Source organism: Oryx dammah, unplaced genomic scaffold (assembly GCF_014754425.2).
Source record: "Oryx dammah isolate SB20612 unplaced genomic scaffold, SCBI_Odam_1.1 HiC_scaffold_8, whole genome shotgun sequence".
Classification (NCBI taxonomy): domain Eukaryota; kingdom Metazoa; phylum Chordata; class Mammalia; order Artiodactyla; family Bovidae; genus Oryx; species Oryx dammah.
Window position 1 is genome coordinate 42,192,938 of NW_024070192.1, and position 121,896 is coordinate 42,314,833.

Genomic DNA, 121,896 nt, shown 5'->3' on the forward strand with positions numbered 1-121,896 from the left:
GGTGATTAGAGAAGGAGAGTATGTTTTCATTTGGGGGTCAAGGTCCAGTAGCTGTACCGCCAGCAGGGTCCATGTCCAACAGTGTTCTGGTCACAGTGGCGACAAGCTGTGTCCTGACAAGACAGTTTCTTGGGCAAGACTTGGCTGTGGTTCCTGATTATTTTCCAAGCCTGGTTTTTCAGTCTTCAATTCAGTGTATTCCTTGATGACCTTTTATTTATTATTATCTTTTAAGATTTTTTTTTCCGGTGGTCCATTTTTAAAGTCTTTATTGATCTTGGTACAATATTTTTTCTGTTTTCTGTTTTGTTTTTTTTTTTAGCCATAAACCATATGGGATCTTAGCTCCCCGACCAGGGATCAAACCTGCACCCGCTGTGTTAGAAGGTGAAGTCTTAACCACAGGACTACCAGGGAAGTCCCTTGACGACATTTAGAGAATCTCTATTTAGGTTAGCTAACGTCAGTGTCTACTGTTGCCAACAGAACTCTGACTCACACCCACCTCAATCTTGCTTTTTATTCAATCACTTAATCTAAACTACTGTAAATAATCTATAAAGTAAGATATTAATAATGTGTAATAAAAATATTATGTAATAAATGTAAAGAAAGATAAAATTCAAAGAGAGACTGGGAGTATTGGGCAATTATATTTTTGCCTGCGAGGCTTCCACTCCTCTCCTTTTGACTTCTGAGGAGCCTCTCTTCCTGAAATCAGTCTATGCAGTGGGGGTGGAATAAGCCAATGACACAGCCCTGGCCAATCACAGCATTCACATACCAGCCAAGTGATTTGTTCACAGCCTAGGACTCAAGCCAGGCTAATGAGACTTAATTCTAGTACAATCAAATTCTTCTTTTTACAGTCGTAATATTCTGTAAACTTGCCAGGAATGCTGAATTAGCCAATAGTGAATATTGTAGGGGTGATAAAAGATTAGGTTCCTGTAAGCCGTTGGCCACATTTTCATCAACCAATCAATACATAACCTTGTTCATATGTATTTCTGTTTACATACCTTATTTAATATATTATTGACTCATGGAAATTGAACTCATAGCCCACAGCACTATCACTCATGCCTGAGAAGGCTTATCTAACATATTTATTTTCTCCTTAAGGCACGTCAGCAGCCTGCTTGCAGTTAGGAACACTAGACAGCACTCCAGTATTACACTTGGGGGCCATTTAAAACAGTGAAGTCAGCAAGAAAAAAGCACAAAAATGCCCCAAACGTAGCACTAACTAGATTGTAAAAGGGACGCTTGTTTACTGTATGAGCTGAAACAAGAAAACAAGCATCATGTTGTTTGATCTGGCTGGGAACAAACCAGGCGACTCAAAGTTTTCACCACTCCACACTTGTCCACAAACGACCCTGAAAACATGGTGAAAGTGCCCGGTATTGATTTCGGGGTTACACATAAATTTTAGCAGCTAGGTGAATTCGCGAGTCTATGATTCACTCTCTTGCTGCTTACACGGCTCACTGGACCCAGGGTAGGTAAGGCGCGACCAGGAAAGCTGGAAGAAGACTCGAGGAGCTGTGGGGACTGCAGACAGAGACGTTTATTCTCTCCAGGCAGCAGCACAGGGAGCCTTCAAAAACTACTAATATATTAAGACAGACAAACGTGGCTCATGGCCAAGTGGGCATGCAGGCCCAGTGCTCCCAAGGTCGGCAATACTGTTGTTTACAGCACATAAGGCATGAGGCCATGAGAGAGTGGGGCGGGAGAGCCTGACTGACGCCGTGTTGTCAGTTAATTGCCCCACATTCATCAGTAATGAGGACTGACTGTACTTTTGTTGGAACCGTAGGAATGAGGAGCTCTATTTCTGCAGAGGGTGGGGCTGGGAGGGCAAGCTCTAAGCTGGGGGCTGCTTCTACTAGGGATGAAAAGCCTGAGTGAAGGAGACCAGTACAGAGGTTAGCAGAGCTGAGGTGGCAGATACTCAGCCCCAAGATGTTTGCTGAGCCGCTGGATCAAGTCATGCCTGAAGCAGACTTCCCCTAAATTTTTATGTGCAGTAAGCCAGTAACTTCTTTTGCTTGAAAGAAAATGAAATGAAAGGCATGGGTAGCAAGGTCTTTTTATTTATTTATTTAGATTTTTTTTCCCCTGGGATAAAATATCCATACGGAAAAGAGCATAAGTCGTAGTGTACAGTGCAGTGAATTTCCATGAAACAAACATACATGTGTAACCAGAACTCCTAACAGTTCCTTTGAAGCTCCTCCATCCATCACCCCACCCAGCGTAACAACTGCCCATTAATGGCAGACTTCAGCAGTATTTCTGGTTTGGTTTCAGACCACTGCAATAAAGTGAATATCTCAATAAGTCAATTCACACGAGTTTTTTTGTTTGTTTATTTCCCAGTGCATATAAAGGTTATATTTACACTATATTGTTAGTCTATTAAATGTGCAACAGCATCACATCTTTAACAATGTACATACTTTAATTAAACAACACTTTATTGCTAAAAAATGCTAATCATCAGCTGCGCCTAGTGGTAACATCAAAGAACAATGAATACAGAGCACCATAATTAATATAATAATAATAAAGTTTGAAACACTGCAAGAACTACCAAAATGCAACACAAAAACATGAAGTGAGCAAATGATGTTGAAAAAATGATGCCAATAGATTTCCTCCATGCAGGGCTGCCACAAATCTTTGATTTGTAAAAAACACAATAACTGGAGAAATTTTCACATATTGAGGTATGGGAAGGTCATCCTGGCTTATACTTAACTTAAACCCTATGCTAACTAAGACAGCCGATCTTGTGGCCTATTACACATACATGGTATAGCCAGTATTTTATAACAACTATAAATGGGAAAGTACCTTTAAAAATTGTGAATCACTATGTTGTACACCTGAAACTTATATGATATACATCAACTACACCTCAATAATAATAATAAAATTCATCGTACACCTGCTTTAATCATTAAAGAAAAGGGTCCAGAAGAATGCCCTGAAAATAGAGATAAATGCCTTCCTTTGCGGAAAGCCAATGCAGGTATCCCTTCTTTTCTTTAGAGATATAATTGAATTAATTAATCAGTTTTATTTTTGTGCTGGCTTTGTTGCTGTATTGGCCTTTCTTTAGTTGCAGAGAGTGGAGGCTATTCTCTAGTCGAAGTGCCTGGGGGTATTCTCATTGTGGTGGCTTATCTCGCTGCAGAGCACAGGCTCAGTAGTTGTGGTGCAGGGACTTAGTTGCTCCACGGCATGTGGGATGGCCCTGAACCGGGGACTGAACCTGTGTCTCCTGCATTGGCATTGGAGAAGGAGATGGTAACCCACTCCAGTGTTCTTGCCTGGAGAATCCCAGGGACAGCGGAGCCTGGTGGGCTGCCGTCTATGGGGTCGCGCATAGTCGGACATGACTGAAGCAGCTTAGCAGCAGCAGCAGCAGCTCCTGCATTGGCAGGCAGAGTCTTTACCACTGAGGCACCAGGAAGCCCTGGTGTTGCTTTGATGTCGCTCTTCCCAGATACCAAGGTCATACTGACTCACTGTGTACATGCTAATTTTTTTTTACACCTTGAAGATATATACCCCTGTCCTGTTTGATGTTCTTTGTTCTGACAAGATTTAAAACTATGCTTACTTCCTTGGTGGGTATTCACAGAAGCGTATATTAAACAGCAAGAATGAATGAACTGCAACTCCGGGCAACAATATCTTCCCTGGTGGCTCAGAGGTTAACGCGTCTGCCTCCAATGCGGGAGACGCAGTTTCGATCCCTGGGTCGGGAAGATCCCCTGGAGAAGGAAATGGTAACCCACTGCAGTATTCTTGCCTGGAGAATCCCATGGACAGAGAAGCCTGCTGGGCTGCAGTCCATGGGATCGCAAAGAGTCGGACACAACTGAGCAACTTCACTTACTTACTTACTTAGAGTAATCTAAGAGACTGTCTTCCAGGTTAAAGTCCTCAGTTTGGCTCAAATAAAACTTTTCTCTGTTCCTGCTATATGCTGTTCATTGATATTTCTGTCAATAACAATACCTGCCTATAGTCAACTTTAGATTTGTTTTGACAGTTCTTCGTAGGTTACGGAAGTGGATTCATGCAGTAGGTTTGTCTCTGATTTCTTTCCCTTTAAGTTATGTTGGTGAGATTCACGCATATTGTTGCCTGGAGTTGTACTTCACTCGTTCTTGCTGTTTAATATACGCCTCTGTGAATACCCACAATTTCTCTGTTTTGCTCCTGACAGACATTTGAGTTGTTTTCAGATATTCGGCTGTGTTGTCAAGACTTGATATTTCCTTTTAACTATTCACTATGTAGTAACATTGTATTGTGGCTTCATTTTGCACTTCCTGGTGACAAATGAAGTCGTGTGATTGCTCATATGTTTATCAGTCCATCTGAATATTTTCCTCTGTGGAATGTCTGTACAAGTCTTTTGCCCATTTCAAAAAAAAAGGGCTTAAGACTTCCCTGGTGGTCTAGTGGTTGAGAGTCCACCTGCCTATGCAGGGGACACATGTTTGATCCCTGGTCTGGGAAGATTCCACACACTGGGGAGCAGCCTGCACCACAACTACTGAAGCCTGCACCGTCTAGAGATCCTGCTCTGCAAGAAAAGTCACCGCAGCGAGAAGCCCACACACCGCAGCCAAGAGTAGATCCCACTCGCCACAAGTAGAGAAAGCCCGAGCAACGCAATGAAGACCCAGAGCAGCCAAAACTAAATTTAAAAATTTTAAATGAGCTTCATGTTTTCTTATTGTTCTTAGGAGTTCTTTCTATATCCTAGATGGAAGTGCTATCTTCTATTCTATGGCTTGCATTTTCACTCTTTTAAGGGTGTCTTTTGGCACCACCGTGCCTGGTGGTACAGAGGTTAAAGCGTCTGCCTGCAATGTGGGAGACCTGGGTTCGATCCCTGGGTCAGGAAGATCCCCTGGAGAAGGAAATAGCAACCCACTCCAGTATTCTTGCCTGGAGAATCCCATGGACGGAGGAGCTTGGTGGGCTACTGTCAATGGGTCACAAAGAGTTGGACACAACTGAGTGACTTCACTTCACTCACTTCACTTTGATAAACAGACATTTTAATTTTTAATATAGTTTAATATCTGTATTTTTTTCCCCATATAGTTTGTGCTCTTTGTGTCCCATTGAAAAAACAAAAACGAAACTCTTTGCCTATTCTGAGGCTACTAAGTATTCTCCTATGTTTTCTTCTAAAAATAGGTCATCTAGAATTGATTTCTGTGTAAGGTGTAATGTAGGGGACAATATTTTTTTTTCTGTGTGGTTTTCCAATTGATCCAGGACCATTTATTAAAAAGAGTATCCTGGGAATGGAAATTTCAAGAGACATTACTGTACTAATAGCTTATGAAGGGGATCTTTGGAAAATGTGAGTAAATGTTAGAATTACTTTTAACACTTTCTGTTGCTAAACTTTTGTTTCTCTGCAACAGAGCCCCAAGAGATGAGACAGAGCCAGTGCTGAAGCATATTTTGTTACATTCTTTATTTCTAGGTGGACTATTGAATATACATATTTTAAAATTTTGACCTATTTTTCACTGATAGAGTTATGGTTAAAACAATTGAGCCTCAGAAATTGAGAATGCATTCAGTGACCATTCCTTGAGTCCCAGGCCCTTTTATTGTTGGCAGACAGAAGGATCTAAGGAGCTCAGGGTGGGAGATAGGGAGACATCTGGAAGGAAAGGTCTGAGCTTGGGTAAGGTGAACCTTGGGATTAAAACCATCGCTAAGTTGTGTCTGACTCTTTTGCAATCTGCCAGGCTCCTCTGTCCATGGGATTTTGCAGGCCAGAATACGGGAGTGGGTTGCCATTTCCTTTTCCAGGGGATATTCCTGACCCAGGGATCAAATCTGTATCTCCTGTCTCACAGGCAGATTCTTTACCCCCGAGCCATGAGGGAAGCCCCTTCACTGCCTTGCCGGGCTTCAGTCTCTGACTGGGGAACTAAGATCCCACAAAGCCACCTGGTGCAGCCGAAAAAGAAGCCCTGATACCCTCTCAATTCCCTGTCTTCTTTGGAATGTTGATTCCTTAGCTGTTTGGATAGAAACAGGATTTGGTCAGTTTAACTCTATTGATTAAGATCTTGCTACCCGAATTCACTGCCAGGCACTTGCTGGACACTTTATTTCATTACTTAAATCCTCTGAATAATCCTAAGAGTTTTGTAATTTTGTCACCATTTTGAGGATCAGAAAGTAGACTCCAAGAGCTTATTTAGCTTGCCCAAAGTCACAAAGTTAGCAGATGTCTTAAAATTATATCATTTTCCCCTCTCCCACCTCTCTCTCTCAGCAATCAATATAACAATTAGACCAAAAATCAGTATATATGGAAGAACTAAAAAAAGCCATAACTAATAGTATCTAATTGACATTTACAGAATAAGCAAAAATCGGGTGGCACTACTGTTAAAGAACCTGCCTGCCAGTGCAGGAGGCAGAGATGATGATTTGGTCCCTGGGTCGGGAAGGTCCCCTGGAGGAAGGCATGGCAACCCACTCCGGTATTCTTGCCTGGGAAATCCCATGGACAGAGGAGCCTGGCAGGCTACAGTCCATGGGGTCACAGAGTTGGACAAGACTCAAATCCCTTAGCACACATGCACGCATGCAATGTGTATACGTTAGTGCCAACTTCCTGACTTATCCCATCAATTTGTTTTCTGGGTCTCTGACTATATTTCTGTTTTGTAAATAAGTTCTTCTGTCTCTTAAGGAAAATTCCATTTATAAATGATATCATGTTATGTTTGCCTTTGTCTGGCTCACTTCACTATGAAGCTCGCTGCTGCTGCTGCTAAGTCGCTCCAGTCGTGTCCGACTCCTAGCGACCCCGTGGACTGCAGCCCACCAGGCTCCTCCGTCCATGGGATTTGCCAGGCAAGCGTACTGGAGTGGGTTGTCATTGCCTTCTCCGATGAAGCTCTCTAGGTGTATCCACTTTGCTGCAAATAGAAAACAGAGAATTTAAAAATAGAGAAGGTCAAATGGGAGGAAGAAAAGCTGGTTCTTTGAAAAGACCGATAAAATTGACAAACCTCTAGCAAAACTAACAAAGGAAAAAGAGAGATCAGCTCTTTGCCTATCCAGAATAAAACAGGGATAATCACTGCAGGCCCTGCAGACATCAAAAGGATAAGTGAATGCTATGAACAACTCTGTGGGCTTTCTCAGTGGTAAAGAATTCACCTTCAATGCAGGAGATGTGGGTTTGATCCCTGGGTTGGGAAGATCTCCTGGAAAAATGGCAACCCATTCCAATATTCTTGTCTGGCAAATTTCATGAACAGAGGAGCCCGGCCAGCTATAATCCATGGAGTTGCAAAAGAGTTGGACACGTCTTAGCGACGAAATGACAATAATGAACAACTCTACACACAGAAATTTGACTAACTTAGATGAGATGAAACAATTTTGCAAAAAGCGCTAACTACTATAACTCACCCAGTGTGAAACAGAAAATGTTCATAGTCCCATGACTATTCAGGAAATTGATTTTGCAACTTAAAAATTCCCCCAAGAGGAATCTACAGACCCAGATGGTTTCACTGGGCCAAATATGGGTATACCCTGATTACTGAAAGTTTACTATATACCATTTTCTTTTTTTTACTTTATTTTACTTTACAATACTGTATTGGTTTTGCCATACATCAACATGAATCCACCACGGGTGGATTCCACGTTGTACATGTATGGGTGTGTATGAGTTCCCAATCCTGAACTCACCTCCCACTTCCCTCCCCATACCATCTCTCTGGGTCATCCCAGTGCACCAGCCCCAAGCATCCTGTATCCTGCATCGAACCTAGACTGCCGATTCGTTTCTTACATGATATTATACATGTTTCAATGTCATTCTCCCAAATCATCCCACCCTCTCCCTCTCCCGCAGAGTCCAAAAGTCTGTTCTATACATCTGTGTCTCTTTTGCTGTCTCACATACAGGGTTATCGTTACCATCTTTCTAAATTCCATATGTATGTGTTAGTATACTGTATTGGTGGTTTTTTTTTTTTCTGGCTTACTTCACTCTGTATAATAGGGTCCAGTTTCATCCACCTCATTAGAACTGATGCAAATGTATTCTTTTTAATGGCTGAGTAATACTCCATTGTGTATATGTACCACAGCTTTCTTATCCATTCGTCTGCTGATGGACATCTAGGTTGCTTCCATGTCCTGGCTATTATAAACAGTGCTGCGATGAACATTGGGCTACACGTGTCTCAAAATACTTATTATTTGGCTGCACAGGGTCTCAGTTGTGTCACGCAGGATCTTTTGTTGTAGTGTGTGGACTTTGGTTGTGGTGTGCGGGCTCAGTTGCTCTGAGGCATGTAGAATCTTAGTTCCCTGACCAGAGGTCGAACCCTTACCCCTGCATTGGAAGGTAACCACTGGACCACTAGAGAAGTCCCTAAAGTTTTTGTTTGTTTGTTTGTTTTTTTGATGTGGACCTCTTTTAATGTCTTTATTGCATTTGTTACAATGTTGCTTTTGTTTTATGTTTTGGTTTCTGGGGCCCGAGGCACGTGGGATATTAACTCCCTGACCAGCGATCGAATTCGTGTCTGCTGCATTGGCAATTGGATTCTTTTCTGGGGTGGGAGAGGGGGCAGGTGGATTCTTAACCACTGGACCACCAGGGAAGTTCGCCATTTCCTTTTATGAAAGACCTATGTTAATACTTGTTTTCAATAAGCAAAAGAAATCTGAAGACAATTTTCACTTTTACAAAAAGACGCTAAAAATGAAAATAGTGTCCAGCATTTGTCTTGCAGCAAGGGTTACAGAGGCAGCACATGCCCCTGGACAGCAGCAGTAGCACCCAAGCTTCTTCCCTGGGAGCCACGCTCAGCACCTCAGCATTTCAGCCGCTACAGCTTGGACCTGTGCCTGTGAGCATCTGTGCTTTATCTCAGCTTTTTGTGCATCTGTTAGCACAGGTGTCCTGAAGAAGCAAGACATGTGCTACTTTGCTTTACCCTATTTCAGCGTAGGAAAGTTTTCATAGGAGCACTCTGCTTCCAGATAGCAGGGGAAACCTACATATAAAGAAGCAGTAACACAATCCTACAATCGCTTCCAGAAAATAAAAGAGGAGGGAACACTTCTCAATTCATTTTATGAAGCTAATATTACTCTCATACCAAAACCAGACAAAGACAGGACCAAAAAAGTAAGCTACAGACCAATAGGCCACATGAATATGAAAAAAGATGCAAATAAAATTCAGCAACATATAAAAAGAAAGAATTACACACCATGTCCAAGAGGAGTTTATTTTAGTCATGCAAGACTGTTTCGACACTTGAAAACTAAACAATGTAATCCATCATGTTAACAAGTGAAAGAAGAAAAATCACATGATTGTATCAATCAATGCAGAAAAAGCATTTGAGAAAATTTAATCTTTTTCATGATTAAAAACTCTCAGAAAAATAGGAATAGAGAGGCACTTCCTCATCTTGATAAAGAACACCTACAAAAACCCTACAGCTAACATGCTTGGTGGTGAAAGATTGAATGTTTTCCCCCTAAGTTTGGGCACAAGACAAAGACTGTCTATCTACTCTCACCACTTTCTTCAACAAAATACTGGAAGTTCTAGTCAGACCAGTAAGACAAGACAAGGAGATTGGAAGGCATGCAGATCAGCAAGGAAGATAAAACCATACCTATTTGCAGATAACATGATTGCCTATATAGAAAGAAATTCCAAAGAGATTCACAAAAAGAAAGAAAGAAGAAAGGAAAGAAAGAGGAAACCTATAGAACTAGAGAATATGCATTCATTAATACATCAGTACCCTGAAATTTAAAATATAATACTGTTTATAAGCACTCAAATAAAAAAATACTTAAGTACAAACCTAACAAAGTACATACATCACTTGTATGTTGGAAACTAAAAAATGCTGAAGAAAGAAATCAGAGAAGATCTAAATAAATGGAGAGGCACGGGGTGTTTATATATTGGAAGGCTCAACATCACAACGATATTGATTCTCCCCAAATTAACATACAGATGTAATACAACCCCTATCAAAATCATAGCAGGAGTTTTTGTAGATATATACAGGGTTATTCTGAGATTTGCGTGTAAAGGCAAAGGAGTAAGAATACCTAAAAACAATTTTGAAAAGAATACTACAGTGGCAGGTACAAGTCTACCCATTTTCAAGAATTTTCAGTTCATTTCAGTTGCTCAGTTGTGTCTGACTCTTTCCGACCTCATGGACTGCAGCACACCAAGATTCCCTGTCCATCACCAACTCCTGGAGCTTGCTCAAACTCTTGTCCATTGAATCAGTGATGCCATCCAACAATCTCATCCTCTTGCCTTCAATCTTTCCCAGCATCAGGGTCTTTTCAATGAGTCAGTCAGTTCTTTGCATCAGGTGGCCAAAGTGTTGGAGCTTCAGCTTCAACATCAGTCCTTCCAATGAATATTCAGGACTGATTTCCTTTAGGATGGACTGGTTGGATCTCCTTGCAGTCCAAGGGACTCATAAGAGTCTTCTCCAACACCACAGCTCAAAAGCATCAATTCTTCGACACTCAGCTTTCTTTATGGTCCAACTCTCACACCCATATGTGACTACTGTAAAAACCATAGCTTTGACTAGATGGACCTTTGTTGGTAAAATAGTGTCTCTACTTTTTAATATGCTGTCTAGGTTGGACATAGTTTTTCTTCCAAGGAACAAGTGTCTTAATTTCAAGGCTGCAGTCACCATCTGCAGTGATTTTGGAGCCCAAGAAAATAAAGTCTGTCACTGTTTCCATAGTTTCCCCATCTATTTGCCATGAAGTGATGGGACTGGATGCCATGATCTTAGCTTTTTGAATGTTGAGTTTTAAGCCAGCTTTTTCACTCTCCTCTTTTACTTTAATTAAGAGGCTCTTTAATTCCTCCTCACTTTCTGCCGTAAGGGTGGTGTCATCTGCATATCTGAGGTTATTGATATTTCTCCTGACAATCTTGATTCAGCTTGTGTTTCATCCAGCCCTGGTTCATTCCAGAAAAACATCTACTTCTGCTTTGTTGAATATCCCAAAGACTTTGACTGTGTGGATCACAATAAACTGTGGAAAATTCTTCAAGAGATGGGCATACCAGACCACCTAACCTGCCTCCTGAGAAATCTGTATGCAGATCAAGAACTGTACATGGAACAACGGACTGGTTCCAAATTGGGAAAGGAGTATGTCAAGACTATATATTGTCACCTTGCTTATTTAACTTATACGCAGAGTACATCATGCGAAATGCCAGGCTGGATGAAGCACAAGCTGGAATCAAGATTGCAGGGAGAAATATCAACAACCTCAAGGGTTATAGTTAGATTAATCAAGACTACAATTGGTGGGGGATTCTCTGGCAGTCCATTGGTTCAGATGCTGTGCTTTTACACCTGGCTTCAATCCTTGGTCAGGAAACTAAGGCTCCAAAAGCAACATGATGTAGCCAAAACAAAAACTAGAATTGGTGGAGGAATAAACCTGTAGATCAATGGAACAGAATAGAGAATCCAGAGGTAGATCCACACAAATATGCCCAAATGATCCTTTTTTTTTTTTTTTGGCCTTACTAGATAGCTTGTTGGACCTTCATTTCTCAACCAAGTACTGGACCTGGGCCCTCAGTGAAAGCATAGCGTCCTAACCACTTGACTGCCAGAGGATTTCTCCAGCTGATTTTTTTAAAAGGAGCAAAAGTAATTCAGTGGAGAAGGACAAGTTTTCAGCAAATGATCCTGGAGCAATTGGATATCCAAAAGCAAAACAACAACAACAACAAAAAAAAACCCTCAACCTAAACCTCACATCTCAAACAAAAATTAACTCAAAATAGATACTGGACTAAAATAGAAATGAAAACTGGGCAACTCTTAGGGGAAAAGTGGGACAAAAACTTCAAGAGTTGGCCTAGGCAGAGTTCTTTGATCTGATACCAAAAACACCATCCATGAAAGCAAAAATTGCTAAGTCAGACTTCGTCAAAATGAAAACTTTTGTTCTGAAAGACCCTGTTAAGAGGATGAAGGATAAGTGACAGACCGAGAAAAAAAAAATCTCTTGCAAACCACCTATCCAGCAAAGGACTAATATCTAAAATATAAAAGAACAGTCAAAACTACATTTAAAACATCTAATTAGAAAGTTAGCAAAAGATATGAAAAGAATACACAGATAGTACATTTCTCACAACTGCATGTGAATCTACAATGATCTTAAATGAAAAAGGTTAATGAAAAAATTAAATCCTTATGGGGTGAGAGGTGGGAGGGAGGTTCAAGAGGGAGGAGACATATGTACACCTATGGCTGATTTGAGCTGATGTATGACAGAAACCTTTGTAAAGCAAATATCCTTTAGTTAAAAATAAATACATTAAAAAATTAAATCCTTCCTGACAGATTGCAAGTGTTTGCATGACAGAAGGAAGTAAAAATCCTTTATTTAAAGACTTTGTTGTTAATATTCTTCTACACACACACACACACACACACACACACACACAGAGGACTCAGTTGATAAAACATTCTGGTCAATGAATCCTTAATTAATGACCATTTGCAGTGAGAATTCTCAGCCCCAAAGCTTTAAAGTTTCAGAGGAATGACTTTTCCAGAGAAGGATTTCTGGCCCAAGACTGGTTCAGTGGGTTTGGTCATTTTTTCAGGATCTTCCCATAGCCCCTAATCCCCACTTGTTAATATCCCCTGCCTCTTTTTTTTTTTTTTAAATTTCCCCTGCCTCTTGATGGCTCTGGAGCTCCTGCGCCTGCTCCATTTGTAAAATGGGAATATTTAGAGGTCTCAATGAGATAATATTGGGGTTTTTTGTCTTTCTTTTAGTTGGAATATAATTGCTCTATAATATTATGTTGGTTTCTGCTGTACAACAAAGTGAATGAGCTATATGTATACATATATCCCCTGCCTCTTGAGCCTCCCTTCCACCTAACCCCCATCCCACCCATCTAGGTCATCACAGAGCCCCCTGTGCTATACAACAGCTTCCTACTAGCTAGCTATTTTGCACATGGTAGTGTGATAATATTGTTAAGTGTTTAATACAGTGACTGATCCCACTGTTGGTTTGCAAACTGACCCCTGTACATGCAGGGCAAGGAAAGACCAAATAAAAGAAGCAGCCACTCCAGATGGCTCGGTGACAAGTTTAAAATCACCAGAACTTACGTACCAGGCTTGTTTTGGGTGACTGCAAGAGGAGTAGATCTCCACACCCAACAGCCAGCATCTTTAAAATTTATGTAGAGGCCTTATCTGGGCTCAGTCATATATACTAACCAAATGGTCTCAAAACATCTATCTTAAGGCTGTGTCCTTGGGGCACCTTCTAGAAGGGGGAGAGGGAAGCTTCTAGAAAGGCCAGTTGGATGCATATTCCAGGCACAGGGGAGAGTGTGAGGAGCTTCCGATTGTCCTGGTCTAGCTTGAAGGTCACCTGGAGGTACTGTCCTCTCAATAATCCCCTCCTCCTCTCTCACTTCTTTTTCCTCCTCTTTGAGAATAGGAACACTAATTACACAGAGGTTGAAAATAGCAGGTAATGAATTGAAGGCTGATGGGATCTGGAGAAGAAATGCTGGCACTCAAGCCTGGAGGGGATAAGAGGTCTTGTGATCAAGGAGGCCTGGGGAAATGAAGTCTGTGTGTTGAGAAGGAAGTTCCTGGTAAAAGAGGATGTGAAGTGTTGACAGGCTAATGCTTCAGACTGTGCACTTTTCTCCTCGGTGGAAAGAATCACAGAACCAAGAGGGCTGGTCTCTGGGAGGTTTGCTGAGGCTGTGGTCTCACACTTATTTGCAAGATTCTAGGAGAGTCCTGGGGTCATGACTTAGAATTGGCTTGCTAGAGGTAATTGTTCTTGTGCATACCTTTATAAAGCCTGTCATCACATAAATTCACCCACTGAAAAGAACGTTTTCTCTTGACAATTCTTTGTTTGAAAAATATGCTTGGGTTCATTTTCAAGATGTTGGGTGAGGTTTCTATCCGCAGGTTGGGGACTTTGTCAGAGACTGGCAGGTACAGTCATACTAGGACATGGCCACCAGGAAGCAAGTGAGAGAGCTTGGGACAGGTCTAGAGAGAAAGTTCGCTAGGAGCAGGATGCAAGGAGCAAAGGAAGACGCGGGCAACTAAGGCTCCCAGCGGCCAGGAAGCCGAGAATTTCCCAGGCCACAGAAATTGAAATTAGTCTTGCTGCTGGAGCCTGGTCCCTGGTGTTACCCTCAGGGTGGTGGTCACTGAGCCTGTGCACACTCTTTAAATCCTATCCTGTCCCTCAGTGGGGTCTGCTCTGAACAGACTAGAGCCCTACAGCACACTGGCTGTCTGGCTGCTCTCAGTAACACCCACTCCAGTGCTATGCCATTCAAAAGAAAGCCTTGGGGAGACCCTGCTGGAACTGGACCGAAGATAACCCTTTGCAAACCACACTGAATCTTCTCCATCCAGCTTCCTGTATCTCCAGAATCTATCCAGGTTGTAGCTGGATTGAGGTCAATGTCTTCTTCCAACTGGCCATCAACTCACCTTCTGGTAAGAGCATATTTCTCTGCATGCCCCACTGCACGCAGCCTTGGGAGAAACAAGATTCCTCTCCCAGATCGAAAGGTGCACGCGTGACCCGGCAGCCCAGCCAACCTCTCCATTTCTTGGGGACCAGAATCTTGAGAGTGATGGAACAGGATTACAGCTGCTTTCTCCTGGTAGCAATGTCCAGTAAAGTGTGTCTGATGGTTCCTACTGCCTGGATTCCCAGAATGGTCCCATTTCCTGTCCTAATTGTGACCTGTTGTTCAGCACTGTTTGTCTCCTGAGAGTTACCCTTCCAAGATCTTTAAACAAATCCTTAAAAAAAGATAATTTATTTATTTGGCTGTGTCGCTCTCAGCGGCAGCATGCAGCGTCTTTGTTTCATCGTGCAGGATCTTTTGTTGAGGTGCACGGGCTCTCTAGTTGTGGTTCACAGGCTCAGTTGCCCCATGGCACGTGGGATCTTAATTCCCTGACCGAGGATCAAACCGACGTTCCCTGCATTGCAAGGCGGATTCTTAGCCACTGGACCACCAGAGAAATCCTAAACGAATCCTTTTTAAAAAGCCAGAATTTGTTTCTTTTCCTTGCAACTAGAGAGTGTTAAGTGACACAAATGGGCTGAATCTCACAAGATGACCTCACATGTCAGGGCTACTTGTATGGGCCTGACCAGGGGTCCCAAACCACCTGCACATGGGCCAGATGGTGGACCCAGGAGCAGAGTTTGAGGTGGAAACTTGGGGATTCCCGGAACAATACAGTAGGAGCCAGCAAGGCAGTGAGAGTGCCCTTCCCACGTGCGTGTGTCTGTGTACGCTAAGCTGCTTCAGTCGTGTCTGACTCTGTGCGACACTATGGACCGTAGCTGCTAGGCTCCTCTGTCCATGGGATTCTCCAGGCAAGAATACTGGAGTGGATTGCCATGACCTCCTCCAGGGGACCTTCCCGACCCAGGGATGGAACCTGCATCTCTTATGTCTCCTGCATTGGCGGGCAGGTTCTTTACCACTCCCACCCCACCCGCAATTATGGTTTAATTAAGGGGACCAGGGATGCTCCTGCACCATCCTGCAAAGTAATCTGTTCCTGCAAGACAGGTCACTATGGGGAGGAATGTGGAAATGCCACTAAAGGAGGAGTTATTGAAGGAACAGAGGTGTTCAGCCTGAAGCCGAAAAGGCATGCTATCTTAAAACATCACTTAATCAACCATCTGAGATTTATTCCTGGCATGTCAGACACTGCTAGATAAGGAAAGACGCTAGTACTCTTTCGAGGGGAGCACAGTTCTGTGGCCCATCTGCTCCAGATGGGAAGTGGGCTTCTTGGAGGACGGAGTATCTAAGGTGATTCTAGAAGAATGTGCCAGTTCAGTTCTGTTCAGTCGCTCAGTCGTGTCCTACTCTTTGTGACCCCATGCAGCATGCCAGGCTTGCCGTCCTTCACTGCAAGGAGTATTCTTGCAGAAGTAAACTCCACTTCCTGGAGTTTAATCAAACTCATGTCCATTGAGTCAGTGATGCCACGCAACCATCTCATCCTCTGTCACCCCCTTCTCCTCCTGCCTTCAGTCTGGCCTAGCATCAGAGTCTTTTTCAATGTGAAGGATGTGTAAGAAATTATTCCAGGAAATAAGCAGGGAGGGAGTGGTGGGCATGGGAGAGAGACTTTCTAGCCGAGGGCAGTAGCAGGTGCCAGGGTACTATGGGAAGTGGGCAGAGAGTCTTATGTGGAGTAGGGGCTGAGTGTGAAGGAGCTGGCACCAGATCAGAAAGAGCCTCTGATGTCAGGCCAAGGGAACTCTTGAAGGTTTTTAAGTAGGGAAGTGACCCAGTAAGATTTTTCAAAGGTTGCTGTGGAAAAAGGTTTGGAAGCAGATGAAGACAAAAGAGAATAAAAGACATATTAGGAGTTAGCTGGAATAGTCGGAGGAGAGACGGGGCCTGGGCTCGTGGAGTGGCAGTGGGTTCAGGAAAGAAATCGCTGGGGTGGCTCATTGGGGCTGAAGAGTAAGGGAGAGGAGAGGAAAAGAAGAGGTCCTGGGAGGCCTTGTTCGCCAGGCAAGATGTTTAGTGGTGAGGGTGGCAGCCAGTCTGAGAGCCGTCCAGGCCCAGAGGCAAAATCTTGGGCAGCCAAATGCCACCTTGTCAGGATGGCCGGATGGTGTCTGGTTTTCAGAGGCTGACACTCAGTAACCGAGACCATACAGGACTGCCTCATGGTTCCAAATAGCTACATGTTACCTCCTCGTAGGGAATCGACTTCAGAAAATCTAAAGAAATCCTTAGAGAGGGACCAGAGTAATTGTACCTGTCAACAGACGCTTCCACCCCATTCATCAAGGGCTCTGGAGGTGGAAGGGTCATCAGGGGTCACCAAGGGAGATGGAGGCTGAAGGCTTGTGTATGTGTAGACTGTAAGGTTATTTATGAAGACTCTGAGCAATTTGCTGACAAGGACTCTTGTCCAATGAGGTCTCCACGTTGCCTGTGAAGTGAAGGCTTATGGCTACCCAGTTCAATGCCTCTCACCCGAGAGTGGATGAATTACCAGATTTCAATAAGAACCTACAATATAGCACAAGGAATTATAGTCAATACTCTGTAATGACCTATATGGGAAAAGAATCTAAAAGAGTAGATTCTTTTTAAGATTTTTTAAGATTGGAACCAATCTTTAAAAAGAGTAAATATATGTATATGTATAACTGATTCAGTTTGCTGTACACCTGAAATTAACCCAACATTGTAAAGCAACTATATTCCAATAGAAATTAATTTTTAAAACATTTATCAAATTTCATCTTTCCCTTTGGTCTCCATTTCCTGGATGCCTCCCTCATCCTATCTTGGTCCATTCTTTTTTTTGGGGGGGGGATGTTTTTTATTTATTTTTTTGTTTGTTTTTAATCTTTTGGCCACACTGCACAGCACATGGGACCTTAGTTCCCCGACCAATGATTGAACCCATGGCCCCTGTATTGGCAGTGCAGAGATTTAACCACTGTACCACCAGGCAAGTCCCTGGACCACTCTTCATATGACACATTTTTCCACTTCAAGAAGTGCCTTATTTCTTACATACTGCAGAAGTTAAAGATACAAAAGTACATAAATAGATTTACATGTGATATGGTAGAGTCAATTCGCAGAACTCATGAATGCTATAAAATTCCTATTTATTATATAAACATGTATGAGTTTTTTTAAAACTAAGTATTATTCCAATAATACATGATTTTTTTTTGAGAAACATTAAACATTGTTTTTTCAACAAGTCAATGACATGAAGGGAGAAGGCAATGGCACCCACTCCAGTACCCCTGCCTGGAGAATCCCATGGACAGAGGAGCCTGGTGGGCTGCAGTCCAAGGGGTCGCGAAGAGTCCGACACAATTGCGCGATTTCACTTTCACATTTCACTTTCTTTCATTGGAGAAGGCAATGGCACCCCACTCCAGTACTCTTGCCTGGAAGATCCCATGGACAGAGGAGCCTGGTAGGCTACAGTCCATGGGGTTGTGAAGAGTCCGACACGATTGAGCGATTTCACTTTCACGTTTCACTTTCATGCACTGGAGAAGGAAATGGCAACCCACTCCAGTGTTCTTGCCTGGAGAATCCCAGGGACGGGGGAGCCTGGTGGGCTGCCATCTATGGGGTCGCACAGAGTCAGACACGACTGAAGTGACTTAGCAGCAGTAGCAAGGACATGAAGAGGAGGGAAAAACAGATGAGGGGGAAGATAGGGAACAGAGAGACTGTTCCAAACAAGAGATTGAAGAGCTGTGACGTGCCCTTAAAATGCACTGTGTGGTCTTGTTTGCAGTTTGACTCAAGCACATCAATAATAAAAAGACATCTTTTGGAAGCAGCTATTGAATACCCAGTATTGGACCATATCAAAGAATTGTTCTATTTTACAGTATGAAATGACATGGGACTTATGTGAGAAAATGTCTATATATTTTAGAAGTGTAAAATAGGGGGTGAAAGGCCAGAACAGCATAATGTCTGGAATTTGTTTTTTAAATACTTCAGCCAAGGAAAAAAAGTGGTTGAATCCGTGGCAGGAATTTGATAATTGTTGAATCTAAGCAATGAGTCCATGGGGGGCGGGCGCGGTTCATTGTGCTCTTCTATTTTGTGTGATTTGAACAAGTTCATAATCATAAAAAAGTTAAGATGGATTAAACCATATCAGCAATGAAAATTAAGTTCCTAGGCTAATTTCTTATCACCCCATTTTCATTTTCTCATCCTACTGAGGAGACAGGGGAAATTCATTTACGCTTGGGAGTGAGGGCTTGCTGAGGCTGATTTCTCAACAGGGACTTTATAGAAGATTGAGTAGAAGATTGTGATGTGAATGGGTTTTAGTGAACTTCCTTGAAAATTTTCAAGAGGAAATTGAATAGTCACTCCTTTGTTTGAGAAAGGACTCTAATGAGCTGGCTGTCCGCAAACAGATCTATAGACCCAGGAGGCAGCAGAGGGCAGGAATGAGCAGTCTAGCCCTGGATGCAGGCAAATAGAGTTCCAGTGATGCCTTTGACTCAGTTACGCAAGACTTCTGATAAGTTACTCAATCCTTAAATGCCTCAGTCTTCCCCTTTATGTGTGCTCAGTCATGTCTGACTCTTTGCAACCCCATGGACTCTAGCCCACGAGGCCTCTCTGTTCGTGGAATTTTCCAGGCAAGAATGCTGGGGTGTATCTCCTCTGGGGGATCTTCCCAATCGGGATTGAACCCAAATCTCTTGAATCTCCTGCACTGGCAGGCAGATTCTTTACCTCTGTGCCACCTGGGAAGCACTCAGTCCTCCCCTCTGTAAAGGAGAACAGTAATAACCACCTTGTAAGGTTTTATAAGGATTAGTTGAGATATGCTGTGCTTGTCACATGGTGAATAGTCATTAACCATTAACTACTAATATTTCTTGCATTTGGGTCACTGTAATATGGGTCACTTTTGCACTTTCCTAAAAAAAAAAAAAAATTGCAAATCAGAAAGACTGGGGGATATCCCACTATCCAGAAGCTGGCTGACTGCTTTTTTACAGGTTCTCTATTATTCATGGGGAACACCCAGGAGCTCTCTGATTCAGGTCTACACTTTGAAAACAGAGGAAATAGAGATAAAGAAAAGAAAATATGTATTTAAAAAAAGATTCAAATGTACATTTTCAAAACAAGAGGAATTGTAGTGCACAGGCAAAGTTTTTATCTGAAAGGAGATTCAGATATATATATATCAAAAAGAAAGGATGGTGTCATGGTGTTGGCCTGAGGAATTAGAATTCCTGCAAGAATCCTATGCTGGTATTCATCATCTGCACTCCAGTTCATACCAGTGATCCTAAGGTGATTTATACTGTGCTCTGGGTAGATGTTTTGATTCTAATCCATCCTTTTAAAGGCATTCTATTTCTTCATGGTCTTCCCAGGCAGTGCTAGTGGTAAAGAACCCGCCTGCCAATGCAGGAGACATAGGTTGGATCCCTGGGTTGGGAAGAGTCCTTGGAGAAGGGAGTGGCAACTCCAGTAGTCTTGCCTGGAAAATCCCATGGACAGAGGAACCTGGCAGGCTACGGTCTATGGGGTTGCATAGAGTTGGACACAGCTAAGTAACTAACACTAACTATTTCTTCATGTTTTATTTTATTTTCATTTCTCCATGCTTTAGACACACCCCTGGATATATAGTCTCATCAATCCACAAGGGTTCTTTTTTTTTCTTCTTCCAGTTTTATCAAGATATAATTGCCATCATGTCTCAGAAGGTGAGGTAGTTGGATGGCATCACTGACTCAATGGACGTGAGTCTGAGCAAGCTCCGGGGGTTGGTGATGGACAGGGAAGCCTGCAGTCCATGGCATTACAAAGAGTTGGACATGACTGAGCAACTGAACTGAACTGAACTGCCATATGGCACTGTATAACCCTAAGGTGCCCAGCATAGTGATTTGACTTACATACATCATGAAATGTTTACCTCAATAAGTTTAGTGAACATCTGTCATATAGAGACAAAATTTAAAAAATAGAAAAAAAATTTTCCTTGTGATGAGAACTCTTTGATTTACTCTTTTAACAGCTTTCATATATAACATACAGCGTTCATTATATTGATCATGTTGTACATTACATCACTGGCACTTGCTGCTGCTGCTGCTGCTAAGTCGCTTCAGTCGTGTCCGACTCTGTGCGACCCCATAGACAGCAGCCCACCAGGCTCCCCCGTCCCTGGGATTCTCCAGGCAAGAACACTGGAGCGGGTTACCATTTCCTTCTCCAATGCATGAAAGTGAAAAGTGAAAGTGACGTTGCTCAGTCACGTCCGACTCTTAGCAACCCTACGGCCCGCAGCCTACCAGGCTCCTCCATCCACGGGATTTTCCAGGCAAGAGTACTGGAGTGGGGTGCCATTGCCTTCTCCGGATGAGCTTCTCTAGTCCCTGGAATTTTGCCTCAGGTGGTTTCTTGGCTGCTCCTCTCCTGATTAGCTACTTTGGAACTCAGGGAAGGTCAGGAAAGCTGGAGTCAGGACTTAATGAAGCTCAGGTTCTTGATGTCTCATCACAGAGAGAACTTAGTGAGAAACAAAGTGATAGGTAAGAAGTGGACTTATTTAGAGAGAAACACTCCACAGGCAGAATGTGGGCCATCTCAGAAGGCAAGAGTGGCCGCATTTCTAATTAGTGTTTTTGCTCTTTGGATAAATACTCAGGAGTGGAATGGCTGGATTGTATGGTAGTTCTATTTTTAATTTAATGAGGAACCTCTATACTGTTTTCCATAGTGGCTGTACCAGTTAACGTGCCCATCAATGGTATACGAGCGTTCCCTTTTTTCCATGCCCTCACCACACTTTCTATCTGTTGTCTTCTTGTGATAGTTATCCTGACAGGTGTGAGGTGATAGCTCACTGTGGTTCTGACTTGAATTTCCCTGGTGATTAGTGATGCTGAGCATCTTTTCATGTGCCTGCTGGCCATCTATATGTCTACATTGGGAAAATGGCTTTTCAGAGATTCTGCCCATTTTTCAATTGGATTGTTTGTTTTTTTGATGTTGAGTTGTATGAGCCACAAGCCTTCTTTAAATTTGCCCCTTTCCTTCACTGCTGAACACCTGTCACTCACTCTCAGGGCAACGAGTACTTGCCTGTGGCCCAAACCCATTGCTTTCAGGGGCCTGGTGACATTCTGTCTTTTATCTGACCACCACAATGGGGTCAGCTCAGTGTTTTCCCTTTTCCCACTCAGTCTTAGGAGATTAGGGTACCAGTGAGGGCCCAGGGTACAGTGGCTACAAACAGCAGCCTCCTTGATAGTGTATGCAGCCTGTTGCTATACAGGTTGCCCTAAGGGACCTTGGCGACAGACCTTTCCAGGGGACATTTACTACTGGCATGCTGTCCTCAGTCCCAGGCCCCAGACGTGTCCACGGCACCTTTTCAAAGCCCCAGGGCACAGCAGCCAGGGTCCACGTTGGCCAATCATAATGTCCATCCGCACCAAGGTGCAGAACAAGGAGCATGTGACTGAGGCCCTCTGCAGGGCCAAGTTCAAGTTCCCTGGCCACCAGAAGAGCCACATCTCCAAGAAGTGGGGATGTATTAAGTTTAATGTGGATGAATTTGAAAACATGTAGGCAGAAAAGTGGCTCATCCGGGATGGCTGTGGGGTCAGATACATCCCGAATCATGGGATAAATAGAAGGCCCTGTACTCATGAGAGCCTTGATGCTGTCCCCTCCTTACACATACCCACCAATAAATCCTACTTTCCTGTCCAAAAAAAGGCAGTGGGGGCGGGAAGGGGCAAATAGCAATTAAATGACAAAAATAATTGCATAGAGGACTTCCCTGGTGGTCCAGTCATTAAGAATCTGCCTGCCGGTGCAGGGGACATGGGTTCAGTCCCTGGTCCGGGAAGATTTCACATGCTGCAGAGCAACTAAAGCCTGTGCGCCACAGCTACTGAAACCTGTGCTCTAGCGCCCATGTTCTGCAACAAGAGAAGCCACCACAATGAAACCTGAGCACAGCAACTGCAGAGTAGGCTCTGCTCGCCACAGCCAGAGAAAGTCCACGCGCAGCAACAAAGACTCAGCACATCCAAAAAAGTAATAAATAAATAAATAAATAAAATTTAAAAATGGAGAAGGCTAGTGAGACAGCCTGAAGTGTGGGTTTGGCAGGGCTGAAAAGTGCCCCAGCCTAGCCTCTGACAGTCGACCTAGGAGCCCTGGAGTGTAAGTATGAGAGCGTCAGCGCTCGGACCTTGGAGGGCACTGGCTGCCACGACAGGTTACGCTGTGGGGGGTGGGAGAGCGCGTCTGCTGCTGTCAACACTGAGCCTGGCCAGGGTTAGCTGGGGTTGCAGCTTTTGCTTTCTTTCTCCCCTTGACTGGGTTTCAGCCTCAGATATGCTTCCCTGAGATTACACTGGTCTCTGATATCAGCCCTGATCATCCCTGAACTTCAGTCCCACCTCTGAAAGAGGAGCCAGTCTCACCCGAGATGTGTTGCATCTTGCTTGCTACATTCTCTAGGGGTGAGTTTATCAAGGGCCACCTTTGCCTCATTTCCTGGTATTAAATATCTCAACAATCCATCCTTAACCCATTGTGATTTGATTTCTAGACTTCCCTGGCCTTGTCTCACTGGCTGAAACTTCTGGGGTGCCCAGTGCCGACCCCCAATTGCCTTGATTTTTCTTTAATATCCCACGTGTCACCAATGTTACCTGCAAATTCTTCTCTCTTGGCTTTCTCAGCACTCATCTTCTCCTCTTTCTCCCTCTCTGTCCACTCCTTCTTCCTCTGTCCATCTGAACTGGTTGTGCTCCTCACAGCCTCATGCCCAGGCTCCTTGTCACTTGTCTTCTCAGGAGGGTCTGTACCCCACCCCCGACTCTATCGGGGGATGATGACTCCAGCCCCTCTGTTCCTCACGAGCTCTGTGGGCAGCTGCCCATCGGAGCCCCCCTCCACTGGGATGTCACACAGATACCTCGAACCCAGTAAGATCAAAACTCCTCAGGGGCATCATCTGGCCCCTACCGACCTCTCTGGCCTCACACTCTCTCCCCATTGCTGTAAGGTGTGGCAATACTGGATTATGGTAGCCTTGCGTGCATACATAAAGTCGCTTCTCTATCGTGTCTGACTCTTTGGGAACCTGTGGACTGAAACCCACCAGGCTTCCCTGTCCATGGGATTCTCCAGGCAAGAATACTGGAGTGGGTTGCCATGCCCTCCTCCAGGGGATCTTTCCGACCCAGGGATAGAACCTGTATCTCTATCTACCTGATTGGTAGGCAAGTTCTTTACCACTAGCGCCACCTGGGAAGCCCAGTGGGCTTACAGCTAATGAACCTATTTCCAGGGCAGGAATTGAGATACAGACATGTGGACCCAGGGCAGGTGGGGGGAGGGGAGAGGGGACAAGCTGGGAGATTAGGATTTACATAGATACATTGTTATTGTGCAACTGCTAAATCATGTCCAACTCTTTTAGGACCCCATGGACTGTAGCCTGCCAGGTTCCTCTGTCCATGGGATTTCCAGGCAAGATATACTAGAGCGGGTTGCCATTTCCTTCTCCAGGGGATATTCCCAACCCAGGGATCGAAACTGCGTCTCCTGCAGTGGAGGCTAATCCTTCACCTCTGAGTCACCAGGGGAGTCCATATATACACTACCGTGTATAAAATAGATAGCTAGTGAGAACCCGCTGCACAGCACAGGGAGCCCAGCTCTGTATTCGGTGATGACCTAGAGAGGTGGAGTAGGAGGGAGGTCCAAGAGGAAGGGCATATATGTATACACAGGCCTGAAACCTGTTGTTTCAGAACATGAGAACATGATTCAGAACAGAAACTAATACAACGTTGAAAAGCAACTATGGAGTATTTCTTTAAAAATGTATAGGAGGAAACAATGCTTTTCAGACCCTTGTTACAGCTGCATGGCATAGTATCACAGTGATTCCACCTGCTTTATGTTCAGAAAGCATCAGTACGAGCTCTGTAGAAACCCTGGGATACTTTGGAATCCTGTTTCCACACAATGGCAGAGCCCAGTAAAAGGGCTGCAAGCTTGCGGGCCTACAAGGCCAGGTGTTTTTTATGTGAGTGAAAGTGATGGTGGGGGAGTGGTGAACTGGAGAACACATGCCCTGCCTCAAAACAGAGGACCAGTCCCATTCTAGCTTCAACCAGGTAATAGGCTTAGATAAATGTTGTCACAATTTTGAGTTTTCTTTCTTTTTTTAAATCTTGTGTTGTTTTTTATTTTTATATTTAATTTAAAATTAAAAAATTTTTTTTGGCTGTGCTGGGTCTTCATTGCTACATGTGGGCAACTAGTTGCAGCGAGCTAGTTGCGGTACATGGGCTTCTCACTGCGGTAGCTCCTCTTGTTGCGGAGCACAGGCTCTAGAGCGCCTGGGTCCAGTAATTGAGGCTTGCAGGCTTCACTAGTTGTGGCACATGGGCTTTGTTGCCCTGTGACATGTGGAATCTTCCTGGACCAGGGTTAGGACCCGTGTCCCCTACGTTGGCAGGCAGATTCTTAACCACTGGACCGCCAGGGAAGTCCCTGAGTTTTTGAGAAAATCTAGAAATCTGGATTTTCATGTGAAAGTTAGTTGGAAACTAATTCAAAATTTACAAGATACTATGTGAGCCAACTAGTTTTTTAAAAACATTGTGCCACTCAAACAGAACACACATGTGGGCCATATATCCAGCCCACAGGCTATATGTCCATGAACTTCCCTTGTAGCTCAGTCGGTAAAGGATCTGCCTGCAATGCAGGAGACCCAGGTTCGTTTCCTGGGTTGGGAAGATGCCAGGAGGAAGAAATGGCAACCCACTCCAGTATTCTTGCCTGGAGAATCCCATGGACAGAGGAGCCTGGCAGGCTACGGTCCATGGGGTCGTAAGAGTCGGATACAACTTAGCGACTAAACGACCACCAACCCACCACAGAGACAGTGGAAACTGGATCCTCTGGAGTCAAATCGAAGCCAACTCAAACACTGACTCTGCTACTCTGAGTGTCTCTGGGCAAATCATATAACCTTTCCAATGTCCTCATCTGTAGAATAAGGATAACAGTAGTTCTCTCACAGAGTTGTCATGAGGATAAGAGAAGATATTTTGTTTTCTTTTGTTTTCATGGCAGTGTCTTGCAGCCTGTGGGATCTTAGTTCCCCAGTCAGGGATCAAACTCACACCATGGCAGTGAAACCATGGAGTCCTGACCACTGGACCACCAGGGAATTCCCAAGACAGGTTTTCAAATTTTATTTTTTCTCTTTATTTTTTACAATTAATTTTTATTGGAGTATAGTGGCTTTACCATGTTGTTAGTTTCTACTGTGCAATAAAGTGAGTCCGTTTTACATATACATGTGAGCGTGTGTGGTGGCTCAGTTGTGTCCTGCAGCCCGCCAGGCTCCCCTGTCCATGGGATTCTCCAGGCAAGAATACTGGAGTGGGTTGCCAGGCCCTCCTCCAGGGCGTCTTCCCAACCCAGGGATGGAACCCGAGTCTCCTATGTCTCCTGCAATGCAGGTGGATTCTTTACCTGCTGAGCCACTGGGGAGGCCCTCACATATACATATATCCCCCTCTTTGGATTTCTTTCCCATTTAGATCATCACAGAGCACTGAGTAGGGTTCCCTGAACTATACCATAGGTTCTGAATAGTCAACTATTCTATGCATAGTATCAATACTGTGTATATGTCATTCCCAACCTCCCAGTTTACCCCAGCCTCCCTCTTTCCCCACCTTAGTATCCATGTTTGTTCTCTAAATCTGTGTCTATTTCTGTTTTGCAAATAAGATCATCTATACCACCTTTTTAGATTCCACATATATGCATTAATATACGATGTTTGTTCTTATCTTTCTGACTTCCTTCACTCTGAATGACAGTGTCTAGGTCCATCCACATCTCTACAAACAATACAGATTTTTATAGCATACTTTAAACATTTACATTGAAAGACTGAAAACATTTTAAGACACACAACATGATGCTATTTAACTGTGCTATCCACGGACCTGCCTTACCCAGGGCACAGAAAACCCTTCTCTATTTCTTCTCTCTATTTGCCTGATGACGTCGTTTCACCATCTCATGCTTCAAAATTCAGCTCCTCTGCTGTGAATCCTTTGACCTCCTCGTGAAGACACTTTGAACTGATTTCTGTAGCTGCATACTTCTATTATTGTGATTTGGAATTGGTGGTGCTGTTTGAGGGAATGCCCTGAGGAAGAGGATTGTGTAAACACTTGTCTGTCACCCCAGCATCTGGCAGTGAGCCTGTCAAGCAGTAAGATGCTAAGTGAATGGATGGAGGGATGGAAGGATGAGAAGTGTTCTGTCAAGGACAAAGTGTTTAAAACGAGACCAACCCAGGGCGAGGGCTCCCTGGTGGCCTAGTGGTTAGGATTCTGGGCTTTCACTGCCATGGTCTGGGTTCAGTCCTTGTTTGGGGAACTGGGATCCTGCGAGCTTCAAGTTGTAAGGAACCTCCCTTGTAGGGTAGGTGATTAGGGAGCTATGTCTGCAGCTTTGCACTTCCCTGGATCCTGGCCAGCGTTCTGCTCTAAGGCTCAGCTGGTGCTTTCAGATGGGACAGCCTCACTTCTTTTTGGTAAAATTCCTCCCCGTCTTCAAGCTCGGTTTAAGAGCAACCACCATCCGTGGCATCTGGACACAGTCATACAAAGCTCAGAGTTGGCATAGGAGAAGCAACAACCGGAAACAGGAAACGTCTTTACCCTCATGCTCTCTTCTCCCTCCCTTGTAATCTCTAAAAACAAGAACAGCTCTCCTGAAGCTGTGGTTGGCCAGCCGTGAAAAGCAAGCACAGGCTTTGAGTGGAAGTCATGACAAGACTGCTGTCTGGAAGAGGAACTCTTGTTGGCAATTGTCTCTCTCATAGTGGTTGGTTGTGAGACAAGGTTCTTTGACTGGGAGTGAAGGAACCACTGTAGCTTCCCTGGGCTTTTCCAAAGCTTCCCCACAAAAGTTACAGAGCACCCAGGCCAGGTCTAGACAACCCTGTCATTAGAGATGTTTATTCCTGAGGCCAGGGCAGACAGAATTAATGGGTCACATGACTCCTTGCCACAAGCCAGAGAAATGGTTCATCTCGATGCAGCAATCCAGGCAGCTGGAATCAATTGTCTGGCGTTGGGGCATGCCATCAAACCTATTTACCATTTCATCTTTTAAAAATGTTTTCTAACTTAATTTTATATTGGAGTATAGTTGATTCACAATATTGTGTTAGTTTCAGGTGTACAGTAAAGTGATTTAATGATAGATATATACAGATCCCTTCTTTTTCAGATTCTTTTCCCACATAGGTTATTACAGAAGGTTGAGTAGAGTTTCCTGTACTGCATAGTTGATTGTTGATTATCTATTTTGTATGTGGTAGTGTGTGTATGGCTTTTCATCTTATTGCATGCCAGGCCCATTGCTAGGAGATACAGAGATGAGTAAATAATAGCCCTGCCCATAAGATGTGGGTAGAGTTTGGGAGGAGACAAACCCATGAACACATATTTATAACTAGGTGAAGTCTAAAACAGGGTTAGATGCATGAAAACAGTCTTGTGGAAGCATCTACTGGGCAATTACTAATTCTGCCTAGAAGTGTGGTGCAGAGGTGGGTCTTGAAGGATGAACAGGACTTTACTAAGGCTAAGCAAGGTGGGAAGGGTAGTCCTGGTATAAGGACTAACATTTACCAAGGCTTGGGATCCAGCAGACACTGGAATGGATGTAAGCTATCCCCAGAGTAGGAAGGATTTTTCCTGTATCTCTCTAAGCCATAGATAATGTCATCTGTGGAAATAACAGTGCCTACTTCATAAGGTTGTGGTGAGGATTGACTAAGATAGTACATAATGCTTTCACACAGTGCCTGGTTCAAGGAAAGTCAGGTCCTGTTGATGTCTCCAGAATTCCAAGGGGAGGAATTCCCTGGCCGTCCAGTAGTTAGGACTCCATGCTTTCACTGCAGAGGGCCCAGGTTCAATCCCTGGTCAGGGAACTAAAATTCCACAAGCTTACATCTTTAAAAGTCTACTACTTAAAAAAATTTAAAAAAAAATAAAGTAGAAGAACATCATCAGATTAAAAAAATTTTTATTTTCCATGGCTAAAAAGCATGTTTATATTAAAAGAATTAAAAATATAAAAGAGAAAGAAGAAAAGAAAACCAATCTGAGGAGTATAACCTGGGAGATGATCTTTCAGAAAGCTCTGAAGATTGTCCTACCTTTATATAAATTTTTGAGACCAAAGGTTATACATCAAAGTAACATACTGACAGTTTATATAGTCCAGGAGGGCTAGTCGTCGGTTAGTGTGACCCGTTTACAGGACTGAGAAAGAAAGGTCTCCTAAGGAGTTACCTTGCTGGTGTCAGGAGAAAAATGCTTTTTTTTCTGGGGAGGGGTAGGGGTTGAACAGGCATTGCTGGGTCTTCTAAGGGGATCTAGTTAACGTCTTACACAGCTTCCTCATGCACAGTAAAGGGCAAGGGGTAGTGGCTCAAATGGGCAGAGAGAGAATTTTATGTTTAAAAATGCTCTTGTCCTGACTTAAAAATAATCTTATTTCATCAGAAAAGGGGCCTCTCGCCCGAGACTGAGGGCTCCAGCTCCGGGAAAAGCCACACCCTGTCCCATTTCCAGAGATGGACCTTGGCCCTCCGCCTTTCAGTCTTAGTTCTTTATCTGGAAACGATTCTAAGATTTCAGCTGACGACTTCCCTGGTGTTCCAGTGCTTAAGACTCCCCGCTCCCAACGCAGGAGGCACGAGTTCCATCCCTGGTCAGAGAGCTAAGATCCCCCTTGGTGCAGGGAACAACCTTTTTAAAAAAAAAAAAAAAAAGTAGTGTGGACTTCTCTGATGGCTCAGTAGTGAAGAATCTGCCTGCTAATGTGGAGGACAGCGGTTCGATCCCTAGTCCAGGAAGATTCCACCTACCTTGGGGCAACTAAGCCTGTGTACCACAAATGCTGATTCTGAGCTCTGGAGCCCTCGCGCCACAGCTGCTGAAGCCCATGTCCCCTACAGCCTGTGCTCAACAGGAGAAGCCACTGCAATGAGAAACTCTTGAACCATGACAAAGAGTAGCCCCTGCTCTCCACAACTAGAGAAAGCCTGTGCAGTGCAACAAAGACCCAGCACAGCCAAAATAAAATTTTTAAAAAATTAATTTAATTTTAAAAAAGAGAGATTTCAGCTGGACACCACCCTTTCCTCACTACAGCTTATCTAACTGGGCCAAATTTTCGTGCAGGCAGGAGATAGATGGGCCCCTGGGCTGGACAGCTGGTGTTTGTCAAGTGGAGTAAAATAGAAGTTTTGTTCTCACCCAGACACTCCCAAGGACAAAGCAGGTGGCAAAAGCTGAGCTCTGCTAAAGTTAGGAGATAAGGTACCCACTTCTCAGGCCAAGGAAGACGTTCCTGTCTGCACATGTGCAGGAAGGCTTCTTGGGGGTCCAAAAGAAAGGAAGCCTCAGCCCATAGTAAGTGTGGAAATGTATCCACAGGCTTCTGTGGTGGGATCCATCCTAGCAAAAAGTTGTGCGTGCATCTTGAGGAGAGTCCAAGGACCAGTCAGGTGTGAAAAAAGAAATAAGACATTCGACTAAAAGTGAACAAAGACCTGGCTTCCCAGGTGGTGCTTGTGCTAAAGAATCTGCCAGCTAATGCAGGAGACAGGGGCTTGGGTTTGATCCCTGTGTTGGGAAGATGCCCTGGATAGCAAATGGCTGCCCACTCCGGTGTTCTTGCCTGGAAAATTCCATGGTCAGAGGAGCCTGGTAGGCTACAGTCCACAGGGTCACAAAGAGTCAGAAATGACTGAACACACACACACACACACACACACACACACACACACACACACCTGGAAGGACTGTCCGATATAAGGAGCTTAAACTCCTCTTATTGCGCGCCTTATTCCGGACATCTGTATTCCTGCCCTGCTTCTGACATAAATAAGCTGTTTCTTTGTGTGCCCTCCCATACTTTGTGCTGTGTCTCTAATAATACACTTTGTATGTATTTTGCAGCATTTGCCTCCTTGAAACATTTTTGCTTCCAACTGGGGTAAGAATCACAGAACTTTGCTTCTAGTCTCTACCTCTGGTGGACTGGCTGTCCCTGGACAGGAAAACAAAATCTTGCTTCAAGACTACGGTCCCTCTGAAAGCAGTGGAAAGGGGAGGGAACCAACCCAGGGGCTTGTAAGTTTCACGTACTATTTCCTATCTCTAGGAAGGCCTGGGTTGGGAAGATTTGCTGGAGAAGGGATAGGCTACCCACACCAGTATTCTTGGGCTTCTCTTGTGGCTCAGCTGGTAAAGAATCTGCCTGCAATGTGGGAGAGCTGGGTTCGATCCCTGGGTCGGGAAGATCCCCTGGAGAAGGAAACAGCTACCCACCCCAGTATTCTGGCTGGAGAATTCCATGGACTGTATAGTCCATGGGGTCACAAAGAGTCAGACACAACTGAGTGACTTTCATTTCACTTCAGGAAGAGCTGAGGATGGTGATGGCTGTTGAGGGTGCAGGCATCCTTCAGTCTACCATATCTAGCTAGCATCTACCTTGTCTCAGCCTGGGGCTCCTTTTGGCTCAGGGGAGGTAAGCAATAATTAATAAGCCAGCAACGAGCTCACACATAGCCATGATGGCCAGAAATGGAGCCCCCACCACCCCAAGAATTAGGCTTATGGGTCATGGCACAAGGCTTGCCTCTAGAAATCCAGTCAGCTGCCCTGTTGTCAGGGAAGGTAGCCTTTCCTGGTTTAGCTCCTTCCAGACCTGGCCAGGCTCCTGAATTTGTGCCCTTAGAGCTCCACAGCTTGTCTCCTCTAAAGCACTTTCTGCAGTTGAAATCTTACATGGATTAGTAGGACTGTTTGATGTCTCTCCCCCACCATTCTACAAACTACAGTCCACACCACTCCTCTCCCCGGGAAGGGCTTTGTTTCCTCATTGCTGTCAACTTGAAAAAAACGCACAACATTAGAACTGTGAGTTGGGTTTATTCAGTTTCTTACTGAGCTCTAAGAAACTGTCCTGAAGAGGCAACAGAGAAACCAGGATGTATGTGAGTTTTTCTGTATGTCCAGGGCTATACTGCGGGATTGGGTGAGGTGGGGAGGGAGGAGTTCTGAAAACACAATCAGTTCAGTTCAGTCACTCAGTTGCATTCCGACTCTCAGTGACCCCATGAATCACAGCAGGCCAGGCCTCCCTGTCCATCACCAACTCCCGGAGTTCACTCAAACTCACATCCATCGAGTCAGTGATGCCATCCAGCCATCTCATCCTCTGTCGTCCCCTTCTCCTCCTGCCCCCAATCCCTCCCAGCTTCAGTATCCTATCACAATAGTGTTAAAAAATATATATATATATATATATTGCCTGCCATTCCAGTTCTATAAGCCCACTAGCCACTAATCAGTCACCCAATGGAAAGAAAAACATCTAGTTGAGGGACTTCCCTGGTGATTCAGTGGTTAAGACTCCTGGTTTCCACTGCAGAGGATGCAGGGAAGTTCCACATCCTTCAAGGTGTAGCCAAAAAAAAAAAAAAAAAAAAACAAGTAAAGAAACAAACAGTCAAACATAAGAAAATTAACAGCAAACCACAAAGAGCAGGGTGATTTTGAGTACTCGCAGAGTCAGACATGACTTACTGACAACAACAACTCTTCAGTGTATGGGAAGACACAAGAATCTGGGGTCACTGAGATTTTTCCCTAAATGATCTCAACTATCTGGGGGTGAGGTTCAAAGTACAGAAGGCCCTTCAGTATACTGCCCTAGGGTGGATGGTGAGTGACTGTAGCTGCTAATGACTTGATCCCTACAGAACTGGAATGGCAGGCAACGTTTTTTTTTTTCTCCTTATATTGCAGTGTTTCCAGGACCTCTCCTGTCCATGGTCCCCGACATACAAGGGGCATTCAACAAATGCACTGATAAGGAAGAAAGTCAAGTAGTACTATTCTCTTTTACAGTCAATAAAACAGGGCCAGATAGGGATCCAACAGCCTTCTGCCCCTATTTCTCTAGTAGGAGCACTAAAGAACACAGGGCCACACTTAAGGGCCTCCCAAGCCCTCCACCATCTCCTCCTCCTCTGCTCCTCCAAGGGCACTGCAGAGCCATGACCCAGCCCCAGAAACAGATTAGCCTCCCAGGAAAAAGATTCTGTGGGCAGAAGGGGAACAAGTGACAGTCTATTGATTACAATAATAGAAATTACAATATATCAGACATTGTGCTTCCCGAGCAACTCTTTGAGTCACATTCTATTAGCACCATCCTTTTTTAAAGATGACGAAACGGAGGCACCAAGGGCCAAGTGGCATGCCCAGAACCTAGGTGATGGAATTAAGCCAGGAGAACTGGAGGCTGCACTTTTATCCACCAAGTCGCTCTGTCGCAGGGCAGAACATCAGCACAGACATCAGAAGTCGTGTTTTTTTCCAGCTCGGCTTTGAATGCCCGATTGTTCTTGTCTCTTTATGGGTAAATTGGGATCCTTAACAATAACTAGCTTATAAAGTTGGGAGATTAACCCACGTGGAGTTTAGTACAGCGCCCAGCACATAAGTGATCAATGAATGTTAATTATTGATATTCTCCTACTGTTATGGGGTTTTCGGGGCCTGGGAAGGAGTGCCAGGCGATATCTCGGCAGTTTTTAGGCGAGGTCACTCTGTAAGTCAGGGGCTTCGAGGAGGGGAGGCCCCGCCTGCCCTTCCTAACCCAGAGAGGGAGGGGCTGAGAGGAAGGAGGGGCTCACCAGTCCTGGCTCCGTCCCGCCCACTTAAAAAAAAAAAAAAGACGCTGAGCGCAGGCGCAGAAAGATGAACCTTCTGCCTTGCGCGAACTCTGCAAGAAACCCGCAAGCATGGAGGGGCGCGCGAACTCCCCGGCCGAGCCCCGCGCCTGGCCCACCCGGTCCGTGCTGTGCCGCGGCTGCGTGGAGCCACTCGTCTTCCTCGCCAACTTCGCCTTGGTCCTGCAGGGTCCGGTCACCACGCAGTACCTGTGGCACCGTTTCAGTGCAGACCTTGGCTATAATGGCACCCGTCACAGGGGCAGCTGCAGCAACCACAGCGTGAACCCCATCGCGCAGGTAGGGGCCGCGCGCGTGGATGTATTGGGGGGGGGTTGCGGAGAAGCGAGGAGCGTGGCAGGGGCGGGGCCTGGGTAAAGACTGGGGACGGCCGCAGGAGTTAGGATCTTGGGTGATGGGCGGGGCGGGAGCAAAAGTTGGAGCCTGAGAACTGCGGTGTAGAGATGCTTAAAGCTGATGCAGATAAAGCGAGCTTTGAGGGTTAACAAGGGGGTATTTTCTGAAAAAACAAAATGCACAACTTAAAAAGATGAGAGTTTTTTTCAGTTTTATTTTTGGCTATGCTGGGTCTTCATGGTTGCCCCCACTTTTCTCCAGTTGTGTCAAGCGGGGGCTACTCTCTAGTTGCAGAGTGCTGGGCCTTCTCACTGAGGCGGCTTCCCTTGTTTGGGGACAGGGGCTCTAGAGCACAGCTCAGTAGTTGTGGCACACAGGCTTGGTTAGCCTGCAGCAGGTGGAATCTTCCCCGACCAGGAACCGAACCTGTGTCTCCTGCACTGGCAGGTGGATTTTTTACTACTGAGCCACCAGGGAAGCCCTGAAAATTGTCTTATTTAGCTAACTTTCAGAGGACTCAAGCCCTGGGGGCAGTCTCTCAGACAGCTCTGAAGGACTGCTCCTGAGAGATAAGGGAGGAGCCAGGATATATAGGAGTTTTGTGCTAAAAACCAGGTTGGAGGAACATCAAAAGATTACAAATGATAAGTGTTAGTCACTCAGTTGTGTCTGACTCTTTGCAACCCCATGGACTGTAGCCCACCAGGCTCCTCCATCCATGGGATTTCCCAGGCAAGAATACTGGAGTGGGTTGCCATTTCCTTCTCTAGGGGATCTTTCCAACTCAGGGATTGAACCCTGATATAGCAGCAGCATTTTTCATTCACAGTGGTAAAAGTAAGGAATGGATCTTACAAATTTGCCATATCCTCTCCAGCATCCATACTAAAATTCTCCTGAGGTTTAGGGCTTCAGAGAAAGTCCAGATCCCTGTATCTCCCAGGTTGGTGACAGTGTGGGGGGTGGGCAGCCCAGCGTGAGGGATAGCTCTCCCCGTCCCCATAATACAACTCTTGCCCCCACAGGAAGTGGAGACACTTACCTCCCACTGGACCCTCTACATGAACGTGGGCGGCTTCCTGGTGGGACTCTTCTCATCCACCCTGCTGGGCGCCTGGAGTGACTGTGTGGGCCGCCGCCCACTGCTGGTGCTGGCCTCCCTCGGCCTGCTGCTGCAGACTGTGCTGTCCATCCTTGTGGTCCAGCTGCATCTCCACATCAGCTACTTGGTCCTGGGCCGCATCCTTTGTGCCCTCCTCGGCGATTTCAGTGGGCTCCTGGCCGCTGGCTTTGCCTCCGTGGCTGACGTCAGCTCCAGCCGCACCCGTACTATCCGAATGGCCCTGTTGGAAGCATGCATTGGGGTGGCGGGAATGCTGGCGAGCTTCACTGGTGGCTCCTTGCTCCGGGAGCAGGTTTATGTCAACCCCTTCTGGCTCGCCTTGGCCTTGCTGACCGTCATGACCCTCTATGCAGCATTCTGCTTTGGTGAGACAGTGAAGGAGCGGACACCTACCCGTCTCTTCACACTCCGTCACCACCGATCCATCATCCAGCTCTATGTGACCCAGGCCCTGGAGAAGTCCAGGAAGCACTTAGCCCTGTACTCACTGGCCATCTTCGTGATGATCACAGTGCACCTTGGGGCCCAGGACATCCTCACCCTCTATGAGCTGAGTGCACCCCTCTGCTGGGACTCTCGGCTGATCAGCTACGGTTCTGCAGCTCAGCAGCTCCCATACCTCACCAGTCTGCTGGGTCTTCGGCTTCTGCAGTACTGCCTGGCCGACACCTGGGTGGCTGAGATTGGCCTAGTCTTCAATATCCTGGGGATGATGGTCTTCGCATTTGCTACCATCACACCTCTCATGTTCACAGGTAAAGTGTATGGGTTCAGCAACAGTGTGTTTCAGAATTACTGGGTGGCCACCTGCTGTCCCCAAATGCAGTTCATGCCCATGTCTTTGGAAACATCACTGTGGCCCTAGCCTGCACTGGAGGACAAATGACTAAGAAATCTCATTAAAAAAAAAAAACAAAACCCACCTGTTATACAGAAAAGATAGACCTTCAGTAGCCAAAGTAATTAATTCACATTACCAACCATAAATATTGTAAGATAGAGCCAAAGACAATAGTATTGCTTGTACGCTAATTGCTTCACTCCTACCTCCTCTGGTGCTTTTAAGCAAAGTCCATGCTGTTAATGCCTTAATGCTCACTTCTCTGATAAGGATCACAGGACCTTGGGTTTTTTAAAAAAGCCAGCCTTCTCAGACCACAGCTATCAGATTCCTGCTTGTGTTAGTTCTTCTTTTCATTTTTCTTGGTTGGAGGGGACAGCTGAAAATGAGGAAGTTCACTTTCCTGAATGAACAGATTTAAGAGAGCCTGAAAATGTGTACAGTCAGCCACTTAGTAATCACAGATTAAAGCACAGATTTTTTTTAATGTTTGGCATGGAGGCACACGGGCTTTCTCTTGTCGCTGCACATGGACTCTAGAGTTCGAGGCCTCGTTGCTGCAGCACTTGGCCCTCTCTAGTTGCAGCACGCAGGCTTAGTTGCCCCGAGCCACGTGGCATCTTAGTTCCCCAACCAGGGATCAAACCTTCGTCCCCTGCATTGGAAGGTGGCTTCTCAACCACTGGGCCACGAGGGAAGTCCCAGTAATCACAGACTTAATGTGGCTGCTCCTCTGGACAGTGCAGCTGATGAGGGCCAGGCACCTTCTACACACAGCATCCTCCAGGCACGTCTTCCGTGTGCTGGGCTCAATGCCTTCAGGGCTGCAGAGGTGATGAAGGCACTGTCATTGCTCAGGGATTTGGGGGTGCCTGTCCTCTTCAGGGGCTCTGGGGGCGGGGCCTCATCGTGTAGCCACTTTGGAGGCTCCACTGTCCTTTAACAGTTTGCAGTTTTGCTGAGGAGGTAACAGTTAGTTGCACAAGGAAGAGAAACATTTCCTAAGAAAACAGTATAAGCCTGTGAGTCACTAAATGTCCATTGAAAAGGAACTCGCATTTCCTGTGTGCTTACTGTGCGCCCTCATGGTCTCCTTCCTCATCAGGGAAGTTCTTCCAGTGTCTAATCTGCGTCCCTCATGGGGGGGACACAAGAGCTCTGCTACATCTCACTGGGGCACCCCCTCCCCAGCCCATTCTCTCCATCTTTCCTTCTTTCTCCCCAGGGTACGGGCTCCTTTTCCTGTCATTGGTCGTCACCCCTATCATCCGGGCCAAGCTATCTAGACTGGTGAGGCAATCGGAGCAGGGTGAGTATCAGGGTCAGCCTGCGTCTGGTTCCTCAGGCCAGCGTTGCCTAAACTGGGCCGAGGGCAGCCATGGGCTGGGAGGAGCTTACCTTCCTTCCTCCCACCCTGGAAAAGTAGCTAAGACAACTGCATTGCTGTCCAAGCGCCCAGGGCTGCCAGAGGACCACAGGGATTTGCATTTCCCGACCAAATCAGAGTCGGAATTTGCAGTCAGCTGCATGTGATTATGTTCTTTTGCTGGGCTTATGTTTTTAAGCCCAGCAGAAGATTTACCCTTTCCAGAATTCAGCTTTTCCATCTGCAAAATGGACGTGACCATGCCCAGGCCCCTGCTTCCCTGGGGTCACAGTGTCCAAGCTCGAAGGAGACAAAACAACTTGGTGACTTAGGTTTCATTGTTTCCGCATGGCAGATGAAACAAAGGCCCAGAGTGTTCAGCTGATTCACCTAAGATCACTCAGTAAGTGGTGGACCTAGGTTGCACACCCGGGTGTGTTTTTAAGAGCACCAGGGCGTAGGATCTGTGTTTTTAGTCCTGGTTCTGTCACACCAGCTGTGTGATCTTGGTTAGGTCCCTTTCCCTCTCTGGGCCTGTTTCCTCATCTGTAACACACGTGAATTGCTCTTGGTGACATCTGCAGGCCCTTCGAGCTCTGACAGTCTGACAGTTTAATCTCAACTTCTGTTAGGTTGAGCTTCAAAGCAAAAGTGAAATGAAAGTGTTAATCACTCAGTTGTATCTGACTCAGTTGTGTGCGACTCCCTGGACTGTAGCCCACCAGGCTCCTTTGCCCTTGAAGCTCTCCAGGCAATAGTACTGGAGTGGGTTGCCATTCCCTTCTCCCAGGGAATCTTCCTGACCCAGGAATCGAACCCGAGTCTCCCACACTGCAGGGAGATTCTTTACCATCCGAGTCACCAGGGAAGCCCAGGGTTGAGCTTACTTTGCAATTTGTGTTCTGTTGGCATATCTATAAAGAGTAGTTTCTCAGGTCACTGGGTCTTTAGATCACAGTCAGAAAACATCTGGCTTATCCTCCTTTTCCCTTCTACCCGGGAAAGAGGTTCTGGTGATGGCAGAGATTTTCATGTCATATATCCCACCGTGGGTTCTGTTGTCTCCAGAACCATTCATTCACAACCATTCTGTTGTTTCCATTCATTCACTCAATAAGCCTTTTTCTAGCTCCTTCACTGTGCCCAGAGATGCCAAGAGGAACAGGAGAAAAGAACAGCCTTTGCTAACTGACTGCCTCTAGGAGGGCAGGCCCCGGCATAGCTGCTTTACCTGTGTATATAATGTTACCAGCATTCCTAACAATCTGTGAAAGGTAATGTCCTTGTTTAACAGAAGGGGGACAGAAACCCAGAAAGATAAATGACTTATTCAGTGATCACACAGCTAATAAGTGTTGAAACTGAGAATTAACCCAGAAATTTATCCTGAACAAGAGATGATCCCAAAGGGGATAAACCCCACATGATTTTATCAGACTTTATCAAACTTCTTCGAGAAGACATCACATGTCCTTGTAATAGATTTAACAACAGCCGTTTATTTTATAGCACAGGTGCTCTCCACGTATGACCTCACTGAAGCCTTATCACACACAACACATGATGTAGGGTTTATAGGTGAGAAAGGTCAGACTCAGGTGAAGTGGCTTGCCCCCGATCACACAGCTGTTGGGTAGTAGTGCCAGAATTTGCATTTAGGTCTTTCAAATTTCTGTGTGGTATTTATTTCTTCACAGGCGCTCTCTTTTCTGCTCTGGCCTGTGTGAATGGCTTGGCCATGCTGATGGCCTCCGGCATCTTCAACTCGCTCTACCCAGCCACCCTGAACTTCATGAAGGGCTTCCCCTTCCTCCTGGGAGCTGGACTGCTCTTCATCCCGGCCATCCTGATGGGGTAATACAGGGCTGTGACTCACGGTCAGAATGGAGCCGATTACCTAAAGGGCTCCTCTTCCTCCTCCTCCCAACCTCCTCGTTTCTGGAGCTCTTCCCCTGTGGGTGTCTCTCTCCCCTTGCAGATGGTTGCCTGATTCTCTGGGAGCGGTTCTCCAGGGGCAAGGCAGAGGCCAGCAGGGGAAGGGACACGCTCACAGTGCTGCTTGGCAAGGCTGTGTTCTCGCACTCAGATCCCCTCGCCACTCTCCATTCCCATTTTACAGTTGCAACAACTGTGGCAGAAATGTGCTAGAGGGAAGCCTGGAGAGCTTCCTGGGATAGCTGTGGCTGGGCCCCATGCTCACCTGACCCACTTGCTTCTCTTTCCCCGAGCCCTCTGTTTTGTCTTCCACCTCTTAGCTTGGGGAGGGAGGGTTACCTGGACTAGCCCACCCAATAAAGCCCATGTCACTCCTCCAGGAGGTGAGAGTGCCCCCCATGTTAAGTCTGAACCCTCTCTCTGGTCTCTCGCAGGATACTGGAAAGGGATAATCATTGCCCTGAATTCCAGGAGTTTCCCCAGAGCCCCTGATCTGCCTGGACCCAAGGACAGAGGGCGAGAGGAGCAACGTGAGTGCTGACCAACTGGAAGGAGACGCATCTGGATCCCAGCCCTTAGCATAGTGGCAAACCCCCGCAAAGGGCCGTGTTCACCTTGGACAGGATGGTCAGCCTGGACCAAGGCCCCTGCCCCATCCACAGCCGTGCCAGCCTATGACTCCCAGATCTCGAATTGTCATCCACTCAGGGCAGGTGGCGGGGGAGCCCCTATTTGGAACAGGGATCTGTTTACTCTTTAGGCCAGGAATCACACAGAACCCTCCAGGGGAGGGGAGAGGTCCTGACGGAGGGACCAGCTGAAGCCTGAGGGCTGGCACCTCTGCTTCCAACCCAAACTGGGCAGCTCAGAGTGTTCAATTCATCACTCCTTAGTGATGAATATGGTACCTTTGGGGGAGGGACTTGGTGTCCCCCGGAGGGAGAATGCTGCTGTCTCTGGGTGGGAATTAATCTGCTGGGCTTAGCAGTGCCAATCAGCATCAGTTCAGCTCAGTTCAGTCGCTCAGTCGTGTCTGACTCTGTGACCCCATGAATCGCAGCACGCCAGGCCTCCCTGTCCATCACCAACTCCCGGAGTTCACTCAGACTCACGTCCATCGAGTCCGTGATGCCATCCAGCCATCTCATCCAGTCGTCCCCTCCTCCTCCTGCCCCCAATCCCTCCCAGCATCAGAGTCTTTTCCAATGAGTCAACTCTTCTCATGAGGTGGCCAAAGTACTGGAATTTCAGCTTCAGCATCATTCCTTCCAAAGAAATCCCAGGACTGATCTCCTTTAGAATGGACTGGTTGGATCTCCTTGCAGTCCAAGGGACTCTCAAGAGTCTTCTCCAACACCATAGTTCAAAAGCATCAATTCTTCAGCGCTCAGCTTTCTTCATAAGTCAGTATAATCACTCTGAAATGGACTTCCTGGCTTCCCCATGGCATTAGGCTATGGGGCCTTGTTTTCCCAGTTTGCCCGCCATAGACCAAGCAGCAGCAGCTTCTGGAAAGGACAGGAGCCCCCAGAGTTGCCATGAGATTGGTACCGGGCACAGCTGGCTCAGTCCTCATCTGACTGCCCATTGTCTTCTGAGCTTCTGGGAGGCAAAGTGCTGGCATGCTTGCATTAGGCCAGTGGAGAAGCTCTGGGCAGAGCCCTGGCTGCTCATTCCTCAGGGTCAGAGATCCACTCCCTGAAGGCACCCGTCCCAATCTTCCTGGCTACACCAGCCCAAGCAGAATCAATTTTTGCTACCACTCAGCTCTCTAACACCCCCCATCTCTAGGCATTTCAGCAGGGCCATGTGCCAACACCCTCCCTTGGGTACCTATAGGTCATCAGGAACCTGGAGATGGGCCCAGCCTCCCCATATGGTACAGGAGGCCCAAGTCCCAGAGAATGCGAGGCCCATTTCTAGGGTGTTGGGGAAGCCTGAAATTGAAAGGCAGAATCAGATTGGGTCTTAAGGCACTGGCTTTGATGAGGACCATAAGCCCCCAAGCAAATCAGATTAACACCTGACTCTTCAAAACAGAATTGGCCACAGGGCATAGTCCCCTGCTGGTATTTCCACCCTCATTCTCTCTCATGTGCCCTGCCAGCCAGTTTCCTGGTCAGAAATCATGCAGGTAAAATGGGGGTGGCCCAAGGCAAACCAAGGTCAGTCGTGGCCTGTTACCAGATTCCCATGTCACTGTCCCTTGTCGTGAGATCAAGTGAGGAGAGGCCCCTCTCCTGGCCCAGCGGTGTGAATGTGGGCAAAAAGGCTCTGGGTTGACCTCAGGCCTGGGATCTACTCCAGGTACCGCCTCTGACTCGTATGTGGCCTTCTGTGAAGGGCTAGCTCAGCGACACCCCCCAATTGTCTGGTCATGGTTCGACAAGTTAGGAAATACTAGATTAAATATTGTTCTTAGATCCTTCCTACCTCATACATTCTAAAATGGAATGCCTCTATTTGTGGGGCCCCAGGAAGGCTAAATGAGTTGGAGCTGGACTTTTGACTTTTGAGTATTTCTTGGTCATGAGCAAGGTCTTGGTCTCGGAGAGGGGTGGGATGGGGTGAGGCTGACTCAGCCCCATAGTGGGGGCAGCAGTTACAGCCCATCCAAGCAGAAAACTCTGACCCTTCAAAGCAATGTCAGAGCAGGCTGGGGGTGGGGGAAGGCTGTTTCTCAGCCCTCTGTCTCAGGAGAGGCTCTGTGAGGCCAGGCCTAGGTGGATGGTGAGGGCCAAGGTGCCCGCCCTGGCTGCGATCGGGGCAGTGGTTGGTTATGGCGAGGGAGGCAGGCCCCTGAATGCACTGGCCTGGCAGAGTGAGGGTTTTTATTTCAGCTGCTCCAGCAGGGTCTGGAGGCTGGGCTCTGATTCCCCAGAGAAAGGAGGCAGGCAGTGGAGGGTGTGCTGGGCAACCTCTCAGAGTACTGCTGGTGAGGGGTCTCCCGAGAGAGTGGGACTGACGGGGAACAGGAAGACAAGGACTTCTCTGGAGGAGACTCATCACATTATATTGTTACAGCCTCTGCTCTTGGGGGCAACATCCGGTCTGCCTCGGTACCATCCTGTCCAGGACCTAACACTGGTGGGCGTTCATGAAGCATGAAGGAGAAAGGGTGAAGGGCACTCAGAGGTCTGGCAGGGAGGGGAGTGGAAGGAAGGAGTTCCAAGCCTGGAGCGAGACCTTTGACTTCGTATAGATGTGGCTGAGGAGCTCCGAGGGGCCTAGCTTGCTTCTGTGGGAGGCAGCTCTGGGACCTGAGCCAGTTGTGAACCCACTGCCCTTGGGAGGGGAGGGGCTGGGCCGGTGCCCGCCGAGCCCATTAGCTGGAGCCTGCATTTATTGGCAGGAGATGCTCTCTACCCCTGGTGGAGAAAGGGGCCGAGGGACACTTCTGCTCGGTTATTTCTTTACAGCCTCTGGGTCGGGCATCTGTTGTGAAAGCCTGTCCCCCATGGCTAGAGTCCTGGGGGCAAGAGGGAAGCCGGCCGTTCTGTAGAGCAACAGCCCTGCCCGGGATGCAGCCTCCTGGATAATTCTCAAGAGAGCAGTGCCCCTGGCCATGGACGGGGTGCCAGGAGGCCTGGTCTGCGTCTCTGGTGACTTGGGACACTGGCCACATCATTCAGGTCGTCCTCTGTCAGAGATGATACCAGGTAAGGTTGCTCTGGTGATTAGAGGCCAGGGGGTGAAGTGTCAGGGAAATGACCGACATCTGTGAGGCCTTAGAGCCTGACTGCCTAAGGTACTGAGTGTCATTCCTTGGTCACCAGCTTTAGCCTACCGGGGAGTTCATGAGGAATGCAGGAACTCGGGCCCCACCCCAGGTGTCCTGAAGGGAATTTTAACAAAATCCCCCCTTTTTCAGGATCTTGCCTCTCCTCACCAGCCCTGCCTCTCCCCTCCTGGGGGGCAGTGGGTTCACACCGGGGAGCTACAGGTTCTGCCCAGGCTACTGCTGCTGCCCCACGGAGCTGCCTCGCTCCACCTCCCTGAGTCAGTGGGTGGTGAGCAGCCTTTGGTGGGTGGATGAGGGGCTGAGCCAGGCTGGGCAGAGGCCTGGCACACAGCACCAAGGCATAATAGGTTGGCTAGCTGCACTCTGAGATGCAGCCTCCCCTGCTCAGGCCCAAGCAGGAGCTCCCATTGCACCCATGAGCACAGGCCACAGCTGCTGACCAGCCTGAGTGAGGGCCAGCTCGCTGTCACCCTGACCCCAGGTGTGGCAAAGGAGGCTGCACATCAGGAAGGCTGGGAGGGGACCTGGGGTCAGGTCAGGCTAGCTATGGGCACTAAGTGGTTATGAGGCAAGGCCACAGGTGGTAGGAAGTGGTGAGCGCAGGGGCCAGGCACACTCTCAGTGGAGACCATGGCTGGCCTCTCATCCCTGGCTGGCTCCCGGGCCCAAGCCCTTGCTTGGTGGAGAGGGGTGGCCAAGGCACCAACCCCTGCTGGAGTTTGCCTGCCTTCACTCTACTCAAGCCGGCTGTTGGCAGGGCAGGAACGGTTAACACACAGCAAACCCTCCTCCTCCAGAACCTCCTCAGAGCTGAGCAGTGACCCTTCCACACTCAAGACAGGAACTGAGGGCAAGGGCCTGGGGGAGGTCTTAGCACCCCCAATGCCTGGCTTCCCTTCTCTTTGCAGATACTGAGGACGTTGGGTTTGAGGTGGACCATGAGGGCAGGGGAGTTAGAGAGCCATTTCCTGAGAAGAGCCCAGGCTGCGTCAGCCCAGGGAGGCCAGTTTGAGGGGCTGTTCCACTGGGGTGGGGAGGATGATGGAAATGGGGGGCATGACGGAAGTGGGAGCTAGGGGCTGGTTAGATGGGGCCCAGGGGGTGCAGTGCCCTCCAAACTGGTGTCGGAGCCAGCAGACGAGTCCCGGGAGGAGCGGCCCTGCAGGAAGCGGATGATCTTCTCGATGGTGGCCTCCTGGTACTCGTGGGACCACCTGTGGGTACACAGGCAGCTAGGTCAGAGGGCTGGGCAGAGGGTGCTGCGGGCCGGGGGCCTGTGTAACCCGCCCCGCCCCCTCCTCACTTGATGGCATTGAAGTTGAGCACAGCCTGCATGTCCTCCGGCAGGGCCTGGGGCTCTGGCCACTCGAAGCTGTCAATGACAGGCACGATGTTCTTGCGGTAGCTCAAGGCAGTCACGATCTCCTAGAGAAAGAAGAGAAGAGGACGGCACTGGGGACCCATCTGGGGGTCCTGAGACCAGGCAGGCACTGGGAGGGCCAGTAGCCCAAGGCTGAGCCCAGGGTTGGATTCTGGCCCTGAAGTCCACCTTGACTATAATAAATAAACACACACATATATCTATATATCTATATATGTGTGTGTGTGTGTGTGTGTAAATACATATTAGTAGATGCTTCCTAGATGGCTCAGTGGTAAAGAATCTCCCTGCCAATGCAGGAGACACGGGCTCGATCCCCAGGTTGGGAAGATCCTGTTGAGAAGGATATGGCAATCCACTCCAATATTCTTACTTGGGAAATCCTATGGACACAGGAGCCTGGTGGGCCACAGTCCATGGGGTTGCAGAAGAGTTTAATGACTAAACAACACCATATATATATATTCTTGGCGCAGAGCTCCTAAAGCCCTCTCAGATGACCTGGGGATGGGGATCTGTGCCTAGATAGCTTCAGGATGGGGGCTCGTGGCCAGGAAGAGGAAGCTGTGATTAGAAGGTTGGAACTTTCAGTCTCAGTTCCTCTGCCCCCAGCAGCTCCAGGATGAGGGAAGAGGGGCTGGATTGAGACGTCACTAGTGACTCAATCGTGCCTACATAATGAAACCTCCATAAAACCCTTAAGGACTGACCAGGTAGGTTGGTGAACACATCTAGGTGCAGAGAGGGTGGCCCAGAGAGGGCATGGAAGGGCATGGAAGCTCCATGCTTCCCCTGCCCACGCTCCCAACTCCCCCACCCCCTGCTTACCTTGCCCTGTGCATCTCTTGCATTTAAATGTTCTTGAATTGTATCTTTTATGTTAATAACAAACCAGTAATCGTTCTCTCCTGAATTCTGCACATCATCCCAGGTCACACTAGAGGTAGAGAACCCGCCTGCTAATGCAGGAGACATAAGAGACGAGGGTCCGATCCCTGGGTCTGAAAGATCCCCTGGAGGAGGGCATGGCAACCCACTCCAGTATTCTTGCCTGGAGAATCCCACGGACAGAGAAGCCTGGCAAGCTACGGTCCATGGGGTCGCAAAGAATCGGACACCACCGAAGCGACTTAGTGTGCATGCACGCACATCATTCTAGCAAATTATTGAACCTGAGAGGGGTAGTCATGGGAACCCCTGAATTTGTAGCCAAGACGGACAAGCAGTGCAGGTGGCCTGGGACTCGGGACTGGATCTGAAGTGAGGGCAGACTTGTGAGGCTGATCCCTTAAACTAGAGGTCTGTAACCTCCGGGATCTAATGCCTGATGATCTGAGGTGGAGCTGATGCAACAATTAACTGCACACCCCCCTCCCTGGCCTGTGGAAAAATTGTCTTTCACGAAACCGATCTCTGGTGCCAGCATGTTCAGGAGCTGCCGCTAAACCATGGCATCTGATGCTCATTCTAGGTGGGTCGTGAGTGTCGGAACTGAACTGAACTGTGGGACAGCCAGCTGTGTGGCGGGGTGGAGAACTAGTTGTTGGTATGGGAAAAAAATCCCGAACAAATTTTGGTATCAAGAAGCACATCCCATCCCCTGTATCCAAACTAATCCATCCTGAGCCCTGCCAATTGTAGTCCTTACTTATTTCTCAAATCCCTTCATTTTTCTCCACCTCCACCCCCACCACTGCCCTGCTCCAACCCCGTATTAGCATTAAGCCCCTCCAGGTCTCTTCTCATCCATTCTAGCCTCCTCTCATTCATCCTCCAGGTTGCCCCTTCACCTGGCAGCTCTTTGCAAAATGCAAATCTTATCATGTCACCCCCTACTTCGAATTCATGGCTTCACATGGCTCTTGGAATAGGGTTCAAGGCTCTGTGTGGTTGTCTGCAACTTACTCCTCAAACTCCACTCTGCACTGTCTCCTCAGCCACACAGACCTCGCAGCCTCTTAGATTTTCCATCTTCCCTCCCTGCACAGGGCCTTTTCGTACATGCTTCTTCCTCTGTCTAGAACATTCTTCCCTGCCCTCTCACCTAGCTAATACCAACTCATGTTTCTGATCTGAGCTCGATCAGGTTTCTTAGAGAGGTCTTCCCTCACTTTCCCTGACCAGATCAGATGCTCCTCTTACAGGCTTTCATAGGCTCTGTAGAACTTGCTACTGTTGGAAATTTAAATTCACAAGTGAGAAATGTACTTATCTGTCTTCTCCACCAGACATAAAGGCGGGGACAATGTCCAGGTTTCACTCCCCTTGTATCTCCCGATCTTTCACAAAGCCCTGCCCACAGCCTGCCTTTGCTAAATATTTCACAGCTGAGGGGCTGTATGAATGAATAAAATAGTACCGCATTTGGGGGTTGCACTTTTGAATCATCAGATCTGTGTTCACACCTAGGTTCTCTGACACAGGCTCTGTTATGTGAGGCAAAAACAACAGGCTCTCAAAGCCTGTTTTCTAATTTCTAAAATAGGGGTGATGATAGTTCCTATCTTGTAGGGTTGTTGGGAGGAATAACTGCTATCCCACGGCAAGTGTTAGACTAGCAATTAGCATGCAGTGTGTGCTTAATAAATAACAAGTGTTATCATTTCCTCCTGTGTAAGTGGGGATAATAAAACTTACCTCACCAGGTTATTCTGAGGATGTTGCTATTAATGGGTGCTGGGGTAAGTGCTTATTGAGTGTTTTTTCCTTTCAAGGGGAAACCCCAGAGATTGGACTTTTTGAGTGCAGTTCACTTGTGGTTTTCCATATTGATTACCCACTATAAGTGTGGCTTCGGGGAAAGTAGTTTCAAAACCAGAAGCAATTAAGCACTAAAACCAACCAAGGAGGGATGATGGAGCCTTTGGGACTGGTCCAAGGCGAAGGCTCCCACCACCTGCCTGCTCCCCACTCCTTGCAGTCAGCTGGAACAGTGAGGGATATCAAACATGCTTGTGGAACAGAGCCTTCCTGGGGAAGGAATCTCTAACTTCAACCCCGATTGGCTTCTGGGGAACCTCTCCATATTACAACTGAGAAGAAGGAAGCCCAGCAAAGGGATTTGCGCCCAAGTCATACACATGTGAGCCCAGACTCAAGCATTCTGATTCCAAGTCCAAGGCTATTTCAGCCAAGCTGTCTGCCTCTCTGCTGATCACCTGGGTGAATTCTGGCCCTGCAGCAATTTATTGGGGAACCTTCAGACGTTTGTTTCATCTGTTAAACAGAAGCAAAGACAGGGATCTGTGCTCACTGCACAGATTCAGAGGCTGGCCAAGAAATGACTTGCTCAAGATCAAACAGCCAGGTAAGAATGAAAACTGAGTTGAGTCTTCGGACCTAATAAACCTAGTAGATATGGATAGAGGTCTTTTCCTAAAGCAGCCAAGGAGACAAGAATATGCCCAGAATGACTAGATCATATATAAATTGGTGTCAGTGTAAAGTCAGGTGGGTAAAATTCTTACTTGCTATAAGAACACGGAGAACAGAAAAAGCGTCAAGGGAGACTTCATGTAGGACATCCATTCTCCCGCTCATCTCAGCTTCATCAGAATTATCTGTTTGATCGTTGACTCAATTATTCTATAAAGTCTGCCAGAGCCTACTTTGTCCCATGCATGGTTTTAGGCATCAGGCATCATGAACAAGGCAAGGTTTGTGCTGTCATGGAGCTCACAGTGCTCCTCTTTTTCTCTCAGAAGGCTGCCTGCCACCTACGCTAAGCTGTGATTCTCCAGGGTGTCTCTCTGACCCAGAATCCCTTCCCCAAACCAAACCCAGTGTTCAGCCCCTCCTACACCCTGGAGTTGGGGAGAGATGCAGACAGTCACTCTGGTGTCAGCTGAATCCACCCCTCAGATCTGAGTCATAGGACAAAGCTACATCCGAAGAAAGGGCATGGGCTTTGGAGTCAGAGAGACAAGAGTTCAAAGCCCAATTCTGATTTCTGCCCCAGCAGTGTGGCCATTAGAAAAATTATTCTACTTCTCTGAGCCTCAGTTTCTTCGTCCGTAAAATGAGAAGGCAATACCAGTAGTAATGTCGGTTTTCGGCACTTTTATCATCCCTGCCTTTGTTCTTTGCTCATGCTGTTTCCCTGCCTCTGATGCCTTCTCTTCCACTGACATAAATTCTTTAGACTCCTCAAGTTCTGCTTCTTCCATGAAGTCTCCTCTGATTTTTCCAGCCCTTGATGCTTTTCCTGTTCTTCATGTTCTTATAGCAAGTAAGAATTTCACCTACCTGACTTTACAATGACACCAATTTATATATGATCTAGTCATTCTGGGCATATTCTTGTCTCCTTCACTACTTTAGGACAAGGCCTCTATCCATATGACTGCTGCTTCCCTTAGCCCTGGTCCCAGTTTCTGCTGACTAATGAGTAATGATTAATAATCTACAGATGTGATACCCATCCATCCATCATCCATCCATTCTATAAGTACTCAATAAGTTTTACTATGTGTTACGCACTCAGGATACAATGGGGAAATTACACAGTAGTAGTACTTACAATAATTATATTAACAATAATAATTGCTGCCATTATACAGCAATTATGTGCCAGGCATTCTGCTAGGCACTTCACAAATTTTAGCTCTTTTAATCCTTATAACACTACCCTAGGGAGGTAGGTACTATAATTATCCCACTTTCCAGTAATAAACATGAAACTCAGGAATTAAGTAACTTGCTCAAAGCCAGACCCAGGATTTAAACTCACAGCTTTGCATTCTTAACTTTTCCACTGTGCCTATCACTATGCTTTCCAGCCTCCCTTCCCTCACAGAGGTTATTTTTCAAAGCATGTTGATCCCTCTCTGACCCTCACAACAGTTCTATGAGGTGAACAGGACAGGTAAGTTATCCTCATTTTGTAGATGAGAAAACTGGGGCTCAGAGAGCTAAGTAAGTTGCTACAGTCCTAGTACAGTCACAGTGCTGGCTCCTGACTTCCAGCTGGGCCATGGAAGTTGCTGGCATATGCAGACAAGAAAGAGAATAGATCGCTAGTGGGAAGCTGCTATGTAACACAGAGAGCCCAGCCTGGCACTCTGTGATGACCTAGGAGGGTGGGATGGGTGGGAAACTCAAGAGGGAGGTGACATATATATATAACTAAGACCGATTCATGTTGTACAGCAGAAACCAACACAATATTGTAAAGCAATTATCCTCCAATTAAAAAAATACACCGAAGATAGCAGAAACATATAAAAATAAAATAAAACATAAACTAAAAGACTGAAAGGGGAGGCTGAGCCCTGGGCCACAGGCCAGCTCTGGGCCACCGAGGCCGGCACTTACCCTGTGCACCCAGTCCTTGCCGTCGTGGTCTTGCATGCACCTGTCCAGAGCCCCAGCCGACAGAACCAGCACAAAGTTGCGGGCATTCATGATACTCTGGATGAGCTTGTCCTTGAACTTGCCGGCTTCTAGCTTCTCCACGTCGATGAAGACACTGAAGCCGTGCAGCTGCAGGTGCACCTTCAGGAGGCTGCCAGGAGGTCCAGGGTCACTGCCGGGACCGCACCCCGAGGCCCCAGGCTGCCTGCCGGCCCGCCCCCCTCACCTGGCCAGCTGGGAGCCCGTGTTCCGCCGGTAGCTGATGAAGACGTCTGGAGCGTCCCCGCCGGGCTTGCCACCGCTGCAGGGCAGCGGGGAATGTAGCATTTCTGAAGCAGACAAGAGACGGCTTGGTGACGGTGGGCCTTCCCCATCATTCACCACGAGGTACATCAGCCCCTGCACACCCAGCCCTCTCGGCCCATCCCAGGCAGAGTGGCTTGCTCCCAAAATAGAGAGGGCTTCCCTGGTGGTCCAATGGTTAAGAAGCTGTTGGCCGATGTAGGGGACACAGGTTCAATCCCTGGTCTGGGAAGATCCCAGATGCTGCAGGGCAACTGAGCCTTGAGAGCCACAACTACTGAGCCTGTGCTCTGCAACAAAGAATAGCCCCACTCACCGCAACTAGAGAAAGCCCATGCAGCAGTGAAGACCCAGTCCAGTCAAAAATGAATAAGTAAATAAATAATCCAATTTCTAGTGTGTCACTGCCCCCACTTAAAAACTGTGCACGAGTTCCTACTCCCTACCGAAGGTGTAGGTAAGCTATTTTTGCTGAAGCACCCTCTTGTTTTTAAAAAATTAAATCTCAGGGATGTATTGGGAGCTGCAGTGTAAAAATGATAGAAATTAATCTGCTTTGGTTCAAGCAAAAGAATGGAGCCAAAGCCCAGTCCCTGTTCCCTGTGCGAGCTTAGTGCATACTTAGTGAGTGAATGGATGAAGGAAAATAATCCATCTTCTTATACTAGTCAGACAACACTCACAATGTTGTCTGTTTATGAGGTAGCAAGGCAGAGACTGAAACCCCGGTTGTCATTTAATGACTCTAATAACCTTAGAAAATGTATTTAAATCTTAGTTTCATCATCTGTAAAATTAACACCTATGATGGAAATGTTCTTTATCTTTAATTCAGATAGTGGTTACACAGGGGTAGGCATTCGAAACTGTTCAAACTGGACACTTTTAAAGTATACCTCTTTTATTCTTTAAAAGCTGACTTAAAAAATTAACACCATGGCACAAAATGGATGTAGAGATGGAATAATATCTATTTAACACTAATTCAAGGGCTTCCTTGGTGGCGCAGTGAAGAAGAATTTGCCTGCCAATGCAGGGAACACGGATTCAATCCCTGTGCTGGGAAGATTCCCCATGCCTCGGAGTAACTAAGCCCTGCCACCTTGAGACTCAACTGCCAAGCCTGTGTGCCGCAACTACTGCAGCCTGCACACACGAGGGCCTGTGCTTGGCAACAAGAGAAGTCACCATGATGAGAAACCTGAGCGCCGCAATGAAGACTAGCCAGCTCACCGCAACTAAACTAGAGAAAATCCACGGGCAGCAGGGAAGACCCAGCACAGCCAAAAATAAAATTTTAAAAACTTCATCAGGACCTGGTCTATAGCAATTGATGATAAACATTAGCTATATAGTAAATTAGTAAATTAAATTAATAAATCAACAGGGCTGCTAGAACCCTAGAATTCACCCTGACTTCCCTAAAGCACCCACACTTTGTAAGCTGTCGGGTAATAGGATAAGCCCCTTGTCTTCCCACCCACATCCCTTGTATGCAGCCCCCAGGCGGTCTTACCTCCACACTTGCTCACGCTGCTCCCTCCACCTGGACTGCTCTTCCTGCTACCATCATCCCCTCACCCACCCCCAATACAGCCTGCAAGACCTGGGCAGCCCACCCCCCCTCTCCACAGCCCAGGCCTGGGTGCACAGGATAGCTGGTGCTTCCTCTAGGCTCCCCACTGGAGTCCTGGGCCCTCATGTGCTTGTTTATAGATCTGCCTTCCTCCCACCCTCCTACCCACCTCGGACTGGGAACTTTTTTTTTTTTTTTCACAGTAATCACTCATTTGCATTTAAAAAATTGTATCACCCAATCAGTCAGCTATTAATACTATAGATTTTAGAGTAGAAAAGTCATACTGTATACTCTGTGTCAAGCTTGCATTGATTATGTTTATGAGATTTGTACACACTGTGGGTGGAGTTCATTCGTTTCCATTGCTGTCTCAATTTCCTTCCTATGCGAATGCCACCAGTGATGGTCATTCAGCTTGTTTCTAGTCTGGGGCTATGAGAAACACAACTGCTTAGACAGGGAACTTCTTGAGGGCAAAGTGCATGTTAGTCACTCAGCTGAGTCCATTTTTTGCGACCCCGTGGACTGTAGCCCACCAGGCTCCTCTGTCCATGGAATTCTCCAGGTAAGAATACTGGAGTGGGTAGCAGGCATATTCTTTACCCCGTGAACCACCAGGGAAGCCAAAGGGCAACATACTCATCTTTGCATCCTCAGAGCCCGCGTGGCACAGCCTACATGCTCAATCAATCAATCAATCAAGCCGCAGTGAGGCTCCAAGTCCCCGCGGTGCGGTGCGTCTCCCCTCATCCCTCCAGGGCTGACGCTGGGGCCGAAGCTGGAGCAGGGGTGGGGGCCCAGGTGGGCAGGCTCACCTCTGGCGGCTGTGAGGATGCGGGCGCGGTGCACGCCCAGGCGGATGCCACAGTCCTCCAGGAGCTGCTGCTCGGACACGCGGTGCAGCAGCGAGCGGTCCAGGCCGCAGCTGACCAGGCCGTAGGTGTACTGGCGGAAGCGCGGGTCCAGGCTGCCCAGCCAGTCAGCCAAGTTGCTGCGGTCGCACGTTGCATAGTTGGCGAAGCTCTTGAGCTCCGTGAGCTCCCGGAGGAACCTGCACCCAGGGGAGGAGAGGATGCTGAGGTCTTGACCGGGGAGCGAAGGGGGTGTAAAAACAAGCGGGCTGGAGGCTCTGTACCTCTTGCGGGTGATGCCTGACTTCATGCCCAGGTCGGTCTGGAGTTCCTCGTCGGTGAGCCGCAGAAGCAGGTCTCCATCTACTTGCTGCTCCTGGAGGAGGGGTCAGATGTGAGGAGAGGCCTCCCTCCTCAGCCTGTGGACCCCACCCAGCACAAGATCATGGGGAGGGAGCTGGAGATGGCCCTGAGGGAGGTGGATGGGACCCAGATGAGAACCGTCAAGACTCAGGAAATGGCTGAGTACGGGCTCCCCACCCCTAGAAGGCCACCCCGGGTGCCTCAGGCGAGCGGTGCCGGGATGGGGCGCTGTCGCCTGTGTGCAGGGCGCCCCTAGCGGCCACGCGGCCCTCGGGGATGCGCTTGCTCCGACTGCCAGCCGGCCACCCCGTGCAGCTCTACCCGGAAATTCTCGCAGTACTGGGAGAAGCCGATCTGCTGCAGCCACGTCTGGACCTCGGCTTCCTTCCAGCTGGGCACGCTGGGGAGGATGGGCCGCGGCACCTCCTCGCCCAGCAGGCGCAGCGCGCGCTTGGCCAGCGCCGACGTGGTGCCGTTGGTGGAGTAGGAGACGAGGCGTTTCAGGCTCTGGATGGCACCTATGTCGCTGAATACCTGGGGAGAGGTGTGGGGAGAGGAGGCCTTGGATGCACCAAATCACCAGCCTCCCGAAACAGGCCTGGTCCCTCCCCTCCCCTCTTCTCCCCGCTGTAACCACACTGTCTCCCCTTGCCTTGCCTTCATCCAATAAATCACTGAGTACTGTGAATCTCCCCCTCTTGAATCTCCCTCAGCTATTCACCAGGTCCCTCTCATGTCTCCCATCTACAACTGCTGCTGCCCTGGGATAAAGCCTAGATCTCAATATGGCTGCCAGCTTGGGCACCAGGCAGCCTGCGCCCACCAATCCCTCCTCCTCCCATCCTCTTTCACCAAACCACCCACCCATGGAGGCTCTCCCTCCTCTGGGCCTCAGCTGTGCTATTTCCAGACCCTTAGATTTTCCAGCCTGCTTGTGGGAATCCTACTGATTTATTGGATCCAAATTGATTGGCACCTCCACCATGCAGCCTGTTTTGATTCCCTCACAGCTGGGCCCATACCTCCAATTAGACCTTGTGCCACACTCTGGATGCCATTGTTGTTAACCGATAGTGCAACTTCCACTGGGCTGGAAGCTGAGGTCATGTCTTAATCATCCCTGGGGTCCCATAATTGGCACACTGCAGGGCACTCACTGTGTCTTTATTAGATAGTTCTCACTTGGCCTTCCTGGGAAAGAGGTGCCAGAGTTGGTGGTCGTGGCTTTTGCCCAAACCCCCTCCTTGGGGTCCTCACTCTGTGCTTCCCTTTAAATCTCTCCTCCCAAAGCAGAATGGCTGCTTTGTAACACCAGTCCTCCCATGGCCCCACACTGGGGTGCAGAGAGGAGAATCAGAAGCTCCTAGAACACCAGACCTTGGTAGAGGCCTCAGAGACCCCTAACACAATGGTCTCTTCTGGATCTATGGGAACACACACAATGGGTGACAATCACCTGTGAGACACATTCCTCTGATGTCACCTGATCAGCCCCAGATGACCACTGTCATACAGATAGAGTCTGTCCATGCAATGTGCACCATTCTCTGTGCACCAGGGGTCACTAACCCCCCCAAACCTCCAGAGGAATACAAAGGAAGGAGAGTGACATTATGTGAAAGTAAAAGTCGCTCAGTTGTGTCCAACTCTTTTCGACCCAATGGACTGTACCCTGCCAGGCTCCTCCATTCATGGGATTTTCCAGGCAAGAATACTGGAGTGGGTTGCCATTTCCTTCTCCAGGGGATCTTCCTGACCCAGGGATCAAACCTGGGTCTCCTGCATTGCAGGCAGACTCTTTATCTTCTGTAATATTTAAAAAACAAATCCTAAAAACTTTTGATAATTTAACTATTAGTAGTCTCACATCCAGGGTAAAAACAGCTGCTGTAGTCTACTCCTTCAATTTTCCAGAGGACAAAAATGAGACAAATAAAGGCCCAAGACTTCCCTGCAGTCAAGTGGTTAAGACTTCAGGCTTCCACTGCAGGGATGTAGGTTCAATCCCTGGTCAGGGAAGTGCTGCTTGCCATGAGTTTTAGCCAAAACTTTAAAAAGGCCCAGCGAGGGGAAGCCAGGTACCCAAGGTCACACAGCAAGTTAAAGTAGAGGGCAAAGGCTGTGGATCAGGCCCTGAGACTGGGAACCCCTTGGGACTCAGGTGGAGTTATCTGGCTGACACAGAGATGTCCTGCCCCAAAACTGTCTCTATACTTCATCTCCTTCCTAAACTCCAGAGCCAAATGACAAAATGGCCCACTGGAGTGCCCCAGCTGGTCATTTCTGAGACACTTCAAACTCCAGGTGTCCCAATGAATTCACTTCCTGCCTACTCCCAACCTGTCTCACTGAGTTCACCTTATTTCAGTACCGGCTGCCATCACCCACTGGGTAGGCTGTGTCCAAAGCCAGGAGCCAACCTCAGATCCTTTCTCTTCTTCACCCAGCCACCCAGCAAGTCTTAATTCTATCTCTTCAGTACCTCTGGACGGAGAAGGCAATGGCAACCCACTCCAGTACTCTTGCCTGGAAAATCCCATGGGCAGAGGAGCCTGGTAGGCTACAGTCCGTGGGGTCGCCGAGTGTTGGACACGACTGAGCGACTTCACTTTCACTTTCATGCATTGGAGAAGGAAATGGCAACCCACTCCAGTGTTCTTGCCTGGAGAATCCCAGGGACAGGGGAGCCTGGTGGGCTGCCGTCTATGGGGTCACACAGTCGGACACGACTGAAGCAACTTAGCAGCAGCAGCAGCACCTCTGAAATCTGTCTGCTCTCTCTGCCTCTGCTATCATGCCCCAGACCTGCACCATCCCAAGTGCCTCCTGCATGGCCTCCTATCTGACCCCCTGGCCTCCAGCCTCACCCTTGGCAACACCAACTCTTTGCAGCTGTCAGGAAGATCTTTGTCAAATGCTGGTGTCCTCTGTGTAAAACCTTGGTCTTGCCTTCAAGGCCACAATGCCTAGTCTCTAATCTTTCTCCTTATTTCACCTAACCCTTATTTATACTTCAAGTCCCAGTTTAATGCCATTTCTTCCAGGAAGCCTTCCCAGATTCTGTCTAATCCCCTATTCCCACTCCATCCTCCACCTGCACCCACCTTGGTCTTGCCCTGCAGACTCTTGATGGCTGCCTCCGCACAGAGATAGAAAGCCCCGATGCACTGCGCCTCCAAGCGCGAAGAGTCGAGCAGCGGCACAAGACGCTGCAGGTCGTCAGGGGCGCGGCCCTGGCTGGTGTCACTGGCGTCCACCATGCAGCGGGCGAAGCGCCCGGGATCCAGCGAGGCCACGAGGGGCTCCACGAGGTCCAGCGTGCCAGAGTGCTCCACCTCGCGCTCCACCTCCTTGTTGGTGGCCAGCACGGCCACGGCCAGGCAGGCGTGCAGGCGCAGCAGCTCGTCCTCCTTGGAGAAGGCTAGCGGGAAGAGCCACTCGGCGGCACGCTTCTCCACCATGCGCCGCTGCACCGCCTGGCCCCCGTGCAGCGCGCAGTTGGCTAGCGCCATAGCGCAGTGGCGGAGCAGCGCCTGGTCCGTGCGGCGGCACCAATACAGCACCGCGTCCAGGCCGCCGGCTATCACCAGCTTGTGGCACGTCTCCTCCGAGTGCTTGAACATGTGCTCCAAGATGCCAGCCATACTGCGCTCCAGCTCCACCGGCTCACGCTCCTTGGCCAGGTTCAGGATCACGCCCAGCCCAATGCGCGCCACGCGGTCCCTGCCGAGAGAAAACATGAGGCAGAAGTGGAGTTGCCGAGGCCTGGGGTTCTTGTCTTAACCTCACAGGGGTCACGGCCTCATCAGTTATCCCCTCTGGGCCTCATTATAATGTCAAATAGGACGTGAGTCTGGGCCTCCCTGTCTCCCTCACCTCCCTCACTTCCTGCTCTGGTGCTGTGTGCTTAGTCTCTCGGTCATGTCCGACTCTGCGACCCCATGGACTCCAGCCCACCGGGCTCCTTTGTCCATTCCATGGGGATTCTCCAGGCAAGGATACTGGAGTGGCTTGCCATGCCCTCCTCCAGAGGATCGTCCCAACCTAGGTCTCCGGCATTGCAGGCGCATTCTTTACCTACTGAGCCACTATGGAGAACCAGACTTCTCTGATTGTAAGGATACTCCATCCTGGCCACCGGCTTTCCAGGTGGCGCTAGTGGTAAAGAACCTGCCTGCCAATGCAGGAGACGAAAAAGACTCAGGTTCAACCCCTGGGTTGGTTTGATCCCCTAGAGGAGGACATGGTAACGCACTCCAGTATTCTTGTCTAGAGAAAGCCATGGATAGAGGCGCCTGGCCAGCTACAGTCCATAGGGTCACAAAGAGTCGGACATGACTGAATGCTTACCTGCATCAGTAAGCATTGCATGCTTGCATGCATCCCGGTCGCATCCATTGCCTCCAGGACACGTTTTCCTGGAGTAGCAGTATGTGGGGTGGTTTAAGAATTCTAGCTCTAGGGACTTATGTGGTGGTCCAGTGGCTAAGACTCCACACTCCCAATGCAGGGGGCTGGGGTTCGATCCCCGGTCAGGGAACTGGATCCCACTTGCTGCAACTGAGTTAACATGCCAAGACTAAAGATTCCACATGCTGCAAAGAAGACTGAAGATCCTGCATGCTGCAACTGAGACCCAGCTGAGCCAAAAAACTAAATAAAATAGTTTAGAAAATTCTAGCTCTAGAGCAGATCCCCGGGGTCCTGGTAACTTCTCTATCATATACTAGTTGTGGGATCTTGTGTGCCTTCCTTTATTCTTTTCCTCATCTCATAAACAAGATAGAAACAGTTCCTACCCCTAGGATTATTATGAGAACCAATGTAATAATCCATGTAAAGTGCTTAGCCAGTACCTGACTCATGGAAAAGACTCCATAAATGTTAACTCTTTATCATTTGAAGTGTCACTTGAAGGACCCTATTCTTGGACTTGCCTTTCAATTTCTCTTCACTCTGTGCTCTGTGACTGGAGTGTATTTATTTATTCATTTAACAGATCATTTATTGAGGACTTATGTGTGCCAGGCACTGCACTAGGGGGTGAAGTTAAACAGTGACAAAGAGAGACTGGAGTTTATACACAGCTAATATGGAGACAAATGGTAAAGTAAACAATCAAAATGATAGCAAAACCAGGTGACATAATGGAGAGTGCCTGGGCAGAGGGATATGTCTAGGGAGGTGATATCTGAGAGTTAAATGTCCAGAGACCCCTGCTTGCAAGTATCTGGAAGATAAATATAAAAAGCAGAGAGAACAGCGAGAACAAAAGCCCCAAAGCCGGATGAGCATGGCATATTCCAGGAAGAGAAAGAAGATCAGAGATATTTGCAGTGTCTAAAACCAACAAGGAAAGATATAAAATCAATAAAGGATTCATATGTAGAAAGGATATATAAATAAATATTCAAATCAACATACAAAAGGCAGTAAATCCACCAGAAAAGGGGTGAAATATACAATTGGGGAATTACAAAAGGAAATTCAGAACATTAACAAGCAACTAAAGAGATGCTCTAATTCACTAGTAATCAGAGAAATAAACATTAAAACAGCTGTTACTTTACACCCATGAAAAGGGCAAAAAGCAGAAGTTACTTCAAGCGGTTGAGTTGGAAGTTTGAAGGGAAGAGTGAGGAAAGAGTTCTGGGAGTCTTTTGAGCCAGCTCAAAACATTTGGACTTCATTTTTCTAAAAAAATTTTTGTTCATGTATTTATTTATTTGTATTTTAGATTGTGTTGGGTCTTTTCTTGCTGCACACAGGCTTTTTCTCGAGTGTGACAAGTGGGATCTACTTTCTAGTTGTGGTGTATGGACTTCTTGCTGTGGTGGCTTCTCTTGTGGAGCTCCAGGCGCACATGCTTCAGAAGTTGTGGTACTGGGACTTAGTTGAACACGAGGCATATGGAATGTTCCCAGACTAGGGATCGAACCAGTATCCCCTGCATTGCAAGGCAGATTCTTAACCACCAGGGAAGCCCCTGAACTTCATTTTGACAGCAAATGGGGAGCCACTGAAAGGTTTTCAGGAAGGGGAATGACCTGGTAACTCATGGATTTTAGGAAACTCATTCTGGCTGTTATGGGAAGACAGTCAATGGGAGAGAGCTTGGAGGCCAGGAGAGCAGGCAGGAGAGTTGCCACACTCCAGCAGAGATGAAAGTGTCCTGTCTTCCTGACTTCCACCAGTGATGCCCCTCAAAGACTTACAGGCCCAGCCAGCCATCAGTTCCTTGCCCAGGGAGCACCACAGTGGCCACAGTGCTTGTGACTCTGAGTCCACTGCAGGACCCAGCTGAGCCCAGAACACGGCCTGAGGCCAGAACAGCTTTGCTGATCTGATCTGATCACTGAGCTTCTCTGCAGCCCAAAGGAACAGATGGGTTCCAATCATCCACTTGGGCAGTCAGCACTATAGTTGTTCCTTTAACCAATGAGAAAGCCAAAGCTCAGAGAGGTAACATGGCATGCCCAGGGTTACACAGCTGGTGGGAGGCACAGCTGGGATTTAAATTCACATCTGTTTGTCTTCAGGCCTCAAGATCCTTCATCTGCACTTTGTGCTTCCAGAACAATCTGACTATATACACTCCAAGTTTATCAGAGCCAGGAATTGCTTCAGTTCAGTTCAGTTTAGTCACTCAGTCATGTCCGACTCTTTGCGACCCCACCAATCGCAGCACACCAGGCCTCCCTGTCCATCACCAACTCCCGGAGTTCACTCAGACTCACATCAATTGAGTCAGTGATGCCATCCAGCCATCTCATCCTCTGTCGTCCCCTTCTCCTCCTGCCCCCAATCCCTCCCAGCATCAGAGTCTTTTCCAATGAGTCAACTCTTCACATGAGGTGGCCAAAGTACTGGAGTTTCAGCTTTAGCATCATTCCTTCCAAAGAAATCCCAGGGCTAATCTCCTTCAGAATGGACTGGTTGGATCTCCTTGCAGTCCAAGGGACTCTCAAGAGTCTTCTCCAACACCACAGTTCAGAAGCATCAATTCTTCGGGGCTCAGCCTTCTTCACAGTCCAACTCTCACATCCATACATGACCACAGGAAAAACCATAGCCTTGACTAGATGGACGTTAGTTGGCAAAGTAATGTCTCTGCTTTTGAATATGCTATCTAGGTTGGTCATAATTTTTCTTCCAAGGAGTAAGGGTCTTTTAATTTCATGGCTCCAATCACCATCTGCAGTGATTTTGTACCCCCAAAAAATAAAGTCTGACACTGTTTCCACTATTTCCCCATTTATTTCTCATCAAGTGATGGGACCAGATGCCATGATCTTCGTTTTCTGAATGTTGAGCTTTAAGCCAACTTTTTCGCTCTCCCCTTTCACTTTCATCAAGAGGCTTTTTAGTTCCTCTTCACTTTCTGCCATAAGGGTGGTGTCATCTGCATATCTGAGGTTATTGATATTTCTCCCGGCAATCTTGATTCCAGCTTGTGTTTCTTCCAGTCCAGCGTTTCTCATGATGTACTCTGCATATAAGTTAAATAAGCAGGGTAACAATATACAGCCTTGACGTACTCCTTTTCCTATTTGGAATGAGTCTGTTGTTCCATGTCCAGTTCTAACTGTTGCTTCCTGACCTGCATATAGATTTCTCAAGAGGCAGGTCAGATGGTCTGTTATTCCCATCTCTTTCAGAATTTTCCACAGTTTCTTGTGATCCACACAGTCAAAGGCTTTGGCATAGTCAATAAAGCAGAAATAGATGTTTTTCTGGAACTCTCTTGCTTTTTTCCATGATCCAGTGGATGTTGGCAATTTGATCTCTGGTTCCTCTGCCTTTTCTAAATCCACCTTGAACATCTGGAAGTTCACTGTTCACGTATTCTGAAGCCTGGCTTGGAGAATTTTGAGCATTACTTTACTAGCATGTGAGATGAGTGCAATTGTGTGGTAGTTTGAGCATTCTTTGGCATTTCCCTTCTTTGGGATTGGAATGAAAACTGACCTTTTCCAGTCCTGTGGCCACTGCTGAGTTTTCCAAATTGCTGGCATATTGAGTGCAGCACTTTCACAGCATCATCTTTCAGGATTTGAAATAGCTCAACTGGAATGCCATCACCTCCACTAGCTTTGTTCATAGTGATGCTTTCTAAGGCCCACGTGACTTCACATTCCAGGATGTCTGGCTCTAGATGAGTGATCACACCATCGTGATTATCTGGGTCATGAAGATCTTTTTTGTACAGTTCTCCTGTGTATTCTTGCCCCCTCTTCTTAATATCTTCTGCTTCTGTTAGGTCCATACCATTTCTGTCCTTTATTGAGCCCATCTTTGCATGAAATGTTCCCTTGGTATCTCTAATTTTCTTGAAGAGATCTCTAGTCTTTCCCATTCTGTTCTTTTCCTCCATTTCTTTGCATTGATCGCTGAAGAAGGCTTTCTTATCTCTCCTTGCTATTCGTTGGAACTCTGCATTCAGATGCTTATATCTTTCCTTTTCTCCTTTGCTTTTCACCTCTCTTCTTTTCACAGCTATTTGTAAGGCCTCCCCAGACAGCCATTTTGCTTTTTTGCATTTCTTTTCCATGGGGATGGTCTTGATCCCTGTCTCCTGTACAATGTCATGAACCTCATTCCATAGTTCATCAGGCACTCTATCTATCAGATCTAGGCCCTTAAATCTATTTCTCACTTCCACTGTATAATCATAAGGGATTTGATTTAGGTCATACCTGAATGGTCTAGCGGTTTTCCCTACTTTCTTCAATTTCAGTCTGAATTTGGTAATAAGGAGTTCATGATCTGAGCCACAGTCAGCTCCTGGTCTTGTTTTTGTTGACTGTATAGAGCTTCTCCATCTCTGGCTGCAAAGAATATAATCAATCTGATTTTGGTGTTGACCATCTGGTGATGTCCATGTGTAGAGTCTTCTCTTGTGTTGTTGGAAGAGGGTGTTTGCTATGACCAGTGCATTTTCTTGGCAAAACTCTATTAGTCTTTGCCCTGCTTCATTCTGCATTCCAAGGCCAAATTTGCCTGTTACTCCGGGTGTTTCTTGACTTCCTACTTTTGCATTCCAGTCCCCTATAATGAAAAGGACATCTTTTTGGGGTGTTAGTTCTAAAAGGTCTTGTAGGTCTTCATAGAACTCTTCAGTTTCTTCAGCATTACTGGTTGGGGCATAGATTTGAATTACCGTGATATTGAATGGTTTGCTTTGGAAACGAACAGAGATCATTCTGTCGTTTTTGAGATTGCATCCAAGTACTGCATTTCAGACTCTTTTGTTGACCATGATGGCTACTCCACTTCTTCTGAGGGATTCCGGCCCGCAGTAGTAGATATAATGGTCATCTGAGTTAAATTCACCCATTCCAGTCCATTTTAGTTCGCTGATTCCTAGAATGTCAACGTTTACTCTTGCCATCTCTTGTTTGACCACTTCCAGTTTGCCTTGATTCATGGACCTGACATTCCAGGTTCCTATGCAATATTGCTCTTTACAGCATCGGACCTTGCTTCTATCACCAGTCACATCCACAGCTGGGTATTGTTTTTGCTTTGGCTCCATCCGTTCATTCTTTCTGGAGTTATTTCTCTACTGATCTCCAGTAGTGTGTTGGGCACCTACTGACCTGGGGAGTTCCTCTTTCAGTATCCTATCATTTTGCCTTTTCATACTGTTCATGGGGTTCTCAAGGCAAGGAATTGCTTAAGAAATCTCTAATCCAACAACACTCTCATTCCTGAGGCCCAGTGAAGGGAAGGGCATGTTAAAAAGCAGCAATTCAGAGAGAGAATTTTATTCTTTTTTTTTTTTTAGGAATTCTATAAGGGCTTTATTTTACTTTTTGATAAGGATCATATTTAAAGTCTTTATTGAATTTGTGAGAATGCTGTTTTCTTTCTTCTTGCCATGCAGCTTGCAAGCTCTCAGCTCCTCAACCAGGGACTGCACTCAGGTCATGGCAATGAAAGCCCGGGATCCTAACCACTAGGCCGCTAGAGAAGTCCTAAGTTTTCATTTCTTGAACCTCAGCCCTCATCTTTCTCTATGCACTTGGCATCTTTATAGAGTTGAACTCTGCACTTATTGTGAGAATTAGTCACTCAATTCCCAATTCTTCTGTAGCCTTAGAAGTCTGGGTTCAAATCACAACTCGAAAGGAAGGGTAAACTACACACATATACACATAGACAAGCCTGTATGTATACTGATAATATACACATATATGCAAGTGCTTATATATGTACAGACTCTCTCAGGAAAGACACACAAGAAACTCATTTCTCCAATTTGCCTCCAGGGAAGGGGCCTGGATAGACAGAACTTTTAAGTGTATACCTTTTTTGTACTTTGCATCCGAATTTAAGGGCAATAATTTTTCCCCCCTTTCTTTCTTTTTAAAAACACATCCCCTCCCCTGTGTATTCTTGGAAAAGTCATTTGCCCCATATGGTCTTCTGAAGGGGGCAGGCTGTGATTTTATTTATTTATTTGGCTGTGTCAGGTCTTAGTTGCAGCATGCGGGACAGGGGATCCAGGAGCTCTGAGGCATGTGAGATCTTAGTTCTCAGACCAGGGATCAAACCTGCATGCCCTGAATTGCCAGGTGGATTTTTAACCGCTGGACCCCTGGGGAAGTCCCCAGGTTGTGACTTTAGAGGACTAGCAGTGAGAGTGTGGGGGGACCAGGCTCAGAAGCCCTTACCCTGTAGGGCTTCTCCTGGTATTTCAGGGTCAATGAACCTGTGACCTAAGCCCCCAGGCAGTAAGTGTGGCAGCACCCCGGGGAAAAGAGAGCTGCAGGAAAGAGAATGGCAAAAGGAGTGGATACACTGATGGAAGAACCTCCTTTAAGAGGAAGCTGGTTGGTGGAGGAAGGAAAAGATTTCATAAACACAGATTCTCAGTTTGTCACCACACTCTTTCCCGTCCTGCCCTTTCAGCCTCCTCTCCAAGTAGGAGAGGGGGAAATTCTGCCTTTCTCTGTGACGATTTTGATCGTTTGATCAGAACCTGGCTCACTGGGTTCTGTCCTTGGTCCTGAAGTGATGCCAACCAGCGTGTTATTTCTTGGAACCAGAGACATGGTTAGTGTGACTCCTCTTTCAGTAATTCTGAACCAGGTGAGGATTGCTTTCAACTTTGAAAAATAGTGCTGTTTGTATCTTAAGCCTTCCTTTTCTTAGGGGGTTGGGTGTTGCACCCTTTCTCTAAGAGTTCAGGTTAGAGCTGCCCCATCCCACATACAGGACACACCCTTGGGCCCTGGCCCATCACATCCAATGAGAGCCTGCTCCATCTGCTAGCCCTTCATGTTCACAGCCCATCTCCATCAGGAAGATTAATGACTTACTGAACAACCCTAACTTGGTCTTCCAACTTAAACTGCTTTATTCATGCATTTTTGACAGTTGTATCATTTCCACCAACCACAAGGCTATCTTTACTTTTTGAAAATGCCCGTTATCCATGTCCATCACACTTGTGAGAGCTTCATAAATGGACAGCGACCCTTCCAAAACCCTTCTAAACCTGAGGGGTCTGAGAATTCAATGTGAGACTGGAGTGTGAAAGTCTAGTCTGCTCCAGCATGAGAGGGGAGAGAAAGTGGGTTGGGATCCTCATATTCTGGGAGAGATTCTGAAAGACTGGAAAGAGGGGCCACCAGGCTTCAGTTGGACCCTGCCTGCTATATCTTGGTTCGTGTGGGGAAGATGCAGCTGCCTAGCTCCACACTTCAGCCCCACCTTCCCCTACCCATCCTCCCAACTGAAAACCTCCTGTTCCCCATTAGCAGGCAGAGCATGAGATTATGTCTGCCCCTGTGACATGAAGCAAAATGAAAGAGAAAGCAGGAAGTGGGTTAGGGGTGACATGAAGGCAGCAAGTAACCTTAGCTGCTGCTAAGTTGCTTCAGTCATATCTGACTCTGTGTGACCCCATAGACGGCAGCCCACCAGGCTCCGCCATCCCTGGGAATCTCCAGGCAAGAACACTGGAGTGGGTTGCCATTTCCTTCTCCTTAGGTTAGTGCTCATTTCAGCCTGGGAAGAGAGGAAAGGTATTCCCCCCATCCTGTTTTCTGAGCAATGTGTCCTCCTCTCTTAGTGGGAGGGAGATGGTATGGCAGAGTGAAGGTAACACAAAAGGATATCCAGTCCAAGGGGAGAAGGACTGTGGGTTCAGAGGATCCCACCTCCATCCTCAGAACCAGGGACAGATTCACAACCTACTACTCCATTCCTCCCCTCCCTGTCTCATTCCTCACCCCACCAGCTCTGGGAGTGAATGCTGACTGCACCATTAGTTCACTCTGTGACTGTTGTACAAGTCATTAAACTCTTCCAAGGCTCAGTTTCCTCATCTGTAAAATGGACACGCTGGTTCTCAACAGGGATATAATGCAAGGATTTGTGAGGTGAGGCAGGAAAAGTACAGTGTGAAGCACTGGAGACCCAGGAGACCCCACATCCCGAGGCGCCCTCCGCCCCAGCCCGGCCCCCTCACCGGTTCTCGGCCACCAGGATCTGCTCCAACAGGCGGGCAGCCTGCACGCGCGTCTCCAGCTCCGGCGCCTGGAGCAGGCGTAGCAGCAGGTCCAGACCACCGTCCAGGCGGATAGCGTCGCACAGGCCTTGGGCTACCTCGCGGCCCATACCCGGTAACAGCCAGGCCTCCTCGACAAGCTGGAAAATTTCAGTTAGGCTGGCTCCCAAGGCCCGCACGCTGCCTGCCTGCTTCAGCGCCGACAGCGCCTGCTGCAGCTCGGGCAGTGCGCGCTCCAGGGCGCCCTGCGCCTCGGTGCTTCTCCCCGGCGATACCTCGCGGGGCCTGCGGGTACCCGCCACCCACCGTTGGCTCGCGCCGGCACCCCACTCCGGCCCCGGCACCGCTAGCCGCTCGGCGTCCGGCCGTGGGCCCGACATGGCGAAGAAACGGCAGAGCTTGTAGGCGGAGAGCAGCAGCGTCAGGACCATGGGCGCGGGGCTGCGGGGGACATCCCCTGTCTGGAGGGGCGGGGCCGGGCGGGGCGACCGAGATGCAGGAGGGAGGGTGGAGAGAAGGGGACCAGGCAAGGGCACCGAACAGAAGTTTGGGGAAAGGGTGAGCGCAGGATCTGGGACGAAGAGGTTGTGGTGGGGGACGCAGGGCCCAGCTGTCTGGGAGGAGAGAGCGGGAAACGCTAGGAAATTGGACCCAGGCGCGGGAGGGTTTAGGAAGCAGCAACTAGAACAAAGAGTGGCTCCAGTTCCTGTTAGGTTCGCTGAGATGCTTTGCAGCAGCCCCACCCCTGAGAAGCGGCAGACCGCGAGCCGACACCCCTCCTCTGAGTCTTCCGGGGCTCCTCCCCTGCCGCCTGCGTAGCCCCACCCGCAAGTCTTCCCCAGTCACTCCCACACCCTGGCCAAGCCTCGCCGTCGTGTTCTCTACCCCCTCTACCGGGTTCAGAGGTGGAGGGGCGGAGTAGACTCAAGTTTATGTCCACTCAGTCGGTGATGCTATCTACCCATCTCATCCTCTGTCGCCCGTTTTACGCTGGAATGACACTAGACTGTGAGGGGAACAAGGCTAAGTGTGCCCTTGCCCTACTAACGGCTAATGCAATCGTAATAACATTTCTTGAGATACCTTACGCTTGTTTCTCAGTTAAGTCTTCATCACGCCTACGAGGTAGGAGTTAGTGCTCCCATTTAACAGCCAAACAGACTGAGGTCCATAGAGAAGATTGCCCAAAGGCATACTCCCTTCTGATTTGTTGTTCAATTGCTCAGTGTGAGGATCTTTGCAACCCCATGGACTGCAGCATGCCAGATGCCTCTGTCCCCCGCCATCTCCCAGAGTATGCACAAGTTTCCGTCCACTGAGTTGGTGATGCTATCTAATCATCTCATCCTCTGTCACCCTTTCTCCTTCTGCTTTCCCAGATCCTGCGCTCAGCCTTTCCCCAAACTTCTGTTCGGTGCCCTTGCCTGGTCCCCTTCTCTCCACCCCCCCTCCTGACCAACAGTTCAGTTCAGTTGCTCAGTCGTGTCCGACTCTTTGTGACCCCATGAACCACAGCACGCCAAGCCTCCTTGTCCATCACCAACTCCCAGAGTCCACCCAAATCCATGTCCATTGAGTCGGTGATGCCATCCAACTATCTCATCCTCTGTCATCCCCTTCACCTTCTGCCCTCAATCTTTCCCAGCATCAGGGTCTTTTCCAATGAGTCAGCTCTTCATACTGGAGTTTCAGCTTCAACATCAGTCCTTCTAATGAACACCCAGGACTGATCTCCTTCAGGATGGATTGGTTGGATCTCCTTGCAGTCCAAGGGACTCTCAAGAGTCTTCTCCAACACCACAGTTCAAAAGCATCAATTCTTCGGCACTCAGCTTTCTTCACAGTCCAACTCTCACATCCATACATGACCAATGGAAAAACCATAGCCTTGACTAGATGGATCTTTGTTGGCAAAGTAATGTCTCTGCTTTTTAATATGTTATCTAGATTGGTCATAACTTTCCTTCCAAGGAGTAAGTGTCTTTTCATTTCATGGCTGCAATCACCATCTACAGTGATTTTGGAGCCCAGAAAAATAAAGTCAGCCACTGTTTCCACTGTTTTCCCATCTATTACAGAACAGAAAAAAATCAGTGAAATCTCTGAGAACAACTTCCTCCAGGTGGTGGGAGAACTCGAGGGGGCCCACAGACCCCTCAAAGTGGGCACGAAGTCAGGCATGCTGTGCCAAGTGAACATTTTCTGGGTAGAGGGGTCTTATTTCTCACTAGAGCCAAAAAATGTGGGGAACAGGACCAAAACTGTTACCTATGGGAAAGGATGAGGCTGGAGAATGGGAATTCACTGCTGAGAAGCAGTAAGTTAGTAAAGGACTCAGGCGATGGCACCCCACTCCAGTCCTCTTGTCTAGAAAATCCCATGGACGGAGGAGCCTGGTGGGCTGCAGTCCTTGGGGTCGCGAAGAGTCAGACACGACTGAGCGACTTCACTTTCACTTTTCACTTTCATGCATTGGAGAAGGAAATGGCAACCCACTCCACTGTCCTTGCCTGGAGAATCCCGGGGACAGCGGAACCTGGTGGGCTGCCATCTATGGGGTCACACAGAGTCGGACACAAATGAAGTGATCTAGCAGCAGCAACAGGAATCTTATCCACTCCAAAGGGTTAATATTCACCCAACGGACTGTGCTGAGAAGACCGGCCTGGAGAAATCAATGTACCCTAGAGATGAACCCAGAAATGAAAACTTTGTTCTTTTATGATTAAAAAAAAAAATTCCCCAGCTCCTACCCCCTCTTCCACTGCCTTAAATACACATGGGGTGAGTGAACTACCCAGCCAGGGATGTGCCTCATCAAACAGATCACAGATCAATAACCACTGCAGTAGAATGAAGTTGGAGCTGCTCCAGGAGTTGGACTTCTTGTCGGCTTTAGCTCCCAACACCCTATGAGGAAAATATGATTAGTCTCATTTGCCTAAAAAGAGAACTAAGGCGGGTAAAGCAGTTTGCCCAAGGTCACACGGCCAGTGGATCAGCAGAGTGGAACTTCTTTCTGCGCTCCAGGCTCACTGCGCTAGTCCTCTTCAGAGAGGTCCCTGAACTTGGCAAGATCCTGTTCGTAGCTGTCCCAGACCCACAGTTCTAGGAACATGACCCTTTGCTGCAATAGCCTCTGGGGTCGGGGCGCTGGGGGCTGGGCTGGAGGTGGAGCAAACAGAGCAGTAGAAAAGGCAGCTCCTCTTCTCTGGTTCCCCCACCTCCACTCCTTCTCTCCGCTTCCTCCTTTTCTCAGGCATCAAAGCAGAGACCACGGGAACCTAGTGCACCAGGCTCGAGGCCGGAGGCCCCGCCATGACATCCCTAAGGCCCCTTCTGATGCTGGCCCTGCTGGCGTGGGTTGTTGTGGCTGACCAAGGTGCGGGAGGGTGTTGTTGGCCATTGGGGTCAAGGTAGGGTGGGAAAGGGTAGCCTGGGCTTGGCCGGCTGACACTGGCTCCTCACAGAGTCCTGCAAGGGCCGCTGCACCGAGGGCTTCAACGCCACCAGGAAGTGTCAGTGTGACGAGCTCTGTTCTTACTACCAGAGCTGCTGTGCTGACTTCATGGCCGAGTGCAAGCCCCAAGGTGCGTGCAGAGCGGCTGGGTGGGCCTGGGGTCCCTGGTGCAGCTGGAGACTCACCGCCACGCTCTCTGCCCGCAGTGACTCGTGGGGATGTGTTCCATCTGCCAGAAGATGAGTACACGTTCTATGACTACAGAGAGGTGCAGACAGTCAACCGCAGCGTGGAAGCACAGCCCGAGAGCCCCAACCTGGACCCTGTTCTGCAGGCCCAGATGCCACAGACTCCTGTCCAGGAACCGGTTCTCAACCCTGAGAAAGAGGCCCCACCACCTGGGCGGGGAGACTCAGACCCTGAGCTGGGGACCAGTGACCTAGGGACCTCTGAGTCCCCAGCAGAGGAGGAAACGTGCAGTGGGAAACCCTTTGATGCCTTCACTGACCTCAAGAATGGTTCCCTCTTTGCCTTCCGAGGTGACTCAAGGTGGGCAGGACTTGGGGGAAGGGGTCTGTCCCAGAGGCATCCCCCCTCACACAATATCCCTCCCTCCAGGGCTGTACTGCTATGAGCTGGATGAAAAGGCAGTGAGGCCTGGATACCCCAAACTCATCCGAGATGTCTGGGGCATTGAGGGGCCCATTGATGCTGCCTTCACCCGTGTCAACTGTCAGGGAAAGACGTACCTCTTCAAGGTGCCAGGCCCAGGGGACTGTGGGTCAGGGTTGAGAGTATCTGGGTAGAGGTTGAGAGCAGCTGTGCCCAGGACCAGCGTGGGCAAGAAGGCTGGATTTGGGTCTGTGGTCCCTGGCTGGGGCTCTGTGAGCACACAAAAGCCCAAGGCTTCAGCTTCTGAGCAACAAGCCTGGAACTAGAGCTGCCCGCCTTGAGTGGGGGATTCTGCACCTCTGTGCACAGCCAACTGCCTGCCTACCCTCTTCTCCTCCCCAACCCCTTAGGGTAGTCAGTACTGGCGCTTTGAGGATGGTGTCCTGGAACCTGACTTCCCCCGAAGCATCTCCGACGGCTTCAGGGGTATTCCGGATGACGTGGACGCAGCCTTGGCCCTCCCCGCTCACAGCTACAACGGCAGGGAGCGGGTCTACTTCTTCAAGGGTACTCAGGGGTCGGCGGGAGGGTGTGCAGACAGTGGAGCAGTCTTGGGTTTCTTCCACACTTCACTGGGGATGGGCCTGTGTTTATCCCCCACCTCCCCTCCACACCCCACCTCCCCTACTCCCCACCCCCACCGGAGCTCCCAACTTCCACAGCCTCGGGGCTTTCCAGTCTTGCTCATGGCCACCCCTCCCCAGGCAACCACTACTGGGAATATGTGTTCCAGCAGCAGCCCAGTCAAGAGGAGTGTGAAGGCAGTTCCCAGCCGGCCGCGTTTAAACACTTTGCCCTGATGCAGCGGGACAGCTGGGAGGACTTCTTCCGATTTCTCTTCTGGGGCGGTTCCTTTGGTACGGAGGGAGGGCAGGAGCGCGAGTCTTGCTTCCTGGTCCAGGGGGCTGGGAGCCCCCAGATAGAGGGAGGGCTGGGCCAGCCTGAGAGGCTGCAGTTGTGCAGCAATCGATCAAAAGCTGTTTGCTCAGGTTGCTCGGGCCAGATTTTGCTTCTGTTGACGTTGGTGGGGGGAGGCTTGCCTCCACCCGGACCCCACACTTTGGACTTTGCCTAGCACAGCCAGCAGAAGGAGGGGCTGTGACTGGGGCAACCGGGGAGGGCTATGGTGGAGGGAAGCCAGGGGAAAGGCCAGGATGGGGGGCTCTGCCACTAGCCTGATGGCTGTTCTTGGACAAGGCAGACAGCCCATCCTTGGCCACTGAGGCTCTGCATTCACCTCTTCCTCACCGCAGGTGGTGCTGGACAGCCCCAGCTCATCAGCCATGACTGGTTTGGTTTGCCAGGACGACTGGATGCGGCCATGGCCGGCCACATCTACGTCTCAGGCTTAGCTCCCAGCTCCCCCCGGGCCAAGATGACTAAGTCTGCGCGCCGCCATCGCAAACGCTACCGCTCGCTCCGAAGCCGTGGCCGAGGCCGCGGCCGCGGCCGCAGCCAGAACCCCTACCAGCGATCTCGGTCCACCTGGCTGTCCTGGATCTCCAGTGAGGAGCTGGGCCTGGGAGCCAACAACTATGATAACTATGAGATGGACTGGCTTGTGCCTGCCACCTGTGAGCCCATCCAGAGTGTCTACTTCTTCTCAGAAGGTGGGAGCCCCTGCCCGCCCTGTAGCTGGTCTGGCTGGGTCATTCCTGCTGTCCCTGGTCCCTGGGGCTGACTACAGCCCTTGAGTGGTGACGAGGCAGGCCGGAGTCCTCGGGTGCCTGGTGGATGTTCACTCACCCTTCCAGGAGACACCCAGGTCTTCTTAGGGCAGGATAGGCAGGCTGTGTCTCACGCCCCTCTCCCAACCTCTCTTGCAGACAAGTACTACCGAGTGAACCTTCGCACGCGGCGGGTGGACTCTGTGATCCCTCCCTACCCACGCTCCATTGCCCAGTACTGGCTGGGCTGCCCAGTCCCTGGCCACGCATAGCAGCCTGAGTCCAGACAGCTGGCCTCTGCTGCTCCCTACTCCAGCATCCTCCTTCCAGCTCAATAAAGATCCCTTGACCCTGAGTTTAAGACTACTGTCCTGAGACTTCCCCGGCAGTCCAGTGGTTAAGAAACTGGGGCACGGGTTCAGTTCCTGATCGAGGATGTAAAATCCCATGTGCCACGCGGTGTGGCCAAAAGAAAAAAAAGGACTCCTGGCCTGACCAAGGTGGAGAGGCAGGAGGCAGGGGTCTGCCTGGGTAAAGGAGGGGAAGTCGGGCAGTCAGGATGGCTTGGAGGAGGGGACAGAGAAGATCCTCATTGTGTCCAGCCTGTGTTGGGCTCAGGCACTCTCAGTGAGCCGGAAAACCTGTTTGGAGAACCTCCTGAGTGCAAGCCTTCCTCCTGCACCAAGCAGTCCCCAACAACTCACCAGCCGCTAAGCAGGGACATGAACCCCTCTTAAGGATGACAGGAGTCACCAAGCCACCCTATCCAGCCTGGGGCTTGTTTTGCCTCTTGTCACTGACCCAGATCTTAGAAGGGGCAGGGGGTCAGGAGGTAGTGGACTGCGGCTTAGCTTTTCTGCCCATCCTGGACCTGAAATGCTGTTAGCTCAGACACTCAAGAGCCCCTGGGAAGGTGATCACTGTGCTCCCCCAAACCTATCCCTATGATGATGGGGTTTTGAGATCTCTGTCTTGGGTCTGGGGTGCAGGGCACTGAGGCAGGAGACACAGGGAAGAGCAGGGACCAAAAGGAAATTCAAATGCACCCATCTCTTTTGGAAAAGTGGCCCAGAAGACTTCAAAGGACGAGAACACTGTAATAACATCTTTCTTAAACTACCCCCCCAAATGTACCTGTGGAACCTCCTCTGGTTCCAAGTTCCATTTGGGCTCTTAGGGGGCCAGGGGAGCAGGCCAAGCTCTAAAGCAGACCCGAGGGTGACCTGGTAGTGACATCTGCTCCCTGTCCTGCTGAGGGGAGGGTGACTCCCGCTCATCTGCTGTCCCCATCGTCCTCCACATCCTGTCTAGCTTCCTCAGCCCCATCTCAGTCGTGGGATAGGACTCCACCCAGTCTCGCCTGAAGGCAGCCGGCCCCTCAGACCCCAGGAGGGGCAGATGAAGCCCTAGGAGCATCCATGCCTTTCAGATGGAACCATGGGAGGATTTTCATAAAGTACAGGATTTCAGACATAGACTGCCAGAGTTTGAAGTGTAAGGATGGGGGGATGAGGCCAGCTTCTTTGGTGAAGCCCCGGAGGAGCAGGGTTGCCCCACCCATATTCCCAAGAGGCTCCTTTTCCTCCGGGATTCCCCACCTCCTGGAGGCGGGGCCAAGCCTCTGAGCAGGATAAAACCCCACACTTGGAGGGGACTGGTGTGGGAACAGCCTTGGCATGGCCGTCTGGCTCCTCACTCTGCCAGCTCCATGACCAGCCCAGTGGATGCATCTCCGGCAGGTGATCTGGTGGGAAAGGGTGGGCAGGGTCAGGACGTGGGGAAGGTGTGATGGGGCAGTCTGAAGAGGGGTGGGGAGCAGGGGCTTCAGGGTCTACTGGGGGCTTTGGGACTGGGGTGGAGGCTCTCACAGGGAGTCCTGGCTTGACCTCCCCACCGTGGCCTGCAGGCCATGCCAGTGGGTTGGGTCCCCACCGGAGAAAGAGGACCACCTTCAGCAGAGGGCAGCTGCTGGAGCTGGAGCGAGTGTTTGCAGCACGGCCCTACCCCGACATCGGCACCCGTGAGCACCTGGCCCGGGTCACCTCTCTTCCTGAGGCCAAGATACAGGTGAGCTGTGATCATCCCCCTCAGGACGGGGGTGCACTTGCACAGAGGGTTTCCAAGCTTGACCCACAGTCCGTTCTCTCCGGGTATCCTGCCTCCAGATTCTGCTTTCCCTGTACCTGGTGGGAGGGGATGCTGGAACCAGAAGAGGCTCCTTCTTTCCTTACCAGGTGTGGTTCCAGAACCGCAGAGCCAAGAGAATCAAGAATAGAAAGCCAGGAGGCCTAAGCCCCAGGTCTGAGCCTCCCCAGAGATCCTGTTCTCTTCCGGACACCATCCAGCAGTCCCCGGAGCCCTGGACCCTCGGCCAGCCTTCACCCTCCAACAGCACAGCTCAGTGCGCCTCTGTGTGTCGACACACTTCCTGCCCAGCTCCTGGCTTGGGTCCAGGGCAGGGCTGGGTGGGAGCTAAAGCTGCAGCCCCCTGGGCACCAGCTGGGCCTTCCGGGGCCCACCTCTCTTCCGAGCGAGCTGCTCCCCAGACCTCACTGGGCATTCTGTCTGACCTCATCTATGCCTCGGCCATAGTCACAAACCTGGACCATTCCTAACCTAGGTCTAGGACTTGCAAGACCCCTACTTGGCTCCTGTAGCCCACTCTGCTCCTTAGGACTGAACACACCGGAAGTGGATCTCCTGAACCCTCCTTTTACACAAGGGAGTTTTCTTACAGGATGAAAGTATTAGCTCAGGGATCCCTCCCTTCCACTGTCCTCCAGACAAGCCTAGATATGGATTCTATGGCATGATGGGGGCCTGGCTCCTGCTACCTAGCACGCTCCCCACCCATCATCTTGGCAGAGAGGGATGAGATAGAAGCCCATGTTTTCCACTTCTGCCAGTTTCCCAATTCTTCTCATCCCAGCTGACAATACCTCCTCCCTCCAAAGGACAATGGGCCACCACCCTGTACCCAAGGGCCCTTTAAGCCATTACCTGACTGTTAAGTAAGCTGGGAGAGGGCTGATCCTAATTTTAGACTGCAGGGACCAGTCGTTTTATAGTTCAGGGGCCCCCTCCCCTGTCCTCCTGCCACCTGGACAAATTAATCAGAGCCATGGATCTGAAGAGGGAGTGATATTAAAGTCATAAAGTAGAAATAGGAACCCAGGGCTTAGGCTGATTTAATTTTCACAAATAGATTGGCTGCCCTCTGACCTGGGGCTGCAGAGACAGCCTGACAGACAGGATGTGGTGGGGAGGAGCGTGCATGTCAGCAGCGTTGGGTTTTGGTATCACTGTCATCTGTAATACCAACTAATCTTCAAATAAAACCCCAACTCTGTACCTTAATCTGGATTGTTCTGTGCTGCAAATGAATTGGGATGGGGGCCGTTTGCTTTTGAAATTTATCTCCATCACCTAATCCCTAAATAGGGCCAGGTTCCGTGCAGATTTGGGGTGGGAGGTATTACTCAGGCTTCTGCCGGGATTAGTTAAGAGGGAGGAGGGTTAATCGAAGGGCTTAGGGCTCTGGCTGACAGACCCTGGAGAGAAGGGAGCCTCAGCTGCACCCCTTGCTCCTGCGCCCACTTGTTCCAGGACACTCCAGCTCCCTGTGCTTCTGGGGCTGCTCAGCTTCTGGAGCTTGGAGTTTGTGATTGGTCTGTGGTAGATTCAAATCCTAGCTGCTATGTAGTTTTGAAACTCTCTGGAAGTCTAGAAGCCTGAAAAAATGCGGATGGTAATACTCATTTTCTGTTTTGGGAACAAGAAGCAATAACGTAGGTGAAGGGTGCGTGACACATTGTATTAATAAAAGCTCTCAATGGACGCTGGTTCTCCCTCCTTCCCAGGTGGGCTTCCCAGGTGGCGCTAGTGGTGAAGAATACACCTGCCAATGGAGGAGATGTAAGAGACCTAGGTTCGATCCCTTGGAGGGCAGAGCAACCCATTCTAGTATTCTTGCTTGGAGAATCCCACAGACAGAGGACTCTGGCGGGCTGCAGTCTACAGGGTCACAAAGAGTTGGACACGACTGAAGGGACTTAGCATGCTCCGTACAGTGGGACATGAGAAACTGGAAAGGTCTCAAGCTTCTTGTTTCTCTGGGCTTCTGGCAGGACTCTCTTTGCTCTCCAGGAAGCCTTGGACCCAGACTGCACTGGGGAAAGCGTGGTAGGCTGAGACAGAGGGAGTGGCTGAGAGCAGAGTTCCCAAAATGGGGTGAGAAGCAGAGGAAAGGCCACCCGATTCCTATTTCTGGTTCTGCCCTTGCTGTACCATGGCCCTTTCCTCAGCAGGCACGTAAAGCTTTGGCTGCTCTCGCTCTGGAAGCCAGTACAGTAGCCCATGCATGCGTGTGTGTGCGCATGCTCAGTCATTGACTCTTTGCGACCCCAAGGGGTACAGCCCTCCAGGCTCCTCTGTCCATGGGATTCTCCAGGCAAGAATATTGGAGTGGGTTACCATATCCTCTCCAGGGGATCTTCCCGACCCAGGAATTGAGCCCACGTCTATTGCCTTGGCAGGCGAATTCTTTACCATTGAGCCACGTGAGAAGCCTGATTGGCCCACAAAGGAGCTCCTGGTGGCTCAGGGGTAAAGAATCTGCCTGCAGTGCAGGAGACTCAGGGTTGATTTCTGGGTTGGGAAGATCCCCTGAAGAAGAGAATGGGAACCCACTCCAGTATTCTCACCTGGAGAATCCCCATGGACAGAGAAGCCTGGCAGGCTACAGGCCATGGGGTCCAAACACATGACTGAGTGACTAACACACACAAATTACTCAATGCCACAGCAGTCTGTTGGCTTGTGAGCAGGGGCTGGAATCAAGTGAGGACGCCTTCCCAAGAAGGAGTATGTGGGGAATGACTCCAATTGCAGCCTGAGAAATTGCAGTGGGTCAGAAGCTGTTTGAGAAATCCAGCTCCATGGGAATTCTCTGGCAGTCCAGTGGCTAGGACTTGGTGGTTTCACTGACTTGGGCCCAGGTTGGATCCCTGGTTGGGGAACTAAGATCCTGAAAGCTGAACAGCTAAGAAAAGAGAAAAAGAAAAAGGTCTGCTCTGTATCTAAAATCTGGACGTCTCCCAACCTGAATCCAGTTACATGGAGACTGTGAAAGCTTGAGGATATGTGGGGATTCTGGCCATGGAGTTTAGCACAGGTAAGTACAGCTGTGGGGACTTCCCTGGTGGTCCAGTGGCTAAGACTCCACATTCCCAAAGCAGGGGACCCGGATTCCATTCCTGGTCAGGGAACTAGATTCCACATGTGTCAACTAAGACCTGATGCAGTGAAAAGGAAAAAACAGACAGATGTGACTCTCCAAAAAAGTTTCAGTGTTCAGTACAGCTAATTTTTTTTACTATTCCAGGGTTGTATAGCAACTTATTTTGCACAATATTTTGTATAATACTTTAAAAATGTATCTATTGCTATAATCTACTTAATCATACTGATATTTAAGTTGTATCCAATATAGGATTTTATTATTAGACATAATTGAGATGAACATTGGCATGTAGTTCAAAGATCTCTGAAATATGAATCAATCACTTTTTTTGTGGGTAGTTTTTATTTTTATATCTATTTATTTTTGGTGGGAATCTTACTGAATAGTTTTCAGTTCAGTTCAGTCGCTCAGTCGTGTCCGACTCTTTGCAACCCCATGGACTGCAGCACACCAGGCTTCCCTGTCCTTCACCAACTCCCAGAGCTTACTCAAACTCATGTCCATTGAGTTGGTGATGCCATCCAACCATCTCGTTCTCTGTTGTCCCCTTCTCTTCCTGTCTTCAATCTTTCTCAGCATCAGGGTCTTTTCCAAGGAGTCAGTTCTTTGCATCAGGTGGCCAAAGGATTGGAGCTTCAGCTTCAACATCAATCCTACCATGAATACCCAGAACTGATCTCCTTTAGGATGGACTGGTTGGATCTCCTTGCAGTCCAAGGGACTCTCAAGAGTCTTCTCCAACATCACAGTTCAAAAGCATCAATTCTTTGGCACTCAGCTTTCCTTATAGTCCAACTCTCACATCCATACATGACTACTGGAAAAAACCGTACCTTTGACTAGAAGGACCATTGTCAGTAAAGCAATGTCTCTGCTTTTTAGTATGTTGTCTAGGTTGGTCATAGCTTTTCTTCCAAGGAGCAAGCGTCTTTTAATTTCATGGCTGCAGTCACCATCTGTGGTGATTTTGGAGCCCAAGAAAATAAAGTCTCTCACTGTTTCCATTGTTTCTCCATCTATTTGCCATGGAGTGATGGGACCGGATGCCGTGATCTTCGTTTTCTGAATGTTGAGTTTTAAGCCAACTTTTTCAATTTCCTCTTTCACTTTCATCAAGAGGCTCTTTAGTTCTTCACTTTCTGCCATAAGGGTGGTGTCATCTGCATATCTGAGGTTATCGATATTTCTCCTGGCAATCTTGATTCCAGCTTGTGTTTCATCCAGCCCAGCATTTTGCATGATGTACTCTGCATATGAGTTAAATAAGCAGGGTGACAATATACAGCTTTGACATACATACTCCTTTCCCGATTTGGAAGCAGTCTGTTCCATGTCCAGTTCTAACTGTTGCTTCTTGACCTGCATATAGATTTCTCAGGAGGCAGGTAAGGTGATCTGGTATTCCCATCTCTTAAGAATTTTCCAGTTTGTTGTGATCCACAAAAAGGCTTTGGCATAGTCAATAAAGCAGTAGATGTTTTCCTGGAACTCTCTTGCTTTTTTGATAATTCAGTGGATGTTGGCAATTTGATCTCTGGTTCCTCTGCCCTTTCTAAAACCAGCTTGAACATCTGAAAGTTCATGGTTCACATACTGTTGAAGCCCAGCTTGGAGAATTTTGAGCATTACTTTGCTAGCGTGTGAGATGAGTGCAATTGTGCGGTAGTTTGAACATTCTTTGGCACTGCCTTTCTTTGGGATTGGAATGAAAACTGACCTTTTCCAGTCCTGTGGCCACTTCTGAGTTTTCCAAATTTGCTGGCATATTGAGTGCAGCACTTTCACAGCATTATCTTTTAGGATTTGAAATAGCTCAACTGGAATGCCATCACCCCCGCTAGCTTTGTTCGTAGTGATGCTTCCTAAAGCTCACTTAACATTCCAGGACGTCTGGTTCTAGGTGAGTGATCACACCATCATGGTTATCTGGGTCATGAAGATCTTTTTTTGTACAGTTCTTCTGTGTATTCTTGCCACCTCTTAATATCTTCTGCTTGTTAGGTCCATACCATTTCTGTCCTTTATTGTGCCCATCTTTGCATGAAATGTTCCCTTGGTATCTCTAATTTTCTTGAAGAGATCTCTAATCTTTCCCATTCTATTGTTTTCCTCCATTTCTTTGCATTGATCAGTGAGGAAGGCTTTATCTCACCTTGGTATTCTTTGGAACTCTGCATTCAAATAGGTTTATCTTTCCTTTTCTCCTTTGCCTTTACCTTTTAAAAAATTTATTTTATCCTGGAACATAAAGTCCATGGGGTCACAAAGAGTCAGACATGACCGAGACTGTAACACTTCATGCTTCATAGTTGATTTGCAGTGTTGCTAGTTTTATGTGCACTACAAACTGCTTCAGTTATACGTACACACTTTTTCAGATTCTTTTCCCATTTAGGTTATGACAGTATATTGATTCCCCTGTGCTATACAATAGGTCCTAGTTGACTATTTTATTTATCAGTTCCGTTCAGTCGCTCAGTCGTGTCTCTTTGCAACTCCATGGACTATAGCATACCAGGCTTCTCTGTCCATCACCAACTCCCATAGCTTACTCACACTCATGTCCATCGAGTCAGCGATGCCATCCAACCATCTCATCCTCTGTCATCTCCTTCTGTTCCTGCCTTCAATCTTTCCCAGCATCAGGGTCTTTTCCAATGAGTCAGTTCTTTGCACCAGGTGGCCAAAGTATTGGAGTTTCAGCTTCAGCATCAGTCCTTCCAATGAATATTCAGGACTGACTTCCTTTATTGTGTGTATATTAATCTCAACTTAATTTATCCCCCACCACCACCTTTCCCTTTGATAACCATAAGTTTATTATCTAAGCCTGTGAATCTGCTTCTGTTTTGTAATTAAGTTCACTTGTATGATTTTTTGATTCCACATATGTGATTATTGTATGACATTTGTCTTTCTCTGAATTCACTTAGTATGATATAGTCTAATAATCTCTAGGTCCAACCATATTGGTGCAAATGGCATTCTTTCACTCTTGTTTTATGGCTGAGACAAGTTGCTTTCTAGAAAGGTTGTTGGTATGTTTAAGATACATATTTTTTTTAAATACCTCTTCTTTTGCTGATCCCTGACGCAGATCATCAGAACTGCCCAGACATCTTTAGGTCAGTATATGAAATATGTTTTCTTTAATGAGAGTGGAAATGGAGGGTAGTTCTATATGACTGACTAATGCCAAAAAGCAAAGTGATGATCAGCCTAACCCCCAAAAGTCTGTCTGAAGGCACATGTGTTGTCAGGCTCCCTAATACCAAAGCTTAATAGAGACCCTACACAAATACAGGCAGTATTCGCCACTCTTCCCTCAAGCATTTTAAGTATGAAGGAAAAGAAGCGAGAGAGAAAACAGAAAATTAGGAACTGCATCAGACACAATGAAAACTTCAACCTCAAGACTCATGAAGGTCAGGGAGAGAAGCAGCAGCTAACAGTTATTAAGTACACGGTGAGAATAAGTTCCCACTCCATGTTAGTACTTCAAACGTACTTTCACTTGACCATTTTCTAATGTTAAGAAGAGACTGAATAGCATTATGTGGAAAGAGACATGACATGAGAGCCAAGAGCCAGGGGTTGGAGCTTTGGCTATAACTAAGTCCATTCTCAAGGAGATCAGGCCTGGGTGTTCTTTGGAAGGAATGATGCTAAAGCTGAAACTCCAGTACTCTGGCCACCTCATGAGAAGAGTTGACTCATTGGAAAAGACTCTGATGCTGGGAGAGATTGGGGGCAGGAGGAGAAGGGGACGACAGAGGATGAGATGGCTGGATGGCATCACTGACTCAATGGACGTGAATCTGAGTGAACTTCGGGAGTTGGTGATGGGACAGGGAGGCCTGGCGTGCTGCGATTCATGGGGTCACAGAGTTGGATACGACTGAGCGACTGAACTGAACTGACTGAAGCTCTGTAGCCTTGGGACAAGTCAGATGATCCTCTGGAATATTAGTGTCTTTGTGAACTACTTGGCTGGGAAAATTAACTTCTCTAAGTTTCTGTAGCGTTTTAAAATCCTCTGGTTCTCTGTTCTGATTTATATGTGTTAGGATAAAATCTGTAGATTTTTTTCCCCTTATTTTTCTTACTGTTCTCTGCCCATATACCCCAGAGATATTGTCAAAGGAGGAGAATGGAGTACAGACCAAAACAAATAATTCAAAAAAAATTTTAAGCACATAGCATAGATATTAGTCTGAAGGTTAAAACTCTTTCCACTTGCAAGACTCAGGCACTTGAAAAGAGATGATATCTACTTAAATTCTAAAAATCTGACTTGGCTTTGCTCATCAGGAGTGAAGAGTGATTCAGTGTAGCTTTTTAACTCAATCTTAAACAGTCAAGATTGCTAAAAACACTGTAAAATGCCACCTGTATTTTTTCTCAAGTTGATATTTCTTCCAGTCAACAACAGAAATCCTGATTTCTCAAATGATCTGTGGTGTAACAGAAGGGCCTACACCCTCCTTCTCTCTCATGGAGAATATTGTCCTTAGAGGCTGACTTGCTGTAATTCAAGAAACTGGCAATACTGTGGAGGAAACGTCTATTGAGTCAGTGAGTGTATAATTTCTAAGAACAGAAGTGTGTCCTGGGGGAAAAAAAGACCTCAGGAGCTCATACACTGAACAAACAGAAATAAAGAGTCTATCATTAGGAGCAGACCTGAATTAAGTCTCACAACTATGGAAGCCTTTGGACTTCTCTGTTGTCATAAGATTTGAAATAAGAACACCCTGGAGGGAATTCCCTGGCGGTTCAGTGGTTTGGATGCTACACTTCCACTGTAGGGAGCTTGGGTTCAATCCCTGGTCAGGGAACTAAGATCTCACATGCTGTGTGGCATGGCCAAAGTTAAAAAAAAAAAAGAAAACAAACAAAAGAATATGCTGATTTGATAAATATTTATTGTATAAATAATAATGCCACTGTAATTTCTAAAAGTCTTATACAGATTCCATCAACACACCACTAATCTAAGTTCTTAAGAGTGTAACATTACACAGAGACTTCAAGATAACCTAGGAGTCTTTGGCTCCTTTTAACAGAAAAAGGACTACTGAGGGTCATCTGACCTCTCTCAACCTCAGTTTTGTCTTCTGGAAAAGGGACCTAAAACTGCTTCCTTTTCTAACCTCCGGAATGGTTCTGAAGACCAAAAGCAATCATGTAAAACAATTTTACATACTATTTTTTGCACTTACCCAAATATGTTCAAGAATCCGCATACAATAACCTGTACCAGGCTTATGTATAAAGTATGTACACATACCATATATTTTTGTTATGTGTATACTCATATAAATTACACATACAGTTCAATCTAAAAACAGTCACCAGTCTACAAAGAATCTCTCCCTTCATTAGCTGAGACAATTCACAGTAGACATACTCTCCTTACAAATACAAACAAGTACAAGGGGTTTTGCAATTAAAAGCAGACATACTGCTTTGCTATCTGAACTGTTTTCATTTTTGGAAGCAGAGCAAAGGGTGACCAGAAGGTGGGAAGTTGAAGGAGGGCTGATGAATAGTGAAGACCGGCAGAAACATAGAAAATCTGAACAAGGCCAGCAGAAGGAAAAAGATGAAGGCAGAAACTAAGATTCCAAAAAGTTGCTTTGCGTACAACTGCACCATCCTGTACCAATTGGCTTTCTCTTATTTGATGTCCTCTGATCAGTTCCTCTTCCAGCACAAACTGGAGAAAGCGAATCCCTCTGCTTTATTGGAGTCTTCTGATATAAATTACAGGTCTGCATCAAGATATGTGGAGCAAGGACGACCACTGACTTGTGCACCTGGGCACGTTCAAGGCAGTATGGTCTACTTTTGGAAAGGCCTGGATTCTCTTTGATTCCAGTGGGGAAAAAACCCAGCCCCAGCAATGCCCAGAATGGATAGTAGAAGGCAGATGGGCACTGGCTTTGGGAAAATGTACGGACAGACCAGTTCTTTCCTGTTGTTGTCTGAGTCTCCTCTACGGCCCCCTCTGTTAACTGACAGGATGGGGCTGTCCTGTAGGAAGAGCACGTGGCCTTGGCTTGGCTGAGTACGAATCACTGACTGAGAATCAGCAACTGGCAGCTGAGACCCTGGAGTCTCCGGACTTCGATGAGGAAGCACAGTTACAGTTCTCCCAACTCGCCTTCCATCGCCCGCACCATGACGTATAGCTCGGCCAGACCCACCACAGAGGCCACGATCAAGGCAGCCAGTACTCGCTGGGAAGGGAGAGAATCAGGCTTATGGGATGCAGACCAGCTTCCAGCTCTGGAGCCTCTAGTACCTAACAAGGATGGAGAGGACCTCAACCCAGCCCATAAGTTGGGGGGAAGGGAAGAAAACCGGATCCTGATTCTCTTGACGTTATTATCTACCTCCATGACTGTTGGACAGATCAAATGCTCCCTTTGTTTATCACATAAATACATAACCTGTTCAAGGCATTTTCGCGTACCTCCTCCCTATCCCACCAACACTCCCAACTAGGGCACCCTGCCCTGCCCAGAACCTACTCACCGAGGTCATTTCTGTGAAGATATACTGGCTTCCAAGGTAAGTGCAGACAAAGGCAGCCGCCACCGTGACAATGAAGTTGAAGATGGTGATGACCAGAGCCTTCACTGACCTCACTTTGGGGAGGAGCCCGGGCAAGAAACTTTTAGGTCAGCATCCTCCATGAGGCCCTTTTATCTCACAGCTGCCTCCCCCATCAGCCAGGCTTCCCTCAAACAGCAAGCCTGAACAGCTCAGGCTTAAATCCTGAGCAATGGAGTGGGAAGGAGGACCACGGCTGACCCATGCCAGTGAGAGGCTTTAGCAGCCTGATTTCCTAGTACCTCACCTTGCTTTCCCAGGTCACTGAGAGTTCCGCCATGCCTTGGATCCTTGGAAAAAGAAAAAGCAAAGGATTTCAGAATGGAAGCAGCCCAGAGAGTATTCATTTGTCAGTCTGGGCTCAGCCCTCTTTATTACCCAACACACTAGTTCTGTCTTCTCCCTGGATTTTGTCTGGGACCAGTTGGATTCTACTTTGGATCAAGCATTTCAGAGAAGAGACATATATTTCCAGTACCCGTGTATCCCTCTCCTCCTCTGGGCCAGGTGCATGCCAGAGAAAAGTAGGGTGCTCTGTCAAAAGAATGGCTCCAGGCTCATCTCCACCTCTACAACCTTTAAAAATCAGTCACCATCTGAGCCAACAGTCTCAGTAAATAGGATGGGAACTGTATTTGGCTTGTACGCAGCACAGAGCTTCTACAGTCCCTTAATATTAATAGTATACAAACCAGGTTTCCACATTGTTTCTTTCATCTATGTGCCTTCCCAGTGCAGGGCCCTGCTTTCAGGGAAGAGTGGGCTCTTACCTGACAAGTGACATTGCGGGTGATCCGCTTATATTCCTCATTGGCCAGCTGTATCTTAATCTTTTCCAGACGAGCAACTAGCTCTGGGTTCTGAGGCAGAAAAACCAAACAAGAAGAATATTTCCAGCTTGCTAGAAAACACATCACAATCACTGGTTTCAGGGGGCAAAGTACTGCTAAGAAGACCCAGGCACCAGTCCTGCCTCCAGTGCTTTGGAAACTTTTTTTTTTTGGTTATCAGTTTTTCAAGCTGTCAAACTGGGAGGACAATATCTGGTTTCCTCTACCCCAGCTCTCAAGGATTCAAAGAACAATTTTTGAGGCCAAAGATTCATAAATTTGGAAATAAAATGAATAAACCCAACTGAGTCAACATCCATTCTCACAAACATATCCCTTACGTACCCGAGGAGGCTTCACAACCTCTGGGAGATAGATTTCACTGCCTTCTAGGAGCTCATGAAGGTATAGTTTGGAACCTGAGGAAAAATGCATAGAGGTAAGGTTGAAGGATCAGAGAAGGATCTAGTCCACCAATTCTTTTTTTTTGGCAGTGCCATGAGGTATGTGGGAAGTTAGTTTCCCAACTAGGGTTCAAACCCGCACCCTCTGCATTGAAAGCACGGCATCTTAACCACTGGACTGCCAAAGAAGTCCCCAGCCTGCCAATTCTTTCTACCAAAATAAAACACGGCTACCCTCATCTCAGTTCATCTCCAGGATCATTTTCCACTGGAAAGAAACTAAGATAATCCCATATACATAAGTATATCCTAGTGCTACATAGTGACTTTAATTGTTGGCTCTCGATTACCCAACCAATGTCACAGCTAGTAACACATAGCTCATTTATATTTGCCTTTGCTGCTGAGTCACTTCAGTCGTGTCCGACTCTGTGTGACCCCACAGACGGCAGCCCGTTAGGCTCCCCCGTCCCTGGGATTCTCCAGGCAAGAATACTGGAGTGGGTTGCCATTTCCTTCTCCAATGCATGAAAGTAAAAAGTGAAAGTGAAGTCGCTCAGTCATGTCCGACTCTTATCGACCCCATGGACTGCAGCCTACCAGGCTCCTCTGTCCATGGGATTTTCCAGGCAAGAGTACAGGAGTGGGGTGCCACTGCCTTCTCCATATTTGCCTTTAAGTTAGGTCATTTCTGTGGCCATAAAAGAACTTGCCCTAAATAGGTTTAAGGCCTAGTGATGGTGAATACTTAGAGGACACTGTGCTAGATGAACTCTAAGGTCCTTTTTAGTTCTAATAATTGAATAATCTACCCCTCACATTTCTGGGCAGGCTGTTAATTCTGGCAAGACCTTACATGCCAGTTTGTCATACTAGATCCCTTTACATATAAGGGAACAGAGGCTCAAGGAAGAGAAATGACTCCTCCAAAAAGAGTCAGTAGCAGAGTTAGGACTACAATTCAGATGTCACTCCCAGTCCAGATATTTCAACAGAACTTCCCATCATTCTATATCCAAAAACAAAAACCAACCAACTCTATCAGATGTGACCACTCTTGCTTTTAAGAAGGAAAGAAATCTAGATTCACACACAGGGCGAGCTCACTGTTCCTTTTTTAAAATGTGGCTTAAAAGAAACTGAACCTGTGCTGTGCTATTGAGTTAGAATTTGGACTTCCTCAAGGGTCACTTGGGCCTAGATGTAAAGATGAGACTCAAGAGAACAGAAAGTGCACAAGTAAATTTTGTCATCCATGAAAAATTCCCACGGAAATTATGAAGAGAGTGGGTTGGTTCCCCAGGATTTATGAGGTTACTCTTGGGTTGGGCAGATTATCATTCCATGGGTGAAAGAGTGGATTCAAAACCCAGTCCCCCTAAACTGAATTTCCTTACTGACCTTATGATTAATCTCTCTATCCAAAACTTTATTCCTTTTCCTGTCCCCTCTAACTTCTATCCTGTGTTAACAGAATACTAATAAACCAGTCAGATGACTAAAGCTGCTATTGTTGATAACATCTTTAATGTAGTGTTATAAACATCATCATTAACCTGAAAACTCTGGTTGCTTCTCCAGGGCAAAGTGAGCTAACAGACACCGGAGCCAAGGACCACCTGACCTGAGAATCGTAAATCAGAGACATTTTGACTCCTGAAACCACAGTTAGGAAATGTCACACGACAATTATTCCTAGCCTTTGTTCTTCTCCTTTAAACGAAAGTTCCTTAACTCAAATTCCAAGCGAGAGTGGATTTGAGCCTTGTTTCCCGTTCCCTTACTTGGCACTCTGCATTAAATACTGTACTTTCCTTCACCACAACCCTGCCTCAGTATATTGGCTTTGCTGGAAATCATGAAAGAAGCCGCGAGTTTGGTTCAGCAACAGATACACCTCCTCAGAAAAAAACACCTAAGGAAGGGCCTAAACTCTGGGAAAAAAAGAGGCGACTCTGAACCGGAGACTGGGGCTCACCCCTTTCTCTCAAGTACTGATGCAGATCCCGGATCAGGCGGAAAGAAACCAGGCGAGCCGGGCGATTCCCGCCCTTGTGCTTCTTCCCTAGCGCGGCCTCAAGCTCTGCTCGCAGCTTCCCGGGCAGTTGCTCTGGCTCCAGCTCCCCACCAGGACCCAGAGCGCGTACAAATCGCTCGCCAGCTAACAAGCAAGACGCCATTACTAGCCGACTTTACGGTCAGGTGACCCAGAAGCGAGACTTCCGTCCGCCTGCGCCGGAAGAAGCGCGAAGCTCGCGGGGCGGGGCAGAGAGCCAAGGGGGCGGGGCAACGGCGCGGGGCAGTGTGGGGCGGGGGTGGAACGCCGCCCGGCCGAGGGTCGGGCGGTGTGTCAGCAGCCCAGCGGGCGCTCGGGCGAGAAATGGCGGGCTGTGTGGCCCGGCGGGCCCTGACCGTGGGCAGTCGATGGTGGTCCCGGTCGCTGACTGGGACCCGGGGGCCGAGGCCGTTCTGTGCGGCGGGTGGAGCTGGGGCCTTCCCTCCCGTGGCGACCACGATGACGCGGAGGCACCTCTCGTCCCGGTGAGGGACGGAGCGCGGGGGTCGGGCCCGGAGCCTAGGGAGCGTGTCCCGGGCCAGAGGGCCCAGCGGCAGAGGGTGGTAGGAGTTCGACCCAGGGGAGAGTTCCGGCCGAGAGCCGACCCGCGCTGCCTGGGACGCCTGCCAGGAGCGAGGAAGGGAGCGCGGCCCAGAGTCTTGGATTGTGCCGGACTGGCTCCGAGGGGGAACTAGTAACCCTCTCGGAGCGAAGCCTACTTCCTCGAATGCGGGCATCCGAGCGCCGGTGTTAGTGGGAAGTCCTTCAATTAAGTGCTTAGGGCTTTTAATATGAACCCCCAGCCCGTGACTGAGGGTCAGGTCCTCCCTCAGAAAGATGCTGGAAGTGGGAAACAGGACCCGAGTCTGCGCCCTGCGTGGGTCCCAGGCTTCAGTGTGACCTTGGGGGCACATACTCTCTTTATGTCACTTGAGGAAGGGGGTTTGAGGCCACGGGGATGGGGCCAGAGAGATCAAATTGGGGCAGCTGAACCAAGTGGAAGGAGACATGGAGTTCACCTCTCCACAATAGTAAGGAAACGGTGCTTTGAAGGGCCCCCAGAAAAAGCAGTCCGGTCCAGAAGTCACTGTGAGAGCTGACCTTTTAGTGGCTGAGATGAGACACGGACATGGGGGAGAGATGATAGCTATTTGCAATTTAAGACTCCTCTGAAAACTGATGTAAACCTGAACAAAAACTAGATTGAGAGAATAACATTGGTGCAATGCCAGGATGAGGACTGCAGTTTAGAGGTGGAGATGGACGTGGCATGATGACACAAAAGTTTTCTTTTGAGCACCCCTTATACCCTAGGCTCTGAGAGGGAGCACAGGCTAATCAGACACAAACATTGCTCCCGGGGAACTTACAGTCTCTAATGGAGATAAGACAGTGACACAAATAACTGAAATGCAAGATGGGAAAGGCAGTCACTGCTGTGGGAGGTCAGGAGGATGGGTCAGGGAAGAAATGGAGGCAAGGGATACGATGAAGCAGGGTCTGAGGGCGTGATAGAGGAATCCTAAGAGTCAAGAGAGAAGAAAGTGATTTGGGAGCTGTCAGATCTCATGGAAACCAAGGAGGCATCTGCGGCTGGTCCTCAGAGGAGGAGCAGCAGAATCTCTGTGGAGGGGTGGCTTGGCAGGACCCTTCCCCGCTTCAGCTGGCCCCACTGCTGCCCTTCTCTGCTGTCATGGCCCCGCCCCCCCCACCCCAGTATCCTAGTAGCTTTTTCTGATGGATTAGTACCCTTCACTTCTTAGCTTTTCAGTTCCTTGTTCCTTTTCCTTCCTAATCAGAAACCGACCAGAGGGCAAAGTTTTGGAGACAGTTGGTGTGTTCGAGGTGCCAAAACAGAATGGAAAATATGAGACTGGACAGGTGAGTGCTGGGCGGCGGCATCTTTTGTTTTCAGGGTGTGCTCTGCTTCTGAAAGGGTGAAATTTGGCCACAGGCCTGAACATTATGATTTTCTGCCTTGGTGTTTGGTGCCAGACCAGAATCAAAAGTGTTGTTGTTGTTGCTAAGATGGGTTTTTGTCCCTGTTTTCCTGAATTTGAATGCATTTCTTGGTGTCATCGGGTTTTGTTTCCAAGTTAGTGTGGACAGAGGTAGTTTGAACTATATTGAGGAGAAAGTCCTATTGCTAAAGAGTCATTAACATAGTGGTTGGTGAGAAGCCAGTGGAGGGCCTGCTTTTTGATGCTTTGTTCTAGTTGAATTGAGTGCAGTGAATTAAGCTCTGGGTATGAGGCTCTTTTTCTGAGTCAGTTTTATGCCAGATCTACTGAGATAGATTTAGGCCTCTTGTAGATAAGGAGGACTTTTTGTTTATTCAGCATTTTTCCCCTGTATGCCTACAATAGAGTGGGCTTTATGCATTGGTATTAAATCAGAAAGCAGTTCCTTCATGGAGTTGACAGTCTAAGAAAAGAATTACAGTATGCACATGGTTCACGGCTGTACACCGTGCTAAGTGGAAGGGAGGGAAGGGAGGGCTTCCTTGAGGCCTCGGCTATGGCCTGACGGCTCAGTAGAAGTCAGCCAGCTAAAGGGACAGTAAGTGTGCTCCACAGTTGGTCTGGGTGGATCTCAGAGTCCAAGGGAAAGAATAGCAAGGCCTTGTGCTGGAATTGCGACCACCTGTGCCACTTAGTAGTCTGGGCCTCACCTGGATGTACCTGCTTGACTGCAGACTCACTGAAGCCTCTCTTTTCTCCCAGCTTTTCCTTCATAGTGTTTTTGGCTACCGAGGTGTCGTCCTGTTTCCCTGGCAGGCCAGACTTTATGACCGGGATGTGGCTTCTGCAGCCCCAGAAAAGTGAGTTTCCCTCTCATTGTGCCTCGCAGTATCCTCTGGAGGAGTCCCGACCCATGGTAGACATATGTAATTGGAGTCCCAGCGGTCAAGACAGCATCCTTCTGTACCTTAGGAACAAGTCCCCAAACACTCCCTTGACACTGATGCCCATGGAAACAAAAGTGCTGAGTGCTGAGTCTTAAGCTAAAGGGTCCCTTCAGACCTCCCCAGGATGCTCACCCCAGGCATTCTTAGCTTGCATTATAAGTACCCTAGAGGGCATTTGGGGAACTAGGCTTCTTGATTTCTTGATATTCAGTTAGAATCTTTCTCCTCATCTCTTACCATCACTAGAGTACTTAAAAAAAAGAAAAGGCCCAGCTCCATTAAGTGATCACAGAGAGCCCCTGGGATGTGAGAAGAGTGGGGTGCTCTGGGCTCCAGGGACTGAATCAGCAGTTTGATTTTCTCAGCTTGGCCCCTTTTTTAAAGAGGCATTCAGAAAGTAAGATAAACGATGACTTCACCACACTCTATTGCTTGCTCCTGACTGGGGAGTGTTGGGCCAGGGCGTGCTGAACATTGATTGCCCAGCTGCTGCTAAGCCCCTTCAGTTCAGACACTGGTCTGTTTAGGTGAGGGGGTGGTAGGGAGCTGGGGCAGGCCCCGCTTCCATTTCTCAGGTTGATCTTCAGCTTTTCCTCCTGCCCCATAGAGCAGAGAACCCTGCCGGCCACGGCTCGAAGGAGGTGAAAGGCAAAACTCACACTTACTATCAGGTGCTGATTGATGCCCGAGACTGTCCACATATAGTAAGTAAGCAAGGTGGCTGTGCCTGGGGTTCCTTTCCATGGGGAAGGCCTGGACCCTGATGGGGACTAAGAGAATGAGAGGGATCCAACAGTTCCATACCGCACTGGGCCCCAAGTCCTCAGGACTGGATAGTGACCGAGCAAACCTATGACTTGCTTCTTGCCTTAGTCTCAGAGATCTCAGACAGAAGCTGTGACTTTCTTGGCTAATCACGACGACAGCCGGGCCCTCTATGCCATCCCAGGTAAGTTATGAGCGTCTGAGTGGTGCCCATTGGTGGGGGGTCTGGTGTGTCTCAGGAAGAGAATTCCAGTGCCTTTCTGCTGTCCTTGAATCTGCTTTGGAGGGCGTGTAGATGCTGAGAGCCTTGGTGCCAGGGTTGTCCCACCCTGGGACAAGGCCCAGAAATTGAGTTTCTTTTCAGCCCCACTCTTCCCCGTTCCTCCATGAGTTTTCTGTCTCTATCTCTCTGCCAGGCCTGGATTATGTCAGCCACGAAGACATCCTCCCCTACACCTCCACTGATCAGGTTCCTATCCAGCATGAGCTCTTTGAAAGATTTCTTCTGTATGACCAGACAAAAGGTACCCTCTCGCATAAAGGGAAGCTGGAATGGGAGGGCCCTTTCTTCAAAGACAGTGTCACAGAAGCAGTTTCAAAGCTCTGTTTCTAGAACTTGATTTAACCTCCCTTTAGACCTGTCAGGTAGATGGCCTTTATCTTCTCCTCACAGATAGGGAAACAGGCTCAGGGATGATGAGAGCGACTCAAGGTTGCTAGGTAGTGGCAGAGTGAGATCTGAGAGCCAGGGCTCCTAACTCCAGGCCACTTCTCTTCCTCTGACGTCATATTCCTCCTTAGGGCTTATTCTTGGTAGGCAGCCCTGTGCCTTCTTCCAGCCTGTGCTGCTTTTGCTCATGTGTCTTCTATACCTTGACCATCACTGAGAAGGGTTTTATAAGAGGAGCAGTTGGCCGCTGGCCTGGTCTAACCAGTCATTTCTTGCCCCAGCACCCCCTTTTGTGGCTCGGGAGACACTACGAGCCTGGCAGGAGAAGAATCACCCCTGGCTGGAGCTCTCTGATGTCCACCGGGAAACAACAGAGAACATCCGTGTCACCGTCATCCCCTTCTACATGGGCATGAGGGTAGGTGCCGAGCCTTGGTACCTTCCCTCAGGGCCGGGCCCCCAGGTTCTGTGTGGTGTCCCTACATTTAAACCATGTGCCTGAGGTTCTGGTTTCCAGTGCTGCATGTATTGGTTGGGGTCGAGCACCCTATTGGCAAGAGCCAACACCAAGACCTAGAGCAAGGAAACTCTCAGATCCCAGGAAGGAGGCCTCCAGGTTGACTCTCTCTTCTTTCCTGGCTCAAAGGGAGCCATGATTATGAAGAACATACACATACTTGTTTAAATCACCGTAGGTTCCTCTTCCCACATTTTATACATTTATTGAGCTCTTTCTTGCTTGGCTGTAAGCTGGGTCTTAGGGAGACAAAACTGAAAGACTGTACCTGCCTTCCAGAAGCTCACGGTAGTGGGGGAGGCCAGCCTACAGCTTTCCAAGTGTTGTTATCCTGCTGGGATGTGGGAAGGCAGAGGAGGAAGACAGCAACCTGGGCAGCAGTGGTGGGTGAAGGGGCGGCGGCTGACAGGGAGAGTGGTGAGAGGGAAGGGCCCTCTCCTCTGTTTTCTGTTCTCAACCAGCTCTGTGATCTTGATAGGATGAGGAGGAAGGAGGCCAGGGAAGGGCCCAGGGAGCCTGCCTCCCTCTGGGCATGTTGGCCGTAGTTAGCATGTCATCAAGATACCTGTGGCTTTGTTCTGTCTTTGCATCCGTCCTGGAATACATCTGCTCCACTGGAGAGATGTTGATTGGAATTTCTACCCTTGGGGACTGAAATTCTTTGTGTTTTGTTTTTCCCCAGGAAGCCCAGAATTCTCACGTCTACTGGGTGAGCGTCTAATCTAGGGTGGAAGGGAGCTCAGGAGGCGTGCCTGTGGGGGCAGGTTGGGAGGTGGGGGCTTTACCTCCGGGGTGGAAGATGAGACCTGTGCAGTGCAGGTGCTGGCCTTTGTTGCCCTTTGCTCTCAGAATCCCCGGGGGGCGAGCCCAGGCTCTGTTCCTTCTCAGATGTGAAGTTTCTCCCCTGCTCCCACAGTGGCGCTATTGCATCCGCTTGGAGAACCTCGACAGTGACGTGGTTCAGCTCCGGGAGCGACACTGGAGGATATTCAGTCTATCCGGCACCTTGGAGACAGTGCGAGGCCGAGGGGTGGTGGGCAGGGTAAGCATCTTTGGGCTGATGGTCTTGGTTTCTGGTCTCACCCAGCAGGCCTGGGAGCTTAAGGCATGGTCTCCTCCTCTGTGGTTAGGGACAGGCTCAGTGTGTGAAAGCACAGGACTGTTGAGAGTGAGAAAGCTCACTGTGAGGGAGGCGTCTTATAACCCATTTCACAGATGGTGACACTGAGACTGTTATGTAACTAGCCCATGGTTCTTATAACTCGTAGCAGCAGGTCCTGGATTTGGAGCCAAGTAAGTGACATTGGTGGCCACCCTGTTTAAAAATCTGAATTGGGAAGCCTTTGGGTGTGGCACACAGCCCCCACCACTCCCGGTTGTCCTTCCTCTGCCTCTTCACACACGTACATCCTCTGGTGGCCCTTGAAGAGATCTGATTTTGCAATTCCTGCGCTACCCCACCCACACTCCTGAGAAATAAAGTCAAGAGAAAGCCACATTCAATAAGCAGTTATACTCGTTAGCAGGGACTTGGGGAGGCAGCGTGGGATAGAAAGAACAGGGCTTTGGAGCTCATCTCTTTTCAGATGCCCACTGTGGTGTTTACTTGCTACATAACTTTGGCCAGGTTATTTAACCAGAATCTCAGTTTTTTAGGATAACATCTATTACCTTATGATTACCAGGACTTAAGTTAGCAGATGTTTGCTGATCATAAGGCACTTGGTGAATGGACGCTGAAAGGGATATTTGCAGAGATCTTGGCATCTTTGTCTGGAAACCTCAGATGTTTAGTCTGAGATTATCTTCCCCAGGGCCAGAGTAAAAGGCCCAGGTCAATGGCGGTGCTGTGAGAGGAGGTGCTGGCTGGCCGTTAACGGTGGGAGGCATGAGAGGGCATCTGGTCCTGACTCGGTGATGGTCAGCATGTGGCCCTGGGGTACAGGGAGATTGTCTGGTCTGACCTATTTTGCCTGAACCCTCATAGGAACCAGTGTTATCCAAGGAGCAGCCTGCCTTCCAGTACAGCAGCCACGTCTCCCTGCAGGCCTCCAGTGGGCACATGTGGTGAGTAAGTGGGTGTGGGGCCGGCTTAGGTCCACGGACAGTGGGTCAGAAAAGTGAGAGCTCATAGCATGCAGTTCACTCTGGACCCAGTGAAGTCCTGAGGTGGAGCTGTATCTGCCGTTCACTGTTGTGTGAGTCTTGCCTGATTCATGACTTTCCCAGTTCTCTGTGATTTTGTGGAATGAGTGTGTGTGTGTGTGTGTGCTCAGTTGCTCAGTCATGTCTAATTGCAATTCCATGGACTATACCCCGACAGGCTCTTCTGTCCATCGAATTTTCCAGGCAAGAATACTGGAGATTCTTTCTCCAGGGGGTATTCCCCAGTCAGGGATCGAACTGTGTCTCTTGCATCTCCTGCACTGGCAGGTGGATTCTTGACCACTGTGCCATCTGGGAAGGCCCCTGTGGGATGAGGACTTAGGTCAAAGCGGTCTGGTGACTTTTTGCTACAGAGCTGCCAATGAGTTGGTTTTTTCCCTTGGTGTTTCACTCTGTATCCTGAAAGCATAGTTGGGTGGCTTATGCAGGGTGCATCGAAGGGCTGAATTCAGGACAACTTCATTTCTTCTTTTCATGAAGGGCCAGGATGGGCTCTTGGGTCCCTGGACCAGTGTTATCCTGGCATGAGCCAGGCAGAAGAGCCTGGGCCTGCTTTATTCTGCCTCAGTTGTGGTGCTGAGGGCACAGGGCTCTCCAGACCTCTAAACCAGTTTCTCTCTGACTCCCAGGGGCACTTTCCGCTTCGAGAGGCCTGATGGTTCCCACTTTGACGTCCGGATCCCTCCCTTCTCCCTGGAAAGCAATAAAGATGAGAAGACACCGCCCTCAGGCCTTCACTGGTAGGCCAGCAGAGCCCCTGAGCACCCAGGCTCCGCCCCGAACAACAGCTCACATCCCCTGAGAGTTGCTGCAGAACTCTGTAATGGCCACAGTGGGTCTCTTAATCATTTGTGCCATTTGATTGCGGGGTTCTTACTTTGGCGGGTGGATTATAACTCTTCTCCAGAAGATCCACGTGGGCCTCCTCCAACGCTGGCCTTCCCCATAAGCCCTGCCTACGCTGTGTTCCAGTAAACCTTTCCGTCAGGAGCTCTGTGTTCAGCCGCCATAGGTGTGGGGGTCCCCTAGCCTGTCACACAGTTGTTCAGAATGTGAGGTTTGGGCAATAAACCAGTGTACGCTTGGCCACCCTTCCCGTCTCTGCCCCCCGGGGTCTCAGGCTCCTTTTCTGACCCAGCGGGGCCCCTTGGTTACTGTCCTTAACTGCCCTTCCAGGAAGCTGCCCCTTCGGAGCTAGGGTCTCCATCATGGGGCAGGGGTTTGCCAGATGTCTCCCAGGTCACTCAGCCAGTGAGGTGGGGGATGGACTGGACTCTGTTTTCTTTATCCTCTGCCAAGTACAGAGCTGGAGGGCGGCAGCAAGGTCAAAGGAGTGAGGCAAGCCTGTTGGGTTTCCTGGAGCAGTGGGCCTGCCAGCCATGGGCACCAGTCTGTCAGGCCTCCAGTTCAGAAATGCAGAAACTCAGCCAGGGAGCGTTAGGTATGGACAGTGACTAAGCCAAGCTACTTTCTGAGCTGCTTGAATATCTCCAAGAGCCAGAGATAAAAATGTGCTGCATTTTTGCCCTGATTCTTAGGATTCTTGCTTGCTCCCTGACTACTGTAGTAATTGTTAAAGAGGTCGTTTTCTTGAGTTAATATTAAATTTAAGTTCCAGCCCTTTATAGTGTTGTCCTTAATCCTCCACCTTAGCTCAACTGGCAAAGAATCCGCCTGCAATGCAGGAGACCCCGGTACAATTCCTGGGTCGGGAAGATCTGCTGGAGAAGGGATAAGCTACCCACTCCAGTATTCTTGGGCTTCCCTTGTGGCTCAGCTGGTAAAGAATCCACCTGCTATACGGGAGACCTGGGTTCAATCCCTGGGTTGGGAAGATCCCCTGGAGAAGGGAAAGGCTACCCACTCCAGTATTCTGGCCTGGAGAATTCCATGGGCTTTATAGTCTTGGGGTCGTAAAAAGTCAGACATGACTGACCGACTTTCACTAATCCTCCACCAGGGGGAGCCTGGGTTGCAGGGCAACTGAGTGCAATGGGGCATAGGCCCCAGCGAGAATGTAAGGTCAGGTGGTGAACAGAAATACATGAATTATGTCCACACAGCAGTGAGTGACCAAGCTCTACTCCCTGTAAGCACGGCTCTGAACCACTGCAGTGTAACACAGTTTTATTAGAAATTAGTGTTTGTTTCCATCACCTATGCTGAACAACAGAGAATTGTAGTTACATGATAAAAGAAGTTCTTTCATGCCAGGACCTGTGCCATCCTTCAGCAGACCCTGGTCAGGTAAGAGATCAGAACCTAATAATGCTGGGCCATGTGGTTAACAGCAGGCTTCCAGTTTTCTTAGAAACTGACAAGGTTTCTTCATCCACACTTTTTGTGTACATTCCCCAGGGCTGCTCAAAATTGAAAAATTCACACAGCCAAGAGCTGTTTTCTGAATGGGGCTGGGAAACTCAAAATTCCCCAAACCCTTACAACACAGTCTGATTTTAAAAGCTAAGATTACTTCAGTGAGTTCAATGTTAGTATTTTAAAACCAAAGAGATATTTTCAACTGGAGGAGATAAGTGCCCAGAGTCCCAGACTGTTGTGCTGTCTCAGAAAGAAAAGACTGCTCACCACTGAGACAGCTGAGGATCTCAAAGTCCCAGCAGTGAAGAGAGGCCCAAGGACTCTGGGGAGGTTAAGGGACAAGCATTAAAATACCTCAGTGGGGAGCTGGGACTTTGAGTATTAAAGGGCTTCGGGAAGGCAGCTGAGGAAACAGACTGGTGGCCTCAAGCAGAAGCATTCCAGTCGCTGTGGGAAACCCAGAGTTGGAATCTGGCCAAAGAAATGGATTTGTCTTCATCTTGTTACTCCAGTGAAGGCTTGAAGAACCGTTCATAGCTGACCATCAAGGTGCCTCACCTGAAAGTCTTTATGCATTCAAGAATATGACTAACATAAAATGCCTGACTAGAGTCACCTTTCTCCTGCCCTAGTACAGGTCTTTGTGTCTACTAACCCTGGCCTGGCATTTGCCCATAGGCTCAACTATAAGCAGCCACTTAGCTATAGTCATAGTAGTCAAGAGACATGAACTTATCAGCTATGTCCTTTCCTGACTGAGTGGGTACTGCTGAGTGCAATGCTGGTTTGTTAGGTTGGCTGAACAGCTCCCTCCTGGTGGCATTCCTTTAGAAAAGAATTCAGATAAGCAGCTGCCCGTGGGCCAAGCCAAACAGAAGGGAATGAAAACTGAAGCCATGAAGAGGAACTTGCATCCTTACCCAAGGGTGCGGCATCTCTAGAGCCAAATTTACCCAACAAGAAAGAAACGAAGAAAAAAAAAAAAAAAGAAAGAAACGAAGAACACTTTCAAGGCTCTTAGGCTACACACATCGTCCTGTGTTCAGGGACTCACCACTGGGCAGAACCACCATCCCCAAAACCAAGAGCATGGATGGGGGCGGGGGGATGGATGACCAAGCATAACCACCTCAGCGGGGCCCCGGGGAATGCAGGGCTCTGTGTTTGCTGTCCTTGGATGATGGGCAGGTGGGTGTGGGGCCCATGGGCTCCAGCCTTCCTGCTGCAGCTCCTGCCCCCCGCCACCGCAACGGCCCTCTGGGCTTACAGTGAGGACAGCTTGCCTCAGAGCCAACGACAAGAGAATCAAAAGAGAACAGTCATGTAAGACCCTAAGAGTCAGTGCATATGTGACTCTGTGAAGATGTGGGGGGTAAACTATCCTTTCTTATAGGGGTGTTATTAGGACCACAGGTCCTAACTTACACAAACTCACCCCGTCAGTGCTCTTTGGGTTGGCTGCTTGGCCACTGTGGCAAAGCTAGAGCTGGTCAGTTTTTTTATTGCTTCTTTCCCCTCCCTTAGATTGACTCTACAGGGAAAGGGGAATTAATTAGATCAGAAGATGATGTGGGTCAGGGCAGATTACAAATCTCCTGAATAAAAGTACAAAGTGCTTTAAAGAAACAGATCCCAAAGGTATCAAAAGGGCCAAGGGTTCTGCTTTACCACGGATCTTGGAACCCTGGACGGGTAGCAGAAATACCCAGTCCCCTCATTATTCAACTAAAACTAAAAACTAGTCATTTCCTAGATTATTTGTTAAAAATGTAACTCAGCAAGCCTGTGCTTAGGAAAAAAGGAGCCCCACCTCCTGTGAGAAACTGGGCCTCCACAGCACCAGAAGCCACCTTCCTCAGAGAGACCGGGTCCCCGTGGGCCTCCCCTGAGGCCTAAAGTAGCCTTCAGCAGAGCAAAGGTGCGCTCAGCCAAGGGCAGAGGGGAATGCTCCTAGTGGGAGGTGGATGGGTCAGTCCATTCAGCCCAGGGGCAGAAAGGGAGGGGCTGAGCAAACGGGCCAGTCCTCCTGAAGTGCTTAGGGAGCCGGGCAGAGAAACATGAGCCCTCTGCTGCTCAGGCCCTCTGACCTCCCAGGCAGGTCCTGTCGTGCCTCTGGGTGCTGGGGCAGAGACCCAGCCAGCAGCAGAGTGGGGTTGCCGAGGGGGCGGGGCTCCACAAGAGGGGCGATGGGGTGTCCCATGCCCTGACTCCAGGAGGGTCTCGTCAGTCACGATGGGAGGATTGGTGGCCGAGCTGCCGGTCATCGTAAGTGCTGTAGCGCTTGACGTGGATGCGGCGGACACGGTCCCGCAGTTCCAAGCTTTCCTCGTCTTCACTGGGGGAAGCCTGGCTGCGGTTCCGGCTTGTGGCCTCCAAGAGGGAGTTGTCAGGGACTCGGGGGGTCTCATAGAGTAAGACGTTGAGTGTCTCCTCATAGATTCGGGCCTCTGGGAATTCCACCTGGGACGAGAGAACAGCATGAAGTTTCATCCCAAAGAGGGCACAGCATGTCAGGGCCCTTGGCCCTGCTAACTCCATGAGGCCTCCAGAAGTCTCTCAAGAGACATGACTTTCTGTCTTGTGAGGGTGGGCGGAGGTCTTCTCCTCTGAAGGACGCATGAGGAGATGTATTCTATGGACATAACGATGCAGAAGACTAGTACCCTGCCCCACCCAATCCCAGACCAGTGGACTAGTATGTGGAGAGGTCAGGGCCTTAGCTCTGTGGTCAGGCCTAGGTACAAACACAGCTCCCCCACTTACTAGCTGTGGGGTCTCAGACTTAACTTTGTGGTGTGTAAGTTTCCAAATGTTAACACTGACCTCAGAGACTGTTGTGAATGTTATATGAAGATTGTAAAGTGTTGAGCAGAGAGCTGGGCACACAGAAAACAAAAAAACCTACTTGCTTTGAGCCCTTCACATGCACACAGCTCTCCCCCGAGACAAGCCGCCCTTCCACCCTAGCAGTCTGTCGTCTCCTAAACACTGGGGGACAACTGTTCTCCAAGGAGGCACCGTCTGCTGGCAGCCTGGGGAGAGTTAGCTGGGTTTGTTGTGCAGGTGCGCTCAGTCATGTCCGATTCTTTGCGACCCCGTGGCTGCAGCCCACCAGGCTCCTGTGTCCATGGGATTCTCTAGGCAAGAATATTGGAGTGGGTTGCCATTTCCTCCTCCAGGGGATCTTCCCAACCCAGGGATCGGACTTGCATCACTTGTGTCTCCTGCATTGCCACTGGTGCCATCTGGGAAGCCCAAAGATCTTTATATATTTATATATATATGTGTGTATATATATATAGAATATATGTATATATATATGTGTGTGTATATGTATGTAGAATTAAATTTCTAACAGCCCTAGTCTCCATTTTACAGATTATAAAAATTGAATTTATTATCTCCTATCAAATCCCTTGTGCCTGGCAGTTTGTTGTCATGGCAGAGGCAAGCTGACTGACCAGGAATGCCCAACCAGCAAGGGCTAGAGGTCTGAGCTATTTCTATTGCCCTGCACTGCTTCTCCTCAGAACTGTCTCATTTTCATAACAGTTCTGTTAAATTCATACTTTCATTCTCAGATCTTCAAATGAGGAAACTGAGGCCCAGAAGGTCTAAATGTCTTATCCAAATGTCTTATCGGACCAGAATTCTGATTTGAATTGGGCCAACTCCAGTTACCCCCGCTGGTCAACAGCCCTGCCTCTCAGCTGACCAGAGCAGAATTCTGTGCATTCCCTAAACTCCCTGCCTTGGCTTTTGTCCTGAGCAACACCACTGCGGTGAATGTGGGAAACACAGCAGGATGTGCGCCGGGCAGGGAAAGGGTCAGCTGCACGCAGGCAGGCGGGAGCCCCGTACCTTGGTCTGCTTCTTTTCGGTGGCGTACACGATGGAGGTGCAGCACACCTCTGCCAGCTTCCGACCCTGCCCGTAGAAGGACCAGCAGCAGATCTCATCGCCAATGACATCCTTGATGAAGAGCACGCGACCGTTGAAGCGCAGGGAGAGCTTGTCGAACAGCTCAATGTTTTTCAGCAGGTGGTCATCAGAGTTGCTGAAAAACCGGTGAGAGCCCACCGGCCTGGGAGTGAGATCCCAGCACAGGGGTGGTGCAGGCTGGGCTCTCCCCTGCCCTCTCCTCTCCCATCGTGCTCACAAAATGAGGGAAAGTCAGGACGCCAGAGGGACGGTGAGAAAGGGTCATGGGGTCCCCTGTGAATCTGGGAGCCTCTGAGGGGAAGGAGGTAAGTTGAACTTAAGTTACAACAGAGAGAGCTGAGGGAGAGCCTCCTCTCAGCAGGCCCAAAAAGGAGGAGGCTGACTGCCGTCTCAACAGGTCCTCCTGTTAAGACGGCAGTCAGCCTCCTTCCCTTGCTGCAGGGGTGACCCTGGCAATATGCCTGCCCCAGGGAATCACTGAGGGCCTGCAGCCTCCTGCCTGTACCTAGCTATGGCCTGTTGAGAGGACACTGGGGGACGAGGAGAGGCCACTGGCCCAGATGCAAAGAACAAGGGCTGTCTCAAGAGGAGTTCCAGCCTCTTGGCCTCCCAGCCCTGTAAGAGAATGTGGGGAAAACCCCTGGCCCGCTGCCAGACATGACACATGTTCAGTTACATGTTCATGTTCAGTCTTGTCTCCATCCTGGCCAGGGCCCTGCACTGAGTTCCAAATGCCTCGGCTCTGATTCCCCTTCTGCTCTCTTCTCCCAAAACCCTGACTCATGCCAACTGTGCCAGGTGCGCAGGTGGCTTCCCTTGAGTCTGCTGCCCAGTTTGTCCACTCAACCCTTCCAGCTGCTTCCTCAGCCCTTTCCTGGGCACCATCCCCCACCCTTGCCAGGGTGCCCCCCTACCTGGTGTAGGAATACTTGTTGTTGCTCCTGTTGTACAGCAGCTTCACAACGGGCTGTGAGGGGAGAGAGGGTGAGGGCCAAGGACCTGGCACCCCCAGCCTGCCACCCTTGGCGACCCCTTGGAGGTCCCAGCCTACCTTGGTGGAGGATTCAATGAGCCTTTCCTCTTCCTTCAGGGAAGTGATAATGGGGATGTTGCACACAGGCTGGTAGGAGTCCTTCTTGTCCTGGGTGACAAACAGCAAACAATCTTTTTCTTCCAGATCTTCTGTTTGCTAGGCTTTTCCCAGGAGCTGTCAGAGCCCCTCTGCCATGGCTACCCCCTGCTTGTTGAGGCATCAGATAGAGACAGGAGGCCCCTGGCAGAAGAAACTGCCAACTGGCAAGCAGACCCCCACTTCCAGAAATCTAAACTCTAGATGCCCAGGCATATAAACTAGAAGCAGGATCTAGGCACTCCACCTGAGTCTGTCACCTTATAAACTGACTGGCTGCCAGCTTGCTGGGGCTTCCCTTGTGGCTCAGCTGGTAAAGAGTCTGCCTGCAATGTGGGAGACCTGGGTTTGATCCCTGAGTTGGGAAGATCCCCTGGAGAAGGGAAAGGCTACCCACTCCAGGATTCTGACCTGGAGAATTCCATGGACTATACAGTCCATGGGGTCGCAAAGAATCAGACACAACTGAGCGACTTTCACTCACTTTGCCAGCTTGCTTGGCCTGGGCAACATCGTGTGTCTAACTAGGTTTGGACTCATCTCATACGTGCCATATGGCCTTCCAGGAACTGCACCCTATGTCCCTGAAGGAGGGAGCCAACCCCGACCTCATCAACCCGCCCTGCCTCTGCCTCCGCACCTGCAGGGCAGACTGGCACATGTTCACCAGCCCCTGAATGAGGTAATATTTCGCTTCAGCCATCAATTCCTTGATCTCTTGCCGGTTCTGAGGGAGAATGATTGTGTCGTCTCGGAGGTAATTCAGAATGGTGCCAAAGTGCTTTCCACATCGGTCTATGAGGATCCAGCCTAGGAATTCAGACAGGCCCCCGAGGGTTACTGTTTGTCTCCAGGTACCTCAGGGCAGACAGCAGGCAAAAGCCACCTGGCGAGCCTGGTGGCAGGTGATGATGAGCACAGAGCCCACAGCACAGGGTAACAGGAGGAACCTCTGGCTCTGAGGCCATGGCTGCTCTTCACCCCTCCTCCCTGAAACCAAGAAGACACAGGCCCTCCAGGCCCACCTCCTGGCAACAAAGAAACCACCCAGCCCTGCCTACTTTCTGCCCACTGCTCAGGCAGTCTGGTGATGGTTCTTATGAGAATCTAGTCCTGTGTGAACATTTAAAAAGTACAGCTCTTCTCCCTGAAAAATATGTACACACACAACATTTCACATACAGTTTCAGAGAATTCTGAAGCTGCACAAGAACTCCAGGTGAAGGAGTCCTGTACTAGATGAAGAAGAAAAATGAATCTAGATTCCAGATCTGCCAGGCTTAGGCCGTGCTCTGAGGTCACTTCCTTCTCCCACCTCCCACCCCCACCCCGCCCAACAAGCCCCCGCACCTCACCTTCTTTGTCGGTCAGCACCTCCATGCGCCCACTGAACATGGCCTTGAGCATGGTGTCGTGCCGGGTTAGTGCCCGCACAGTGGTGTAGTACAGGGAACCGCCCACATTGAGCTGGACGTATTTGTTGCCCAGGCCTCCTCCCTTGAAGCCGCTGAGCTTGGGCTTGGCCCCCGAGGCTGGGCACAGACAGGTATCCCCTGACATCTCCCGCTGCAAGTAGATCACCACACGGCAGGAGGTTGGCTTGGAAGGCTCCGCCGTGGTGGAAGGGTCACGAGTGAGTGGCCAGTGGAGGCCAGAGCCTCATACTCTCAGCGCTGTGAGCAGGACATGGGAGAGAAGACAGGAATCAGTGGAGGAGAGCCCGCAGCTGGGAGGGGACAGGAAGACAAACACTGACCATCCAGTCATTCTCTCCTTCTGAGCCCAAGACTCCCTGACAAGCTGAGCCTTAGGCAACGACAAAAAAGACATTGCTGATGCTCTTCATGGTACCAGTTACCAGGTCTGAGAGCACAGTTTTCCAGAACCCAGGGCTGGTTACCTCATCAGTCTCCCTGAGACTCGGCCCACCTCTGGGTGACAAAGAGGTCAAGCAAACTCTTGAAGCTAATCAGAGATAGCTCCAGGAATAGACTAGGCAGAGCAGAAGTCCTCACCCCGGGGATCCACCAGTTAGACTCCAGCTGTTTGCCTCTCGAGGTTCCCAGGATCCAAGATTTCCAGCCAAACCTACTGGGAATCTAGCCAGCCTAGGAGTTTCCCAGGAGTCCGAGGGACAGGATGCACTTCCTTTCTAATGACTCCAGGCTCGGGGCAGCCTGCACCAGTGCTTCCTTTGAGCACCACCCAGAGTCTGACTTCACGAAGGCAAGTAACAGCAACTTCAGAAGAACACAGATTGAGCCAGGCTGGAGGGAGCTGGCCAGTGTTCCTGGCAGAGGTATCCGGGTTCCCACTGAGGTTTCCTGACCTTCCTCTTTTTTGGCATCAGCCCTGCCCTGAGTTCCTGAAATTGTCACCATTTTTCAGGCTAGAACAACTACAGGATGGCTATTTTTGCTTCTTTTTTCCTGAGAGGGGACCCAGCCCTATCTCCTCCTCTCTTCCCGCCCAACAAGAATGGGGAAAAAGAACCAGATGATCAGTCTAAGAACAATTAGGTGATTTGGAAACTGAAACACTGACAGGAGTTTACAGGACAGAGAAGCAAGGAAGCAGAGGAAGACATAGTCAGACCACCCCTTGTGATCTAGATTCTACATTCTATCTAAAGAATTGCTAGAATTCATGCACTGAGAGAAAACAAAAAGCCAACATTCTTTGCATGTTTACTCTGTTCCAGGTACTATTCGCATATATGTCATCACCTCATTTAACTCACTTGTCAATAAAACAATATTGAGTGCCTACCAAGTTAAGCAGGAAGAGATGAAATGATACTGTCCTTGACTTCAGGAATTCAAAAAAATGTGAATATTCTTGTTCATTAACAAGAATAAAAATAATAAGAGTATTTATCGTGTCCCTGCTTTGTGCCAGGTGCTGGGGATACAGATGAGAACAAAAGAGTCAGTCCCGTGAAGCTAACCTCATAGTGGGAAGACACATACAACAAGAAAATGAAAAAATAAGGAGGCAATTTCAGAAGTGAAAAACGTACTTAATAAAGTGAGTGACTAGGAAGAGGGACTCATTTAGATGGGGAGCCAGGGTAAGGCTCTTTGGGAAGGTGACATTCCAGCTAAGCTCTTAAGAGCATTCCAGACAGATGGAAGAGGAGGTGCAAAGTTCCTTGGTCAGACGCAAGTTTTAGAAGCAGAAATAAGGCCAAGGTGGCTGGTGCAAAGAAAGAAGGGGGAAGATGGCTGGATGTGAAGTCAGGGAAGGCAGCGGCAGATCATATTGAAGAGTTTGGATTTTATATTAATTGCAATGAAGATCGACTGTAGGGTTTAGAGCAGGGAAGTGGTATGATCTAAGATCACCCTGGCTACTGTGTAGAGAGTGGACTCTATGAATGCAAGAGAGCAAGTGTGAAGACCAGAAGTCTAGGCAAGAGACGATGAAGGCTTGGACTACAGTGCTGGTAATGGGAGTCAAAAAAAAAAGTGAAATGACCTCACTCCATCATCATAGCATGCTGAATTTTACGTCATTATCTCCTCTAAGTGTAACCCAGAAGAAGGGCACTGGTTTTCCCACATTTACTACTCCACTCTCCAAACTGTGCTTAAGACAATGCCATGCACATTTGTAAGTGTTCGTCAATCTGTTAGACTGAAATTGTCCCCGAAAAGATTTAAGTATGTCCCCGGTGGCGCCAGTGGTAAAGAGTGAAGTGAAAGTGAAGTCGCTCAGTTGTGCCCGACTCTTTGTGACCCCATGGATAGTAGCCTGCACCAAGCTCCTGTGTCCATGGGATTTTCACGGCAAGAGTACTGGAGTGGGTTGCCATTTCCTTCTGCAAACACAGGAAATGCAGGTTCGATCCCTGGGTCGGGATCATCCCCTGGAGAAGGAAATGGCAACCCGCTCCAGTATTCTTGCCCCGGGAAATCCCATGGACAGAGGAGTCTGGGGGGCTACAGCCCATGCGGTTGCAAAGAGTTGGACATGACTGAATGACTGACCATCCTGGGAAGAATGTCCAAGGAAAGGCCAGGACAGGTGCTGTATGAAATATTGAACTCCTTTGGTGGTTTGTCCAGTATGGATGAGATGAGCGCCCCGCCCCAGCAGACTGCCCAGTCAGTAAGTAAGCTTGAATGGTATGAGATTACTTTACCAAACTGCCCACCCGGAAGGAATAAATCCACCCCTTAACAGGTTTTAACAAGTTCTCTATGCATTTTGTGTCTAGCCCCAATTTCCCCAAGATCAAAGAAAAGGAGCTCACCAAAGGTTAGGCGGCTGCCAACAAAGGAAGACAAATCCAAACTAATCTACTCTTTTCCAACAAAGCAATTGCTTTGAGCCCCTGGATGACGTCAGCTGAGATTCCAGTTGCTCAGATTCCGCCCAGGCCAATAGGTTCCAGGAATCCTGTGGCAGGTGACGCCCCAGAAGGTAATTCCAGTGAAAATGAAGTTTCCACTGAAAGCCTCCGAGCTCTTCCTTCCGGACTTTGTGTGTGGGTATTTGGGGATGCTAGGGGCCTATCTGTGTCACACTAGGCAAAGCGAATGGGAACCTAAGCGGAATAAAGGGCAAACAATCACGGCGGTGTTAGAAGGTGGGGTCCTAAGGAAAGGTCCCAGAAATTCGTCACACCAGGGATGGCGAGGGAAGGAGCCGATCTTGGTCAGAGAGGGCGGATCTAGCAGAAAATCCAAAGTGTAATTCTATTGCTACATCCAAAAGGTGTGGGTAAATTTATCCAGACCCAACCTCTCCATGCCAGTGTAGAGTCTTTCCCAACTCGTACCCCTCCTCACTATTGAGAAACAGAGACCGGTTCTGACACGCATCCCCAGGGGAGGATTTGAGCTCTCCACCCCCACCCCCCTTTCGCCGTCCCACGCCTTTTCCCCAAGACCGCGTGGGGCTCTCTTTGCTCAACCCAGGACCCAACCATCCCTTCCCCTAGGGCATGGGTCGGCTCGGCTCTCACCCTCCCCGGTGGCGCCTCTCCTCTCAGCTGGATTGCAAGTCGACACCGTGCCGCCCCCGAACTGTGGCCGCTCGAGCTCCAGCAATCCCGGGCCGAAACTCGCATCCTCCACCCGAGGACTCCGCCCCAAGCCGGCGGGAGCCTGAGACCAGAAGGCAGGGCAGGCCCAGCACCCAATCAGGGCGGAGGGAGGGGCCCCTGAGAGTATTTTGCGCTGAGAGCAGAGCTACTTCCGGCAGCCTTTCCGGCGCAAAGGCTCTGGGTCTCGTAGGCAGTTCTCCTTCCTCTCAGGCCTCTGTTTCCCAGCAGGCCCTGCGGGCTTGATGGGCCTAAGTGCTTCCGGGGTCGGGAAGTGACGTTAGAAGTAAACAGGTTCTGTCGCCGTGGCAGCGGTTGAGGCTGCTGGGCAGGGTGTCGGCGGTAGCAGACTGGAGAGAGGCGCTGACTTCCGACGTTAGCCTGGGTCGCCGGCGCTGTCGCTGCTGGGTGAACAGGTAGGCCGTGACCCCGGGTTGGCGGGCTTGGGGCAGGCCCGGGGTGAGATGAGCCTAACAGGCCCGTGCCCCGAGGAAAAGCAATCCCGGGGCGAAAGAAACGTGGTAATTCCGCCAGGCTCTGGGAGCGGTTTTACCCCCGGCTAGGGCCTGGAGCTTTACGCGCTGCTGCTCGCAACTATCTTAGGAGGAAACCGCGGCTCAGATTAAGTTCAAGGAGTTTATGTAGTGAAGACACGAGCTCCACACCCAAGTCTTCCTAATTTTACCCACACCCCATGGGTGGAGCCTGTTCGGAGCGCCCAGCGTGGTTCCGGGGAGACCCCGGGGGTGGGTTTGGAGGAGAACGCGTCACCACTCTCATCTTCGTGGAGCTCAGTGCGGCTCTTGTGCCCGGTGTTCCTCAGATGCGCGTGTGGTGGGAGTTGGGAGAGAATCCGGTAGTTGGCTTTGAACCCTTTCCGCTTCTTCTCCGGTCTGGCCCTTCTCATTCAACTGTCCCTTCCAGCCGTGCAACTGGTTCAGGCCAGGTACGCGGGAATCTTGCCTGACTCTCTTTCACTCCTCCCCAAACCCCTGCCTCAGTCATCCTTTGCTAAGTCCTATCAACTCGACTTACAAAACATTTCAAATCGGAATACTTTTCTTCAGCTCCTAGCCTTGGTTACTGAAATAGCCTGCTCTGTTTTCACAGTCATTCATACCACATACATTTGCTGAGTGCCAGTTTCTGTGTAGGCATCATATTAGATGCTAGGGTAACAGCAATGAGCAAGATAGTTGTACCTCCCTCCTCTTTCTTCCTCCAACCCATTCTCTATCCTGGGTCTTAGTGATCTCTCTAAACGGCATATCTGACTATGCCACTCTGATGAGAATCCACTGGCTGTCCTTTAAATGCATATGAGAAAATCCAGGCTCCTAACTGCAGCTTTCAGAGCCCTCTGCCATCCAGCCCTACCTAGCCTTCCCATCTCACCTCATCCCGTTTCTCTTTCTCCCTTGCTCAGCCTTTCAGCCACACTAGCCTCTTGGCTCTTGTTACAGGTTCCATTTCTCATAGCCTCAGCATCTTCACACGTGCTTTTCCTCCTGCCTAGAATACCTCCTCCTCCCTTCACTTGACAAACTTCTGGACAGCCTTTAGTTCTCAGCGTGTCACTTTTTCAGAAGACTTTCGTTTGCAGCTTTGGGGAGTAATTTTGGGTCCACATGAATTTTATCCTTCTGCTACAGCGTCATGTAGCACCATGTGCTTTTCCTCATACTTTTATCATAATTTGTGATTATTTGTTTACTTCCTGTCCAGAGGTCGGGAACTTAAAGCACTGAAGCATTTTCTTCACTACTCTATCCCCGGGACAGTAGATGTTTGTGAATAAATGCAAGCTCTCTGGGAAGGGAGTGCAAATTGAAGCAGATCTTTGTGCCCTCTGGTTATTTGAAGCAGTTTGTCTGGTTAGTTGCTTGTGTGTGTGCTCAGTTGTGTCTGACTCTTTTGCGGCCCCTGGACTGTAGCCCATCAGGCTCCTCTGTCCATGGAATTTTCTAGGCAAGAATACTGGAGTGGGTTGCCATTTCCTCCTCAAGGGGATCTTCCCAAGCCAGGGACTGAACCTGTGTTTCCTGCATTGGCAGGTGGATTCTTTACCACTCACCTGGTAGGTGCTAAATGCTTAGACAAGCAGTCTTCAACCTTTTAGGCACCAGGGACCAGATTCATGGAAGACAGTTTTCCCATGGTCAGGGGGCAGAGGCGGGGGGGCGGGGGTGTGATGATTTGGGGATGATTCAAGTGCATTACATTCATTGTGCACTTTATTTCTATTATTACATCAGCTCCACCTCAGATCATCAGGCATTAGATCCCGGAGGTTGGGGGCCCTTGACTTAGACTATATGTGTAAATAGAACAAATAGGAAGACAGATCTTTTTAAAAAGCCCAATTACAAGGGAACTCTGGATGATTAAAGTGTCTCAAAAGGAAGATGCTAGCTGACTTACTTGAATGGACTGCAGTGAGACCAAAGGCCCTGGGCCATACACAGCTAGACATGCATTAGTTGGCCCACACAATCTTGGATGTGGGTTTTGGGTGTGTTTTTTTTTTTTACTTAAATTTTTGAATTAAAGGAGATACTGATCTTTAAAAGTCAGATTGCATACGTAAATCTGGATTTCTGGTCCTCTTGAAAGTCAGTTCTGGCAACAGTGGAACTTGATTCTTTTTAACCATTGCTCTTTCTGTGGTATACCTACCCTGGCAAGTTGCTCCCAGAATCACCCCATTCAGAACAGAACTTCTCTAACGTATCGGGAAGGGAAACAGGGGAAGCTGGGAGAGATGAGAGGGAAGGACTGGTGCAGGGCCAGACTGTGGTAGCCTTTGGAACACCGGGGGTTTCCAAGTTGGTTTAGCAGCCAAGAGCTAGACCTCGGTAGCATTGCCTCCCTTTTTAAGACAGGGCATGTGCTCTCTTATTTTTATTTTGTGTGTGTGTTTAAGCCAGAATGAGGGTGAGTTTTCAGTGTTTCCTTCCCAGAATTGAGGCATCCTTTGGACCAGGAATGCGAGGTGGCCTGGGAAGGGAGAAGATACCTTTGCTGGTTCTAGTCTACAGAAAAAAAAGCCAAACTCCTTAGTTTGGCCCACAGGGTGTTTCTGATCTGGCTCCACCCGGCTTTCCCTCTCCATCCTCTGTCCTTTCAACTTCTAGTCAGGAATAGGCCCTTCCAATGGCTTTGTGCTCCTGTCCAGGCTGTTTTCTCTGCTTGGAATGCCTTTCCCTGACCTCCTTACTTGGCATGTTCTCGCTGATATTTCACTCCTTTTTGTGTTTTCCGCTAGAAAGAGACTGACCCAGCTTTGGGTCCCAGTTGAGGCAGATGTGCCTGTGGCATACATTATGGGTAATATTCTTACCCCTGGCTTCTTGTGTTTTTTTTTTTTTTTTCCTGTGTTTATTTTTAACCCTAATTTTTAATTCACTCCAATTTTCTCTTTTACTTCTTTCATGTTCCAGCACTGTATTTGAAAAGCTCTTTTATGTCCTTTTGGGTACATAACTGGGGATAAAGAAGTATGCTTATGGCTCCCAGCTTAGTTCACACATCACTCCCTCACCCCGAGTTAACTGTTCTCTTTTCCTCCAGCTCTTTAGTGATACTTCTGCGAAAGCACTTAACACAGTGTAACTCTGCAGTGTCCGTGTCTGTCTCCCTCCAGCTACACTCTGTGCTCCTCCAGGGCAGGCACCATGTTGCGCGCATCTTTATCCCCAGCACCTAGCAGTGCTGGCATGTAGTTGGCACTCCAGGAATGTGTGTTGAATGAACGATGCCTGTGACAAGCAACTGGACTTTATTCTTTCCTGACCCTTGCTCCTATGACACACCTCTCCCTGGCTGACCCTGTCAGAGAAACTCTCTTCTCTGGGGAAGCTGGAAGGCAAACAGGTGAGGCTCAGAGAGGCGGAGGCAGAGGGAAGGGGGAGCCTTTGGAACATCTGGGCTTTTGGCCTTGGTGTCCGGGACCAGGAGTGGGGCTGGCTTCTCCTTGAAGGGCTGGGGAGTGACTGGGGACTGGGGCTGGTTTCTTTACAGCCATGGCCAAGGACATCCTGGCTGAAGCAGGGCTGCACTTTGATGAGCTGAACAGGCTGCGGGTGTTGGACCCAGAGGTGACCCAGCAGACCATAGAGCTCAAGGAAGAGTGCAAGGACTTTGTGGACAGTGAGTGTCGTCTGGGGGGACATGGTGCCACGCAGCTGTGTGTCTTGTCCCCACCCCGACTGCAGCTCTGGGCCCTGCCCGAATGGAGCTGCTGTCTCCCAGGAGGTTGAACCTGGCCCTCCTGAATTCCCATGTGCCACCCACCTTGTCTGTGTGCCCTCCGATGCTCTCAGTCCCAGAGCACCAATCAAACACTGTTGTGGAGACAGGAGGATGTTTGTTTAGGCAGGCCATCCCAGGAACCTTCAACTTCAGAACCATGACTTGGGGGTGGGAAACGGAGTTAGGATTTGATTTCTTGGGAGAAATAGTGTTCTCAGTGGCAGACTTTCCATTGTTTGGAGTGAGAGTTGATCACCTGGAGTTTGGAGAGGCAGTTTGAAAGACTCAGTGAAGTCATTTTTTTTTTTTTAAGCTAGTGATAGCCAGGATGTTTCCTGTCCCAGCAGCCAAACAAGCCCAGTAGCAGCAAATATAGAGCAGATGTAGCCTGTATCTGAGCCTTCTGGGGAGTCCATAGGGTCTGGAGAGAGCTTGACTGGCGGAAGGTAGTGGGTCCTCTCACACGTCTTCTGAACGCTCTGTGCATGTTGTCCTACCCTCTCGGTCTTAGTTTACTCCTCGGTAACACGGGTTCCACTGTACCCAGGGACACTGAAAAGAACACATGAGATTAACTCCTTAAATGCTTTGAGCTTTTTATTAGCTCTGGTCACAAGTGGAAAGCCCCCAGGCCCCATCAGGTCAAATCTAGTGTCTTACCTGCGGCTTGCCAGAGGCAGCGTTCATATCCTGAGGCGGTCCTTTCGTGAGGTCAGTCCTTTGTGCTTCCTGTCATTCCTAGGACAGCAGGATGCGGTCCATCCCGAAGGTGCGCCCATCAGGAGCCTCAGAGCCTGAGCTACAGCTTCTGGCTGATTCAATGGGGACTCAAGATCCAAATACACCCCAACCCAGCTCTGGGCTCACGGCCACCCTTCTCTAGGTTCAGATCAAGGCTGTCAGACACCAAATGGCTTTTCACACAAATTAGAAGAGGTGGTTAGCCCTGCCCTCTCGCCACAAGGAAATGCTGAAGCAGAGTGCTAAGGCTGAAAAATAAAACATTTGTTTTTGTTCTTCTTTCCACAAAAGAAATTGGCCAGTTTCAGAAAATAGTTGGTGGCTTAATTGAGCTTGTTGATCAACTTGCAAAGGAAGCAGAAAATGAAAAGATGAAGGTAAGATTAGCAAGTATTTTGTCTAACTTTTGGCCTGGTTCACTAGTCTCTCATCCTTCTGCACCCCCACCTTGTTTTTTAATCTGGTTCTTAAAAAAAGATGATTTTTGGCTGTGCTGAGTCTTTGTTGCTGCTGTGTGGGCTTTCTAGTTGTGGCGAGCCAGGGCCGCTCTTTGCTGTGGTGTACAGCTTCTCACTGCAGCGCTTCTCTTATTGCAGAGCACGGGCTCTCGGGTGTGCAGGCTCAGGGGCTGTGGCAATAGTTGCAGCGCGCAGCCTTAGTTGCCCTGTTGCCTGTGGGACCTTCTCGCAGCAGGAACGGAACCCATGTCCCCTGCATTGGCAGGCAGATTCTTAACTACTGGACCATCAAGGAAGTCCCCTCTTATTTATTTTGGTGGGGAGGGCTAGGTGATGGGGGGTTCTTTTTAAATAAGAATGCCTGTGCAAATATTGAATGATTATGTTGTATACCTGAAACTAATATATGTCAATTATATTGCAATTTTAAAAATTCCTGGTCCAGTTAACCCACTATTGAACTCTTATCTGCCAGTATACTGTTTCCTTCAGTCTTCACATCATCACTGAGATATGATGAATATGATAGATGGTTTTCCCTCATTTACGACTGAGTAACTGAACTGGACTTACCCTCATTTTATAAATGAAGAAATGAAGGCGTACAGAGTATAGATGACTTAGCAAAGGACACAAGGCTGAATGGTACACCAGATGGGCCACTGTGTGCCAGGCCCAACAGATCCCTAGGTCTGCAGATGCTGAGCTGCCGCTCCGTTCTCACCAGGCCCTTTGGGATCAAGTTAAGCCTTCTTCTGACTTACTCCTAAAACCCTGAAGCTCGACCTTTCCCCACTCCATAGCCCCATGGTTCCTTCTACAGTTGAGGACTTTAAGGAAGTCATGACCTTCTTTGGCAATATCATGTTTTTCTAGGCCATTGGTGCTCGGAACTTGCTCAAATCTATAGCAAAACAGAGAGAAGCCCAACAGCAGCAACTTCAGGCACTAATAGCAGAAAAGAAAATGCAGCTTGAAAGGTAAGTTTTGTCGTAAAGCAAGTTCTTTACTCAACTGCAATTTTGTTTTTCCTCTTGGTCACCTCTTACCTTTGCTCTTCATCACTGTTCTCCCAGGAATAGTGTCTTATCATCCTGATTTGAAGATTTTAAAAATAAAATTAATTTGATGGGAAGAAAGTTTGTTAATGTCAGACAGCCTCTCATAGTTTGAGGACATACACACTTGAGTGTCTGGAGCTGGCTGGCTCTCTGCAAGGGAGCTACTCAGGGCTGCAGACTTCTCAGGGGTAGCCCTAGGCAGAGCTTTGCCTCATTTCTCCCTCTCTTGCCCTCACTAATTTCATTTTGAACTCACACCGTTTCTTGGAATCATCTAAGTCGCTTCTGTTCTTCTCTGGAAGAATTAAGTTCATGGTTTATTTCATCCATTTTGAGAGCTTCTAACAATTTTGTTTTTCAGGTATCGGGTTGAATATGAAGCTTTGTGTAAAGTAGAAGCTGAACAAAATGAGTTTATTGACCAATTTATTTTTCAGAAATGAACTGAAAATTTCATTTTCTAGCAGGAGGGCAAAAAAAAAGGAAAAAACCCCCACAACCCCCAAACCAAAAAAACCTCTATCATTCCATGACTTGACCAGTGACCCAAACGTGTCATGTGAGAAGCTGTGTGAAGAACTGCAGCATCTCTGAAGGCAGTAACAAACCTGGGGGAGTTGGTTTCAGATGTCAGTGCTTATCTGCAGGTGAACAGCCAGTGGCCACCGTGGTCCAGGTTCTCACCTCTTGCATTCTCAGTCTGAACTGAGCAGCCTGTCAACTTTTTTTTTTTTTGTAAATTCACAAAGCTTTGGAAGGAAAAGCAATAAATTATTATTTTCAAATGGCTTGATCTACCTCTTTTCCGTGCCCTTGAAGTATACATTTATTAACCTGTTGTAAGAACCCTGGACTCTCTAGCCCTTAGTCCACAAAACAAAACCAAGCAGTGGTCAGCAGCTACCTTTATTTTGACCAGACACACAAGTCAGATGATATTCCCCCAAATCAGATCATTAGGGCTTGTAAGCAAAATAGGCAAGAAGGGAGAACTAACCAGGACCAGCATCTACCGTTTTTCCTGTGCTTTCTCGTCTTTCTGAGTCGGCCTCGAGTATGAACTTAAAGCTATTAGGATACCAAATAAAGAGCCCTTATCTGCACACACTGGACGGAAGACTAAGGTTTAGAAAGAGAATGAACAAGGAGACTTTAAAAATTCTCTTCTCTTGGGATGACCGGTTTTAGGACAGAAACAATATACCTTCCAGTTTGACCCATTTCCAACTGAAAGTCATGCCAAGGTTGAATCTTAAAACTAAATTTATAACCTCTTACAGAATATTTCACGCCTACCTAGGGGTAGGGGCAAGGAAACCATTTTTAATGAATATTAGAGAGGTGTAATTTCAAACAGTTTTGCCCGTCAGTGATATTCTGTAGAGACTCATGAGTCATAGTTCTAGTCACATATATATGTGAGTCGAATGACCCACGAACATGCCAAGCAGGCCCTGTTTCTTGGAAGCTCATCTAATTTCTGGTCTGGTCCTGCTTTGAGTAATCCTGCAGTGGCACCTGGGGACACACCGAGGAGACGTCTGGCACCACTTCCTATCACCTAGCCCACACCCCCCTGCCTGTCCTCAGGTTATCAGTCAGTCTGTGTCAAAGCCCTTGGGAGGTGAGGGTTTGGTGTGCCTCCTGCCAGGGTCTTGCTCTTGTGTGTTGCTGCTGGTATGGTTCAGAGTCTACTGAAAACATGGGTTCTGAGCACTGTTCCTGGTACTGGGTCCAACAGGAAACTGCCCAGTGGTCACCTCTCCCCTGGGGGCATTTCTTTCATTTTTTCTTTCTTTTCTCCTCAGACTTGTAGTAGGGGTTCCGCACCATGAAAAGCAGAAGTATAAGAGGGATGAGAAAGTAGGGGATATAGACAGATAGCAGGAATAGTCGTTCCTGGAAAGTCTTAGGTCCTTGTCCTCTGAAATGACTGGCTTTGGAGAAATCGTCGAGCAGCACCGTGGAGAGGATGGGAATCAGAGTTGTCATGGTGTGAACCGAGTAGATGATGGCAGGGGTGCGGATCCACTTGCAGCCTCCTGAGGTCAGCGAGGGGAGAAAGAGCTGGGTGAGACGTGCTCATGGCTCCCGGGAGCCCGCCACACCCTCCGCCCTGCTCCCTTCAGTTCAGTCATTCTACCTCCTTTTCCAAGTGGAAACAGATGGAAACTGGATGTGATATAATAGCGTCCAACGTGCAGTCCCTATGTGACAGCTGCAGCCCTAGCACTGACCGCCAAGGAACACAGGTGGAGTCGGAATTCAGAGAAGCTCTAGGGCAGTAAAATGGCCATCGCAAGGTAAACCCAGCTGCCCTCAAATACAGTGGGTGGGGAGCAGCGCAGCTCTGCCAGCAGCATCTCTCTGCTAAGTAAGTACATATGGATGAGAAGAATCAACAGAATCTGCTAAGACATGGATTTGAGGGCTCCAGTGGGAAATAACCTATATAAGTTTATTTACAATGAACACTGGTTATGGCCACCTTTTTATAAACAATAGTCATATGGGGACACTGGAAGAATAATCTTTAAGTGAGAAGTCAGGCCACTTAGGGATAAGTTGCTGCTACTGCTTGCAAGCCAGTATGATACTACCCAAAGCAGAAAAATAAAAGCCAAAACAAAAAACGCTAGGAAAACAGTAAAAGGGAAGAAGTTCAGTCTGTAAAGTAGCCTCAGGTGGCATGTGTGCGAGATTTCCAGTTGACTGAGGCAGTCCTGCAGCCGCACTGACCCTAGACACTATCCTGAGCCACACTGGCGTCCCTTCACAAGATCGATCCTGACCGTTCCCACTCCTGTGTCACCCGCACACATCCTCCAGAGACCACTCCCCTTCCTTGGTGGAGCTTTCCCCAAAGATTTCTGAGACCTGGTCCCAGAGCAAAAATGGGATTTCTCCATTTACTCACCTTTGAAGAAGGCATATGCTGCGATGGGAAAGAAAGGCAGCTGAAACACAAGCTCGCAGAACAGGAAGGACTTGAACCACACCGGGGGGTTCTGGAGCAGAGGGTCTTTGAACTCCTTGATATACCACTGCTGCAGGTTTCTCAGCTGGGAAAAGACGAGGAATATGGGGAGTACAGCCACCTGGCAGGACTGGCTTCCGCAGCTCCAATCCTCTGGACGTGCCTCTCATCACCCAGCCCCCTGGGCAGCAGACTCACAGCTGGTGGGCCAGCAGCACTCAGGGCTGGCTTCAGTGGTGCAGCCTAGACGGTCGTTTAATTAAAACTCACAAGCTCCCCCAGGAGGCACTAGTGGTAAAGAACCCACCTGCCAGTGCAGGAGATGTAAGAGGCACGGTTCACTCCCTGGGCCAGGAAGATCTCCTGAGTAGGAAACGGCAGCATACTCCAGTATTCTTGCCTGGGGAATTCCACAGACAGAGGAGCCTGGTGGACTCCAGTCCATGGGAGTCGGACACAATTGAAGTGACTCAGCACACACACACAAGCTCTACCTCAAATGTACCTTCACCAGCAGCTTTTCTCAGCTCTTCCAGCCCCTGTGTGCTGCCCAGAATTTATCTGTGATAACATATATCCAGGTGTTGCCTGTCAAGAGCAACACTGAGTGGCACTTAGTAGGCTTAGTTTGCTGAACACACAACGGGGTGTATTGGCCAACAGTATCCTTCTTTATAAAGAAATGATATAAAAACCATCCTGAGGTTTGTCTTTTCACAACAGCAACTGCACACCAACCTCCAAGGGCCAGATTTCCTCAAGTACAGAAATGATTTTTTGGGGGGTGGGGTGGGGTAGGGGGGTGAATGGAAAGAAGGTAAATCTAACCTCTGTGAAGATGCAGTTTTAGACAATTTAAATGATCCCCAAATCTCAAATTCCTCTTCATTCTTAACTCCCCTAGTTTAAAAGTTTTTTTTGATTTTTTTTGAGAGATCAGTAGGGTATTTGTAGAGAAACAGACTGTATAGCTTTGTGAGTGGCCTCAGTGCTAGCATAGGCCCCACCTTCGTGATAACACTGCCAAAACGAAAGAGGCAGATCCATGTTGCCGGGGGGTGGTGGAGGCAGGGGGAGGAAGCAAGGGGGTCTGAGGTTGCCCCTTTTGTGCTCCTAGCCCAAAGCCTAGGGCTCTCCCCAGAGAGACTACCGAAGGTCTGTGGCATTCAACCTCCTGGAGATGGCGCCTTGATATTATAAGACAACTTCCAAGCTAGGAATCTGGCTTACAATGGAAAATCCAAAGATACTTTTCCTGTTAATTTTTAATCTAAAGACTCACTATTGTGAAATAAGAGGCCTCTTTGCTGGGAGTGACCTTTAAGCATTTGTTCCTCGATATTTATCCAGGCACACACACTTAGTATAATTAATGACAGAAGGGCCTCAGCTAGATAGCCAATTTATTGACCAAGTGATCTTGAATTTGTATTTGACTTGAAACTTAAATTTATGGAAATATCCTTAGCTTCTTTCTAAGCACTTTTCAGGATAGTAATGTGGTAGAAAATATTCATCAAGGTTAAATCCCTGCATCTCTCCTGGACTCTCTTTTCTCATCTGTAAAACAAGCAACTTGGAGTAAATGTTTTTTAAGATCCTCTTTTGCTTTCTAGATTTACTTAAAAAAAAAATTGGAGGGACAGACCTATTTTAAAAGATTTACAACAAAATTTAAAGGCATTCTGATTCATTTGAACTTCACCTTCTACTTAATTAGTATTCATTCATAGATCCACTTATTTCATAAATCCAAGCAGATTTGTACAAGAAATTTGTCATTTCTAAGAGGTTCAGAATGATAATAGCAAAATTTAAAATACAGTTGACCCTTGAACAACATGGGTTTGAGTTGTGCAGGTCCACATGTACAAGGATTTTTTTCAACGGTAAATGCTACATGGTCAGTCAGTAGCTGGTGAATCAGGATAGGGAGGAGCGTGAGTACCAAGGGCTGACTGTAAGTTTTAAGTGGATTTTCAACTGTTTGGAGGATCAAGACCCTTAACCCCCAAGCAGAGTGAAAAGCATGGTACCTGGAGGCAGAGTGCCTGAGCAAAGCACTTAAATCTCACTAAGCTGGTTACCTAATTATAGTACCTACCTCATTGTTGGTAAGATAAAAGCAGTTAATACTTATAGTCCTAGAACAATGGCTCAGTTCAGTTCAGTTCAGTCACTCAGTCGTGTTCTACTCTTTGAGACCCCATGAATCGCAGCACGCCAGGCCTCTCTGTCCATCACCATCTCCCGGAGTTCACTCAGACTCACGTCCATCGAGTCAGTGATGCCATCCAGCCATCTCATCCTCGGTCGTCCCCCTCTCCTCCTGCCCCCAATCCCTCCCAGCATCAGAGTCTTTTCCAATGAGTCAACTTTTCGCATGAGGTGGCCAAAGTACTGGAGCTTCAGCTTTAGTATCATTCCTTCCAAAGAAATCCCAGGGCTGATCTCCTTCAGAATGGACTGGTTGGATCTCCTTGCAGTCCAAGGGACTCTCAAGAGTCTTCTCCAACACCACAGTTCAAAAGCATCAATTCTTCAGCACTCAGCCTTCTTCACAGTCCAACTCTCACATCCATACATGACCACTGGAAAAACCATAGCCTTGACTAGAACAATGGCTAGCACACAGTAAATGCCAAGATTACTTGAATATAATTAATAAGGACTTGGGAGTTCAGTTTAATCTTACTAAATCTCAGCATGCAACTAGTCATTGATTATTCCCCAAAAAGGTAATAAAACTGTTTCCATTTATAGCTGACTCACGCTTGACTCAACTTACCACTGTTATCCATTAAAATATTCACCTGGCCTACGCACATGGATTTCTAGACCAGAGCTGCTACTGAACGGTCTTGCACTCCTCTAAACTTAGAATGAGCACACAGGCTGATTTCAGGCCTAGATGCTCACCTGTTTTTCCTTATTTTAATAGAAGCAATGCTGCTGCTGTTGCTGCTAAGTCACTTCAGTCATGTCTGACTCTGTGCGACTCCATAGACAGCAGCCCACCGGGCTCTCCCGTCCCTGGGATTCTCCAGGCAAGAACATTGGAGTGGGTTGCCATTTCCTTTTCCAATGCTGCTGCTGCTGCTGCTGCTAAGTTGCTTCAGTCGTGTCCGACTCTGTGCGACCCCATAGACAGCAGCCCACCGGGCTCCCCCGTCCCTGGGATTCTCCAGGCAAGAACACTGGAGTAGGTTACCATTTCCTTCTCCAATGCATGAAAGTGAAAAGTGAAAGTGAAGTCACTCAGCCATGTCCAACTCTTGGTGACCCCATGGACTGCAGCCTACCACGCTCCTCTGTCCATAGGATTTTCCAGGCAAGAGTACTGGAGTGGGATGCCATCACCTTCTCTGTCTCCAATGCTACCCAGATGCAAATGATATCACAAAATGCTTCCATCCTCTCCATGTCTTAATCCAAACTGAATTCTTACTGTTTCACAGAGTTTTTCCCCAAGAGTTGATCTGGTTCAAACCAAGAAAGATATTTGCAAATTTCAGTCTAACCATTATGTGATCTCTACAAGCTTTTTAGTTCGAGGAGGAAATTTCTTCTCTTTAGGGAGGAAAAAACACAACAGATGTTAAAATTTGGCTTTTTTTTCAAGGAGAATCTGACAATAACTCAAGGCTTTTGTTATTACTATTTTCCCATATGGAAACAACACACCCATCATTGCCCACCCCAAAGCAACAAAGGTGATTACAGACACAGGCCTTCAAAGCCAAGATACCCCAGTACAGCTAAGGCCTTTAAATAGCATCAGAGATAGAGACACAAGAGTTTTTCTGGTCCGATGTGGCCTGCTTTGACCCTTGACCTTTGACAATAAGTCAACTGAAAAAAATAAAGCTAAGAAAACTTTACCAAATCAAATATGTAAGTTTAAATGGGATCTTTATGATTTTGAACAAATTTTAATTGTATTTTGTGAGCAAGGACTTGTAGGAATGGCACATTCATAAAAGATAAGGAAGGGATTTCCCTGGCACAGTCCAGTGGTTAAGACCTCGCCTTTCAATGCAGGGGATGTGGGTTTGAACCCTGGTCAGGGAGCCAAGACCTCACATGCCTCGAGGCCAAAAAACCGAATCTATGCAACAGGAGCAGTACCGTAACAAACTCAATAAAGACTTCAAAAACAGTCCACATCCAATTTAAAAAAGAGAGAGAGGAGAAACTAACAGCTTTTCGGTCCAGAAAGGCTGGCTACCTGGAGTAATGTAACTGGCCAGGAGTAAAGGGACTCATAACATGTGAGACCATAAACAGGCAATCTGCCTGAGTTCTGTTGGCCAAGATCATGTACCACCTGGGCCTAGGCAGTAGGCCGAATAATCTTAATCATACTAGCATGTATGAATGTAACCCCATTTGGCAAAAGTGACTTTGCAGATGTGGTTAAAGTTCAGGATCATGAAATGGAAAGACTATCCTGGTTATCTGGTGAGCCCTAAATGTAGTGACAAGTGTTCTTATAAACGTCAGGCAGAGGGAGATTGAACTAAAGAAAACAAAGCAAAGACAGAGGCAGAGATTGATGTGATGTGGCCACGAGCCAAGAACACCTGCAGCCACCAGAAACTGGAAGAGGCCAGGAACAGATCTTCCACCAGGACTTTCAGAAGGAATCAGGCCTGCAAGACTCATTTCAAACTTCTGACCTCCCAAACTGAAAGAGAACAAATTCGTGTTGTTTTAAGCCACTTTATTTTTGTAACTTGCTGCAGAAGCAAGTGGAAACTAATATACCTTGTATATGTTTGAGCTTGTGATTTAACTCAACTCTCTCTTTCTTAACAGTTGAAGAGCCCTGACTTGCCCAAGGTGCTCAAGAGGTTCTTGGAAGAACCAAATCCCCAGACTTCAGTCCAATGAAGTCTTGCCACACACAGCCTACACTTTTCCCAGGAAAAGGAAGGTCAGAGATCTTCCTAGTTACGCTTGGGGCTAGAAACAAACCAGACTATGGAGTGGGGGTATATTGTTGAGCAGTGACTCTTAATCTTTTTAGAAGGGTCAGACCCCTGAAAAAGTTGATGGAAACTATGGAAAGCACAGGGCACACACAATTCCGCATACCCCATGAGGGGTTCATGGGCCTCAGGTTAAGAATCCCTGCTTTGCAGAGAAAAAGCATTTAAGGAGAAACAGAGGCAAAATCAAATCTTTAGGTAGACAAGTCAGGCTTGCCTATAGTTCTGCTGACAAACTGGAGAAGGGTAGAACTGAGGACTGGAATTCCATGATAGTAGGTTATAGGGTCCAGACATGAAAATTAATCTGAAAAAATCAAAAGCATTTAAAGTTTAAAGAGTGTTCTCCAACAACCAGGAAATGGGGCATTTGCCTGTATTTCTACTCAGATGATCGTTCCTATTCAAACACAATTTTTAAAAAGGCCCTATTTGCAAGGTCTCCTTAATTTACTTCAGAGATTTTGAAGTTGCAGGATCCTAATCTTGAAATCAAGACATTCTCTGCCAATTTCTTTATAGACGCATCTAACTCTACGTGCACGATATTTCTTTAGGTTAGTCGGTATTTTTAAAGTCCTCCCAGAAATACAACTTTAAAACCAATTCCACATGTAATTTAGACACTGGTTCATCCACTGTGTGTGTGTGCGCCCAGTGGCGTCGGACTCTTAGCGACTATAGCCCACCAAGTTCCCCTGTCCATGAGATTTTCCAGGCGAGAATACTGGAGTGGATTGCCATTTCCTCCTCCAGAGGACCTTCCCGACCCAGGAACCAAACCCATGTCTCCTGCATTTCTTGCACCGGCAGGCGGATTCTTTACCCACTGAGCCAACCTGGGAAGCCCATTCATCCAGACCCTTTCCCTCAAATACGGACAACTGACTAGAGCTGGGGTATGGGTGTCTTTAAAAAAAAAGAGAGAGAGAGAACTGTCTTCAAAGGGGGCAAGGTGTTTCCCCCCGGAAGCCTGGGAGAAGCCGCCGGGAGAAACAAAGAAAAGCCCAAGATGTCGAGCTAAGAGCGCCGGCGGAACCCAAGGAAAGTGGGAGGGAACCCTGAGTGGGCGAGGCCCGAGGAGGGGGACGTGATGGGGACTCCGGGGCAACCGCTGCGACGAGGGATCCCAACCTCGGCGACCGGGACCGAAGGCGCTCTCACCTCGACGGGGTAGAGATCGCGTGGCAGCACCCCCTGCAGGTCCATGAGCAGGGTGATGGGGATGTGGGAGAGGAAGTAGAAGCCCAGCAACCACTCCAGGCCGCGCCGGGCGCCCGGAGTCCCCATCGTCCGTCGGTTGGGCTGAGCGGGAGCCGAGACGACACTCACCGGAACACTACGTCGGGAAAGCGCCGCGCCTGAGCTGTCCCGGGACCCCGGCGCCCCGCCCCGTCCCGCCCTGCCGCGAGGGCGACGCCGGCTGCTCCTATTGGCTGAGAAGCCGCGCGCGGGCCGGGAGCGTCTGCAGAGGCGGCCCGGGGACAGTTCCCATTGGTTGCGAGGAGCGCCCGCGTGAGGCGGGGGCGGGGCCGCCTGGGGCTTCTCAGGGCGCCCTGGTCGCACACCGCAGCGCTGCTCGGCGGCCTTCTCTCCGCGGCCGCGTGCGCGCTTGGCTTCGCGGCGTTTGCCCTCCGTGGCCTTTTCACTCATTATTACTCTTCCGTTCCTTCACTCCATCCGTTTAGTGCTTGCCGGGCGGCTCCTTTGTGCCGGGCCGTGGGGACTTAACGGGAATGGAGCGCCCAGTGCAGTGGGC

At 48.5% G+C, this 121,896-nt stretch overlaps 9 protein-coding genes, 1 long non-coding RNA gene and 1 pseudogene across 12 annotated transcripts; 7 read left to right on the top strand and 4 right to left on the bottom strand.

Moving 5' to 3' along the window:
- Nucleotides 1–21,891: 21,891 nt before the first annotated feature.
- On the top strand, nt 21,892–22,011 carry LOC120867450 (annotated as a pseudogene).
- Nucleotides 22,012–33,359: 11,348 nt separating this feature from the next.
- Nucleotides 33,360–41,645, top strand: SLC46A1 (solute carrier family 46 member 1). Its single transcript, XM_040243939.1, has 5 exons — nt 33,360–33,836; nt 34,919–35,771; nt 37,083–37,166; nt 38,921–39,077; nt 39,593–41,645. The coding sequence occupies exons 1-5, from the start codon at nt 33,609–33,611 to the stop codon at nt 39,648–39,650; spliced, it is 1,380 nt and encodes a 459-aa protein (XP_040099873.1). The 5' UTR covers nt 33,360–33,608; the 3' UTR covers nt 39,651–41,645.
- SARM1 (sterile alpha and TIR motif containing 1) lies at nt 41,549–66,019 on the bottom strand. Its single transcript, XM_040243938.1, has 9 exons — nt 65,208–66,019; nt 55,834–56,452; nt 53,051–53,263; nt 52,651–52,742; nt 52,331–52,566; nt 49,860–49,962; nt 49,595–49,784; nt 44,204–44,325; nt 41,549–44,114 (listed from the first exon to the last, which is right to left on the bottom strand). Exons 1-9 carry the CDS (start codon nt 65,675–65,677, stop codon nt 43,973–43,975), a joined length of 2,187 nt encoding a protein of 728 aa, XP_040099872.1. The 5' UTR covers nt 65,678–66,019; the 3' UTR covers nt 41,549–43,972.
- Nucleotides 66,020–68,433: 2,414 nt separating this feature from the next.
- Nucleotides 68,434–71,400, top strand: VTN (vitronectin). The gene is made up of 8 exons (XM_040243940.1): nt 68,434–68,628; nt 68,717–68,836; nt 68,913–69,245; nt 69,325–69,464; nt 69,729–69,885; nt 70,083–70,235; nt 70,632–70,988; nt 71,205–71,400. The coding sequence occupies exons 1-8, from the start codon at nt 68,565–68,567 to the stop codon at nt 71,315–71,317; spliced, it is 1,437 nt and encodes a 478-aa protein (XP_040099874.1). The 5' UTR covers nt 68,434–68,564; the 3' UTR covers nt 71,318–71,400.
- A 554-nt stretch (nt 71,401–71,954) lies between these two features.
- SEBOX (SEBOX homeobox) lies at nt 71,955–74,402 on the top strand. Its single transcript, XM_040243941.1, has 2 exons — nt 71,955–73,112; nt 73,280–74,402. Exons 1-2 carry the CDS (start codon nt 72,834–72,836, stop codon nt 73,658–73,660), a joined length of 660 nt encoding a protein of 219 aa, XP_040099875.1. The 5' UTR covers nt 71,955–72,833; the 3' UTR covers nt 73,661–74,402.
- Nucleotides 74,403–81,192: 6,790 nt separating this feature from the next.
- Nucleotides 81,193–86,391, bottom strand: TMEM199 (transmembrane protein 199). Of its 2 annotated transcripts, none has more exons than XM_040243943.1 (6): nt 86,118–86,391; nt 84,081–84,154; nt 83,676–83,765; nt 83,153–83,195; nt 82,828–82,940; nt 81,193–82,594 (listed from the first exon to the last, which is right to left on the bottom strand). In XM_040243943.1, the coding sequence occupies exons 1-6, from the start codon at nt 86,317–86,319 to the stop codon at nt 82,511–82,513; spliced, it is 606 nt and encodes a 201-aa protein (XP_040099877.1). In that variant the 5' UTR covers nt 86,320–86,391; the 3' UTR covers nt 81,193–82,510. The 2 variants fall into 2 exon arrangements, with proteins under 2 accessions (XP_040099877.1, XP_040099876.1); XM_040243942.1 differs by having other exon boundaries at nt 81,193–82,529; nt 86,118–86,382.
- A 38-nt stretch (nt 86,392–86,429) lies between these two features.
- POLDIP2 (DNA polymerase delta interacting protein 2) lies at nt 86,430–94,844 on the top strand. Its single transcript, XM_040243944.1, has 11 exons — nt 86,430–86,680; nt 87,995–88,076; nt 88,919–89,016; nt 89,711–89,807; nt 89,977–90,052; nt 90,285–90,392; nt 90,820–90,956; nt 91,738–91,764; nt 91,972–92,097; nt 93,043–93,122; nt 93,851–94,844. The coding sequence occupies exons 1-11, from the start codon at nt 86,520–86,522 to the stop codon at nt 93,963–93,965; spliced, it is 1,107 nt and encodes a 368-aa protein (XP_040099878.1). The 5' UTR covers nt 86,430–86,519; the 3' UTR covers nt 93,966–94,844.
- Nucleotides 94,845–95,270: 426 nt separating this feature from the next.
- On the bottom strand, nt 95,271–105,709 carry TNFAIP1 (TNF alpha induced protein 1). The gene is made up of 7 exons (XM_040243946.1): nt 105,581–105,709; nt 101,967–102,284; nt 101,252–101,421; nt 100,534–100,623; nt 100,397–100,449; nt 99,402–99,597; nt 95,271–98,000 (listed from the first exon to the last, which is right to left on the bottom strand). The coding sequence occupies exons 2-7, from the start codon at nt 102,169–102,171 to the stop codon at nt 97,764–97,766; spliced, it is 951 nt and encodes a 316-aa protein (XP_040099880.1). The 5' UTR covers nt 102,172–102,284; nt 105,581–105,709; the 3' UTR covers nt 95,271–97,763.
- On the top strand, nt 101,023–103,483 carry LOC120866307. Its single transcript, XR_005721629.1, has 2 exons — nt 101,023–101,293; nt 103,313–103,483. It is a non-coding gene; the product is annotated as an uncharacterized LOC120866307 (long non-coding RNA).
- A 173-nt stretch (nt 105,710–105,882) lies between the features above and the next one.
- IFT20 (intraflagellar transport 20) lies at nt 105,883–112,958 on the top strand. Of its 2 annotated transcripts, XM_040243948.1 has the most exons (6): nt 105,943–106,074; nt 109,302–109,531; nt 109,679–109,807; nt 110,942–111,027; nt 111,985–112,088; nt 112,531–112,958. In XM_040243948.1, exons 2-6 carry the CDS (start codon nt 109,462–109,464, stop codon nt 112,610–112,612), a joined length of 471 nt encoding a protein of 156 aa, XP_040099882.1. In that variant the 5' UTR covers nt 105,943–106,074; nt 109,302–109,461; the 3' UTR covers nt 112,613–112,958. The 2 variants fall into 2 exon arrangements, with proteins under 2 accessions (XP_040099883.1, XP_040099882.1); XM_040243949.1 differs by lacking the exon at nt 109,302–109,531 and having other exon boundaries at nt 105,883–106,074; nt 112,531–112,957.
- Nucleotides 112,959–113,057: 99 nt separating this feature from the next.
- On the bottom strand, nt 113,058–121,512 carry TMEM97 (transmembrane protein 97). Its single transcript, XM_040243947.1, has 3 exons — nt 121,302–121,512; nt 115,087–115,231; nt 113,058–114,211 (listed from the first exon to the last, which is right to left on the bottom strand). Exons 1-3 carry the CDS (start codon nt 121,425–121,427, stop codon nt 113,952–113,954), a joined length of 531 nt encoding a protein of 176 aa, XP_040099881.1. The 5' UTR covers nt 121,428–121,512; the 3' UTR covers nt 113,058–113,951.
- Between the last annotated feature and the right edge of the window lie 384 nt (nt 121,513–121,896).

Excerpts from the sequence above, each read along its gene's own strand:
- SEBOX (XM_040243941.1), top strand. The coding sequence starts at position 72,834 with ATGGGGCAGTCTGAAGAGGGGTGGGGAGCAGGGGCTTCAGGGTCTACT. Across the intron at positions 73,113-73,279 it reads TTCCTGAGGCCAAGATACAG|GTGTGGTTCCAGAACCGCAG; the intron begins GTGAGCTGTGAT and ends TTTCCTTACCAG.
- TMEM97 (XM_040243947.1), bottom strand. The coding sequence starts at position 121,427 with ATGGGGACTCCGGGCGCCCGGCGCGGCCTGGAGTGGTTGCTGGGCTTC. Across the intron at positions 115,232-121,301 it reads GCGATCTCTACCCCGTCGAG|CTGAGAAACCTGCAGCAGTG; the intron begins GTGAGAGCGCCT and ends GTCTTTTCCCAG. Across the intron at positions 114,212-115,086 it reads AGCATATGCCTTCTTCAAAG|GAGGCTGCAAGTGGATCCGC; the intron begins GTGAGTAAATGG and ends CGCTGACCTCAG.
- IFT20 (XM_040243948.1), top strand. The coding sequence starts at position 109,462 with ATGACACACCTCTCCCTGGCTGACCCTGTCAGAGAAACTCTCTTCTCT. Across the intron at positions 109,808-110,941 it reads GTGCAAGGACTTTGTGGACA|AAATTGGCCAGTTTCAGAAA; the intron begins GTGAGTGTCGTC and ends TTTCCACAAAAG. Across the intron at positions 112,089-112,530 it reads AAGAAAATGCAGCTTGAAAG|GTATCGGGTTGAATATGAAG; the intron begins GTAAGTTTTGTC and ends TTTGTTTTTCAG.
- SARM1 (XM_040243938.1), bottom strand. The coding sequence starts at position 65,677 with ATGGTCCTGACGCTGCTGCTCTCCGCCTACAAGCTCTGCCGTTTCTTC. Across the intron at positions 52,567-52,650 it reads TCAGGCATCACCCGCAAGAG|GTTCCTCCGGGAGCTCACGG; the intron begins GTACAGAGCCTC and ends CCCTGGGTGCAG. Across the intron at positions 49,785-49,859 it reads ACGGGCTCCCAGCTGGCCAG|CCTCCTGAAGGTGCACCTGC; the intron begins GTGAGGGGGGCG and ends ACCTCCTGGCAG.
- POLDIP2 (XM_040243944.1), top strand. The coding sequence starts at position 86,520 with ATGGCGGGCTGTGTGGCCCGGCGGGCCCTGACCGTGGGCAGTCGATGG. Across the intron at positions 88,077-88,918 it reads GAAAATATGAGACTGGACAG|CTTTTCCTTCATAGTGTTTT; the intron begins GTGAGTGCTGGG and ends CTTTTCTCCCAG. Across the intron at positions 89,808-89,976 it reads CCCGAGACTGTCCACATATA|TCTCAGAGATCTCAGACAGA; the intron begins GTAAGTAAGCAA and ends TTCTTGCCTTAG.
- SLC46A1 (XM_040243939.1), top strand. The coding sequence starts at position 33,609 with ATGGAGGGGCGCGCGAACTCCCCGGCCGAGCCCCGCGCCTGGCCCACC. Across the intron at positions 33,837-34,918 it reads GCGTGAACCCCATCGCGCAG|GAAGTGGAGACACTTACCTC; the intron begins GTAGGGGCCGCG and ends TTGCCCCCACAG. Across the intron at positions 35,772-37,082 it reads CACACCTCTCATGTTCACAG|GGTACGGGCTCCTTTTCCTG; the intron begins GTAAAGTGTATG and ends CTTTCTCCCCAG.
- TNFAIP1 (XM_040243946.1), bottom strand. The coding sequence starts at position 102,171 with ATGTCAGGGGATACCTGTCTGTGCCCAGCCTCGGGGGCCAAGCCCAAG. Across the intron at positions 101,422-101,966 it reads GGTGCTGACCGACAAAGAAG|GCTGGATCCTCATAGACCGA; the intron begins GTGAGGTGCGGG and ends CTGAATTCCTAG. Across the intron at positions 98,001-99,401 it reads CCGAAAAGAAGCAGACCAAG|GTGGAATTCCCAGAGGCCCG; the intron begins GTACGGGGCTCC and ends CTCTCGTCCCAG.
- VTN (XM_040243940.1), top strand. The coding sequence starts at position 68,565 with ATGACATCCCTAAGGCCCCTTCTGATGCTGGCCCTGCTGGCGTGGGTT. Across the intron at positions 69,246-69,324 it reads TTCCCTCTTTGCCTTCCGAG|GGCTGTACTGCTATGAGCTG; the intron begins GTGACTCAAGGT and ends CCCTCCCTCCAG. Across the intron at positions 69,465-69,728 it reads GAAAGACGTACCTCTTCAAG|GGTAGTCAGTACTGGCGCTT; the intron begins GTGCCAGGCCCA and ends CCAACCCCTTAG.
- TMEM199 (XM_040243942.1), bottom strand. The coding sequence starts at position 86,319 with ATGGCGTCTTGCTTGTTAGCTGGCGAGCGATTTGTACGCGCTCTGGGT. Across the intron at positions 83,196-83,675 it reads CCCGCAATGTCACTTGTCAG|GATCCAAGGCATGGCGGAAC; the intron begins GTAAGAGCCCAC and ends TCTTTTTCCAAG. Across the intron at positions 82,941-83,152 it reads CAGTGACCTGGGAAAGCAAG|TGAGGTCAGTGAAGGCTCTG; the intron begins GTGAGGTACTAG and ends TCCTCCCCAAAG.